At 44.3% G+C, this 144179-nt stretch overlaps 4 protein-coding genes across 4 annotated transcripts; 3 read left to right on the top strand and 1 right to left on the bottom strand.

Annotated features, from left to right (window-relative positions):
- Positions 1–64852: 64852 nt before the first annotated feature.
- LOC129869650 (sodium-dependent phosphate transport protein 2B-like) lies at positions 64853–75702 on the top strand. The gene is made up of 13 exons (XM_055944263.1): positions 64853–64883; positions 65781–65830; positions 65940–66074; positions 67807–67935; positions 68280–68423; positions 68786–68897; positions 69060–69255; positions 71383–71478; positions 72311–72431; positions 73121–73288; positions 74082–74198; positions 74370–74494; positions 74613–75702. The coding sequence occupies exons 2-13, from the start codon at positions 65785–65787 to the stop codon at positions 75162–75164; spliced, it is 1941 nt and encodes a 646-aa protein (XP_055800238.1). The 5' UTR covers positions 64853–64883; positions 65781–65784; the 3' UTR covers positions 75165–75702.
- An 837-nt stretch (positions 75703–76539) lies between these two features.
- Positions 76540–90975, bottom strand: LOC129869649 (protein sel-1 homolog 3). Its single transcript, XM_055944262.1, has 24 exons — positions 90742–90975; positions 89577–90147; positions 89231–89357; positions 88471–88592; positions 88134–88249; positions 87045–87109; positions 86721–86844; positions 86434–86566; positions 86121–86261; positions 85762–85985; positions 85472–85651; positions 85261–85383; positions 84985–85125; positions 84813–84875; positions 84549–84725; positions 84310–84437; positions 82214–82297; positions 81948–82029; positions 81672–81747; positions 81347–81450; positions 81055–81176; positions 80838–80952; positions 80367–80430; positions 76540–79815 (listed from the first exon to the last, which is right to left on the bottom strand). Exons 1-24 carry the CDS (start codon positions 90805–90807, stop codon positions 79526–79528), a joined length of 3438 nt encoding a protein of 1145 aa, XP_055800237.1. The 5' UTR covers positions 90808–90975; the 3' UTR covers positions 76540–79525.
- A 4792-nt stretch (positions 90976–95767) lies between these two features.
- LOC129869299 (proteasome subunit beta type-11-like) lies at positions 95768–96679 on the top strand (the record flags this gene model as incomplete). The annotated part of the gene is made up of 2 exons (XM_055943652.1): positions 95768–96104; positions 96144–96679. Coding segments are annotated over 2 exons (873 nt in total), but the record flags the coding sequence as incomplete, so codon positions are not given.
- A 5515-nt stretch (positions 96680–102194) lies between these two features.
- LOC129869648 (proteasome subunit beta type-5-like) lies at positions 102195–106482 on the top strand. Its single transcript, XM_055944261.1, has 3 exons — positions 102195–102481; positions 103226–103532; positions 105891–106482. Exons 1-3 carry the CDS (start codon positions 102263–102265, stop codon positions 106178–106180), a joined length of 816 nt encoding a protein of 271 aa, XP_055800236.1. The 5' UTR covers positions 102195–102262; the 3' UTR covers positions 106181–106482.
- The last annotated feature ends 37697 nt before the right edge of the window (positions 106483–144179 follow it).

Below are 144179 nucleotides of genomic sequence, written 5' to 3'. Positions count from 1 at the left end.
AAGATGCAGAGGCAGATTGGACAGCTCTCAGAAATAACACCAGAATTACACACTGCACTGAAAGACCGGCCAGTAAAACACATCTCTGAGAAACGCTGTTTTAGATTTCCCTTTGACTTTTTTTCTTCCAACAGAATTTGGGAGAAAAATAGTCCTTCTATTGTCCTTCACTTTCTTCTCCACATGCATCTTACTCAGAGTGCAGAGAAGTATAAACATAATTTATAGACATCTAAGGAACTGTTTTTATGTAATATTTCAATTCATGATGAAATAATATACTAAGGAAGTGAACAAATCCTAGTCCTTGGTAAGTAAGAATGGTGAGTGGTCTTTCTCACAGGCAGTAGGGCCTATAGCGTCCTACATTGTGTCTTTGTGGTTTTTCACTCCTCAGGCCTCTTGCTGTGCTTATAGGGGCCCCATCCACTGTGGTTAGGTCCCTTCACTGTCCCTCTAAGAGCTTCAGTTCCTGAAGTTTGGGCGAACTCTCTGACTTAAGGAGTATTACATCCTACATCTTTATGGCCCTTCACTAAGCATTTTTAGACCTTACACGCCAGGTAGGGTTTTGTAAGAAAATATTGTCTATTCAACATGAATCACATTGTGACCCACCACCAAATGAGAAAGAGAGCAAGGCAGAGACAGGAAGTGAGAGCAGACAGTAATATGAGGTATTTTAAAACACCACGTGGAATACCCTGATCGTGAAATATTGCACTGGCATTGGGGCCAGGAACTCTGCCTGAGCTCCTGGGCAATGTTTCTCTTAACAAGATCATAAATTAGTTTGGCAGTTTGGTTCTAAAACTGGGGGCCAAGCGAGGGTAAGAACTTAACCTGAGATTGAGGCTCCTAGTATTCACTCTCGGCACTAATTGGCCAAGTTGGCCACAATAACTAAATACTTACACAGTGGGGCCCAGTCTGCTGAGACTAGCTGCACCAAGAGGCACAGTGTGCTGAGACTAGCTTTACGGTGAGGCCCAAGGTTAAGATGTGTGAGCTGCACCGGGAGGCCCAAGCTGGTGATATACTGGCTACCAAGGGTTGGAACCGGTTCAGGGAACAGAACCAAAAACCGGGAAAAAAATAGGAAACCGGAAAAGGACATTTTTCAAGGAACAGAAACAGAACCGCAAACGAAGTGATCTAAACCGTTATTTTAAAAGGAATAAGAACTGGTTAATAACGTTATTTTTTGTTGTATTCCACTGGATGTCATAAGGTGAATGCACCAATTTGTAAGTCGCTCTGGATAAGAGCGTCTGCTAAATGACTTAAATGTAAATGTAAATGTTGTAGGCATTTAAAAAAACTTTTTTACAATCCCACAAACAAATGCAACACAGCACCTATGCAGAAACTTCTTCCAGTATCTGCCTGCCAGCTGAAAGTGTGTGTGTGTGTGTGTGTGTGTGTGTGTGTGTGTGTGTGTGTGTGTGTGTGTGTGTGTGTGTGTGTGTGTGTGTGTGTGTGTGTGTGTGTGTGTGTGTGTGTGTGCTACCTGCCCCATACGCTGTACTACACTGTACTTACAAGCGTGATTCAGAAGATGGGGAGAGATATTGTTTACAAGAGAAAAATGGATTTCACTTCTTCAATGTTAGTTAAGGATACTATTATCACGTTTCATGTTGAATTTATTAACTACAAAAGAAGACATGTTTTTCATTCTGGTGCCGCTCTGCACACACACGCATGTTAGCTAGTTCTGGTCCAGCTTTAAAGTTTAAAGGACATTCAAAGTTCCTTCATAGAAGCCGCTCCTCCGTAGGTATAGCAATGTTGGCTAAATTCAGATAATTCAAGATGCCAAGCCTCCTCCTCCACCATTTTGCGCGCTAGACTTGTCTGTCCATCATGCATGTCATGTTTTTTTAGGGAGTGCAGAGAGAGAGAGAGAGAGAGACACAGCTGCATGTGAGCTCTCACATTTTTCAACATGTATTTTACAAAAGGATAGATTTAGATAAACTTGGATTTTTCGTCAGGACAGCATGGCCTTCGCTCCAGATCAAAACTCCAAACCTACAACCTAAATTTGGACAAAATTAACCTTCAATTATCACTGAAGTGTGAAGTGAAAGGTGTCGAGGCCTTTGGGCTCAACAAGTGGCAGGAGTATTTGAAGCCCCTTTTGAAGCCCCCTCCTGCTGTTCAAAGACCATCCACTGGCATTTTCTACAAGAAATCTGCCTCAGAAATAAAAGCTTCTCCCAAGTGGGTGTGACACCTACTCCCGTTGCCTGCTGCACTGCTGCTTGGATTCCAGCTGGTGATCTGTTCACCGTCTGCCCCGGCCTGTCTCCCCCTGTCTAGTACAGGTACCACCACCACACTCCCCCCTCTCTTCTGAGCTTTCGCTCGCCACCAGCACACACACACTGTTGGGGCGAGTGACTCTGAAATTGGCTAGCCCCAAGTCATATTTTTTTCTTATTAATTTTGCTATTTTGCTATATTCGTCATGACTCTTGCATGCTTTGTTGACTACAAACTTTCTTTACCCAACCATGGGACAGACTATGTATGTTCCCACACTAGGGACTCTGACTCTCTATTGGTTACTCAGACTTTGGCCTCCCATCCTATTCTAACCACATCTCGCTTTGTAATCATGTTACCTGATGAAATTGCTGTACAATATAATCTTGTTGCCATCTGATGCACATTCAGATGTCATAAATCAGCACTGCAGAGCTCTCCCTGTCCTCTGCCGTGCCTTGATTGTATTACTGTTGATGATATCTGGAAATGTGCATGTACACCCTGGCCCATCTACTGTTGCTAGCCCCGATTCTGACTTGTGCTCTGATATCTGTTTCACTGATTTCTGCTCTCGTAAAGCCTGGGTTTTCTACACGTTAACACTAGACGCCTATTACCTAAAATGGATCAATTGAAAGTGTGGGTTCACAGATCCAATCCAGGTTAGTTGGTCATTTCTGAGACATGGTTAAGGAAGAGTGTTGTGAATACTGATGTTAACCTTTCTGGTTATAACCTTTTCGGCGAGACAGATCTTCCAAAGGTGGCGGAGGGGAAATCTTTACCAAGGATCAACTTCAGTGCTCGGTTGTCTCCCCCAAGTCTGTCCCCAAACAATTTGATTTGCTGGTTTTAAGCATTACAAATAGCTCTTTGTTGACTTGCTGGGTGCTATCGTCCTCTATCAGCACCGGCCTGTACCCTACCTGCCCTAAGCTCTCTCCTGGCCCCTTACACTAAATCTGAATTTGTACTGCTAGGTGACCTAACCATGGGACATGCTTAAACCACCTGACCAAGTCCTAATGCAATGGGACTCCCTGAATCTTTCTCACATTTTTATCAATCCCACAAGGTATGACTCAAACACCCAGAAAAGGCTACTCTCCTTGATGTTATCCTCACAAATAATCCTGATAGGTATCAGTCTGGTGTTTTCTTAGTGATCACTATTTTACAGCCTGTATTCGTAATGGCTGCTCAGTGAAACGACCTGTCCTGATTTGTTATAGAAGCTTGCTAAAAAACTTCAATGAGCAAGCCTTCCTTCATGAACTGGCCTCTGCAAAATGGTATAGAATCAGCTTGATCGCCTCTGTCGAAGACGCTTGGACCTTCTTTTTTGATATTTTCAGTGGTATTGTTAAAAAATAAAATAATATGAGAATACAAAACCAGTTCAGCCCCTGGTTCGACCGTGATCTTGCGGAGTTACTCCACCTCAAGAATTGCATTTGGCGAAAGGCTCGGCACACACATACTCAGGCTGACTGGCTATCGTTCAGGCTAATGAGTAATAAGTGCACTCAGGCTACCTGGAAGGCCAAAGTTAGTTACTTTAAGGAGCAGTTCTCTCTCTGTGGGTCTAACCCAAGAAGTCCTGAAAAACGATTCTAGATTCTGCCCGCACCCGCCCGCCCGACTAGCATCACTAATCTGGCCGGTTCTGACTTAGAATATGTGGACAACTACAAATACCTAGGTGTCTGGCTAGACTGTAAACTCTTCTTCCAGTCTTGTGTTAAAACATCTCCAAACCAAAATTAAATCTAGAATCGGCTTCCTATTTCGCAACAAACCCTCCTTCACTCACAAACATACCCTCGTAAAACGGACTATCCTACCGATCCTCGAATTTGGCGATGTCATTTACAAAATAGCTTCCAATACTCTACTCAGCAAACTGGATGCAGTCTATCACAGTGGCATCCGTTTTGTCACCAAAGCCCCTTAGACCACCCACCACTGCGACCTGTTTGTTCTAGTCTGCTGGCCCTCGCTACATATTCGTCGCCAGACCTACTGGCTCCAGGTCATCTATAAGTCTATTCTAGGTAAAGATCCGCCTTATCTCAGCTCACTGGTCATCCCCAAAGCCAACACCTCCTTTGGCCTCTTTTCCTTCCAGTTCTCTGCTGCCAATGACTGGAACTAATTGCAAAAATCGCTGAAACTGGAGACTTATATTTCCCTCACTAACTTTAAACATCAGCTATCTGAGCAGCTAACCGATCGCTGCAGCTGTACATAGCCCATCTGTAAGTAGCCCACCCAATCTTTACCAAGGATCAACTTCAGTGCTCGGTTGTCTCCCCCAAGTCTGTCCCCAAACAATTTGATTTGCTGGTTTTAAGCATTACAAATAGCTCTTTGTTGACTTGCTGGGTGCTATCGTCCTCTATCAGCACCGGCCTGTACCCTACCTGCCCTAAGCTCTCTCCTGGCCCCTTACACTAAATCTGAATTTGTACTGCTAGGTGACCTAACCATGGGACATGCTTAAACCACCTGACCAAGTCCTAATGCAATGGGACTCCCTGAATCTTTCTCACATTTTTATCAATCCCACAAGGTATGACTCAAACACCCAGAAAAGGCTACTCTCCTTGATGTTATCCTCACAAATAATCCTGATAGGTATCAGTCTGGTGTTTTCTTAGTGATCACTATTTTACAGCCTGTATTCGTAATGGCTGCTCAGTGAAACGACCTGTCCTGATTTGTTATAGAAGCTTGCTAAAAAACTTCAATGAGCAAGCCTTCCTTCATGAACTGGCCTCTGCAAAATGGTATAGAATCAGCTTGATCGCCTCTGTCGAAGACGCTTGGACCTTCTTTTTTGATATTTTCAGTGGTATTGTTAAAAAATAAAATAATATGAGAATACAAAACCAGTTCAGCCCCTGGTTCGACCGTGATCTTGCGGAGTTACTCCACCTCAAGAATTGCATTTGGCGAAAGGCTCGGCACACACATACTCAGGCTGACTGGCTATCGTTCAGGCTAATGAGTAATAAGTGCACTCAGGCTACCTGGAAGGCCAAAGTTAGTTACTTTAAGGAGCAGTTCTCTCTCTGTGGGTCTAACCCAAGAAGTCCTGAAAAACGATTCTAGATTCTGCCCGCACCCGCCCGCCCGACTAGCATCACTAATCTGGCCGGTTCTGACTTAGAATATGTGGACAACTACAAATACCTAGGTGTCTGGCTAGACTGTAAACTCTTCTTCCAGTCTTGTGTTAAAACATCTCCAAACCAAAATTAAATCTAGAATCGGCTTCCTATTTCGCAACAAACCCTCCTTCACTCACAAACATACCCTCGTAAAACGGACTATCCTACCGATCCTCGAATTTGGCGATGTCATTTACAAAATAGCTTCCAATACTCTACTCAGCAAACTGGATGCAGTCTATCACAGTGGCATCCGTTTTGTCACCAAAGCCCCTTAGACCACCCACCACTGCGACCTGTTTGTTCTAGTCTGCTGGCCCTCGCTACATATTCGTCGCCAGACCTACTGGCTCCAGGTCATCTATAAGTCTATTCTAGGTAAAGATCCGCCTTATCTCAGCTCACTGGTCATCCCCAAAGCCAACACCTCCTTTGGCCTCTTTTCCTTCCAGTTCTCTGCTGCCAATGACTGGAACTAATTGCAAAAATCGCTGAAACTGGAGACTTATATTTCCCTCACTAACTTTAAACATCAGCTATCTGAGCAGCTAACCGATCGCTGCAGCTGTACATAGCCCATCTGTAAGTAGCCCACCCAATCTTTACCAAGGATCAACTTCAGTGCTCGGTTGTCTCCCCCAAGTCTGTCCCCAAACAATTTGATTTGCTGGTTTTAAGCATTACAAATAGCTCTTTGTTGACTTGCTGGGTGCTATCGTCCTCTATCAGCACCGGCCTGTACCCTACCTGCCCTAAGCTCTCTCCTGGCCCCTTACACTAAATCTGAATTTGTACTGCTAGGTGACCTAACCATGGGACATGCTTAAACCACCTGACCAAGTCCTAATGCAATGGGACTCCCTGAATCTTTCTCACATTTTTATCAATCCCACAAGGTATGACTCAAACACCCAGAAAAGGCTACTCTCCTTGATGTTATCCTCACAAATAATCCTGATAGGTATCAGTCTGGTGTTTTCTTAGTGATCACTATTTTACAGCCTGTATTCGTAATGGCTGCTCAGTGAAACGACCTGTCCTGATTTGTTATAGAAGCTTGCTAAAAAACTTCAATGAGCAAGCCTTCCTTCATGAACTGGCCTCTGCAAAATGGTATAGAATCAGCTTGATCGCCTCTGTCGAAGACGCTTGGACCTTCTTTTTTGATATTTTCAGTGGTATTGTTAAAAAATAAAATAATATGAGAATACAAAACCAGTTCAGCCCCTGGTTCGACCGTGATCTTGCGGAGTTACTCCACCTCAAGAATTGCATTTGGCGAAAGGCTCGGCACACACATACTCAGGCTGACTGGCTATCGTTCAGGCTAATGAGTAATAAGTGCACTCAGGCTACCTGGAAGGCCAAAGTTAGTTACTTTAAGGAGCAGTTCTCTCTCTGTGGGTCTAACCCAAGAAGTCCTGAAAAACGATTCTAGATTCTGCCCGCACCCGCCCGCCCGACTAGCATCACTAATCTGGCCGGTTCTGACTTAGAATATGTGGACAACTACAAATACCTAGGTGTCTGGCTAGACTGTAAACTCTTCTTCCAGTCTTGTGTTAAAACATCTCCAAACCAAAATTAAATCTAGAATCGGCTTCCTATTTCGCAACAAACCCTCCTTCACTCACAAACATACCCTCGTAAAACGGACTATCCTACCGATCCTCGAATTTGGCGATGTCATTTACAAAATAGCTTCCAATACTCTACTCAGCAAACTGGATGCAGTCTATCACAGTGGCATCCGTTTTGTCACCAAAGCCCCTTAGACCACCCACCACTGCGACCTGTTTGTTCTAGTCTGCTGGCCCTCGCTACATATTCGTCGCCAGACCTACTGGCTCCAGGTCATCTATAAGTCTATTCTAGGTAAAGATCCGCCTTATCTCAGCTCACTGGTCATCCCCAAAGCCAACACCTCCTTTGGCCTCTTTTCCTTCCAGTTCTCTGCTGCCAATGACTGGAACTAATTGCAAAAATCGCTGAAACTGGAGACTTATATTTCCCTCACTAACTTTAAACATCAGCTATCTGAGCAGCTAACCGATCGCTGCAGCTGTACATAGCCCATCTGTAAGTAGCCCACCCAATCTACCTACCTCATCCCCATATTGTTTTTATTTACTTTTCTGCTTTTTTGCACACCAGTATTTCTACTTGCACATCACCATCTGCTCATCTATCACTCCAGTGTTAATTTGCTAAATTGTAATTACTTCGCCACTATGGCCTATTTATTGCCTTGCCTCCTCACGCCATTTGCACACACTGTATATAGACTTTCTTTTTTTCTATTGTGTTATTGACTGTACGCTTGTTTATTCCATGTGTAACTCTATGTTGTTGTTTGTGGCGCACTGCATTGCTTTATCTTGGCCAGGTCGCAGTTGTAAATGAGAACTTGTTCTCAACTAGCTTACCTGGTTAAATAAAGGTGAAATAAAATAAATAAATAAAATAAAACAGTTAAAGACCTGGAGAATAAACCCTCCTCCTCACAGCTGCCCATGTCCCTTAATGTTGATGATGTGGTTGTTACCTTCAAGAAGCACATGGCTGAGCTCTTTAATCACCACTTCATTAAGTCAAGGTTTCCTATTTGCCATGCCTCCTTGCCCATCCAACATTTACTCATCTCCCACCCTTTCCAGTGCGACTATCCCTGGCGCGTCTCCCTCTTTTTCCCCTGCCCCGCTACAAAGTTTCTCCCTGCAGGCAGTCACTGAGTCCGAGGTGCTAAAGGAGCTCCTGAAACTTGACCCCAAAAAAACATCTGGGTCAGATGGTTTAGACCCGTTCTTCTTTAAGGTTGCTGCCCCCATCATTGCCAAGCCTTTCTCTGACCTTTTTAACCTGTCTCTGCTTTCCGAGGAGGTACCCATTGCTTGGAAGGCAGCCACGGTTCGTCCTTTACTTAAAGGGGGAGATCAAGCTGATCCTACCTGTTATAGGCCTGTTTCTATTTTGCCCAATTTATCAAAAGTGTTGGAAAAACTTGTCAATAATAACTGGCTGGCTTTCTTGATGTCTATAGTATTCTCTCGGGTATGCAATCTGGTTTCCGCTCAGGTTATGGATGTGTCACTGCAACCTTAAAGGTTCTCAATGATGTCACCATTGCCCTTGATTCTAAGCAATGTTGTGCTGCTGTTTTTATTGACTTGGCCAAAGCTTTTGATACGGTAGACCATTCCAATCTTGTGTGCCAGCTAAGGAGTATTGGTGTCTCTGAGGGGTCTTTGACCTGGTTTGCTAACTACCTCTCTGAGTGCAGTCTATAAAGTCAGAAAATCTGCTGTCTCAGCCACTGCCTGTCGCTGAGGGAGTACCCCAAGGCTTCATCCTAGGCCCCACGCTCTTCTCAATTTACATCAACAACATAGCTCAAGCAGTAGAAGCTCTCTCATTCATTTATATGCAGATGATACAGTCTTATACTCAGCTGGCCCCTCCAGCTTTCTTAGTGTCCAACAAGCTTTCTCTACCCTTAACCTTGTTCTGAACACCTCCAAAACAAAGGTCAAATGGTTTGTAGTCACATCATACAAGTACTTGGGAGTATGGCTAGACGGTGCTTCTCTCAGCATATATCAAAGCTGCAGGCTAAAGTTAAATCTAGACTTGGTTTCCTCTATCGTAATCGCTCCTCTTTCACCCCAGCTGCCAAACTAACCCTGATTCAGATGACCATCCTACCCATGCACGATTACGGAGACGTGATTTATAGATCGGCAGGTAAGGGTGCCCTCGAGCGGCTAGATGTTTTTTACCATTCGGCCATCAGATTTTCCACCAATGCTCCTTATAGGACACATCACTGCACTCTATACTCCTCTGTAAACTGGTCATCTCTGTATACCTGTTGTAAGACCCACTGGATGATGCTTATTTATAAAACCCTGTTAGGCCTCACTCCCCCATATCTGAGATATCTACTGCAGCCCTCATCCTCCACATACAACACCCGTTCTGTCAGTCACATTCTTTTAAATGTCCTCAAAGCACACACATCCCTGGGTCGCTCCTCTTTTCAGTTTTTCTGCAGCTAGCGACTGGAACGAGCTGCAACAAACACTCAAACTGGACAGTTTTATCTCCATCTCTTCATTCAAAGACTCAATCATGGACACTCTTACTGACAGTTGTGACTGCTTTGCGTGATGTATTGTTGTCTCTACCTTCTTGACCTTTGTGCTGTTGTCTGTGCCCAATCATGTTTGTACCATGTTGTGTTCCTTACTTCCGGCGCCGACCAAGATGTCCGCCTCGCTTCGCGTTCCTAGGAAAATATGCAGTATTTTGTTTTTTTACGTGTTATTCCTTACATTGGTACCCCAGGTAATCTTAGGTTTCATTACATACAGTCAGGAGGAACTACTGAATATAAGAGCAACGTCAACTCACCATCGTTACAACCAGGAATATGACTTTCCCGAAGCGGATCCAGTGTTTTGCCTTCCACCCAATACAATGGATCTGATCCCAGCCGGCGACCCTAAGCGACGCCGAAAAAGGGGCAAACGAAGCGGTCTCCTGGTCAGGCTTCGGAGACGGGCACATCGCGCTCCACTCCCTAGCATACTACTCGCCAATGTCCAGTCTCTTGACAATAAGTTTGATGAAATCCGAGCACGGGTAACATTCCAGAGAGACATCAGGGATTGTAACGTTCTCTGCTTCACGGAAACATGGCTCACTCAAGAGACGCTAACGGAGTCGGTGCAGCCAGCTGGTTTCTTAACGCATCGTGCCGACAGAAACAAACATCTTTCTGGTAAGAAGAGGGGCGGGGCTGTATGCCTTATGATTAACGAGACGTGGTGTGATCATAACAACTTACAGGAACTCAAGTCATTCTGTTCACCTGATCTAGAATTCCTCACAATCAAATGTCGACCGCATTATCTACCAAGGGAATTCTCTTCGATTATAATCACAGCCGTATATATCCCCCCCAAGCAGACACATCGATGGCCCTGAACGAACTTTATCTGACTCTTTGTAAACTGGAAACCACACATCCTGAGGCTGCATTCATCGTAGCTGGGGATTTTAACAAGGCTAATCTGAAAACAAAACTCCCTAAATTCTATCAGCATATCGATTGTGCTACAAGGGCTGGTAAAACCTTGGATCATTGTTATACTAACTTCCGCAACGCATATAAGGCCCTCCCCCGCCCTCCTTTCGGAAAAGCTGACCACGACTCCATTTTGTTGCTTCCAGCCTACAAACAGAAACTAAAACAACAAGCTCCCTCGCTCAGGTCTGTTCAACGCTGGTCCGACCAATCTGATTCCACGCTTCAAGACTGCTTCGCTCACGTGGATTGGGATATGTTCCGCATTGCGTCCAACAACAATATTGACGAATACGCTGATTCGGTGAGCGAGTTCATTAGAAAGTGCATTGACGATGTCGTACCCACAGCAACGATTAAAACATTCCCAAACCAGAAACCGTGGATTGATGGCAGCATTCGCGTGAAACTGAAAGCGCGAACCACTGCTTTTAACTAGGGCAAGGTGACCGGAAACATGACCGAATACAAACAGTGTAGCTATTCTCTCCGCAAGGCAATCAAACAAGCTAAGTCCCAGTATAGAGACAAAGTAGAGTCGCAATTCAACAGCTCAGACACAAGAGGTATGTGGCAGGGTCTACAGTCAATCACGGATTACAAAAAGAAAACCAGCCCCGTTGCGGACCAGGATGTCTTGCTCCCAGACAGGCTAAATAACTTTTTTGCTCGCTTTGAGAACAATACAGTGCCACTGACACGGCCCGCTACCAAAACCTGCGGGCTCTCCTTCACTGCAGCTGAGGTGAGTAAAACATTTAAACGTGTTAACCCTCGCAAGGCTGCAGGCCCAGACGGCATTCCCAGCCGCGTCCTCAGAGCATGCGCAGACCAGCTGGCTGGTGTGTTTAAGGACATATTCAATCAATCCTTATCCCAGTCGGCTGTTCCCACATGCTTCAAGAGGGCCACCATTGTTCCTGTTCCCAAGAAAGCTAAGGTAACTGAGCTAAACGACTACCACCCGTAGCACTCACTTCCGTCATCATGAAGTGCTTTGAGAGACTAGTCAAGGACCATATCACCTCCACCCTACCTGACACCCTAGACCCACTCCAATTTGCTTACCGACCCAATAGGTACACAGACGATGCAATCGCAACCACAATGCACACTGCCCTAACCCATCTGGACAAGAGGAATACTTATGTGAGAATGCTGTTCATCGACTACAGCTCAGCATTTAACACCATAGTACCCTCCAAACTCGTCATCAAGCTCGAGACCCTCGGTCTCGACCCCGCCCTGTGCAACTGGGTCCTGGACTTCCTGACGGGCCGCCCCCAGGTGGTGAGGGTAGGAAACAACATCTCCACCCCGCTGATCCTCAACACCGGGGCCCCACAAGGGTGCGTTCTGAGCCCTCTCATGTACTCCCTGTTCACCCACGACTGCGTGGCCATGCACGCCTCCAACTCAATCATCAAGTTTGCGGACGACACTACAGTGGTAGGCTTGATTACCAACAACGACGAGACGGCCTACAGGGAGGAGGTGAGGGCCCTCGGAGTGTGGTGTCAGGAAAATAACCTCACACTCAACGTCAACAAAACAAGGAGATGATTGTGGACTTCAGGAAACAGCAGATGGAGCACCCCCCTATCCACATCGACGGGACAGTAGTGGAGAAGGTGGAAAGTTTTAAGTTCCTCGGTGTACACATCACGGACAAACTGAATTGGTCCACCCACACAGACAGCGTTGTGAAGAAGCCGCAGCAGCGCAAGCGCTGAAGAAATTCGGCTTGTCACCAAAAGCATTCACAAACTTCTACAGATGCACAATCGAGAGCATCCTGTCGGGCTGTATCACAGCCTGGTACGGCAACTGCTCCGCCCACAACCGTAAGGCTCTCCAGAGGGTAGTGAGGTCTGCACAGCGCATCACCGGGGGCAAACTACCCGCCCTCCAGGACACCTACACCACCCGATGTCACAGGAAGGCCATAAAGATCATCAAGGACATCAACCACCCAAGCCACTGCCTGTTCACCCCGCTATCATCCAGAAGGCGAGGTCAGTACAGGTGCATCAAAGCAGGGACCGAGAGACTGAAAAACAGCTTCTATCTCAAGGCCATCAGACTGTTAAACAGCCACCACTAACATTTAGTGGCTGCTGCCAACATACTGACTCAACTCCAGCCACTTTAATAATGGGAATTGATGGAAATTCTGTAAAAATGTACCACTAGCGACTTTAACCAATGCCACTTAATATAATGTTTACATACCCTACATTACTCATCTCATATGTATATGTATATACTGTACTCTATATCATCTACTGCATCTTGCCATCTTTATGTAATACATGTATCACTAGCCACTTTAAACTCTGCCACTTTATGTTTACATACCCTACATTGCTCATCTCATATGTATATACTGTACTCTATACCATCTACTGCATCTTGCCTATGCCATTCTGTACCATCACTCATTCATATATCTTTATGTACATATTCTTTATCCCTTTACACTTGTGTGTATAAGGTAGTAGTTGTGGAATTGTTAGGTTAGATTGCTTGTTGGTTATTACTGCATTGTCGGAAATAGAAGCACAAGCATTTCGCTACACTCACATTAACATCTGCTAACCATGTGTATGTGACAAATAAAATTTGATTTGATTTGAACCATGTTGTTGTTATGCTGTGTTGCCAAGTGTTTGCAGCCTTGCTATGTTGTTGTCTTAGGTCTCTATTTATTTAGTGTTGTGTTGTCTCTCTTGTCGTGATGTTTGTTTTGTCCTATATTTATCTATTTTTTATTTTTAATCCCAGCCCCCGTCCCCGCAGGATTGCTGACTTGTCTAGTTAAAGTTTGTGTTTTTACCAAATTATGCAAACAACTAGCCGTCACACTTTATTTGAATAGTCTGTAGAGCATCTACAGATGGACTATTTGTAACTTTCCCACTATGTACTAGCTCTAATCCTTAACCCTTATCCTAACCCTAAACTTAGCCCTTACCCTAGCACTAACCTTAACTCTTACCCTAACCCTTATTCTTACCCTAACTTAAATTTAGCAAGCTGTTGCCTATCAACAGATAGTTTGTTGATAGTATGACCATCTGTAGAGCATCTAGCATCTAAATCCAGACTATCCAAATAAAGTGTGGCCCAACTAACTTTCCTGCTCCGATATCAAGCTGCTCTATCCGCACTGATTGATGAAGTAATTCAATGAGTTAATGATAAAAACTGTTGATTTCAAAGGTTAAAAAAGGAGTAGAAAAGAACGACAAACTGTACTTTTTGGGGGTTTGAACCAGTTCAGAACTTTATTTTGCTCGTCGGAAGAGTGTAACGAAACAAAGAAAACGATTGTTCTGTTCAGAAGGAAACGATTGGAAAATAATTTCGGCTCCAACCTCTGCTGGCTACACTTGATGTGATTCTCTAGCTGCACGGTCAGACCCAGTCAGACTTGTTGATAAGCAATAATAAACCTGAGGGAGAAACTCTTCCTTAACCACGTCTCAGTAATGAGTTTTTACATCCAAATTAGAATGTATACACCTGGGGAAAGACAAGATCCAGGTTGAACCCAAGGGAGAGATGTGATTGGTTCATCTTGGCGAATGGGGGAGCTGTACTCAGCCAGAGGCCCATAAAACCAACATGATTTATATGAAGAGAAGATCAGTTCCAAGCTCACATCTGAGTTATGTGTTCAACAGGGACCAGTCTTCACACACAGAGGAAGAAGCATCTCTGCACAAACTACTACAGGGATCAGTGTTTAGTTTTGATCAAAATTAATGTTACCTTGTAGCTAGCTATGCAGTAGATTGTTAGATACAATGTACTTGACTTGATGGAGGGACGGAATGACAGCCAGATGGACAGTCCATGTGGTGGTTTGTGACTGGAGTTCATTGCAGTGGGGTGGAGAGGGTAACATTGAGATCTTCAGGTCTCTCCTTGGTGCCTACATTACAGACACTAGGGATGACTGTCAGGAGTGGAGAAGTGGGGACCAATCACAGAAGTGAACAGAGTTATCAAGGCTTGATCTCGACTCTGAGACCCTGGGATACCCTGGGTTACTGAGGATGTTGTGGCTATCATTGACAGCATGTTTTTTTTAAAGTAATATCAAATAAAGATGTGCAATCATGCCTGTAAAAGCCCTGCACTCTGAAATATGAGCCAAATTAAATCTCTGCTTGGCTTGTTTTTTGCTTCACCAACAGGTCATTTTTTAATCTATGTTTATAACTACAAGCATTAGAGAAATGACATGCTTCAGGCAAAGATACTGTTAAATGATATCTGATGAAGAATTACCCAGTGTTTACACTGGAATTAAGGATATGGGCTATTTCAGTGTTGGATTGCCACATCATAATCCAACAAGGCTTCAAGGCAATTGGTATTATTCTGTATGTAAATCTGTAATATGCCATTTAGTATGATATGTTACCTTACGTTAAGTTACATTATGAATGGAGTAGCGGTTGTACAGTATCATACGAGTTAGAATACGTGTAGTATCATACATCTTTCCCGGACATGCAATAACATATGAATTGGATGATATAATTTAAAATCTGTCTTGGACGACATATTGTATTTCACGTCTTTCTCTGAGACCAGGTTGCTTGTTGCTCTATGACAACAAAGGAGAATTATGGTGAGAAGTGAAGTTGGCAGTTACCGGAACTATAACGACAAAGGTTAGGACAACTAAAACAACAAAGGTTTGGGGAATTTACGTAGAAGGTTAGGTGAATTGGCTTAAGTTTAGAATAAGAGTTAACTTCTTATGGCTGCAGGGGCAGTATTGAGTAGCTTGGATGAAAGGTGCACAGAGGAAACGGCCTGCTCCTCAGTCATAGTTGCTAATATTAGCATATTATTATTAGTATTGGATAGAAAACACTATGAAGTTTCTAAAACTGTTTGAATTATGTCTGTGAGTATAACAGAACTCATATGGCAGGCAAAAACCTGAGAAGTTCCACTTCCTGTTCGGATTTTTTCTGAGGTTGCTAGATTTTCAACCAAGCTCTCGTTGAAATTACAGCGAGATATTGATGAGTTTTCACTTCCTACTGCTTCCACTAGATGTCAACAGTCAATAGAACTTTGTCTGATGACTCTAATGTGAAGGGGTGGACAGGAATTAGTCACCACTGCCACGAGCTGACCACACTTTGACCACGCGCGTTCACGTGATAGGCATCTCCGTTCCATCGCTCAACTGAAGTCAGTCTAATTCTCCGGTTGGAACGTTATTCAAGATGTATGTTAACAACATTCTAAAGATTGATTCAGTACATCGTTTGACATGTTTCTACTGACTGTTACGGAATTTTTTGACATTTCGTCACGTTATAGTGGACGCGCTTTGTGACTTTGGAATTGTTTGCCAAACGCGCTAACCAAAGTAGCTAATTGGACATAAATAACGGACATTATCGAACAAATTAAGCATTTATTGTGGACCTGGGAATCCTAGGACTGCATTCTGATGAAGTTCATCAAAGGTAAGGAAACATTTATCATGTATTTTCTGGTTTCTGTTGACCTCAACATGGCGGCTAATTTGGCTATTGTTCTGAGCTCCGTCTCAGATTATTGCATGATTTGCTTTTTCAGTAAAGTTTTTTTGAAATCTGATACAGCGGTTGCATCCTCTACTGACCCACCCTCCCGGATCCGGGATCCTCCTCATCAGAAACGCTGACTAGCATAGCCTAGCCTAGCGCCACAGGGAATATCATATAATATAATTTCATGAAATCACAAGTCCAATACAGCAAATGAAAGATAAACATCTTGTGAATCCAGCCAACATGTCAGATTTTTAAAATGTTTTACAGCGAAAACACAATATATATTTATGTTAGCTCACCACAATAGCCCAAAACACAACGCCATTTTTTCACCCCAAAGATAGCTTTCACAAAACCAACAAATAGAGATAAAAAGAATCACTAACCTTTGAACAACTTCATCAGATGACAGTCTTATAACATCATGTTATACAATACATTTATGTTTTGTTCGAAAATGTGCATATTTATAGCTGAAAAATACATGTTGGACATATAATTAAAGATACACTGGTTCTTAATGCAACCGGCTGTGTTAGATATAAAAAAATAACTTTAGTAAAAAGCACAACATGCAATAATCTGAGACAGCGCTCAGCCATTCTCCGCCATGTTGGAGTCAACATATTCAACAAAAATACGAAATAACATCATAAATATTCTCTTACCTTTGATGAACTTTCATCAGAATGCAGTGCCAGGAGTCCTAGTTCCACAATAAATCGTTGTTTTGTTTTAGAATGTCCATTTCTTCTGTCGAATTAGCAACTTTGGCTAGCATAATGGTGCTCACGTGTCCATGAAAGTTTGGCGCATGGAAGGAAAAATTCCAAAAGTCATAATAAAAGTCGAATAAACTGGTCAAACTCAGTTGAAAATCCATCGTTAGGATTTTTTTCTCATATGTATCCAAAAATGTCCCAGACGGAGCATTTCTTCGTGTCTACCTAACGCATTGCAGAAAATTATATGGTGCTCCCAGGTGCGCAGCAAAATACTGCCAATATGGCTGACCTGTCACTCCAAAAGCTCTCATTCGGTCCCACATCAGGCTAGACACCTCATTCAACATTCTACTGCCTGTTGACATCTAGTGGAAGGCGTATGAAGTGCATACATATCCATAAATACAAAGCAATTGAATAGGAGCAGCCCTTCATAGAGACCCATTTCAGAATTTTCACTTCCTGTTTGGAAGTTTGCCTGCCAAATGAGTTCTGTTTTACTCACAGATATAATTCAAACAGTTTTAGAAACTCCAGAGTGTTTTCTATCCAATAATAATAATAATATGCATATCATATCATATGATCTAGAACAGAGTACGAGGTCGTTTAATTTGGGCACTATTTTTTCCCAAAGTGGAAATGGCGCCCCCTATTAAGAAGTTTTAAGGAGAGGTATATCTATAATTCCATGTGTATAACTTGTATTATCATCTACATTTATGATGAGTATTTCTGTTGAAACGATGTGGCTATGCAAAATCCCTTGATGTTTTTGGAACTAGTGAATGTAACGCACCAATGTAAACTCCGATTTTTTTATATAAATATGAACTTTATCAAACAAAACATGCATGTCTTGTGTAACATGAAGTCCTATGAGTGTCATCTGATGAAGATAATCAAAGGTTAGTGATTCATTTTATCTCTTTCTGCTTTTTCTGACTGCTGTCTTTCGCTGGAAAAATGGCTGTGCTTATTGTGGTTTGGTGGTGACCTAACATAATCATTTGTAGTGCTTTCGCTGAAAAGCATATTTGAAATCGGACACTTTGGTGGGATTAACAACAAGATTACCTTTAAAATGATAGGGACACATGTATGTTTGAGGAATTTTAATTATGAGATTTCTGTTGTTTGAATTTGGCGCCCCGCACTTTCACTGGCTGTTGTCATATCGATCCCGGGAAGCGGGATTGCAGCCATAAGAAGTTTTAAGAAACATGCTACAATTGTCCCAGACGCGACTCGAACATTCAACCTTTGGATTGCTAGATTGTCATGGATTACGTCCGAACAACCTCCCTACTTTGGTTTCTGTCTCAAGTAACTAGACCATTAATTGGTATCATACAGGGTCTATCTACCTACCCATGAATTAAATACAGTTGAAGTCGGAAGTTTACATACAACTTAGCCAAATACATTTCAACTCAGTTTTCCAAAATTCCTGATATTTATTCCTCGTAAAAATTCCCTGTCTTAGGTCAGTTAAGATCACCACTTTATTTTAAGAATGTGAAATGTCAATAATAGTAGAGAGAATGATTTATTTCAGCTTTTATTTCTTTCATCACATTCCCAGTGGGTCAGAAGTTTACATACACTCAATTCGTATTTGGTAGCATTGCCTTTAAATAGTTTAAGTTGGATCAAACGTTTCGGGTAGACTTCCACAAGCTTCCCACAAAAGTTGGGTGAATTTTTGCACATTCCTCCTGACAGAGCTGGTCTAACTGAGTCAGGTTTGTAGGCCTCCTTGCTCGTACACACTTTTTCAGTTCTGCCCACAATTTTTCTATAGGATTGAGATCAGGGCTTTGTGATGGCCACTCCAATACCTTGACTTTGTTGTCCTTAAGCCATTTTGCCACAACTTTGGAAGTATGCTTGGGGTCACTGTCCGTTTGGAAGACCCATTTGTGACCAAGCATTAACTTCCTGACTGATGTCTTGAGATGTTGCTTCAATATATCCACATAATTTTCCTACCTCATGATGCCATCTATTTTGTGAAGTGCACCAGTCCCTCCTGCAGCAAAGCACCCCCACAACATGATGCTGCCACCCCCGTGCTTCATGGTTGGGTTGGTGTTCTTCGGCTTGCAAGCCTCCCCCTTTTTCCTCCAAACATAACGATGGTCATTATGGCCAAGCAGTTCTATTTTTGTTTCATCAGCCAGAGGGCATTTCTCCAAAAGGTACGATCTTTGTCCCCATGTGCAGTTGCAAACCGTAGTCTGGCTTTCTTATGGTGGTTTTGGAGCAGTGGCTTCTTCCTTGCTGAGCGGCCTTTCACGTTATGTTGATATAGGACTCGTTTTACTGTAGATATAGATACTTTTGTACCTGTTTCCTCCTGCATCTTCACAAGGTCCTTTGCTGTTGTTCTGGGATTGATTTGCACTTTTCGCACCAAAGTATGTTCATCTCTAGGAGACAGAATGCGTCTCCTTCCTGAGCGGTATGACTGCTGCGTGGTCCCATGGTGTTTATACTTGTGTACTATTGTTTGTACAGATGAACGTGGTACCTTCAGGCATTTGTAAATTGCTCCCAAGGATGAACCAGACTTGTGGAGGTCTACAATTTTATTTCTGAGGTCTTGGCTGATTTATTTTGATTTTCCCATGATGTCAAGCAAAGAGGCGCTGAGTTTGAAAGGTAGGCCTTGAAATACATCCACAGGTACACCTCCAATTCACTGAAATGATATCAATTAGCCTATCAGAAGCTTCTAAAGCCATGACATCATTTTCTGGAATTTCCAAGCTGTTTGAAAGGCACAATCAATTTAGTGTAGGTCAACTTCTGACCCACTGAAATTGGGATACAGTGAATGATAAGTGAAATAATCTGTCTGTAAACAATTGTTTGGAAAAATGACTTGTGTCATGCACACAGTAGATGTCCTAACTGACTTGCCAAAACTATAGTTTGTTAAGCTGTCTGGCTCTGACGTTCCGCTAGCGGAACTCCTCCCACATTCCACTGAAAAGGCAGAGCGCGAAATTCAAAATATATATTTTTGAAATATTTAACTTTCACGGATTAACAAGTCCAATACAGCAAATGAAAGATACACATCTTGTGAATCCAGTGAACATGTCCAATTTTTAAAATGTTTTACAGCGAAAACACCACATATATTTATGTTAGCTCACCACCAAATACAAAAAAGGACAGACATTTTTCACAGCACAGGTAGCATGCACAAAGCCAACCTAACTAACCAAGAAACAACTTCATCAGATGACAGTCTTATAACATGTTATACAATAAATCTATGTTTTGTTCGAAAAATGTGCATATTTGAGGTATAAATCAGTTTTACATTGCAGCTACCATCACAGCTACCGTCAGAAATAGAACCGAAGCAGCCAGAATAATTACAGACACCAACGTCAAATACCTAAATACTCGTCATAAAACATTTCTGAAAAATCGATGGTGTACAGCAAATTAAAGACAAACATCTTGTGAATCCAGCCAATATTTCCGATTTTTTAAAGTGTTTTACAGCGAAAACACAATATAGCATTATATTAGCTTACTACAATAGCCTACCACACTACTGCATTCATTCATCAAGGCACGTTAGCGATAGCAATAGGCACGTTAGCGATAGCGAATAAACCAGCAAGATATATAATTTTTGACTAACCTTGATAAGCTTCATCAGATGACAGTCCTATAACATCAGGTTATACATACACGTATGTTTTGTTCGAAAATGTGCTGAAGAGAGCTGAAATCAGTGGTTATACATTGTGCTAACGTAGCATCTTTTTCCCACAACGTCCGGATATTTTTCTGACACTTTTTCTGACACACATATTCTGACCAAATAACTATTCATAAACATAACTAAAAAATACATGTTGTATAGGAAATGATAGATACACTAGTTCTTAATGCAATCGCCATGTTAGAATTCTAAAAATAACTTCATTACGACATCCAGCTTAGGTATAGCGAGAGAGTACCCAAAATCTGGGCGCAAACGACTAGCACATCATGTTCGACAGATATATGAAATAGCATCATAAAATGGGTCCTACTTTTGCTGATCTTTCATCAGAATGTTGTACAAGGTGTCCTTTGTCGGGAACAATCGTTGTTTGGATTTAGAACGGCCTTTTTCCCTCTCGATTTAGCAAGCACACTTGCCAAGTGGCGCGAATCTCTCCATCGTCAACAAACTCAGAGAACGGAACACGGCAAAACTCCCGAAAAAATGTCAATAATCTGATTAAAGTATATTGAAAAAACATACTTTACGATGATATTGTCACATGTATCAAATAAAATCAAACCCGGAGATATTAGTCGTCCATAACGACAGCTTATCAGAAGGCAAATCCAGGTCCCTTCACGCGCTCTCCAGAAAACAGGAAACTGGTGACACGTCATGCCGAGAGCTATTATTCGACACCAGATCAAGTTACACACTCCATTTCTTCTCTCGCTGCCTGTCGACATCTAGTGGAAGACGTATGAAGTGCATCTAAACTAATAAATATCAAGGACTTTAATAGGCAGGCCCTAGAACAGTGCATCGATTTCAGATTTTCCACTTCCTGTCAGGAAGTTTGCTGCAAAAGGAGTTCTGTTTTACTCACAGATATAATTCAAACGATTTTAGAAACTAGAGAGTTTTTTCTATAAAGTAGTAATAATAATATGCATATTGTACGAGCAAGAATTGAGTACGAGGCCGTTTAAATTGGGCACGATTTTCCCCCAAAGTGAAAACAGCGCCCTCTGTCCTCAACAGGTTTTAACAAGAAATTTGTGGAGTTGTTGAAAAATGAGTTTCAATGACTCCAACTTAAGTGTATGTAAACTTCCGACTTCAACTGAAAATACTAAAAAGAAGCCTTGAATCTCTGTTTTGAATGCGGACCAGCTACAAAATGTTGGAATTCTATTACATTTTGGTCGACACACCTGTTCTGAGTGCAGTCGTCACACACACTTTCATCATACAGAGGTGCTCAACAATACAAGTATATTTCATATGGCTCTGATATGGCTCTGGCTGCTTAATCTGCTACACATAGTGCCTACCATCACCACAACACACACACACACACACACACACACACACACACACACACACACACACACACACACACACACACACACACACACACACACACACACACACACACACACACACACACACGCTGGAGCAGACCCAAGGGGTTTGTCCCTAGTCTGCTGATTCCCTGGGATCCTTTTAAGTTGTTGGTTGAGTAAAAGAATGAGTCATTCCCCTGACACACAATGGCCCACAGTGACAGCCTGCCCTCCACCGAGCCCAGATAGCAGAAGAATGCATCTCTAGAAGGGGTGGGCTGAGTGGTTTATATTGTCTCCACACTGAGGTCCTAACCCCCTGTGTTGGCCCCCTCACCTCTCACCTCCTGTCTTCTCTAACATGCCTTTATTGACTGTTACACACTGGCCATGGAGACGATGACCCAACGATTAAAAGACCCCAAAGGAAGGGCCATTAGAGTCACAAGACATCCCCCTCCATCTACCAGGGTGTGTGTGTGCGTGTGCATGCATGCGTGTGTGTGTCCATTGTATGTGCATTGTGTATGTTTTCTTGTGTGTGTGTGTAAAGCGTTTCATTGAAAGTGTGGTTATAAAACCCTAACAATACTGGACCACTGAGATGCTACTACCCTCCCAGTCCCCCCACCCCCATCAGGCCATGAATATTAACAAGGGGGTTTTATCTTTCTCCACAAACAGCAGCAGAGACAACGGAAACCTCTGTGTTCATCATGCTGATCATGCTGCCTTTCATTTAGGATGAATTATCAGCCGAGCCCATTGGATCTCAGGGATCAGACACGTAGAGGCCTACCTCTATTTTTAGCCAACAGCTGCATCTTAAGCCGTAACTGTTTACCTCTAGTATTATATTGTGATTTTCCCAAAGATTATTTCACGAATGTCCATCATCACTTGTATATGCCTCCATATCTTTCTAAGAGCGGTGGTTCAGGACTCCTAACTCAAGTAATCAAACATTCCAAGTCCTTAAGAGCTAGAGCAAACTTCTCAGAGATCATGTAGATTATGATCATTTTCAGTCAGGAGTATGTTCAGCTGTTAGGTAAAGCTCTCTCTCTCTGCTAGGGCGGGTCTTTAATGAAGTGGAGAGAAAGACCTCTTAGCAGCTAATGTTCTGTAAGAAACACACACACACTTGATGGACGCATTCACACACACACACACACACACACACACACACACACACACACACACACACACACACACACACACACACACACACACACACACACACACACACACACACACACACACACACACACACACACACACACACACACACACACACACACACACACACACACACACACACACACACACACACACACACACACACAGGCATGCACACCCAGTGCATTTCTATCAAGCGACAGTGGTGCTTCTATTGCATCTCTATAGAGCCTCCTGCTATATATGTCTGTACCTGTTTCTGCTCTAGCTACCGTGCTAACGGTGCTGTTATTTCTGTGGCATGGAAATGTGAAGTGAAGCCCTGTAGTAATGAGGCTGCTAATAGTCTGGTTGACCTCTGACATTGTGTCTCTGTCAGGGTTCTGCAGGGCGATGGCCATGCCGGATAATCACTTCCACGAAGGACTCCCGGGCCTTTCAAATGTGACTTTTAGCCCTGCTTAGGAGTAAAATGTTAATTTTGTGAACTTCAGCTAATGCTCACCTGTCACTTGTCATCAGTTTTGATTATGTTCGTGAGATGCTGTTTGTCCTGCTTTATTAGTTTGCGCTGCGATGAAACGATCTGTGTTTCATTACGGCCTCCTGGAAACAATCCTCTGTGTCATTTAGGTATGAATTACACACACATGGGTACACACACGCACAGGTCGCACGCACTGACACACACACACACACACACACACACACACACACACACACACACACACACACATAGGGGAGTATACTCTTTCTGTTCAACAAACTAGACTACAAGTGTATAATGTATCCTCTGTAGGGTTGCACATTTTGGGGAATATTCAGAGGTGGAAACTTTCCGTGGTAATTAACGGGAATATATGGGAATTAATGGAAATATATGCAAATTAATACCATTTAAATGTAGATGTTTTTTACATTGGCTATATTTACCATATCATATGGAGACAGAAACATAAACCTTTTACTTTATCATAAGTAGACATAATTGCAAATGATTAAATCCTTCCAATATAATTTTTTTTTCCTTTTTTTTTTCCGAATTGAACTTTAAATAAATGAGTTGACTCTTCACATGGGATGATTTCACTGAACAACAAAAGAAAAGGAATATTGGATGATCCCCAATGATCCATCACATCTCCCAAAAACTTTTTCATCATCTGTAAAATGAAGAAACTAAAGCTTTGGTTGTCTTCCTCTCAGGCTTCCATGTCTTCTCCCTGGACCTCCTCAATGTCCACCTCTTCAACATCAGTCTCTGAGGCCTCATCTTTACTGTCCCTTTCCAACCTTGTTGAGGATGTCTCGTTGTCAGGCTCAAAAAGCCTCAAATTTGCCCGGATGGCCACCATTTTTTCAACCCTTGTATTGGTCAGCCTGCTTTGGTGTGTGTGTGTTCCCAAACAAGGACCAGTTGCACTCTGAGGCGGGTGATATTGGTAGGATTTGGAGGATGATGGAGGCAACAGGGGAAAGAGCCTCAGATCCACAAAGTCCCTTCCTCCAGGTGGCTGATGAGATATTTTGGCATGACTGCCATATTTCACCTCCACCCCAAAGCCCTTGCTTGGAAGTGTTTCACGCAACTGGCCTCCAGTGCGCCTCCCCAGTTCGGTACGTCCCGTGTCTCCTCCACGCACTAGCCCTGAAGTGTGTGTCACCGTTCCGGTGCAAGTTGTGCCGGTTCTACGCACCAGGTCTCCAGTGCGCATACACAGCCCAGTACGTCCTGTGCCAGCTCCCCGCACTCGCCGTGCGAAAAGTGTGTCATTGTTCCGGTACAATTTGTGCCGGTTCTACGCACCAGGTCTCCAGTGCGCCTCCACAGCCCAGTACGTCCTGTGCCTCCTCCTCGCACTCTCCCTGAAGTGCGTGTCCCCAGTCTGGTACGTCCTGTGCCTGCTCCTCGCACTCTCCCTCAAGTGCGCCTTCCCAGTCAGGTACGTCCTGTGCCTGCTCCCCGCACTCGCCCTGAAGTGCATGTCACCAGTCCGGTGCCACCTGTGCCGGCACCACGCATCAGGCCTCCGGTGCGCCTCCCCAGTCCAGAGCATCAGGCGATGGTCCCCAGTCAAGAGCGTCAGGCGACGGTCTCCAGTCCAGAGCGCCAGGCGACGGTCTCCAGTCCAGAGCATCAGGCGACGGTCCCCAGTCCAGAGCGTCAGGCGACGGTCTCCAGTCCAGAGTGTCAGGCGACGGTCCCCAGTCCAGAGCGTCAGGCGACGGTCCTCAGTCCAGAGCTTCAGGCAACGGTCCCCAGTCCAGAGCTTCAGGCAACGGTCCCCAGTCCAGAGCTTCCAGCGACGGTTCACAGTCCAGAGCTTCCGGCCACGTTTCACAGTCCGGAACCTCCTGAGACGGTCCACAGTCCGGAACCTCCTGAGACGTTCCACGGTCCGGAACCTCCTGCGACGGTCCACGGTCCGGAACCTCCTGCGACGGTCCACAGTCCGGAACCTCCAGCTCCAGGGCAGGAGCCTTCCTCTGCGCCGATGCCCAGTCCGAGCACGGCGTCCAGTCCAGCTCCATGGCAGGAGCCCTTCTCTGCGCCGATGCCCAGTCCAGGCACGGTGTCCAGTCCCGCTCCAGGGTAGGAGCCTTCCTCTGCACCGATGCCCGGTCCAGGCACGGTGTCCAGTCCCGCTCCAAGGCCGGAGCCTTCCTCTGCGCCGGTGCCCAGTCCAGGCACCGCGGCCAACTCAGCTCCATGGCCTGAGCCTTCTTCGGTCCCGGTGCCCAGACCGGGTGCGGCGTTCAACCAAGCTCCATGGCTGGGGTCCTCCTCTGCGTCGAGGCCTAGTCCGGGCACGGCGTTCTACCCGGCTCCATGGCCGGACCCGTGGTCTGAGTGGGTACTTCGCCCAGCACCGGAGCCGCCACCGACGCTAGATGGAGTCCGCACCTTTGGAGGGAGGTACTGTCGCGCCCTGACCATAGAGAGCCTTTTATTCTCTATGTTGGTTAGGTCAGGGTGTGACTAGGGTGGGTTATCTAGGGTGGGTTATTTTGTTTAATGTCTATGTTGGCCTGGTATGGTTCCCAATCAGAGGCAGCTGTTTATCGTTGTCTCTGATTGGGGATCATATATAGGCAGCCATTTCATGGGATCTTGTTTGGAGTTAGTGCATGTTGCACCTCTTATGTTGTTTGTTTCTTTTTTTTTTTTGTAAGTTTCACGAAATAAAGATGTGAAACTCAGAGCACGATGCGACTTCGTCCATTTATTCATTAGAAAATCGTGACAGTCTGAACATCAGACAGGATGGCATTGTCTCCTTCAATCTGTGCAATGGCTACTGGTATAGGTTTCAGGAGTTTCAGGCTGCCTACCACTCTCTGTGATATGACCATTTCTTGGAGAGACTCCTTTCCCTCCAGGAGATTGTCAAACATGATGACAACACCACCCCAATGGTTGTTGCTGGGCAGCTTCAAGGTGGTGCTCCTATTCTTCTCACTTTGCTTGGTGAGGTATATTGCTGCTATAACTTGAAGACCCTTCACACACCTAACCATTTCCGTGGCTCTCTTGTAGAGGGTATCCATTGTTTTCAGTGCCATAATGTCCTTGAGGAGCAATGCAATGCATGAGCAGCACAGCCAATTGGTGGGATGTGAGGGTAGGACTCCTCCACTTTAGACCAATTAGCCTTCATGTTCGCAGCATTGTCTGTCACCAGTGCAATACATGCCAGCAGCATACCACCCTGCATACCACTGCTGGCTTGCTTCTGAAGCTAAGCAGGGTTGGTCCTGGTCAGTCCCTGGATGGGAGACCAGATGCTGCTGGAAGTGGTGTTGGAGGGCCAGTAGGAGGCACTCTTTCCTCTGGTCTAAACAAAGATCCCAATGCCCCAGGGCAGTGATTGGGGACACTGCTCTGTGTAAGGTGCCGTCTTTCGGATGGGACGTTAAACGGGTGTCCTGACTCTCTGAGGTCATTAAAGATCCCATGGCACTTATCGTAAGAGTAGGGGTGTTAACCCCGGTGTACTGGCTAAATTCCCAATCTGGCCCTCAACCATCACGGTCACCTAATAATCCCCAGTTTACAATTGTCTCATTCATCCCCCTCCTCTCCCCTGTAACTATTCCCCAGGTCGTTGCGGCAAATGAGAACGTGTTCTCAGTCAACTTACCTGGTAAAATAATGGATAAATAAATAAAATAAAATAAAAATACCTTCTGTGGTCCAATGTCATTGACTGCCTTCAGCTCATCTGCAATGTAGAGACCGGTGTGTCTGTCCCTTGTGTCTGTGCTCTTGTCGAATACTGGTTGAGGGGTGGAGATTATGTAGTTAATTATTCCTTGCCCACGAACATTCAACCACCCATCGGAGAGGATTGCAATACAGTCTGCCTTCGCTATGATTTTCTTGACCTTCACTTGAACTCTGTTGAACTCTGCATCCAGCAAATGAGTTGATAAAGCATGTCTGGTTGGAGTGTTGTATACTGGGCGAAGAACATTCTGAAATCTCTTCTAATACACATTGCCTGTGAGCATCAGAGGTGAACCAGTTGCATACACAGCTCGAGCAAGACATTCATCAGCATTTCTCTTACTACGTTCTTCCATTGAATCAAAATAACTTCTGATTCCAGGAGGACCATGAGCTGTTGCTATCAATAAGGTGTCTGCTTCATCATTTCTACCTCGAATAGAAGTAGAGGAACTTTTGTCAGAGGTTTCTTGTTGTGAGCGCTGAAGGAACTTTATGCACTTGGCCAGATGATTCTGCATCTTTGTTGTATTCTTCACATGATTTGGCACAGTATTTGCAAATGTACACAGGTTTTCCTTCTACACCAGCTGCAGTGAAATGTCTCCACTCATCAGATAGTGCCCATGGCATTTTCCTGTAAATATTAGAAAAAAAAATTGTGGAACAAAAGCTAATACAATTACATGTACAGATGAATAGTTAACCTCTCTGGTACAATAGTTAACCTCTCTTGACAACAGCCAGTGAAATTGCAGGGCGTCAAATTCAAAACAGAAATCCCATATTTAAATTTCCTCAAACATACAAGTATTATCCACCATTTTAAAGATAAACTTCCTGTGAATCCAACCACAGTGTCCGATTTCAAAAAGGCTTTACTGCGAAAGTACACCAAACGATTATGCTAGGTCAGTACCTAGTCACAGAAAACACAGCCATTTTTCCAGCCAAAGAGAGGAGTCACAAAAAGCAGAAATAGAGATAAAATGAATCACTAACCTTTGATGATCTTCATCAGATGGCACTCATAGGTGTCACGCCCTGACCTGAGTTATCTCTGTTTTCTTTATATTTTGTTTAGGTCAGGGTGTGACTAGGGTGGGTACGTTAGTTTTGTATTGTCTAGGGTTTTTGTATGTCAAGGGTTGTTGTAGGTCTAGGTGATTTATATGTCTATGGTGGCCTGATATGGTGCCTAATCAGAGGCAGCTGTTTATCGTTGTCTCTGATTGGGGATCATATTTAGGTAGCCATTTTCCCTTTTGTGTTTGTGGGTTCTTGTCTATGTGTAGTTGCCTGTCAGCACTCATTTGTATAGCTTCACGTTTTGTTATTTTGTTAGTTTTGTTCAGTGTTCATTCTTGTAATAAAGAAGAATGTACACATACCACGCTGCACCTTGGTCTCCTCCTTTTGATGGCCGTGACAATAGGACTTCATGTTTCACAATACATGTATGTTTTGTTCGATAAAGTTCATATTTATATCCAAAAATATCAGTTTACATTGGCACGTTATGGTCAGAAATACATTGTCTCAAACAAACATCCGGTGAAAGTGCAGAGAGCCACATCAAATAACAGAAATACTCATCATAAACATTGATAAACTTCTCCTTAACTTCTTAGCGCTAGGGGTCAGATTTTTTATTTTCTTAAAATAACATTCCCAAGGTAAACGGACATTTTCTCTGGCCCAGATCGTAGAATATGCATATAATTGACAGATTAGGATAGAAAACACCCCAAAGTTTCCAAAACTGTCAAAATATTGTGTGTGAGTATAACAAAACGTATTCGGCAGACGAAAACCTGAGAAAATCTAACCCGGAAGTGATATGTTTTTTAAGATCTGTGTTTCCTGGACCGTCTTTCTTCCATTTAAAGGGGTATCAACCAGATTCCTTTTCCAATGGCTTCCTCAGGCTGTGACCAGGCTTTAGACATAGTTTCAGGCTTTTATTTTGAAAAATTAACGCGATTTTTCAAAAGTAGTCAGGTGTCCTCCGAATAGTTCCTGCGCGCGCGAGAGGAGCTCTCCATTTTCCATTTGTCTCTTAATGAATAGGTTATGTTCCGGTTGAAATATTATCGATTATGTTTGTTAAAAACAACCTGAGGATTGATTATAAAAAACATTTGACATGTTTCTACGACCATAACGGATACTTTTTGGAATTTGTCGAACGGAACGAGGCTGTAGTTTTCTCAACATAACGCGCAACCCAAATGGCGTTTTTTTGTTATAAAAGTAATATTTATCGAACAAAAATAATATTTATTTTGTAACTGGGAGTCTCGTGAGTGCAAACATCCGAAGATTATCTAAGGTAAGCGATTAATTTTATTGCTTTTCTGACTTTCGTGACCATGCTAATTTGGGGCTAGCTGTTGTAGCATTGATTGCTACACTCACAAAAGCTTGGATTTCTTTCGCTGTAAAGTATATTTTCAAAATCTGACACGATAGGTGGATTAACAACAAGCTAAGCTGTGTTTTGATATATTTCACTTGTGATTGCATGATTATAAATATTTTTTGTCATATTTTTGCATTTGGCGCCCTTCAATTCTAGCGGTTGTTTAGGAAAGTGATCCCGCTAACGGGATTTGTAGCGCAGAGAAGTTCATGCAACCGCTGAGTCAGATTTCAATTATGTTAGGTCAGCTCCTAGCCACAGAAACCCATACAGCCATTTTCCAAACAAGAAGAGGTGTCACAAAAGTCAGGAATAGGATTAAAATTAATCACTTACCTTTGATTATCTTCCTCTGGTGGCACTCCCAGGTCTCCATGTTAGACAATAAATGTTTGTTTTGTTCGATAATGTCCCTCTTTATGACCAAAAAACTCATTTTTGTTCGCACCTTTTGTCCAGTAATCCGAATGCAGAAGGCGCGTGCACTAATTCCAGAAGAAAAGTTTTTAAAAAGTACAATAAAGGTTAATAGAAACATGCCAAACGATGTTTAAAATCAACCCTCCGGTTGTTTTTGTCATAAATAATAAATAATATTTCAATCGGACAAAAGCTTCGTCAATAGGAAAGGAGAAAAAAGAAAGGCGCGTTCACGATCAGACGCATGACTGATGAATGGAAATTTCCACTGGCCACTGATTGAAAGTGCTGTATCTCCCTCATTTTTCAGAGTAAAAGCCTGAAACAATGCCTAAAGACTGGTCACATGTTGAGGAAGCCACAGAGCTCGTGAACTGGGTCCTAAGTCTTGTATGGTGGATAGGCTTACAATGGAAAAACAGCCTTTCAAAATAGTAGTACTTCCTGGTTGGATTTTCCTCGGGTTTTCGCCTGCCATGTCGGTTCTGTTATACTCACAGACATTATTTTATTTTTCTATCCAGATCTACTAATTATATGCATATCCTATCTTCTGGGCATGAGTAGCAGGCAGTTTAATTTGGGCACGCTTTTCATCCAAAATTCCGAATGCTGCCCCCTACCCTAGTGAAGTTAAGCAGTTAGATTAGACAATTACTTTGTAAGATAAACGTTTTAAAATGAAACATGCATGGAAACAGGTGAATTAACACGCTAAAACCCACATGGTAGCAAAAACTAACTAGCAAAAATTGTTAACAAGTTAGATATGATTTAAACACTTTGCTGTAGGCTACTATTTCCTAGTTAAACAAAAAATCATGTATGTCATATAAAATATATTCACCCCACCCAGTATTGTAATCAAAACTTACCAGAAAGCATGTAGTCCTTGGCCCAGACAGTGTAATAATGTGGGCTCAATAGCATCTCATTAGTGTGCAAGATCTTGAGACTTGAGAGCTGTAAATGTGATGGACGAGTGCACTGCACATGTGATGGAAGTATGCACTGTGCATGCAGAGGGTTGCAATTCCTTTGAATTGGGGATAGTTTAACCAAAATATGCCACAAGACCTAGAATTGCCTTATGTGTATCCCACAAAAAAGGTTCACTGTTATAAGCTAACTTTTCTGATGAATTTAAGCAAAATATCCCAAATTTCCGGAAATTTAACGGAAAGTTTCCGACCCTTTGCAACCCTAATCCTCTGTACTCAATATTTATCATGTAATCAAAATTGGTAGTTTGATACTTTGAGTTGAGTATGTTTACTTGGATGGACATATCACACAAATGGATACATTTACTGATCTGTTTAGTGATGTCATAGCAAACGGGTGACAGCTTAAGAAAGAGGAGTACCCTGAACAAACGATTGTTGAAATCTGAAAGTAATTCAACTAGTACGACCATACTTTTGTATGTCTATATTGTAAAGACATTTTACAGGCTGGTTTCCCATCATAAGAGCTAGAGATGTGTTTGTTAAATCCCTACATCAACATCTGTTGGCATGCAGCAGCTACTATCAATAAACTTTATCTGAGTTAAACTTTTACCAGATCCCTGCACTGAGGCGCTTTCTTTACCATCGGAGATTACATCAGTCCATAACGCTCAGCCCTTTCATCTTATTTGTGGATTTCTGAGAGTTTGAACATGACTCCTTTAGCCTGACATGGTTTAAAAGCCCAGACGAGTGGTTTCCTTAATTTTACAGGAGTAATCACAAACAAGCTTATGAAAACCCTCCCCTGTGGACTTGCTTAATTTAAACAGACACAGGTGATGTGTTTATAGCCTAAACTACAGTGACCAGATTGGGTGAGAATGGATCTGTTAGACAATATTTTTTTCAATGCCTCTTATTCTCCTTTCTATCATCCTGCTTGTCCAGTATTTGGGTAAGGGTTGATCCCCTGTCACAGCCACAGACACATACTGTGTGGTTAACAGTTTCACTTGTCTAGTTTCCTGGAGTTATTGAGAGAGAAAGGCATCTCCACAATATAGCGTCCTTCAGATGGTTCTGGAATATTATGCCTCAGCTGTTCTGCAGTTACTAGTGTCTGAATATGATGATCTCTCCCATTTTACCATGCCTATGTCTATGGCATGTTACACTTACAGTGCCTTCACAAAGTATTCAGACCCCTTGACCTTTTCCACAGTTTGTTACCTTACAGCCTTATTCTAAAATAGATTCAATGAACAAACAATCCTCAGCAATCTACACACAATACCCCATAATGACAAAGCAAAAACAGGTGTTTAGAAATGTTTGCAAATTATTTCCATAAGTATTCAAAACCAAGCCATGAGGTCGAAGGAATTGTCCGTAGATCTCCGAGACAGGATTGCGTCGAGGCACAGATCTGGAGAAGGGTACCAAAAAATGTCTGCAGCATTGAAGGTCCCCAAGAACACAGTGGACTCCATCATTCTTAAATGGAAGACGTTTGGAACCACCAAGACTCTTCCTAGAGCTGGCACTGAGAAATCTGGGGAGAATGGCCCAATGGTCACTCTGACAGAGCTCCAGACTGAGCCGAAGGTTCACCTTCCAACAGGACAACGACCCTAAGCACACAGCCAAGACAATGCAGGATTGGCTTCGGGACAAGTCTCTGAATGATATTTATTTTTTCTTTTATATATATATATAAATTAGCAAACATTTCTAAAAACCTATTTTTACTTTGTCATTATGGGGTATTGTGTGTATATTAATGAGGGAAAATCTATTTAATCCGTTTTAGAATAAGGCCGTAACCTAACAAATTGTGGAGAAAGTCAAGGGGTCTGAATACTTTCGAAAGGCACTGTATATATACTCCTTTGGGAGCAGACCTCCATCCATGGTATGAGTCCCAAATGGCACCATATTCCCTATATAGTGCACTACTTTTGTCAGAGCCCTATGGGCCCTGGTCAAAAGTAATGCACTTTTTAATAGCACCTCTCACAGAAAAATACTGTGGAACAACACACCTTTGCTAATTTGACTCACATTCTCAGACACTTTTGAAACGCGTCGTAACCTTTCGGTAAGAACAGCACATCTGTAATTATCGCAAACCCTTAGAAAAATATGAAAAGTCCAATATCCTGCGCAGTCTAGTATTACAGCATGTTACCTCTGTGTCCTCCTGGTGAGTTACCTACTACTGCCATCTGCAGGTGGTTACAGGAACATTTTCATGGTCCTACAAACTGTTACTTCTGCTTTCTGACCATGTAATACTGTATAATTCTAAACAATGCTTTGGACCTTGATAACAATAGACAGTTCTACCAAGGAGCTGTTAAAATCAAACCCATTTACATTCAAAACATGTTCAAGGGTTATTTACATTCTTGTATAAGCTCAAAAGACTGGTGTCAGAGTACTGTTGGTCTTAAAACCCAACCCATAACAGTACAGAGTGAAAACATCAACCCAGAGGAACACAGCCACATGAGTCACTAGCTCTAATGAGTTCAGGGCAGACGGCTGCACGTTGGGCCTTCCCCGGTTGCAGGTGCCATAAAACAAAAAACTGAAACTCTGGTCTCATAAATAATATCTGAATGATGAATTATCGAAATGTCCTGGCCAACAAATCACCCCTAAGCTAGGTTTAAAACACAAATACCCTCTCAAAGTGACTTCTTTCTGAAGGAGATTTAATGAGACTGTTGCTCTGGAACTTCTCTTACTAAGAGATTGTTTTACAGCCACTCATCCATATACTGTGGACCAGTCAGAGGCCCATAAAGAGAAATACAGTATCACCAGCTTACTGTTTTTACCTCAGTCTAAACTGTCATTCAAAACCTTCAGGCCATTTCGTATGTTCTGTCTGCAAACCGTACAAGGTACACTGTACCCCCACTTCTGTTACTATGATTTGGATGGTGTATTGTAATGTTGGAACATGGAGTAAATAACAGGGTTTAAATTAATACCGTACTACATGTACAAATACATTATTTCTCAGGTGCTGAGTAAAAAGGACAACGAAGACCAGGCGATGGTTGAAACTTCCGTCAAGCAAACTTTAGGAACATAGATCAGAGTACAGTTGAAATATGGATAGAAAATCACCAGTTGCAAGGCATTCATGTCAATGCTGTAACTTTTGAATTACTTTTTGGGTCTAATTATTTTCACACCACAGCAGTTAGCGGAGCAGTGTTATAGGAACAATGGAACAACCCTAATGCCTTTTGAGACAGTGCCACCTTCTGGAACGGCATAGACAACATGGACCAGTTGTAGACTGTAGAGTAACCTAACACTGACTTCTATCATAGACTTGTAGTAGGCAGGGGTATACATTGCCTATGATGATGTACTGTATGGAGTACGTGGATGGTTACTATACCTTAGTATGCTAGGTTAGTGTGGTGTGAGGATGATGGAGGAATTTGGAGAGAAAGGACGGTGGTGTGTTTACCATGAGGATAATGGTGTATGGAGAGTAAAGGTGTTAGCATACTGAGGTTCGGTTAGCTCCTAGCAGAACTTGGCTTGTCGACGCGATCGTCATTCTCCCTAAAGACCTTAGTTTGAAAAAAAGTGCCAATATTACTGTTGTTTTTCCCTCTTGAGCCACCGTAGCAACAAGATAGCCAGAAACATTTCCACAAAATAGTCAGAATTAATCTAAGATAAATCAAAAAATCTGTCATTAAGTTTTTGCCAAGGAGGTCAGAGTCGTACAATTACATCTAGCTAAGATGTTTGGTGCAGTATTTCTCAAGTACAATTTTTTTGGCATGAAAATTAGTAGTACCATTTGGACTAATGATTACACCCCTGTTGACCAATCACAGACGAAGGGGCGTAGACTTCGGCTACCGAACTTCGACTTGCCTCAATATTTCTTTGGGGTATGCACGAACAGCTGAATAAAACCTTGCCGAAGACCAAAGTGAACCCCCCAAAATTTGCATAATATATATGCGCAAACTGTTTAGACTGGGAAGCTTTAGGATTGTGGTCTGTTGACCATGAGGGCAGTGGTGTGTAGGGTATGAGGATGAAGAGTTATAGTGGAGTGCGCTGTTCACACCTTTTCTCCTAGGCTCATTGAGCTGTGATTGATGCAGCTCATAACTCAACGCGAAATATCTGTGTCTCCCCAGGAGAACATTGATTCACTTCAGCCATATCATTCCCGTCACAATACACAACATCACCATAACAGTACAGAACTACACCATAACAGTCTCTAATTAAACACCTCTAGGAACATCCGCATGGATTTGAAGAGATTAACGGAACTGCCTCTCTCTCCTCCTTCAATCCTCTGCCATGACGAAACCCCAGTGGAATGTCTGTCTGCCCAGAGAGGTTGGTTCCATAGAGATTAGAAGAGTGATGGCCGTGGACAGAAGGTCCTGTGTGAAACCTTCATCCCTGTCTGGAAGAGAGGGGCCAGACACGTCCTGAACCAGGGGTCCTCACTGCTGGGAATCTGCACCTGCTCTGACCAGTCACAAGCCTGACAACCACATCTTATAGTGTGACTACCTCAATTGTAGCCTATAAAATAAACATGCAACAGTAAGAGGAAAATATGTGTGATTATAATCCATTGGAACAATGAACCATGGAGTCCATTACGTTTATGCAGGAAGAGATGCTCAGTTTTGAGTCTTAATATTGCGTCAACTATCAGAATGATGGGCTGTGTGTATAAATGCATATTGTATTTTCTGATAATAATAAAACATGTCAACTCCACCAGGCCATGGTTACTCCCCTGGTTGGGGGCTTACGGGGCTGTCCTCTGGATAACCTTCCCTGTCCGAGGAGAATGTGCCAGGCTGTTTAGTGTAAAGACTTTAACAGGGGACAGCAGCCAATCGGCGACCAGCATGTCTTCTTTTCATCAACACAGTTCTTGCATCACAACCAATCACGTCTCTGAGTCCCTGTCTGACACGAGCAGTGCCGGCACTGGGCAGTCCAAACATCTGATCCTGTCATCCCCGCACAGCACACAGAGGTGAGGGGAGAAATCACTCGCACATGGGCCCTAACACACTACTGTGTTTGGAGAAATGGTATGCTCCACACTCCTGACCCCTGACGCACAGAGCCGATTGCTCCACAAGAATATAAATACATTCACCGGGAAACATGAGATGGTATCAGGAGAGGTCCAGACTTTTTGTGGAGTAGTAGGAGAGGCAAGAACACAAGAAGCAAGATAAAGAGTGTTCCTATAGACGTACAGTACCTTCGGAAAGTATTCAGACCCTTTGACTTTTTCCACGTTTCATGCTACAGCCTTATTCTAAAATGGATTAAATAAAAAAATGTCCTGAGCAATCCACACACAATATCCCATAATGACAAAGCAAAAAAAGTTTTTCCGAAATGTTTGCAAATGTAAAAAAAAAAGACATTTAAATAAATATTCAGACCCTTTTCTATGAGACTTGAAATTGATCTCAGGTGCATCCTGTTTTCATTGATCATCCTTGAGATGTTTCTACAACTTGATTGGAGTCCACCTGTGGTAAATTCAATAGATTGGACATGATTTGGAAAGGCACACACCTGTCTATATAAGGTCCCACAGTTGATAGTGCATGTCAGAGCACCAAGCCATGAAGTCGAAGGAATTGTCCGTAGAGCTTCAAGACAGGATTGTGTCGAAGCACAGATCTGGGGAAGGGTAACAAAACATTTCTGCAGCATTAAGGATCCCCAAGAGCACAGTGGCCTCCATATTTTTTAAATGGAATAAGTTTGGAACCACCAAGATGCTGGTGGCAGCATCATGCTGTGTGGATGTTTTTCAGCGACAGGGCCTGTGAAGACTAGTCGGGATCGAGGCAAAGATGAACGGAGCAAAGTACAGAGAGATCCTTGATGAAAACCTGCTCCAGAGCGCTCAGGACCTGACAACGACAACGACAACAACAAGGTTCACCTTCCAACAGAACAACGACCCTAAGCACACAGCCTAGACAAAGCAGGAGTGGCTTCGGGAAGTGTCTCTGAATGTCCTTGAGTAGCCCAGCCAGAGCCCGGACTTGAACCCAATCGAATATCTCTGGAGAGACCTGAAAATAGCTGTGCAGCAACACACCCCATCCAACTTGACAGAGCTTGAGAGGATCTGCAGAGAAGAATGGTAGAAACTCCCCAAATACAGGTGTGCCAAGCTTGTAGTGTCATACCCAGAAGACTCGAGGCTGTAATCGTTGCCAAAGGTGCTTCAACAAAGTTCTTTGGTTTTTGCTTTGTTTTTATGGGGTATTGGGTGTAGATTGATGAGGGAAAAAACATTTTAATCAATTTTAGAATAAGGCTGTAGCGTAACAAAATGTGGGAAAAGTCAAGAGGTCTGAATACTTTCCAAAGGCACTGTATGTACAGTATGTATGTGTGCATACAAGTACAGTACATGTGAGTGAACTATGTATGTACGCTTTATACAGTAATGTTACATTTATATTGTGTGTGTGATTGATTGAGGAACCTAGAGTGTGTAGGCGCATGTGTGAGTGTATGTGTGTACATGGCCTTATTCTGCACAGTAGGCTCTTTGTGTATCCCTGTAAACTTCAAGAGGCACCACCACTCAGCGTGCTCCAACTTTATGTCAACGCATTTCTGACAACATTTATATAACGTTTACATAAACCTATAAATATACAGGTGTATTTACCTGCTGAGACAGGAGAACGGCCTTTTCCCATGTATGCTGTGAGAGCTGGCTCTGTGAAACACATCGGAGCAGTGATTTGTATGTTTTTTCTAAGGTTCAGGTTTCAGGTTGACACATTGGAGCCATTGGCCATGTGACTGTCTGCAAGGTCAGCTAGAGTTTCAGACTTTTACTTAGTGGATAATAAACTCTTTTCATTTCACCTTGAACACACTTTTCTCCCCTGTCATTCCACAGTGGATTGTAATGACTAATTATTTGCACTCCAACTTTCCCACCTAAAGGACAGGTTTTACCAGGATGCTCTGCTCTCACTGCAGTGAGGGTTGATGCTGAAGCGTCGTGGTGACACTGTGCTAAAACGTTTAAATGAATCACCCAGCACAGCGGTTTTCCTCAGTCTGACCTGGCTGGCTTCTCCTTTCCTGGTCTTAATGCTGTGGTATTAGCTCAGTTGAGACTGATTTACAGACACTTCACAGCACAGTATATTAAAGCGGCGCAGCCTGCCAATTTGCAGGGGTGTTGCAGGTGTCACTGGGAGAGTGTGAGGTGAGCTGGACCAGTTCAATGGCCCCATTATCAACCTAACACGTGCAGAGAAGCACAAATATACTGCTGAAAAAGATCTCTCTCGCTTTCTCTCTCTCTCTACAACTCAAACGCACCTGTTCTGGACAAGACACGTTATGTACTTGTATATACAGAGAATCTTTCCCACAAGCACACTGTTCGGCATATGCACACACAGGCACACACTCACACACAGATGGACCAACAAAGTTACAGCTGGAGTGTTAATATTGTTTAATCAGCTGTCATTTAGCAAAGAACGATAATCAACCATTTTGTTTGAGGAGAATCTCGGTAAACATGTCTCAGACTTCCATGTTGCTTTTACAGTATTCCCAAAATATTTACAGTTAGCTTTGGCCAGAAGCACTGAAGGGGACTGTGATGAGCTGTGCTGCGCAGTGAGGTTTCAAGACACTTGACATGCTAGATTTGGCTGAACAAAACCGAATACACAGAGGTTACATAAACATGTCTTCTCTTCCTCTTGACCAATACATGTCTATACAGTCAAAGACAGACAGAGAGAGAGTGCAGAAGAGTGAAAAGGAGAGAAACAGAGTGGAAGAGGCATGCTTTTGGACTGCTTTATTGTTATATCTACTATAGAGCAGATAACCTTGCTGCTCTGAGACTGTTCATCACCTATACAGTAAGCAGCTTCTACATGTTACAGTAGGTATAAACATCCAACTCTGCTGTACTGTAATCTGTGTGAGGAGGGTGAACTATTAACAGCGGGTCATCAGCCACTGGACCACAGAGTCTGTGAATCATATCAACCATGGTGGATCACACATCACCTCTCCATCCCTGGTGTTACAATGTAGGCCACACACTGACACACTGTGACCCAGAGACAGATCGATGCTTAACATCCCCAACATTAACTATCAAATATCCCATATTTCTCCCCTGAGTGTGACATTTTTGTACGTGTGGGGGGACAGTTAAATGCAGCAGAAATATTCATAGAGCACATGTGTCATGTTGTGTATCTCATATCTTTCTCTTCATTTCCTCAGCCTGGTTTCCCTTATAATTTCCTGCACTTGGCGTCTCATTCTCTCTCTCCCTTCCTCTCTGTTTCTTTCTCTCTCTACCCACCCCGGTCTCTCTCTTCTCTCTGCCTCTCTCTTCTCTCTCTCCCCCACCCCTGTTTCTCTCTTCTCTCTCTCTTCTCTCTCTCCCCACCCCTGTCTCTCTCTTCTCTCTCTCTTCTCTCTCCCCACCCCTGTCTCTCTTCTCTCTCTCTTTCTCTCTCCCCACCCCTGTCTCTCTCTTCTCTCTCTCTCCCCACCCCTTGTCTCTCTCTTCTGTCTCTCTCTTCTCCCCCCCACCCCTGTCTCTCACTTATCTCTCTCCCCACTCCTGTCTCTCTCTTCTATCTTTCTCTCCCCACCCCTGTCTCTCTCTTCTCTCTCTCCCCACCCCTGCCTCTCTCTTCTCTCTCTCCCCACCCCTGTCTCTCTTCTCTCTCTCTTCTCTCTCTCCCCACCCCTGTCTCTCTTCTCTCTCTCTCTTTCTCTCTCCCCACCCCTGTCTCTCTCTTCTCTCTCTCCCCACCCCTGTCTCTCCCTTCTGTTTCTCTCTTCTCCCCCCCACCCCTGTCTCTCACTTATCTCTCTCCCCAACCCTGTCTCTCTCTTCTATCTCTCTCTTCTCTCTCCCCACCCCTGTCTCTCTCTTCTCTCTCTCTCGCCACCCCTGTCTCTCTCTTCTCTCTGTCTTCTCTCTCTCCCCACCCCTGTCTCTCCCTTCTGTCTCTCTCTTCTCCACCCCACCCCTGTCTCTCACTTATCTCTCTCCCCACCCCTATCTCTCTCTTCTCTCTCTCTCTCCCCACCCCTGCCTCTCTCTTCTCTCTCTCTCTCCCCACCCCTGCCTCTCTCTTCTCTCTCTCCCCACCCCTGTCTCTCCCTTCTGGCTCTCTCTTCTCCCCCCACCCCTGTCTCTCACTTATCTCTCTCCCCACCCCTGTCTCTCTCTTCTATCTCTCTCTCTCTCCCCACCCCTGTCTCTCTCTTCTATCTCTCTCTCTCTCCCCACCCCTGTCTCTCTCTTCTCTCTCTCCACACCCCTGTCTCTCTCTTCTCTCTCTCCCCACCCCTGTCTCTCTCTTCTATCTCTCTCTCTCTCCCCACCCCTGTCTCTCACTTATCTCTCTCCCCAGCCCTGTCTCTCTCTTCTCTCTCCCCACCCCTGTCTCGCTCTTCTCTCTCTCTCCCCACCCCTGTCTCTCTCTTCTATCTCTCTCTTCTCTCTCTCCCCACCCCTGTCTCTCTCTCCTGTCTCTTTCTCTCTCTCCCCACCCCTGTCTCTCTCTTCTGTCTCTCTCTCTCCCCCCACCCGTTACTCTCTCCTGTCTCTCTCTCTCCCCCCACCCGTCTCTCTCTTCTGTCTCTCTCTCTCTCCCCACCCCTGTCTCTCTCTCCTGTTTCTATCTCTCTTTCTCCCCACCCCTGTCTCTCTCTCCTGTCTCTCTCTCTCTCTCTCCCCACCCCTGTCTCTCTCTTCTGTCTCTCTCTCTCTCTTCTGTTATTCTCTTTTCTGTCTGTATGTTATAGTATTCCCTTCAAAGAAATCTCAGCAGCATTCCCCTCTCCATTAATCTCAGCTAGGTCAGTCTTAAGCATTGAGCTCCTTAATGTGACCTGACAGTTGATTGGACGATCATTAGCCATCAGAAAGTTACTACCGTTTAGACCTCATTACATTGATTTCCCTTTGAAGGCTGAGACCCTGAATCACAAATCTGCTAGGACCAATTTAATGTCACGATAACCAGGTGGCTGGGCGCTTCCAGAATAGGTTAATGACAAAAACAGAGGGCATTTCATCATGACCATGTAAGGTTTTCTCCTATTGCTAATTCAAGCCATAATAAATCTCCATTTAAGTCAGTGCAGAGTTTTTATAGCTTCAACACAAAGTAATCTGTGATTAATAGGTTAATTCATACTGTCTAGTTGTAGCATACAGTCACATGTGTTTGTTACTGGGCATATATGTTATTAAATGTGGCAACACATTGAAAATAACCTACGGATTCAGTCTTGTATATTTAGATACAGATGTTGGATCTTAATTTGATCACCCTGTTGCAGGATAACTTTCCTGAAATGCAGGAAATGTACAACTTATCGTGTGTTTGAAGTTTAAAAAGGCTTCTGAAATGTGCCATTTCCACTTTGAAATTTCAGACTTGATTTTCCCTTACGAAAAATGTATTAACCCCTACATTTCCTGTTGCTGCAGGATTATTTTCCTGCTGTATCAAACTGGCTCAGATTAAGATCCTACATTTGTGTCACCTGCTGCATTAATGAAACATACAAACCCCGCTGTTAACTACACTTCTCACTCAACTTTTAGCAGAATCAAAAATCCCTTATTGTCAATATCCCCAATAAGCCAAGTTTGTCTCGAACTTACGCCTGCTTGTTTAGATTGTGTCTGATTGGTTTGTGTATGAGGGACATTACTCCTTCCCTCTCTCTTTCTCTCTCCCCCAGTAGGTAGAGCTGACATGTCAGGGCTCGGGGCTGAACCCGGGTTTGATTTGCGAGTTAAAAGAGCAGAGATAATCACAGGGCCTCTGTCTTAAATGACCAAAGCACTTTGTGTTTATGGGCTCATGATGCAAGCCAGAGACACAGACCAAACCCTTTTTAATTTGTCCAACAAGGTTTTAGTTAAGACTCCACAAAGCAGGGACCTGAGGAGCTGGGGGCTGGGGACCGGGGGAGGGAGGGAGGGAGGGAGGGGAAAGAGAGAGAGGGGAACAAAGGGTAGTGGGGGAGAGAGAAGGGGAGAGAGGGAGAGGGAAAGAGGGAGGAAAGGGGAATAGCAATGAATCAAGCTGAAAAAGTGTCGCCACTGAGCCTCAAGGTGCTCAAATGGAGCCAATTATAAGTGAAAACACCCATTGCAGACCAGCCCATTGGGGGACATTAACGGGCAGGGTGGAGGGGTGATGTTTGCAGACACGGGGAGATGGGAGGGAGGTGGGGGGGGGGGTGATGTTTGCAGACACGGGGAGATGGGAGGGAGATGGGGGGGGTGTGATGTTTGCAGACACAGGGAGATGGGAGGGAGGTGGGGGGGGGGGTGATGTTTGCAGACACGGGGAGTGGGAGGGAGGTGGGGGGGGGTGATGTTTGCAGACACAGGGAGATGGGAGGGAGGTGGGGGGGGTGATGTTTGCAGACACGGGGAGATGGGAGGGAGGTGGGGGGGTGATGTTTGCAGACACAGGGAGATGGGAGGGAGGTGGGGGGGGGGGTGATGTTTGCAGACACGGGGATTGGGAGGGAGGGAGGTGGGGGGGGCAGAGAGAAAATTGCTATCTTATAACGCAATTATCCTGTGTTTGTTTTAGCTCTGCCGATAGCTCTACAGGCGTTTCTGAAATGACCTTTTTAAGTAAAAAATGATGCATCCTTGGTCTAGTGTACTCAGCAGGATAAGAAAATATATCACATCATTTTAGTCACTGTGACAAACTAAGCAGATTTCCAAACAGACAGTATAACATTTCACCCAAAGCAGTTCCAACGCGTGGCATTTCTTGATCATTCCTTCCTTAACACACTTTAAATGGCTCCTTTGTAGGGTCAGTCGAGCACACTTTAGTTGGGATTTCCTGAAGTATTTCAGATCCACGCATTGATAAACTCAAGCCAACATCTGTGCTAGTAATTAGAAATAATATGTCTAATGTTTGGCAACTGTAGTGTAGTGGGCTTTAAGGAAAGAGAAGCAGGGACTGGGGTGGGCCCAGGTTGCACAGAACCCAACCTGAGGGATCAGACTTTAGCCAGGAACATTAGCCAGGAACAGGAGATGGGAAAGAGGGGGAGAGAAAGAGAGCAGGAAGAAAAATAACATATTAAAAAAAAAAGGGATTCTAAACTGTTGGCAAACCTGAGGGGTGTGATTCATAGAGCCTCAACTAGACATAACATACTCTGACTGAAGCCGTCAAGACGGTTCTGCCTTACCCTGCTTTTCCATCCACACAGATCCTCAGCCTGGTGGTGCTCATCAGAGCTACTGTAGACATGCACACAGACAGACAGACAGACAGACAGACAGACAGACAGACAGACAGACAGACAGACAGACAGACAGACGAACAAGCTACAAATTAATAATTTTTTTTCTATACCAAAGACAGGATGGAAACTATGCATGGGAAATGGGACTGATTATGTTTAAATCTGAAATATCTGCAGTAAGCTAGGACATTCCTGAAGATAGGCAGTGATGGATGGATGTAAGGAGAAGATGTTTGTGGAAAAGTGTAATTCTACCACTTAATTACCTGATTGTAACGTTCGTTCTCCTCCTCATCTGAGGAGGAGCATGGATCGGACCAAAACGCAGCTTGGGTAGAATACATGTTTGATTTATTAAAGAAAGACGAAGACGGAAAAACTCTTAACAAGCTACAAAACAATAAACGACGTAAACAGACCTGAACATGAGAACTTACAGACAACGAAGAACGCACGAACAAACTAACAAACGAAACAGTCCCGTGTGGCACAAACACTGACACAGGAACAATCACCCACAAACAAACGGTGTGAACAGCCTACCTTAATATGGTTCTCAATCAGAGGAAACGTAAAACACCTGCCCCTGATTGAGAACCATATCAGGCTAATTAACAATGAACCTAAACATAGAAACACATAACATAGAATGCCCACCCAGCTCACGTCCTGACCATACTAAACAAAGACAAAATAAAGGAAATAAGGTCAGGAACGTGACACTGATGGGGCAGCAGGTAGCCTAACGGTTAGAAAGGCGAGCCAGTAGCCAGAGAATTGCCAGTTCGAATCCAGGGTCCGATGGGAAAAATCTGTCATGAAGTGAGCTGGCAACCGGAGGGTTGCTGGTAACAAATCCTAGATGCCATTGCCTGCTATTGTGCCCTTGAGCAAGGCACTTAACTCCCCACAACAACATCTCCCTGGGCACCCAGTGTAGCAGCTCCCCGCACCGCACCAAAACCTGTGTATGTATGTATGTGTGTCTTTCAGTGGGATTGGGTTAAAAGCGGAAGCCACATTTCGTCTGGACTTTGTGCAATTGACCAATAAAGTGATCTTAATCTTAATTGAGTCATCCATCATTTTGAAATCAATTCCATGTACATTAGCCTACAGTATACCTAAAACAGGACATGCTAATATCAAGGATTCAGTCAAAAACATGAATTCATGCCTAATAAAGTCTATGATTCATGATAAGAAGATATGGGCCCAAATCCGGTAAAAACATGAATTCACCTTATACACATAACCATGGTAGTAATAGTGCTTGTTGCCAAATATAATTCACAATCCTTCTTAAATAAACATTTGATGTATCACCCCTTTCCTCTCTGCGGCGAATATCTGTTATTTTATGAACTAATGAATCAGTAGCTGGTTTATTCCCTATACCATTTCCAAGCCTCACATTAATGACTGATATCCTTCATGTAAATGACAGGAAACAGGACAACTGATATCCTTAATTTAAATGACAGGAAACAGAATAACTGATATCCTTAATTTACATGACAGGAAACAGGACTGCTGATATCCTTCATTAATATGTCAGGAAACAGGTCAACTGATATCCTTCATTTCAATGACAGGAAACAGGATAACTGATATCCTTAATTTACATGACAGGAAACAGAACAACTGATATCCTTCATTAACATGTCAGGAAACAGGTCAACTGATATCCTTAATTTCAATGACAGGAAACAGGATAACTGATATCCTCCATTTACATGACAGGAAACAGGACAACTGATATCCTTCATTAACATGTCAGGAAACAGGTCAACTGATCTCCTTCATTTCAATGACAGGAAACAGAACAACTGATATCCTTCATTTCAATGACAGGAAACAGAACAACTGATATCCTTAATTTACATGACAGGAAACAGGTCAACTGATATCCTTCATTAACATGTCAGGAAACAGGTCAACTGATATCCTCCATTTACATGACAGGAAAAAGGACAACTGATATCTTTCATTTAAATGACAGGAAACACGACAACTGATATCCTTAATTTACATGACAGGAAACAGAACAACTGATATCCTTCATTAACATGTCAGGAAACAGGTCAACTGATATCCTTCATTTCAATGACAGGAAACAGGATAACTGATATCCTCCATTTCAATGGCAGGAAACAGGACTGCTGATATCCTTAATTTACATGACAGGAAACAGGTCAACTGATATCCTTCATTAACATGTCAGGAAACAGGTCAACTGATATCCTCCATTTCCATGACAGGAAAAAGGACAACTGATATCCTCCATTTAAATGACAGGAAACAGGTTACTGATAACCTTCATTTAAATTACATGAAGCAAGACAATTGATATCCCTAATTTAAATGACAGGAAACAGGAATTCACCACTTTATCTGACCAGTTAGATATGATTTATGGATCAAAGCTGCCCATTTGAATCTATTTCCCCTGCAGTCGCTGGGCTCCTACTGCAGATTCATGTCATATCTGAAAACCTTAGCAGATATACCTAGCCAGTTGGCCTTACACTGTGAAGGTTGAAGGAACATCATTTATCTTTGTCTCAAACTACGAGTGGACAGAGAGCAGACAAGCTACTGTGGCTGCCTGGCTGACTGTTTTTCTCCTTGGAAGTCTTGATTTACGAAGTATTTCTGAAGGTCGCCCTAATAGAAAATAAAAAATTATTACTGAAGTTTATGGATAGGCTCAAGTTGTTTCAGCACCCATATTTACTGGACAGGCAGGAATTGCTAGTTTCCTGATGAAAGTCAGATGAAACCCTTGAGCATATAAAGATGGGCAGGCATGTCACACACTCCCAGAGTACAGTACACACACACACACACACACACACACACACACACACACACACACACACACACACACACACACACACACACACACACACACACACACACACACACACACAAAAGCAGAAGACAGACGACATAAATCTTAAGTCTGTTACATTTTAACCACATGCTATACCTGAAACATACATGTACATTATAGAATAAAAATGTCTTATATCATTGCCATGCTATGCAAACATTTTGCACGTCTGCTCCATAAATCAGTACACAAAATGTGCCGTGGAGAATTATAACACAGAGAGAAAACATACAGAGCCTTTTAGCTGTCCAGGCAAATATGGATTCGCTGTGCTTCTTTAAAGGGGAAATTTATGGATGTGTGCTGTTTCCTCTAGAGAACGCTGCTAATTCCCCTAAAGAGGAAAAGATACTGTCTTGGAGAGGCGTAAAGAATTGGCTGCAGATTCACTGGGAGCACAGCCCCGGCTTAGACGTACTCCACTTTATTTATTAAAGAAAGAAAAGTTGTTACAGGACTGTTTCTCTTGAACGCAGCCCAAGCGTATCCAGTTCTGCGGTCACAGGAAGAAAATGTATTTCTCAGTCCACTGCATACTAACACAGCTGACAACACTAAGTCCCCCTCTCAATCACTTTTTCTTTCTCCCTCCCCCTCTGTCTCTTTACGTCTCTCTCTCTACTTTTCTCTCCTGTTCTCTGTCCCTCACACACACTCTGTCTCTCTTTTACAAGGGCTTTCAACTGCTCCCTCTCTCTCTTTTTCCGTCAATGTTGGGAACAGTTTGTACTGTTCAGGCTACTGGTATGGATAGGGTCAAGTACTGTAGAGTACTCAAAAGCTACAGTATATGCCGGTTACAGTATGCAGGTTACCAACGTCTTTGGTAAATGGTGGAAACTGTCCCCCCACCCCCGTCCCACACACACACGTTCCTTTTCCTTGTCAACATTTCCAGAGGGACATAATAACTATTAACTATTAGAGCACAGTGTCTGGGGCTGGACATGACAAAGACAGACAGACAGACAGACAGACAGACAGACAGACAGACAGACAGACAGACAGACAGACAGACAGACAGAACAAACTATTAGAGCTGCCTCAGAGCACTACGGACAGCACAATGTTAATACAAACATATCATCATGACTTCTGGCATGGCAATTTAAGACTGGTTGTGTCACCGGAGGACAAAAGAGCTCACACAATCACAAAAATACTTGTGTGCAAATGTATTATGCTACTGAGCGTGCACAGTATGTTTTACAGCATATGGGTGTGGTACTCCCACCTTTGAACCCAACACCAACAGGATTGTGAATGGAGAGGATGCCCGCGCCCATAGCTGGCCATGGCAGGTGAAAACTGATTACTGATTACCTCCCACATTTGTGGCCTGCTGGAGGTCATTTTGCAGGGCTCTGGCAGTGCTCCTCCTTGCACAAAGGCGGAGGTAGCGGTCCTGCTGCTGGGTTGTTGCCCTCCTACAGCCTCCTCCACGTCTCCTGATGTACTGGCCTGTCTCCTGGTAGCGCCTCCATGCTCTGGACACTACGCTGACAGACACAGCAAACCTTCTTGCCACAGCTCGCATTGATGTGCCATCCTGGAGGAGCTGCACTACCTGAGCCACTTGTGTGGGTTGTAGACTCCGTCTCATGCTACCACTAGAGTGAAAGCACCGCCAGCATTCAAAAGTGACCAAAACATCAGCCAGGAAGCATAGGAACTGAGAAGTGGTCTGTGGTCACCACCTGCAGAACCACTCCTTTATTGGGGGTGTCTTGCTAATTGCCTATAATTTCCACCTTTTGTCTATTCCATTTGCACAAAGGCATGTGAAATTTATTGTCAATCAGTGTTGGTTCCTAAGTGGACAGTTTGATTTCACAGAAGTGTGATTGACTTCGGAGTTACATTGTGTTGTTTAAGTGTTCCCTTTCTTTTTTGAGTAGTGTATTTTTTATGTAATATCAACTGCAATCCAGGTCATTTGGTTGTACTATTAGATGAATCACAGTGATAACACATTAAGTTGTTGTGGAAATACAACATATCTGATATTGTATTCCCATTTGAACGTTGATGTGCTTTTAAATGGTTGAATACGCAGTGATAACACAATTAGATGACAAGTAAATCAAAAATCAGACATTGCTTTTCCATTGGAATTTGGCTGTGCTTTTTGAAGGCATAATGATACCACATTGGGAAATCAACAAACTTCTGGCTGTCTTTTTGAGTGGGGGAATAAAAGTTGAAATATCATTGATCAACGTCTCAACCAAATATTACCTAGTGTGACTACACTTGCAATGCAAGGATTGTGGGTTAGATTGCCGCTGGGGCCATCCATAAGAAAAATATATATGCACTACTGTAAATCACTTTGGATGAAAGCGTCTGCTCAATGGCATATATTATATGTGTGGCTATGAGAAGACTGTGGGCTTGAGAAGTTTCATTTCAGGCTCACTATTTGCCCCTGTTGATGTTAAGTCACGCAACAGTTTTAAAGGGACAGTGCGAGATTTTAGCAACTAAGCCCTTTTTTCTCTCTACCCAGAGTCAGATTCATTAAAGGATACAAATTGTATGTCTCTGCTTGCAGTTTGAAGCATGCGAGCTGTACCTGCAGACTCCCAGTCATTGCGCTGACGCTAGCTGGCAATGGCTCATAAAACTACCTTCAACTTCCTTCAAACTGCACGCAGAGACATACAAATTGTATCCATTAATTCATTTGACTGGTTAAGGGCTTGATTGCCGAAATCTCACACTATCCCTTTTAAACTGTAATCCTTATTTGCTACATTTATTTAACTTATAAATTAATGATATATAGCCATTTATTCTTGAAGAATATAACTAAAAAATGCCTCATGAGTTTAGTTGAACTGTCTTACCCCACGAGAACCCAAAATAGAAGCTTGTTGTTCTCCAATGTTTGTAGACAATATACATGTAAACAAACACTGTATATCCTCAAAACATAGTTAAAACTACATAGATCTGTCTAGGAATTTGAAAATGGTTACATTTCTCCAGGCCCATCCCTCAGCTTTATACCAAAACAGAGGTGTGGTGTCCACTTTGTTGTTCTTCAACTAAGGATTCTAGCCGTAAGATGTATGATATGTAGACATACTGTATAGTATCTAATCCTGTTACGTAGTGTTTATGTCCTAGTGTATAGTGTGTAACTGTACCCTCCGTGTTCTGTTCCAACCCAAGGCCCCATGCCTGATCAGCTGCAGCAGGCCCTGCTGCTCTTAGTGGGGAACAGTGTGTGTTGCCAGAGTGACTGGCGGGACATGTTGGTGAAGGACACCATGATCTGTGCTAGAGGGGGTGAATTGTCAGGATGAGTGAGTGAGACAACAAAATATATTGAGATCATATTCTTATGATAATACAGTATCACATTCACCATAACCTGTGTCATAACTAATGTTTGTAAAACAAGCTATCTCTCCCCCCTCACTCATTTGCTCCCTGTCTTTCAGGGGGACTCTGGAGGTCCTCTGAACTGTAAGGGTACTGATGGTAAGTGGTATGTCCAGGGTGTGACCAGCTTCGTGTCCTCTTGTATCTGTAACGAGGTGAAGAAATCAACTGTCTTCACCCTCATCTCAGGAGGAATAGCAAACTTTAGTGTCTACATCTGTGGTGAGGAGCATTGTGGAGGGGGAAAAGGTAATGTGAACCTGGTGGTCACATGATGGGGATATTGTTGCATTAGGCTTTCAGATATCAATTAGACCTAGTATAAATTGTTTAGTGTAGCGTATCAGGAAACCTTATGATATAAATCATTCATCAGTAGGTTTATTGGAGATCAGTGCATATTCACATTCCATGAACATTTACAGTCACACACTTTTAATGTCAATGTATAAAGAAACCATACCTGTCAGCATTACCTTTGTCTGAGTGAGTTCTGTCAGCTTTACCTTTGTCTGCGTGAGTTCTGTCAGCGTTACCTTTGTCTGAGTGAGTCCTGTCCACGTTACCTATGTCTGCGTGAGTTCTGTCAGTGTTACCTTTGTCTGAGTGAGTCCTGTCAGCGCTACCTTTGTCTGAATGAGTCCTGTCAGCATTTTTCTTGGTCCTGGAGAAAAAGAGCTCCGGGGTCACGGCTTCATTCCTCATCTCCTGTGTGATTTGAGATAAACGAGCGGCCGTCCATACGGAGCACCTTGGAGGGAGCGTTGCTGATCAATCACCGCTGAGGCTTGAGAAGTGTCAGCGTTGGCGAGCCTGCCGTGGAACGGGCGGGAAGAGAGCAGAGTCAGGAGTATGGGAGGGGGGCAGTGGATAAATTGGTGGTGATGGCTAACCTTGACTTTAAATTGCTACCACTCTCCACTGGTTGGATCAAACAAGGGAAGATATGGAAAATATAGACCCCCCCAGGCCCCTCCCCTCCTGTTCATTTTTTTCTCTGCCATTATATTAGATTTTTCTAAAACGTTGCTGTGCAGGTCTATATTAAAAGTGTGAAACGATTACCGTCAAAAGACCTTCTGGTTTCCAGTCAGCAGTTTTCTGCTCAGGCAGAACTCTGTGATCAGGACCGAGCGTTCACCGCAGTGTGGTGATGTCACTTTAAATAAACCTCTTTCCCTTGTGTAACCTGCAGTGCTCCCAGCACTATTATGCTACATAGCCTGATCCTATAGCGCCATGCAGGATTGTATTTGGGATGACAATGGCCCTACTAAAGTAATCTATAGGCCCAGTACCTATTCTTTTTTCTGTGGTAGCCTGATTACCCTCTAGTTTTCCTTCCCTGAAGATACACATTATAGGTATCAGTACTGTATGCACTAAAGTAGGCTATGCCCACATCCACTTGGAAAACATTGTCAAATTGGATAGAACATTGAGACATACCCTGAGGTATCATGTGACAGCTGGTTGGGATAAAGTTCTACACACAACGAGACTGATCTGATCTGGGGTGAATTTCTGCTGGAGTTTCCCATGGCCCTCGCCTCGGCCATGCTTACGTAATGTGTGTGTATGCAGATGTCTGGATGAGTTAGGTCTCCGGGGGGCAACATACTGTACCTTGTGGGGATGCGGCCTGCTGCTGCTGGGACAGAAGGAGCTAGGCTACACAATGCAGTGGCTGTGGGGGTGTGGAGGGTGTTCCATATGTGTTCCCCAGTTAATCCTCAACACAGCAGAAACTTCTGTTCTCAGAACACTGTGAATTAACTGGAAAAACAAGCAGAAATGTTAGTCCTAACATAATGTTCTTGTTTTGGTAGAAAGTAAAGTCAGGTCTTATCTATCAGATCTACCACAGCTAGGTAAGATGAGTATACAGTATGTTCAAGTGTTGCATTATAATTTGTGTTATTACCAGTCATTCATTACCCTCTGCTGGTGATCAGGGGAATCTCAGGAGCTGGACCACCTTGAGGATAGACTCCTATAGGGAGAGGCTACAGGGCCATGAGGGTGGCAGAGTAACACCACTCAGTGGAGAGCAAATGAGCTCCCTAAGTCAAGTTTACTGTCTAAGACTATTTTGATAGAAAAGTCCAAAGGACTGTCATCTATATGAGACCGGCAGGCACAGGGATAGATAGAGGTGTTAATAGTTAACCTAGTAAAGTGGGGTGGCAGGTAGCCTAGTGATTAGAGTTTTGAGCCAGTAACTGAAAAGTTGCTAGATCAAATCCCTGAGCTTACAAGGTAAACATCTGTCATTCTGCCCCTGAACAAGGCACTGTTCCTAGGCCATCATTGTAAATAATGTTTTTTTCTTAACTGACTTGCCTAGTTAAATAAAATAAAGGACACACCTCGTGGAGAGTTCCAACTCTTTATATTTTTTATTTATTCAACCTTTATTTAACTAGGCAAGCCAGTTAAGAACAAATTCTTATTTACAATGACGGCCTACCACGGCCATTATAGACCGCTCTGCCAGTCCAGAGTTTGAGATGGTCACAGCACATCTAATTTCGAACATACTAGAACATGAATGAAAGCTCAACTTGACATTCAGTATGTGAATAAGGTTTTATATTACAGTACTGAGGGCTTTCAGAAAACTTAATCCCAAACCTGAAAAGGTAAATGAGAAGCAAGGAACTCTGTCCAGTCCATAGTGACTGTGTGTGCTGATGCTGCTAAGTAGTTTTCCATCATCCCAATGCAGGGTGGTAGGCCCATGTGGTGACCTTGACTGCAGATACAGCCTCTCTCTCTAAAGCCTCCCAGGATGAACTAGATGAGACGAGTTCAAGAAGTTGAGAGTGTTTATGGCTTTATAGACTCCTAACAGAGTAGTATAGTGCTGGGTGGACCCTAGCAGTAAGGAGACAAGAGAATAAACTCTGACCCCGCGTGGACTACAGAGCCAGCGCGGCAGATAGCTACGCAGCATCAACTCAAAGGCGCTCTGGGCAATCATTAACCACTATGCCATAATTGCGCATAACGGAATAAACAAAATAAGACGATATCAGATGCAATGCCATTTTGAAAATATAATTCGATAAGACCTCTTGAAAAAAATAGTTCATTCCATGCCAAAGATTTTAAGCACGGTCATGTTTCAGCATGTTACATTGTATATGATCATGCTGTAAACTCAGTTTTCATCCATTGAAATGTATATTTGATTAGAGTGTGGGTGGAGGACCAATCCAAGCAGGGTAAAGGTTGTGCCACAGAATGTGGGATTCCTTAAGTCATATGGAAAAAACGAATTGTATCAGTATCCGTGGTTAATAAATGACTGGATGAATTGTAAAACAAAGTCACATATAAAAGTTTCTGAAGTATTTGAGGTTACATGTTAGTCATGAACCCTGTGTAAAGTGACGTGTATTATAGGGTAGCAGACACTCAACCTCCCCTCCCTTCACCTTTCACACACTTATCTCCATTGTGGGTGTATTTGAAATTAAAATAATGTGTGCACTCAGAATAGGTCAAGGACATCTATCCTGAGACAGTATACAGACATTTGTATACATTGTCTGGAGGAATGACAATTAAAGGGCACAAAAATATTCCAGACATTTGCATACATTAAAGTTTAAACACTAGCTTTTGAGACAACATAATCTGGCATTGGATAAATCTGACGGTACCAGTCCTGAAAATAAAATGTATGTTTAAAAAAGATACTGACAAAGTTAGTCTTACTGATTGAGACATTTGAAACTTCATTTTTATAAGGTTCAAAAATAACTGACACTTATTAGGCCTATCTGGTTCTTATTCCACACACTGGAGCAAACCTTATTATCCACTGGGTTTGCTGCAGGCAGAAAATCCTAAGAAATGCACTTTAATTCACACAAGCTGTCACCAATCAATCATTCAATATTTGGTTGTGCTTGAGTGTTTGGTGGGGGGATCGCCTAAGCCAGGGGAGGCGTAGCTCTATGAAATGTAATTGCACAAAGCCTATTATTTGGCAGGGAATACTATTTGTAGCTCAATGTTTCTACACCTCACTTTGCTCAAGCTGATCCTCTCCAACAGACACAATCCCTGATCATCGGAGGTTATAAAAACAGCCTCATTAGGACAGTTAAAGGGGAGAGACTATGAATCCAGACAGAATCAGATTATTGAAAAAAGAGTGTGTCAATACCCCGCTGGGGTGTTATTTGCAGATGACAACAATATATTCTGTCAAATGTATAATTTATCATTAGATGTTACATGGAAAAACAGACTACACAGCAAATGAGGCTGGTGAGTGGAGATATAGGAGGACGGGCTCATTGTAATGGCTGGAATGGAATCAATGGAACGGTATCAAACATATGGAAACCACATCTTTGACTCCATTCCATGAATTCCATTCCAGCCATTACAATTAGCTTGTCCTCCTATAGCTCCTCCCACCAGCCTCCTCTGATACAGAGCCATCTGAAATAAAAGAAACACATTATGGTGTCGAGGAAGAATGCTTCTACCTAAGACAGTTTAGATAGCTGACAGATCATGCCGTGGAGGATATAGCGAAATAGTCTCATCTTTACATAACAAGACAACATCAATGAACAATATATTTTACAACATATTCTTTGTCTGTCCTTAAAATATAGGTATGATTGGCATTTTTATATCAGAAAATGTAGAGGGGGAAATGTAGACTATTTTCAGACAGTGGTGATTTTAGCATGTACATCTTGGTGGGGCAAACAAAAACATGTAGGATGCATGCCAGCAAAGCCCCTACACAACACTAAACATGACATTAATTGCACTATAACGGTGACAAACGGTGCCCACAAACTGTTAGGCCTACATAAAGCTGTCCCAACAGCAGAGTCCCAACAGCAGTCCCAACACCTTACCGCTGCTACAGTTTATTCAGCCTCATTTACTGCCTTTAAAAGAAACACAGCTGGTATGGCTGACTTGCTTAAACAAATGTGGTTTCTACTGACAATCGAGATGTACAAACTATGGTATAAAGGGACAAGCGGATAAGAGGCAATCCGTAATTTCGATAAAGACATTAATGAGCGAGAGACAACGGACGTAGTCAATATAACTATTTGTTCAGCACTTTTGAAATGTACAGCGACAGAATTCATAACATTGGTCGTTCTTACATATAAACAGACAGTGAAAGCTCTTATAATATTCGATGATTACATTTCTCGAAAACAGATTATAGGCAAACAAGCACACACCGGCCACGAACGATGTGTTTACAATACAACAGCTAATTAATAAGTTAAATATTTATTTTGATAATGGCCTTAAGTTAGGCTGCTGATGAGAATCATTTAATTTGAAGTCAATCCACATTATTGCCAATTTATTTTGGACTAAATGGATAATTATGTTAGATGATGATGGTATGCACACGTGACAATTCATTCACACTTGCTGTGAGGAGGCGTTATATAGGGCTCTTGAGGTCGGATGACCTAAATGTTCTGTCAGAAAAAATTACCAAAACGCCTAGCCCTACCCATTGTTACATCTGCACCTGCCACACCCTCTACTGCTCATCCTGTGTCTCCCTAACCTGCCACCCCTCCCCCAGTGCTCTCTTTCTGTGTGTGTGTGTGTGTGTGTGTGTGTGTGTGTGTGTGTGTGTGTGTGTGTGTGTGTGTGTGTGTGTGTGTGTGTGTGTGTGTGTGTGTGTGTGTGTGTGTGTGTGTGTGTGTGTGTGTGTGGTGGGGGGGGGGGGGGGGGGGCAGAGACAGGTGTGCTGGAGGCAGAGCAGATCCCCACCAGCTGCAACCTGTTCCATAATCAAGATCTCTACAAATACTCAGCCCTGCCACTTCCACACTGCCGGATTGTAAAATCTGCTCAGTCTGCGTTTTAAGCTGTTTGTTCCTGCATAGATCCTGTTTTCGTGTTGTGCCTGTTGTCCCTTGCCTGATGCTGTTTTCCTCTCAGCTACAGTTCTGTCCACTCTATCTCTGGTCCCTGTCTCCAGTCCCACGTCTTGTCAGTCCTGCTACCCTGTCGCGGACCCCCCACTTTACTGCTTCCTTGGATTCCTCTCCGGACCTGCTTACCTAACCCCAACTCCCCTCACTCCAGCCTTAGCCTCAGCATATGGCTCCCTGCAACCCGCCCAAGCTTTTCCTGGCCTGCACACCATCTTCCCACTGTTTTTCAATAAATACCTTGGTTACCTTATCCCAGTCTCCTCATCTGAGTTCTCTTGGGTTCAGCTGCTCTGCTCCGCGTAACACCCATAACACTAATCCCCTTTAATAGAAGATGAACTATATAGCCTACCAGGGGCAATAATAAATCACACCCTTATCTGTTTTTATTATTGTATTGCAGTAGTAATAGTAATTTGTGAGTCAGTGATTACGCTCTTGTGATAAGCTTATTAATGCCGTTCTCATCAGTGGGCAATGGGCATCTCTCTATGCCATCATGATGTGAACGTTAGTTACTGTCATAGCCACTGTATGATGTCATGGGACTGCAGATGAGACAAATTTGATGCAATGTTTGTTGTACATGATCCCTGTCAAAAAATGTAAAGATTTTGAGGTAAATATTGCAATTGATATGGCCAAGCATTAAATATTGTAGTTACTTTTGAAGCCAGGGCACGCATGGAGGCCTACATCAAGTCAAAGTGAATTGTTAATGTACACAGATTGCAGATGTGATTGCAGGTGCAGCGAAATGCTTGTGTTTCTAGCTCCAACAGTCCCGTAATAATACCTAGCAATATAAAACAATACGCACATAATTCAAAAAGTAAAAAGAAAGAAATTAAGAAATATCAGAACGAGCAATGTCAGAATACGGATTATATATATATACAGTATATACTGTAGCTAAACAGTGCATTTGGAAAGTATTCAGACCCCTTCCCTTTTTCCACATTTTATTACATTACAGCCTTATTCTAAAATGTATTATTTGTTTTCCACCTTAATCTACACACAATACCCCATAATGACAAAGCGAAAACAGGTTTTTGGAATTGTTTGCAAATATATAAAAAAATGAAAAACAGAAATACCTTATTTATATAAGTTTTCAGACCCTTTGCAATGAGACTCGAAATTGAGCTAAGGTGCGTCCTGTTTCCATTGATCATCATTGAGATGTTTCTACAACTTGATTGGAGTCCACCTGTGGTAAATTCAATTGACTGTACATGATTTGGAAAGGCACACACCTGTCTATATAAGGTCCTACAGAGCATGTCAGAGCAAAAACCAAGCCATGAGGCGGAAGGAATTGTCCATAGAGCTCCGAGACAGGATTGTGTCGAGGCACAGATCTGGGGAAGGGTACCAAAACATTTCTGCAGCATTGAAGGTCCCCAAGAACACAGTGGCCTCCATCATTCTTAAATGTAAGAAGTTTAGAACCACCAAGACTCTTTCTAGAGCTGGCCGCCTGGCCAAACTGAGCAATCGGGGGAGAAGGGCCTTGGTCAGGGAGTTGACCAAGAACCCGATGGTCACTCTGACAGAGCTCCAGAGTTCCTCTATGGAGATGGGAGAAACTTCCAGAAGGACAACCATCTCTGCAGTACTCCACCAATCAGGCCTTTATGGTAGAGTGGCCAGACGGAAGCCACTCCTCAATAAAAGGCACATGACAGCCTGCTTGGAGTTTGCCAAAAGGCACCTAAAGGACTCTCAGACCATGAGAAACAAGATTCTCTGGTCTGATGAAACCAATATTGAACTCTTTGGCCTGAATGCCACGCATCAAGTCTGGAGGAAACCTGGCACCATCCCTACGGTGAAGCATGGTGGTGGCAGCATTATATTGTGGGGATGTTTTTAAGTGGAAGGGACTGTGAGACTAGTCAGGATCCAGGGAAAGATGAAAGGAGCAAAGTACAGAGAGATCCTTGATGAAAACCTGCTCCAGAGCGCTCAGGACCTCAGACTGGGGTGAAGGTTCACCTTCCAACAGGACAACGACCCTAAGCACACAGCCAAGACAACACAGGAATCTCTGAATGCCCTTGAGTGGCCCAGCCAGAGCCCAGACTTGAGCCCGATCGAACATCTCTGGAAAGACATGAAAAAAGCTTTGCGATTGTAACGATAGTCCTCCTCCTCTTCAACCGAAAAGGAGGAGTATTGAGGGAACCAAGGCGCAGCGGATTGTGAAGACATAATGATTTATTAAAGACAAGACGAAAACACGAACTTCACTATAAACTAACAAAATAACAAAACGAAAGTAGACAGTCCTGAACGACGAACTTACATACAACGTGAAGAACGAAATGAACAGACTACATGAAATGAACAAACCGTATACAGTCCCGTATGGTGCAAACATTGACACGGACACAGGAGACAACCACCCACAAACAAACACTGTGAACCGCCTACCTAAATATGACTCTCAATTAGAGGAACGCCAAACACCTGCCTCCAATTGAGAGCCATACCAGGCAACCCTAAACCAACATAGAAACAGACAACATAGAATGCCCACCCAAACTCACGTCCTGACCAACTAACACACAAAACTAAACAGAAAACAGGTCAGGAACGTGACAGTACCCCCCCCACAAGGTGCGAACTCCGGACGCACCAGCACAAAGTCTAGGGGAGGGTCTGGGTGGGCATCTAACCACGGTGGTGGCTCAGGCTCCGGGCGCGGTTCCCACCCCACCATAATCCATCCTAACTTCCTCCCACAAAGAATGTCCACCCTCTTTCTTCCCCCACACAATTCTCTTAATAATATATTAAATAAAGATAACACCAGGACAGAGAGATAAATCAAGATAGAGGGATAGATAAGACTATAGAGATAGATGAAGATAGAGAGGGAGATTAGGATAGAGGGGCAACTCCGGACTGAAAGGCAGCTCCGGACAGAGAGACAGCTCTGGACTGATGGGCAGTTCTGGGTATCCAGCCTTTTCAGGCTGAAGGGCAGCTCATGGCTGACTGACGACTCTCGATGCTCATGGCTGGCTGACGGCTCTCGACGCTCATGGCAGGCTGACGGCTCTCGACGCTCATGGCAGGCTGACGGCTCTCGACGCTCATGGCAGGCTGACGGCTCTCGACGCTCATGGCAGGCTGACGGCTCTCGACGCTCATGGCAGGCTGACGGCTCACGACGCTCATGGCGCTCTGACGGCTCTGGCTGCTCATGGCTCTCTGACGGCTCTGGCTGCTCATGGCTCACTGACGGCTCTGGCTGCACATGGCTCTTTGACGGCTCTGGCTGCTCATGGCGCTCTGACGGCTCTGGCTGCTCATGGCGCTCTGACGGCTCTGGCTGCTCATGGCTCTCTGGCGGCTCTGGCTGCTCATGGCTCACTGGCGGCTCTGGCTGCTCATGGCTCGCTGGCGGCTCTGGCAGATCCTGTCTGGTTGGCGGCTCTGGCAGATCCTGTCTGGTTGGCGGCTCTGGCAGATCCTGTCTGGTTGGCGGCTCTGGCAGATCCTGTCTGGTTGGCGGCTCTGGCAGATCCTGTCTGGCTGACGGCTCTAGCGGCTCCTGTCTGGCTGATGGCTCTAGCGGCTCCTGTCTGGCTGACGGCTCTGTAGGCTCATGGCAGACGGGCGGCTTTGCAGGCTCATGGCAGACGGGCGGCTTTGCAGGCTCCTGGCAGACGGATGGCTCAGATGGCGCTGGGGAGACGGATGGCTCAGATGGCGCTGGGGAGACGGATGGCTCAGATGGCGCTGGGGAGACGGATGGCTCAGATGGCGCTGGTGAGACGGATGGCTCTGGCCGGATATGGCGCACTGTAGACCTGGTGCGTGGTGCCGGAACTGGAGGCACCGTGCTAATGATAAGCACCTTCCTACTAGTGCGGGGAGCAGGGACAGGGCACACTGTATCCTCAAAGCCTACTCTACCCCTGATGCGTGGTACCGGCACTGGTGACGCCGGGCTGAGGACAAGCACATCAGGATTAGTAGGGGGAGAATATATAGTGTGTACAGGGCTCTGGAGACGCACTGGTAGCTTAGTGCGTGGGGCCGGAACTGGAGGCACCGGGCTAGATGCACGCACTACAGGGAGAGTGCGTGGAGGAGGAACAGGGCTCTGGAAATGCACTGGTAGCCTAGTGCGTAATGTAGGCACTGTAGGTACTAGGCTGGGGCGGGGAGGTGGCGCCGGAAATACCGGACCGTGCAGGCGTACTGGCTCTCTTGAGCATTGAGCCTGCCCAACCTTACCTGGTTGAATGCTCCCGGTCGCCCTGCCAGTGCAGCGAGGTGGAATAGCCCGCACTGGGCTATGCAGGCGAACCGGGGAAACCATGCGTAAGGCAGGTGCCATGTATGCCGGCCCGAGGAGACGCACTGGAGACCAGATGCGTTGAGCCGGCCTCATGACACCTGGCTCAATGCCCAATCTAGCCCTACCAGTGCGGGGAGGTGGAATAACCCGCACTGGGCTATGCACACGTACAGGAGACACCGTGCGCTCTACTGCGTAACACGGTGTCTGCCCGTACTCCCGCTCTCCACGGTTAGCCTGGGAAGTGGGCGCAGGTCTCCTACCTGCCCTTGGCCCACAACCCCTTAGCCCCCCCCCAAGAAATTTTTGGGAATTACTCACGGGCTTTTCGGGCTTCCGTGCAAGACGCGTCCCCTCATAACTCCGGTTCTTCACTCCAGTAGCCTCTGCTCTCCTCAGTGCCTCCACCTGTTCCCATGGGAGGCGATCCCTTCCAGCCAGGATCTCCTCCCATGTGTAGCAACCTTTACCGTCCAATACATCGTCCCAAGTCCATTCCTCCTTCTTGCGCTGTCCCTTACTCCGTTTAAACCGCTGCTTGGCTCTGGATTGGTGGGTGGTTCTGTAACGATAGTCCTCCTCCTCTTCAACCGAAAAGGAGGAGTATTGAGGGAACCAAGGCGCAGCGGATTGTGAAGACATAATGATTTATTAAAGACAAGACGAAAACACGAACTTCACTATAAACTAACAAAATAACAAAACGAAAGTAGACAGTCCTGAACGACGAACTTACATACAACGTGAAGAACGAAATGAACAGACTACATGAAATGAACAAACCGTATACAGTCCCGTATGGTGCAAACATTGACACGGACACAGGAGACAACCACCCACAAACAAACACTGTGAACCGCCTACCTAAATATGACTCTCAATTAGAGGAACGCCAAACACCTGCCTCCAATTGAGAGCCATACCAGGCAACCCTAAACCAACATAGAAACAGACAACATAGAATGCCCACCCAAACTCACGTCCTGACCAACTAACACACAAAACTAAACAGAAAACAGGTCAGGAACGTGACAGCGATGCTCCGCATCCAACCTGACAGTTTGAGAGGTTCTGCTGAGAAGAATGGGAGAAACTCCCCAAATTCAGATGTTCCAGGCTTGTAGCGTCATACCCAAGAAGATTTAAGGCTGTAATCGCTGCTAAAGGTGCTTCAACAAAGTACTGAGTAAAGGGTCTGAATACTTATGTAAATGTGATATTTCAGCTTTTTTATTTTGGTATAAATTTGCTAATATTTCTAAAAATCTGTTTTTGCTTTGCCATTATGGGGTAATGTGTGTAGATTGATGAGGGAATAAGGCTATAATGTAACAATGTGGAAAAAGTCTGAATACTTTCTGAATGCGCGGTATATAATGGTGTGTATAGCCTGTATGGGCAGTATATGAATAGAAAAGGTGTTAACAGCAGCATTTATATAGGATGAGCCTTGACTAGAATACAGTATATACATATAAAACAGTATGTAAAGTAAACATGATTAAAGTGAGCACTGTTCAATGACTTTATGTGCATAGGGCAAAGCAGTCTCTAAGGTGCAGGGTAGCATACAGGGTGGTAGCTGGCTAGTAACAGTTGCTAAGGTTCAGGGCAGGGTACTGGGCGGAGGCCGGCTAGTGGTTACTGTTTAACAGTCTGATGGCCTGGAGATAGAAGCTGTTCATCAGTCTCTCAGTCCCAGCTTTGATGCACCTGTACTGTCTCCTCCTTAGATGGTAGTGGGGTGAACAGGCCGTGGCTTGGGTGGCTGAGGTCTTTGATGATCTTCTTGGCCTTCCTGTGACACCAGATGCGGTAGGTTCTGGAGGGCAGGCAGTGTGCCCCCGGTGATGTGTTGGGCTGACCGCACCACCCTCTGGAGAGCCCTGCGGTTGCGAATGGTGCAATTGCCGTACTAGGCGGAGATACAGCCCGACAGGAAGAAGTTTAGAAGTTTGTGAAGGTCTTAGGGGCCAAGCTAAATTTCTTCAGCCTCCTGAGGTTGATGAGGCGCTTTTGCGCCTTCTTCACCACACTGTCTGTGTAAAGGGACGATTTCAGGTTTTGACCCTCTCCGCTGCTCAGCTCCTTCATTTTGTTGAGGGAGAGGTCATTTTCCTCAGCAAGAGCCTCAACAGATGAGTTGTGTTTTGCAAATACATTTTGTCTTTACTATTTATCACTATATCTTAAAAAAATGTATCTTTAGTAGAAAAACATGTAAGCACAAACCTGTAGGGGAATATCCTTGATGAAGCATTTTCCGTTGGTTGGTTGCATGGTTATGAACTTCAAATGTCATTCATGACAAATCAGTCACCAATAATGTGTGTGGCATATAGGCTTGAACTGAAGTACACTTGGATTTATGATGGCACAAACAAGGTCCTAAACCTGATTCTAAATAAATGATACCTCTCTGCAACATGCTGTAATACTCAACATTTGTTTTATTTAAAGGTAGATTTCAAGCAAAAATCAGCTACAAAAATTAGCTACTGATGCAAGTGACCATGTCACCCAATGGTTTCAGAGGTTGATTTATATGAATTCAACCAAAACTGAATGTTGATCTGATATACACTGAGTGTACATAACATTAGGAACACCTGGTCTTTCCATGACATAGACTGACCAGGTGAATCCAGGGGAAAGCTATGATCCTTTATTGATGTCACCAGTTAAACCCACTTCAATCAGTGTAGATGAAGGGGAGGAGACCGATTAAAGAAGGATTTTTAGGCCTTGACACAATTAAGACATGGATTGTGTGTGTGCCATTCAGAAGGTGAATGGCCAAGACAAAAGTTTTAACTGCCAGGGTGGCGCAGCGGTCTAAAGCACTGCATCGCAGTGCTTGAGGCGTCCCTACAGCCCGGGTTCAATCCCAGGCTGTGTCACAGCCGGCGGTGACTGGGAGACCCATGAGGCAGCGCACAATTGGCCCAGCATTGTCCGGGTGGTTTGGCTGGCCGGGATTTCCTTGTCCCATTGTGCTGTAGCAACTCATTGTGGTGGGCCAGGTGCCTGCAAGCTGCAACCTGCAAGATTGTGTTTCCTCCGGCACATTGGTGCAGCTGGCTTCCGGGTTAAGCGAGCGGTATGTCAAGAAGCAGTGCGGCTTGGCAGGGTCGTGTTTCAGAGGACGCATGGCTCTCGACCTTCGCCTCTCCCGAGTCCATAGGGGAGTTGTAGTGATGGGATATCATGGGCTGGGTTTTTTACGCTCAACAGTTTCCCGTGTGTATCAAGAATGGTCCCCCACCAGCCAACTTGACAGAAGCAGGAGTCAACATGGGCCAGCATCCCTGTGGAGTCAACATTTTGTAGAGTCCATGTTTGTTTGCTTGGTTTGTTTTTGCTGGACAACATGTGGGAAAACTTAAAGTACTTTCAAATGTATGATACAGCAGATTGATAAGAGGGTGTGTGTGTGTGTGTGTGTGTGTGTGTGTGTGTGTGTGTGTGTGTGTGTGTGTGTGTGTGTGTGTGTGTGTGTGTGTGTGTGTGTGTGTGTGTGTGTGTGTGTGTGTGTGTGTGTGTGTGTGTGTGTGTGTGTGAGCTTGGGTGCGTATGAGAGAGAGAGAGAGAGGGAGAGGGAGAGGGAGAGGGAGAGGGAGAGGGAGAGAGATACTAAATGTAATTACATTTGCCAACTTGGATTCATAGTCTATCTTTGCCATACTGTATTACATTTTAACGTGAAGTTACTTACTGTAGGGCTATCATGTTTTATACTTTTCTTTCCTCACAGTTGCTTAGACTGTTATAATAATGTGATAATCACAGTTGAGCTCTTCAACCCTGTATGATGCAGTATGAAACTGTTATTTTAAATTCCCACATAGCCATTATAAGAGTGTCAACATGATAAAGTTGTCTATCTTATAGTCCTGATCAAGCCAAGCCATATCAAACATTAATCAGATAATAGTCTTATCTCTGATATACTAAAGTATACTAAAGCCTATGGTCCTTTGGTTGTTTACATAATAAAGTAGGCCTATTTAGATCTTACCTTTTTTTTTACCCACAACATACTTTACTGTTGTTTTTGTTCTCTACAATATTTGCCAAAGAATTTGGCTTCACCTACAAAGGCCACCACAAGCCACCACCAGAGAGCATGTTTTCTACACTCAGAAGAGAAATGCATTACACACAAATGCAAACTGAGCCGGCCAGGACAACCTAAAAACATGGCACTATGATACAGCTCAAATCGAAAGGGACTTTTTCATAGCAGGTTCTAGGGGAATTTAGGCAGCAGGTTAAGATAATTAATGTAGCAGTTCAGGATAATTAGGTTAAGGTCAGGAAAAGGGCTAGGGTATAGCAATAATCTAGATGGTCTAAACCTGTTTAAAGTCTTAATTCAATTAGGCATATTAGTGAAAACTTCTATAAATCCGTTAGTTGAATACCCTATTCTCAATAAAAGTGTGATAAAAATTAACAGACTGGCCTTTTAGATATTTGAAAATGTGGCAATACAGTAAATCCATGTTGAAATCATCAAGGTTATTTGGTTAAGCCTAGTTGATTTGCTACTTTCCTGAGATTGACTGCTACTATCATCCCGCAAAAAAATTAAAAAGTTTATGATAGGCATTAGCCTACTTTTTACCTAGTGCCAACATAGTTGTAAAAACTCATGCCAGAGTAGGAATATTCCATCATACACTAATAATTTGACGTTGCCTGACCTACATTCACTGCAGATGCTCAGGTAAGCTCACTCACTGTCAGAGCGCCCCTTTTGCCACGGACTTTGAACAGTCAGGGTCCAGCGTGTTTTGCACTTTATAAGCAGCATGCGGTATCCAGGTAGCTCAGGTGAAGGACTTCTGGCAAAGCCTCCACTGCAGGTGCGTATTACCACTCTTCATACTGCAATACACCACACATTAGAAACAAGACTCATTCAGGTAATATCACAACAAAATAAAACTACAACAAACAAACAAGGATATGTTAGGAATTGTTACCTATAGCTGTATGCGCTTATAACCTCTAAATGATTATTATTATTATTATTGTTGGCACGCAGCTACACACAATGTGGAGCCAATGGCTGGTGGAGCTTGTTTTCAGGAGTGATACCTTCTGCTGTTTTACCTCGCTCTCTTTTTTTGTCAAATGTTGCAAAGATAACGATGAAATAACTATTATTGTTATTATTAGAATAATAGGTATTCATTGTATTAGTTATAGCCTAGTAATAGACATAGTATGCCTCTGTTGTACACTATTTTTGTTTGAGATAACTCATTTTGATCCTTGGAAAATTTGAGCTTAGAGAGCTGTACTGATTCAACTTTTTGTATGGTTTCTTGAGGATTGTAGGCCCCTAGCACACAGCCATATTTGTATTTCTCTGTGGACTTTGTCAAAGTGGATGTGAAAAAGCAACATCACCATGAGTTATTCCCATGGAATAAGTTTCCAGAATTTAAAGTAGAAATTGTCATATTTGGTAACATCTTGTGACAGGCACAAGGTTGCTTGGCTTTGCGTTGGAAGATACAAAAATATTATATTTTTTAGAAACTATCAAATAGAGGTGTCTCAATATAAAAGGACTGTGTATTTGTTTCCTCTGGGAGAGAAAAAGATTTAAAAAGTGAACAAGTTTAAACTTTAAAAAGTTTTCTTTCCAAATTGATTTATTCAAGTCAAAACTGTTTAGCCTTACTCCAATATACCTTGAGGTTTGCTACATGATCTTCATGGTTTACTGCAAATTAAGTCATTTTTTCCTATAGGGCAATGCCTCTTCATCCAGAATTCAGAGATACTCCGTCTCCCACTCTTGGTATGTACAGTAGGTTACGCTTTACTATCTATGAAGTCCATACCTCACCACCAGGCAACATCACCATACACAGAGGCAACCTCCACTCACAATTATCCTAATCTCACAGATGATGCTGGTAAGGCACCTAAAGACTCAGTCGTCCTGTCGGCATATTCTACCATGGACCTGGTGGACAAGGACCCGGATGAGGATGACCCCTGGAACCTCCCTGAACTGCAGGACACTGGACTCAAGTGGTCAGGTGAGATAGAGTGTGGTTGCATCGTGAATTGTGTCGGAAATTGTACCTCATTCCCAACAAAGTGCACAGCTTTTGACCACTGGGCGTTCGTCAAACGTTGTGCAATATAGTGCCTTCCAAAAGTATTCATCCCCATTGGCGTTTTTCCTATTTTGTTGCGTTACAACATGTCATTTAAATTTATTTTTATTTGGATTTCATGAAATGGACATACACAAAATCGTCGAAATTGGTGAAGAGAAATGAACTTGTTTAAAAAAATTCTAAAAAATACTAAACAGAAAAGTGGTCTATGCATATGTATTCACCCCTTTGTTAAGAAGCCCCTAAATAAGATCTGGTGCAACCAATTACCTTTAGAAGTCCCATAATTAGTTAAAGTCCACCTGTGTGCAATCTAAGTGTCACATGATCTGTCACATGATCTCAGTATATATACACCGGTTCTGAAAGGCCCCAGAGTCTGCCACACCACTAATCAAGCGGCACCACCAACCAAGGACACAATGAAGACCAAGGAGCTCTCCAAACAGATCAGGAACAAAGTTGTGGAGAAGTACAGATCAGGGTTGGGTTATAAAAAAATATCAGAAGCTTTGAACATCCCACGAAGCACCATTAAATCCATCATAACATTTTTTTAAGAATATGTCACCACAACAAACCTGCCAAGAGCGGGTCGCCCACCAAGGAGGGCATCAATCAGAGAGGCAACAAAGAGACCAAAGATAACCCTGAAGGAGCTGCAAAGTTCCACAGCTGAGATTGGAGAATCTGTCCATAGGACCTTTTTAAGCCGTACACTCCACAGAGCTGGGCTTTACGGAAGAGTAGCCAGAAAAAAAGCCATTGCTTAAAGAAAGGCCTGTGGGAGACTCCCCAAACATATGGAAGAAGGTACTCTGGTCAGATGGCCATCATGGAAAACGCTATGTCTGGCACAAACCCAACACCTCTCATCACCCCGAGAACAGCATCCCCACAGTGAAGCATGGTGGTGGCAGAATCATGCTGCGGGGATGTTTTTCATCGGCAGGGACTGGGAAACTGGTCAGAATTGAAGGAATGATGGATGGCGCTAAATACAGGGAAATTCTTGAGGGGAACCTGTTTCAGTCTTCCAGAGATTTGAGACTGGAAGGTGAACCTTCGTCCCAATGACACTAAGCATACTGCTAAAGCAACACTTGAGTGGTTTAAGGGGAAACATTTAAGTGTCTTGGAATCGCCTAGTCAAAGCCCAGACCTCAATCCAATTGAGAATATGTGGCATTTCTGTACACCAGCGGAACCCATCCAACCTGAAGGAGCTGGAGCAGTTTTGCCTTGAAGAATGGGCAAAGATCCCAGTGGCTAGATGTGCCAAGCTTATAGAGACATACCCCAAGAAACCTGCAGCTACAATTGCTGCAAAGGTTGGCTCTACAAAGTGTTGACTTGTTTCACAATAAAAAATATTTTGCATCTTCAAAGTGGTAGGCATGTTGTGTAAATCAAATGATACAAACCCCCCCCAAAAATGAATTTTAATTCCAGGTTGTAAGGCAACAAAATCGTAAAAATGCCAAGGGTGGTGAATACTTTGGCATGCCACTGTATGTAGGGAATAGGGTGCCATTTCAGACACAGCCTAGCTCACCTTCTTTATACCTATCACTGGGATGAAAATTAATGTTGAAATGAGAACCTGTGTGACTACACCAACAATAATTCAGTCTCTCTTTGGAAACAGAGTTGGATACCAAAGGGAAGGTTATGCGGGTTCTGACTTCCATCGTCAAGTTCATTCTGCTGGTTGGATTTCTCTACATGTTCGTCTGCTCTCTAGACGTCCTGAGCTCTGCTTTCCAGCTAGTTGGAGGTAACGTGAAACCCGCTCTCTCTCTCTGTCAGAGTAGAGAAAATGAATTCAACCCAACCCAATCATATAATACAGTCATAATCAAATTAAAGTAATTAAAAGTGAATCTTTGTTGTCAACCAGGTCCTGATAAGGGACCTATTGTCCATACTTATGTTTTAGCTCTGCTCATTTAATGATACTCTCATACTTTCATGTTGATGACATTACACAATATTATTCACAATTACAACTGTCCTCTTATTCTGTTTCTAAATATCATAAAATGGGCTGTTTATGGATATCAAAGCATTTATGGGATGTTTTCATTATGAATTTGGCTGTGGGTCACTGTGTGTCCATAGGTAAGGCAGCCGGGGACATCTTCAAGGACAATGCGGTGCTGTCCAACCCTGTGGCTGGCCTGGTGATTGGAGTGCTGGTCACAGTGTTAGTCCAGAGTTCTAGCACGTCCTCCTCTATTGTGGTCAGCATGGTGTCTTCTGGATGTGAGTATACGCACACATACAAGTACACATGGGACACATACACACATGCACACATAGACATTCACGCATGTACAGGATGCACATACACACACAAACAGATAGCATAGCGGTTAAGAGTGTTAGGCCAGTAACCAAAAGGTTGCTAGTTTGAATCCCCAAGCCAACTAGGTGAGAAAGATGTGTCCTTGAGCAAGGCTCTTAACACAAATTGCTCCTATAAGTTGCTCTGGATAAAAGCGTCTGCTAAAATATAAACAAACACATTTTCACTCACTCATACACATCTGTATACATAACTACATGATCAAAGCCAAGTGATTATTGTCTCATATAATCCTAAAGTGATTGTATCTTCATTGAAGTGCTGGAGGTCCAGTCTGCAGTGCCTGTCATTATGGGAGCCAACATTGGAACCTCAGTCACCAACACTATCGTGGCGATGATGCAGGCAGGAGACAGAAATGAGTTCCGCAGGTACATCTGACTGGATAACTTTCTAAGCAGCCTAAATTGATAGAAGTTTACTTCACCATTTTGGACTATGAAAAAACATTATAATTTGTTGCTTGGTAACAAGCAGAATTGTATCGTGCTAGATAAATAGTGAGATGTAGATCCTGGTGTTATTTCTTCCAGGGCATTTGCTGGTGCCACCGTGCATGACTTCTTTAACTGGCTGTCTGTGCTGATCCTGCTGCCACTGGAGGCAGCCACTGGTGTCCTGTATAAACTCACCAAGATTGTCATCGACTCCTTTAACATCCAGGGGGGTGACAATGCCCCTGACCTGCTAAACGTCATCACTGACCCCCTCACCAGTGCCATCATAGAGGTAGGAGCAGCATTTCACCATCATGAAGCATCTTGTTAATCACTATATAAAATGCTATTCTGGATGATGTCATCTGGTGTACATCATGGGATTTTAACTAACTATGAGCAAGCAAAGGATAGTACTTTTGCTCCTGCCCAGACATTGCAGACATCAACCAATGGTTGCATGCTTCGTCATCGACTGTGTCATCGACGGACAGATTGCTATAACATAGGTGGTCCTGTGTGGCTCATTCGGTAGAGCATGGCGCTTACAACAGCAAATACTGTCGGTTCGATTCCCGCTGGGGCCACCCATATGTAAAATGAATGCATGCATGATTGTAAGTTGCTATGGATAAAAGTGTCTGCTAAATGGCATTTATTATTATCACATGAGTGTCCCCAATGCACCTGATAAAGCATTAACTACAAAATGAGAAGTGAAACGTATTAGAATCTATTTACAGTGCATTCGAAAAGTATTCAGACGCCATGACATTTTCCACATTCTGTACGTTACCGCATTATACGAAAATAGATTAAATAAAAATAATTCCTCAACAATCTACACACAATACGCCATAATGACAAAATGAAAAAAGGTTTTTAGAAATTTTTGCAAATTTATAAACAATATAAAACAGAAATATATATATTTTTTATTTACATAAGTATTCAGACCCTTTGCTATGAGACTCGAAATTGAGCTCAGGTGCATCCTGTTTCCATTGATCATCCTTGAGATGTTTCTACAACTTGATTGGAGTCCACCTGTGGTAAATTCAATTGATTGTACATGCTTTGGAAAGGCACACACCTGTCTATATAAGGTCCCACAGTTGACAGTGCATGTCAGAGCAAAAACCAAGCCATGAGGTAGAAGGAATTGTCCGTAAAGCTCCGAGACAGGAATGTGTCGAGGCACAGATCTGGGGAAGGGTACCAAAACATTTCTGCAGCATTGAAGGTCCCCAAGAACACAGTGGCCTCCATCATTCTTAAATGTAAGAAGTTTGGAACCATCAAGACTCTTCCTAGAGCTGGCCAAACTGAGAAATCGGGGGAGAAGGCCCTTGCTCAGGGAGTTGACCAAGAACCCGATGGTCACTCTGACAGAGCTCCAGAGTTCCTCTGTGGAGATGGGAGAAACTTCCAGAAGGACAACCATCTCTGCAGCTTTCCACCAATCAGGCCTTTAGACGGAAGCCACTCCTCAGTAAAAGGCACATGACAGTCCACTTGGAGTTTGCCAAAAGGCACCTAAAGACTGTCAGACCATGAGAATCAAGATTTTCTGGTGTGATGAAACCATGATTGAACTCTTTGGCCTGAATGCCAACCGTCACTTCTAGAGGAAACCTGGCACCATCCCTACGGTGGTGGCAGGGACTGTGATACTAGTCAGGATTGAGGGAAATATGAAAGGAGCAAAGTACAGAGAGATCCTTGATGAAAACCTGCTCCAAAGCACTGAGGACCTCAGACTGGAGCGAAGGTTCACCATCCAACAGGACAACGACCCTAAGCACACAGCCAAGACATCGCAGGAGTGGCTTCGGGACAAGTCTCTGAATATCCTTGAGTGGCCCAGTCAGAGCCAGGACTTGAACCCAATCGAACATCTCTGGAGAGACCTGAAAATAGCTGTGCAGCAACGCTCCCCACCCAACCTGACAGAGCTTGAGAGGATCTGCAGAGAAGAATGGGAGAAACTCCCCAAATATAGTTGTGCCAAGCTTGTAGCGTCATACCCAAGAAGACTCAAGGCTGTAATCGCTACCAAAGGTGCTTCAACAAAGTATTGAGTAAAGGGTCTAAATATTTATGTAGGTAGATGTTATATTTCATTTTTTTTATTTATTTATTTATATAAATTAGCAATAATGTCAAAAAATCCTGTTTTTGCTTCATTATTAGGGGGTATTGTGTGTAGATTGATGAGGAAATATTTTTTTATAAATACATTTTAGAATAAGTAAAAAGTCAAGGGGTCTGAATACTTTCCAAAGGCTAGCAAGACACCTTTACAACCCTGAAACATATTTGAAACATCAGCTTAATATTACATTTGAGTTGATAGAGAACTTTAGTAGGCTATGATAAAATGATATACAACTGAACAGAAACCTTTTTTTCCCTCTAGCTGGATAAAACGGTCATCAGTGACATTGCCACGGGTGACCCAGCGGCCAGAAACAAGAGTCTGATCAAAATCTGGTGCAAAACAGAGAAAATCACGGTAAGAACCTGTCATAATAGCCGTGTCACACCAGGAATTATTCATCAGATAGTCAAACAATGAGTTATTTTTGACCAAGTTTGTGATGATTGATGATGAAGACTTTTCCGACAGTAAAAAAACAAGATAACACTGTAGTACAGCTGGGAGTGCTATCTCTTAAGCCCTCTGTCGCAGGGTTAATGTTTGACAGCTTTTAGCTTGGCCAGAGTGATTCTACTTATAAGGACCAGTGCTTTATTGCCACAATACCATAATGAAGGTGGGATTTTCGGCAGCGCAGTCAAAACGTGATTTCCTGTGTTTTTATATATATTTTCCACTATTAGTTTGGAATAATACTGTGAAATTGTGAAAATTATTATAATGCCCTTTTAGTGTAGGCGCTGTTTGAAAAGACCGCCTGAAATGTCAACCTGTTTTGGTGTCAGCCTGTTTTGGCATGCCTTGTGACATCACCAGGTGGTAAATCAGTTAATAGACCAATAAGAGAGTTCCAAACCTCTCTGCTAATAACAGCACATTTTCAGTTTCCCCCTCAACTCAGATCACTCCCAGACAGTCCTATCAAAATACCAGCTTGAAAAATTGCTCTTTGCTAAGAAGCTATTTTTGTTTCTTTTTGACCATTGTAATTGTAATCAATTACAGTAAAGTACTTAACTATTACCCAGAAAGGATTTGATAAAAATGGCTGTGTTGGACCTTTAATAAAATGCCCTTTCTTTACTAGTCAATGTGGATGTTATTGTTTCCATAGGTTTTGATTACAATGATTACGCACTGTGCATTTATCTGTATTGGCGAAAAAACTTTTATTATTGTTTTTTAGACTCTTTTAAATATAACAGTTCCCTCAGCTGCCAACTGCACGATCGGCGTCCCCTGTTGGGTGGAAGGCAACAAGACATGGACGCAGATAAATGTGACTGAGACGATCAATCTAGAGAGATGTAAGAACAGCACAATCACTGTGCCCATGATCACATAAAAGGCCTATACAGAGCAATTTGGATTACCTGATACGCTCAGTAAAACATCTGTGAAACCAGAGAACAACCCCCCCCCCCCCCCCCCCCCACCACCACCACCACCTGACACAAGGACAATGACTTCCATTTAGTCTATTTAGTGACTCACCGCATACCCTCCCCTCCCCTCACCTCTTCTACCTGCTCAAATACCCTCCCCTCACCCCCTCTACCCGCTTAAAAGTCCCATTCATTCTGGCTAGCAGAAGCACCTGAGTGGCCCAAGGCCGAACGACGGGCCAGCACTCCCAAGTCTAACACAGCCAAACAAAATGAATACCTGTATGCTTGGAAAATCAGCCAATCAAAACAAGGGAAAGGGTCATCACTCTCATTTTGGCTTGGATCAGATCCTGTTGTAATGTAAGCCATTACTTTGGGTCACCAGACATGTCAGGGCTAAGTGTAGAAGCTATGGGGAAAAAACATGTTGACTGTTGAAGTAACATTCTTCCTATCCTTTCCATCAAATCGGTGGAAGTCCTGTCAGGACAGAAAAATGACCTTATCACTAATCTCACCAAACTAATTACCTTCTCTCTAATCTTTCAATTTTATCCCACCCTTGTCCCAGGTATATCTTTAATAACATTTGGCATCTTCCCATGCAGGCAACCATATCTTTGCCTATGCTAACCTGTCTGACCTGGCTGTGGGCCTCATCCTGTTGGCCCTGTCCCTGCTCATCCTCTGTACCTGCCTCATCCTCATCGTCAAGCTGCTCAACTCCATGCTCAAGGGACAGGTGGCCGTGGTCATCAAGAAGATCCTCAACACAGGTGAGAAGACATTGGCTATCTTCCCAATCTACTCAGAACGCTGGTAGAACATACACCCTGTTTGATAACACAGGATTAGCCACTCTGCAGATTGAAGGTCACATCAGGTGCTCTGGTCCTGTTACATGACTATCCTGTGATTTTTATGGTCACCTAGATGTTCATGTTGAAAGTAATCCTAAAATTCACTTTGATGTTTATGTTGAAAGTAATCCTAAAATTCACTTTGATGTTTATGTTGAAAGTAATCCTAAAATTCACTTTGATGTTTATGTCGAAAGTAATCCTAAAATTCACTTTGATGTTTATGTTGAAAGTAATCCTAAAATTCACTTTGATGTTCATGTTGAAAGTGATCCTAAAATTCACTTTGATGTTCATGTTGAAAGTAATCCTAAAATTCACTTTGATGTTCATGTTGAAAGTAATCCTAAAATTCACTTTGATGTTCATGTTGAAAGTAATCCTAAAATTCACTTTGATGTTGAAGGGGTCATAATATAGTCAAAGTGATCTTAAGGTTAAAGTCTCCAAGCTTTTAAAATGTTATTTAACTAGGCAAGTCAGTTAAGAACAAATTCTTATTTACAATGACGGCCTACCCCGGCCAAACCCTAACCCGGATGACGCTGTGCCAATTGTGCGTTGCCCTATGGGACACCCAATCACGGCCGGTTGTGATACAGCCTGGAATCAAACCAGGGTCTGTAGTGAGATGCACTGAGATGCAGTGCCTTAGACCGCTGCGCCACTCGGGAGCCCATGCTTAACCTGCTCTGTCTTGTCTGTTCAGACTTCCCCTTCCCCTTCGGCTGGGTCACTGGTTACATTGCCATCCTGGTTGGAGCAGGAATGACCTTCATCGTTCAGAGCAGCTCTGTCTTCACCTCTGCAATCACGCCCCTTGTTGGTGAGTAGTTAGGCATATTTGTTTAGGGTCTATCTATCCATTTACCTTTAGCTGTCTCCTATTGCATCCAAACCTACTGGTACACTCAAGTATTCTTTCAGTATCATGTAACCCTGCATGTATTATTTTTCTCTGGCCCATGTCTTGTTCCTTCTCTCTACCGTCCAACAGGTATTGGTGTTATTAGCCTTGAGAGAGCCTATCCCCTGACATTGGGCTCTAATATCGGCACAACTACCACTGCTATTCTTGCTGCTATGGCTGCTCCCGGGGAAACCCTGGCCAACTCACTGCAGGTTTGTAGTAGTTATCATTTATTTTTATGGCGGTGTCATATTGCTCTCTGTCCACTCTGTCTCTCTATACATCAGTGTTATTGAAGTCTCACTCACCCTGTTTGCATCTCCTCTGCAGATTGCACTGTGCCATTTCTTCTTCAACATAGCGGGGATCCTGCTGTGGTATCCTATCCCCTTCACTCGGATCCCCATCCGCTTGGCCAGAGCCCTGGGGAACCGCACAGCCAACTACCGCTGGTTCGCAGCGATCTACCTCCTGCTCTGCTTCTTCCTCATGCCCCTGACCATCCTGGGGCTCTCCCTGGCCGGCTGGCAGGTCCTGGTGGGGGTGGCCGTGCCCATTGTTGTCCTGGCCATCTTCATCATCATCGTCAACCTGATGCAGACACGTTGTCCTCGGTACCTGCCCAGCAGGCTCCGGAACTGGGACTTCTTGCCCCGCCCCCTGCACTCCATGGCCCCCTGGGATCGAGTGGTGATGTCTGGCATGGCCTTCTGCGGCACCCGCTGCTGCTGCTGCTGTAAGTGCTGCCAGAAGACTGAGGATGAAAAGAAGGGTGGTAAGGAGAGGAAGAAGAGTCAAGAGATATATGATAACCCAGCCCTAACCAGAGACGATGAGCCACTAGAAGCTCCCAAGGAAAGTGTGAAAGCTACACAGCTCTGACACAGTTATGAATTCACTGTAACATATCTGTAAGACATATATAACCTATTTGTAACATATATGTAATCCTCCACATTTGCTCAGGCTTTATGGAGTTAACCAGTCTCTGTTTCGGTGATACTGTATCATGAAGGGGTGAAGGCCCGAACACGGCAACTGTACTTCTTGTAGGAGAACATCACCAAAAAGTGTTGAGTATCCACTGTATATATTTATTGGGGCGTAATACATATATTGCTAAAACCACTCCATGGAATCATACAACATATATATTTTTGATAATGTTTATTGAATGTATCATTTCAACTTTCATGATGAAATAGAATGGGATAAACATGCACTGTTTATTGAATTGATGTATCACTGACTATTTAAAAATGTTTTACCTTTTGATATTTGTAAATAATACAAATTATTAGTTGTAAACAGAATGTTGTGATATATTTCCAATTAGTGTAATGTTCCTCATCGATAATTTTCTGTATTGCATTGTGTATTGTATCATGACTGACTGTAATTTTACATTCTGTCGGACTGAATACATGTTGGTATTTGTTTTATATGGAGTTTCACAGTATTGTCTCTCATCAATAAATATTAGAAACCAATGCATCAGTTTGTGTCATGCTTATAGGTAAAAAACTGAAAGGTTATTTGCATGGTTGAGTTGGTATTATGATATATTTTGTGTTGTAGAATATATATTTTAGATTTCAAAATGCCTGGTCATGTGATTGATAATGCATAACTGTAAGCTAATGGGTACAGTAGACTGGTTACACCGAGTGAGTTGTGCTCCAATGCTGTAGCTGGTTTTTGGGAGGTTGTATCAGTGTGTACTACTGATAGTAGTAAGTGAAATGCATCAGATGTGCCTTTGGACAGTAGCCATCTGGGCAGAACGTTTCCCTGGTCAGGAGTGAAGGCCAACATCCTGCTGGCCCATAGAGACCAGCAGGTACACTGTACACACGCTGCATCACCTCCTGCCACGCACATGCCTGTCTAGCCCTATAGTTCACCTGGGAGACCACCCCTGCTCAAGCCAAGGTGCACTTCATGAGTAGAACTCTGAATACGGTGATAGTACTTTATAGTTAACTACAGTGTCTAAATCAATTGGCACAAATGGCAGCAGATCAGAAAACCAAACACAAGGTTATCAATGCTATGATTTCTCAAATATTGATTCATACACTACCAATTCGATCTATTCTTTCAGACTGAGTAATGTTTTAGTAATGAAAGAAAATATGCAGGTAGAGAAAGTTCTGGAGCCTGGTGATAACCTTGGATAAATAGTTGAATACTCAGCTCTTTCAAATACATGTTGGTCTTTATTTTCTGAAAGGACAGTTTATAAACTATGGTTTAATGCATGGCTTAGACCACACATCAACTCAATCTCTGTATGTCCTGGATGTTGACTAAGTCAAAAAGTCTACATGAAAAAAAAAACCCATAAATGATTATAATGGTTGCCCGTGGGAAACATTTCTATTAAATGAGTTTGACTAAACAGAATAGAATTACAAAGCACAACGTGATAGCAGTTAAACTGTCACATTTATTACATTTGGCAACAGTGTTTGTTGGCAATTCATCTTGTTCATCAGTGTTTGTTGTTGTCAAGATTCAAGGTAATATCAATCGTCATATGATTAAATAACTGCATATTAATGAGAGAGAAAGAGAAAGCCCTCCAACAGTTGCAGTTTTTGCTGTAAATAACAGCTGATCAAGCAAATACTAGAAAGGATGCTGCTGTTTAGCTCCTAGCAGTTCCCCAACCTATTATGAAATCCATAACTCAGAAACAGAGTAGCAGTTCTACCATCCCCATAATATGAAATCCTTATCTGAAGTACTGTATCTACATGATGGGGCTTAGTGTGTTTCACAGAATACAATCATATCTCACTCATTGACCCACATATGGAGAACAGACAGTTCATTGCATGAAAAAAAATCAGACTTAAACCCTGGGCAAGGGTCTAGGAATGCTGCACACACTGCACATACTCTTGCGGACCCACCATATTTACTCTGGGTAACCCATCATAGTTGCGGTTGAAGTTGGAAGTTTACATACACTTAGGTTGGAGTCATTAAAACTCGTTTTTCAACCACTCCACAAATTTCTTGTTAACAAACTATTGTTTTGGCAAGTCAGTTCAGTCGTGCATGACACAAGTCATTTTTCCAACAATTGTTAACAGAGATTATTTCACTTACAGTTCACTGTATCACAATTCCAGTGGGTCAGAAGTTACATACACTAAGTTGACTGTGCCTTTAAACAGCTTGGAAAATTCCAGAAAATTATGTCATGGCTTTAAAAGATTCTGATAGGCTAACTTGACATCATTTGAGTCAATTGGAGGTGTACCTGTGGATGTGTTTCAAGGCCTACCTTCAAACTCAGTGCCTCTTTGCTTGACATCATGGGAAAATCAAAAGAAATCAGCCAAGACCTCAGAAAGCATTTGTTGACCTCCACAAGTCTGGTTCATCCTTGGGAGCAATTTACAAATGCCTGAAGGTACCACGTTCATCTGTACAATAGTACGCAAGTATAAATACCATGGGACCACGCAGCCGTCATACCGCTCAGGAAGGAGACGCGTTCTGTCTCCTAAAGATGAACGTACTTTGGTGAGAAAAGTGCAAATCAATCCCAGAACAACAGAGGGAACAGGTACAAAAGTATCTATATCCACAGTAAAACGAGTCCTATATCGACATAACCTGAAATGCAGCTCAGCAAGGAAGAAGCCACTGCTCCAAAACCGCCATAAAAAAGCCAGACTACGGTTTGCAAATGCACATGGGGACAAAGATCGTACTTTTTGGAGAAATGTCCTCTGGTCTGATGAAACAAAAATAGAACTGTTTGGCCATAATGACCATCGTTATGTTTGGAGGAAAAATGGGGAGGCTTGCAAGCCGAAGAACACCATCCCAACTGTGAAGCCCGGGGGTGGCAACATCATGTTGTGGGGGTGCTTTGCTGCAGGAGGGACTGGTGCACTTCACAAAATAGATGGCATCATGAGTAAGGACAATTATGTGGATATATTGAAGCAACATCAAGACATCAGTCAGGAAGTTAAAGCTTGGTCGCAAATGGGTCTTCCAAATGGACAATGACCCCAAGCATACTTGCAAATTTGTGGCAAAATGGATTAAGGACAACAAAGTCAAGGTATTGGAGTGGCCATCACAAAACCCTGACCTCAATCCCATAGAAAAATTGTGGGCAGAACTGAAAAAGCGTGTGCGAGCAAGGAGGCCTACAAACCTGACTCAGTTACACCAGCTCTGTCAAGAGGAATGGGCCAAAATTCACCCAACTTTTTGTGGGAAGCTTGTGGAAGGCTACCCGAAATGTTTGACCCAAGTTAAACAATTTAAAGGTAATGCTACCAAATACTAATTGAGTGTATGCAAACTTCTGACCCACTGGGAATGTGATGAAATAAATAAAAGCTGAAATAAATCATTATCTCTACTATTATTCTGACATTTCACATTCTAAAAATAAAGTGGTGATCCTAACTGACCTAAAACAGGAAATTTTTACTATGATTAAATGACAGGAATTGTGAAAAACTGAGTTTAAATGTATTTGGCTAAAGTGTATGTAAACGTCAAACGTCAACTGTACGTATGATTCATAACCCTTACCAATAAATCAAGAAGATTCTGGACAACTGCTCAGACAAAAACTGTAATGAGTTAACGAGCAGAAACTAGTCCTTCTGATCGGCCTTGGACTAACCTAACGTAACGGCCCCAAACAGACAGACGTTTAGGAGCCCCAGAAAAAACGCGTGATTCAGCACCATGCGGCTGAAAAAAAACAACCAGATAGCAGACTCATACATCTACAGATGTAGGATCTTAATTTGCCCTATATTGTCACAGCAAAATAATCCTGCAGCAACAGGTTTTGAACATTTAGTCCACAATGTTGCTCGGCAGTTAGGCTATTAGCTGGCCAAAAGCAGGCTACATGAAATGTGCAATACTGTTAATGTAAGAGTTTTCAGTGTGCAATACTGTTGTTAGAGTTTTCAGTGAATTTATGCAAATCACATAGTTCATCTGCATTTCCTGCTGTACAGAAAAATTCTCAGCAACAAAAGAGTGATCATATTAAGATCCTACATCTGTATCAGTCATATGAGTCTGTTCACTCCCACCTGTCAGGTTAAAATTAGTCAGATATGTCAGAAAATTCAGTTTTATAATATTTACAGGCTAGCTTCCCAACATAAAGCATATACATTCCTTTATATGTTATCTCCTGTCTCAGGCATTTCCTGTGTTGTAATTTCCTGTGCCGTGTAAGACAACTATCAGAGCAGATGATGGAGGATCAATGTGCAGAGGGCACAGAGACACACCCCAGACACAGTAACAGCCAGGTCAACTGTCTGTCCATCCCTCAGTAGAATGGACCATAGACCCTGGGCCATTCTAACCGTTCTGGACATTCTGTCTTCTCTCCTGATGGGGTCATTCTGATCCTGCTGTCCATTCCCATTGACTTCTGCTTGATTGACAGGGTATGTCCCTGTCCTGTCATCTACTGCACAGTCAGTGGTATGCCTACGTTGACTAGCTGGGATGTGCACTTGGACACACTCTGGGGGCAAAGAAACTGTTTACCAGTCAAGCATTGATGTAATAAATCACAAGAGTTTGTCTTGAAAAAACAATGGGCCGGTTCTACAATTTAACATGGGCTTTCTATATTTACAATGGAGGGGACAAAAATAAATATGACACATGCAGAACGGCACAGTATTCCAATGGTGGCTGGTGACCCTTTAAATCGGATGATGTGCTCATTGTAATGGCTGGAATGAAATAAATGGCACATTATCAAACACATGGTTTCCAAGTTTTTGATACCATTCCATTGATTCCAATCCAGCCATTATTATGAGCAGTCCTCCCTTCACCAGCCTCCTCTGATATATTTAACATTAGGCTGTAGCTGTAACACACCAAGTTTGCGACAGATAACCAACTGAGGCAACAGTACCACCGTTTGGCATACATATGTAGATGCCTATACAGAGGTGGTGATAAGACATGGAAATGTGATTATGATAGGTGGACATCAAGACTATTCATTATTACACTGAAATGTAACAGTATTTTAGCAAGGAGGTATTCAGGAAACTGACTTACCCAGAGCACTTTGGATTAGCACAGTAATCAGAGCAATGATGAGAGTAACGCCAGATATATAAACCTGGAAGACAGGATTTACAGGATCACATTTGCATTCCATTAGACAATTTTGAAATTGTCTTGCATTTTATTTTGTTAATAACCAAGAGCTATCCCGTTTGGCAAAAAACAGGTTGAATCAACGTTGTTCCCACGTCATTTCAACCAAAATAATCAATGTGAAGAGGTTGAATCAATGTGGAAAACTGATTGGATTTGCAAAAAGTCATCAACGTGAGGCCATTTCGTCTTTTTTTCACCCATATTTTAACCTAAATCCACTGACATGACGTAATTAGAACTGACGTCTGTGGCCAGTGGGATGTGATTGATAAAGGCATTGTCATATGGTTCTGACTAGCCATGGTCAGATCACATGATGAGCAGGAGAAACGGCGATCCTTGTCATACTTAAAGATAAAGGCCTACCAGTGACAGCTGTATAGGGTCTTGAGTCATTTTTCTCCAGGATTTTCCCATGCGGACTCTGAGTAGAGCTAAAGTACATGGTGTCAGATCCTCATCTTCATCCAACTCTACACATCTATGGGGGGAAAACAGAACAAAACAAAAACAAAGCATTGGCATACAGTCTATTATTCATTAGTGAGTCTGATATGATTTTGCTAAGTAGAAGGGGAAGTACCTTTGTAAGAGTCTCTCCACCACAATGTCCAGCCCATCATGAATTGATATGTTTAATCTATCTTTGATGATCAATGGGACATCATGTCCCTCTTCTGCCAAAACCACCAATGTATATATTCCCTGAGGGTTCATAAGGGAAAAATCATTATGAGAACAGTAATCAAAAGCATGCAAACTGACATGTCTGAATGCATTGTAATTCTGATTACTGTTACTGTTACAGAAGGATCAAAGATTCTGGAGGCTTAATTGTAGCATGGAAATGACAGTGATAATACATGGTAAGACACCTGAGAACTGCCTGCCAGGGCTGCTCTGCTGTACAGTGATATAGCCTGATCAACAGCTCCTAGCCTGCTGCTTGAGTAGTAGTAGTCGCCCATCTTCAGCAAACCTGGAACCAGAGCGATAGCCTGAGTGTCAGTCTGTGCCATCATGCCAACTCATTGTCACTCTTCGTAATGCCAAATGTTTGGCTTGACAATGAAAGCAATGGAGTTGGCAAGAGCACAAACAGATCTGGGACCAGGCTAACAGAGAAACAGGTGCTTTATGTAAACTAGCTTTTCCACTACTGACTAGAGGCTGTGATGACACTGTAGGACAGGAACTCACCAGAATCATGTGGGGCATAGTTCATTGTGGAATGGTTATAATACCTCCATTGACAATCATAGCTCTGCTTCAACTCCTGGAATCAGAAAAGAGTGGTAACTCAAGTGTATGATATGGCTTATGGTAATGAATGTCTCTCTGTCAAGGCCCTGGGGTGTCTTTGTGTGTCTCTCAAATGAATGTGTCACTAAATCTGAACTAATTGGCTTTAGAAGAATATGAGAGATGCAGTATCTTTCCATGAGAAAATAAGAATTCAAATGCCAGACTCCTTACCTCACATAGGTATGCAACATTATTCTGGGCCACTCCCAAACCTGTTTCAGCGGCAAGGGCATACCTGACCAGAGCCTCGCCCCTTTAGGAACAATACAGAAAAAATGCTACAACAGTACAACAAACTAAGTTTAACCCATACCCATGTACACACACACACACTCACACACACACACAAACACTGTAACATCAGTAACTCGATTTGACAAATCAAATGAATGAGGGAAATTGGACTGATGAACTAGAGTCTATTTTGCTTCTCTCACCAGGAGCCCTGGAGGTAGGCTTGGAGAGCCTCTCTTACGATGTATCCCAGGTAACCATTCTGCTCACAGATCTGTTTCAGAATGCTAGAGGGCAGGACAACATAATACATAAAACAAGTATTGAATCAGAGAGGTTCATCACATAACGACAACAACAAAGTATTGTTATTATCATGACATCATTATTACCGTAAATCAACAGAAAGTACAGTCGTGGCCAAAGGTTTTGAGAATGACACAAATATTAATTTCCACAAAGTTTGCTGCTTCAGTGTCTTTAGATATTTTTGTCAGATGTTACTATGGAATACTGAAGTATTTTTACAAGCGTTTCATAAGTGTCAAAGGCTTTTATTGACAATTACATGAAGTTGATGGAAAGAGTCAATATTTGCAGGGTTAACCCTTCTTTTTTAAGACCTCTGCAATCCGCCCTGGCATGCTGTCAATTAACTTCTGGGTCACATCCTGACTGATGGCAGCCCATTCTTGCATAATCAATGCTTGGAGTTTGTCAGAATTTGTGGGTTTTTGTTTGTCCACCCGCCTCTTGAGGATTGACCACAAGTTCTCAACGGGATTAAGGTCTGGGGAGTTTCCTGGCCATGGACCCAAAATATCAATGTTTTGTTCCCTGAGCCACTTAGTTATCCCTTTTGCCTTATGGCAAGGTGCTCCATCATGCTGGAAAATGCATTGTTCGTCACCAAACTGTTCCTGGATGGATGGGAGAAGTTGCTCTCGGAGGATGTGTTGGTACCATTCTTTATTATTCATGGCTGTGTTCTTAGGCAAAATTGTGAGTGAGCCCACTCCCTTGGCTGAGAAGCAACCCCACACATGAATGGTCTCAGGATGCTTTACTGTTGGTAAGACACAGGACTGATGGAAGCGCTCACCTTGTCTTCTCCGGACAAGCTTTTTTCCAGATGCCCCAAACAATCAGAAAGGGGATTCATCAGAGAAAAGGACTTTACCCCAGTCCTCAGCAGTCCAATCCCTGTACATTTAGCAGAAAATCAGTCTGTCCCTGATGTTTTTCCTGGAGAGAAGTGGCTTCTTTGCTGCCCTTCTTGACACCAGGCCATCCTCCAAAAGTCTTCGCCTCACTGTGCGTGCAGATGCACTCACACTTGCCTGCTACCATTCCTGAGCAAGCTCTGTACTGGTGGTGCCCCGATCCCGCAGCTGAATCAACTTTAGGAGATGGTCCTGGCGCTTGCTGGACTTTCTTGAGCACCCTGAAGCCTTCTTCACAACAATTGAACCGCTCTCCTTGAAGTTCTTGATGATCCGATAAATGGTTGATTTAGGTGCAATCTTACTGGCAGCAATATCCTTGCCTGTGAAGCCCTTTTTGTGCAAAGCAATGATGACGGCACGTGTTTCCTTGCAGGTAACAATAGCTGACAGAGGGAAAACAATGATTCCAAGCACCACCCTCCTTTTGAAGCTTCCAGTCTGTTATTCGAACTCAATCAGCATGACAGAGTGATCTCCAGCCTTGTCCTCGTCAACACTCACACCTGTGTTAACGAGAGAATCACTGACATGATGTCAGCTGTGCCATTTGTGGCAGGGCTGAAATGCAGTGGAAATGTTTTTGGGGGATTCAGTTCATTTGCATGGCAAAGAGGGACTTTGCAATTAATTGCAATTAATCTGATCACTCTTCATAACATTCTGGAGTATATGCAAATTGCCATCATACAAACTGAGGCAGCAGACTTTGTGAAAAATAATATTTGTGTCATTCTCAAAACTTTTGGCCACGACTGTACACATTTGGTACAGAATACTAAGGACTACAATAAGCGACTAAAGGTTTACTCTTACTCTGACACATCAGCCCTGATCTAAGATATTTTTGTGACACTAACAGCTTCATAAGACATGAGTAACTCAGCACTACGCAGGGTCTCTCGCTCTAAGCCACGCTGTGACAGTGGCACTTATTTTTTATAAATGCAAATACACAGGTCCTTGAATTAGTCCAGCATTTAGTCAGATGACACTTTTCTGCAGGCTACCCTCTGGTGCAGTGGATCATACAGGAGTTTTCTTCACTCCCTGTGCTGAGCGGATAAGAGACTTACATCACAGCCCTCTCTGTGTCCCGGGAGACCCCCTCCATGTTTCCTGTGGACAGGTACCAGGCCGCCTCCACCGCCCCGTCCACGTGACCATAGAGGGAGGAGTTTAGGAAGAGATGAAACGCAGCAGTCTGGGGAGTACAGAAAACACAATGAGTATTAGACCCTTCATAAATCTGTAAAAGGCTTCCAACTTAAAACTCAAGTTGATTTTTAAAAAGGATGGGTGAGGTTGGTCCTACCTCATTCTTTTCTGGGTTGTGTGGGTTCTTCCCATTTAAGTGATACACACCCAGGTTAAACATGCCGTCATGACTGCCATTGTGGGCAGCCTGTTCAAAGTACTTGTAGGCAGTCTTGTAGTCTCTCAGTATGGTGCTGTAATACCATCCCAGCCCATTCAAGGCTTGGACTGAACCCTAGGGGTCAGAGATGCACATTAAAGGCAAGCACACATAGACACACATAAACACACACCACAAGGTAGAGTATTACAGCACACATACCTTGGCTGCAGCTTTCTCCAATATCTGAAGACCCAGAGTCATGTTCCTCTTCACCCCGTGTCCCTGGAGAGACCATTATCAATCAGTCCTCTAATCAGTCTACACATACACAACACATATCTGGCAATATTGAAGTCCTATATCCCCTACTTACACAAGACATGATGCTTACCTTAAATAATAAGATAGAGTACTCATACATGGCTGCAGGATCCTCCAGCTCCATGGCACTCTTAGCGTACCACTTAACTGCACTCCCAACATCCTTAGAGACACCATTTTGACCCCAGAATAGAAGCTTTGCTAGAAGTTTCTGCATAAATGAAGTTGTGTCATTTTCAGATTAATTCCCTTGAATCATTCCTAACTTGACGTAGAAGACACTTCTAAGTACTTTAGTATAGACTAAAAGCGCAATGATTTCTAAGTATTTTGATATATACTGTACCTGTGATTCAACGTCTCCTCTGTCAGCTTGAAGTTTGATATACTGAAAGGTGTCACCTGTCTCATGGGTTAGGCTGTTCAGGTGGTTCTCGTTGCTTATAAGAATGTGCTCAGTGATATATTGCTTGGGGTGAGAGGAAATGTATGGTTAACAGTTATACTAACGTAACAGTACAACTAAAGTTCCTCAAGTCCTTTTTTTATAAATTCACCTGATTCCCCAGTACCCGCCCTTGGTCAATACTGGTCTGTGCCCCAACATTGGAGTAGTAACTGTACGCCATGTCAAAGTCTTTGGGGAACCCGTCAATTCCTTGTGTGTGTTTGTAGCCCAAATGCATGAGGGCTAAACGGTTGTCTCCCAGTGCACCAATCAGACTGTAGACATGACCCTGTAATACACAGAGGTCATAACAAGGTCACTCATCATGGGTCCGGGGTCACATACAGCTCATGACAAAGGTGGCATTACTAGTGATGAGGTCAGATGACTGTTCGCTACCTGCTGTTGGTCCACAGGGGCCCCCAGGCCAGCCAGATGGATGGTGGAGAGCAGCAAGGAGGCGTGGTGGTAGCCATAGCAGGAGGACATCTGCAGCAGGGCTATCAGGGAGGAGGAGGTGGTGGTGGAGTCCATCTGGTTGCTTCCTCTATTGGACAGTCTATTCACTACATGCTCAAACAATCTGCTTCCAAGGTGAAGGGGTGTTCTCCTGTTCTTAGTTCCTACAGGTATCAATGGAGTAGATACTGTAAATGTAACCAAGAATATGTGAGGTGCAGTCAAACACTACCCGCAGGTGATGTAGGTTTAAGTACATAAGGCACCTGTATGAGATGGGTAGCCTATAGGTAATATACCTGTGGGGAAATCCTTTTGCTGGGTCTCTAAGAAGGTGAAAAGTGCACGGTGCTTCTTCTGTGCTTCCCAGGTCCATGTCTGCCTACATGTATTCTGTCCAAACCTTCTCCATAAACTGATGTAGTGAGAGTGACACAAACCTGAAAAATCTAACTCAGTCAGATCAGGTTTATCCATAATAATGTGGCAAAAAACTCCCCCAGACTCCATATTCACAGTGCTAGGGTTTGTCTTCAAGACACAGATCCATTTGGTGTTGGCACACCACTCACACAGATGACTACACATGAATCTACACAGTATAGAGCTCACCTGTCATAAAGACTTCCTGGTTGTGTGTCACAGCCTGAAGAAAGGCTGCAGTGACTTCTCTGATAACATCACACTCTCTGTGAGTCTTTTCCAGGCCCTCTAATGTCTTGGCAGGGGAAAGGAAGTTGATCACCTGTAATATATTTAACTGTCATGATACTGTAACAACATGAACCTATACCTCTTAATACAGTAGTACAGTAAGGCCTATATAATACATTTCTGTACATTTTCATTTCTCATATTGAACAATTGTTTTAAAAAAGTTTCAAGGCATTTGGACACACCTTTTCTGTGCCCAAACGATAGTATTTGATTGGTCCAAAATAGCCATGGAAACCTGGCATGAACCTGCCCCCTCCAATCACAAAGTATCCACCAGTGTCATTGTAATGGATGTCACTCTGAAAGCTGCAAAATATTCAACATTCAACATTTGAAAGAAATATTGACAAGTTATGCAAAGTCCTCCTCAAGGCTTTTGGTGCAGTTTGAAGTGTGCTAGTCTTAAAAACACCTAAGTTCACTCCAATCCCTTTTCTGTGTTTACATATCAAAATATTTATGGCTAAAAAAAGTTTGTATTTATCCAAAAAGCTTTGATGGCTTACTCAAATATGTGCGTGTGCCTCACCATTCCTCCCGATGTCATTTCAGGTTTAACTTGCAGTGTCACCTGAAAGACACACAAGACATAAATTCATAAATTCACAACTACAAACTCCAATATATAAAGTATGTATAAATATCATGATGTGAAAAGATGGTATGTAGATTCTGAAATGGGACTTTAATGATATACCCCATTCCTAACTGTAGCACCCTAAGCTACCAAGTGTGTCTCTGATGTACTGTATGCATATGTTGTTGCTGTATGTACACTGAACAAAAATGTAAACAAAACATGTAAAGTGTTGGTCCCATGTTTCATGATCTGAATTAAAAATCACAGACATTTTCTATACACACAAAAAGCTTATTTATCTCAAAGGTTGTGTGCAAATGTGTTTACATCCCTGTTAGTAAGCATGTATCCTTTACCAAGTTTATCCATCCACCTGACAAGTGTGGCATATCAAGAAGCAGATTAAACAGCATGACCATTACACAGGTGCACCTTGTGCTGGGGACAATAAAAGGCCACTTTAAAATGTGTAGTTTTGTCACACAACACAATGCCACAGATGTCACAAGTTTTGAGGGAGCATGCAATTGGCATGCTGTCTGCAGGAATGTCCACCAGAGCTGTTGCCAGATAATTTCTTGTTCATTTCTCTACTATAAGCTGCCTCCAATGTCGTTTTAGAGAATTTGACAGTACGTCTAACCGGCCGCAGACCACATGTAACCACGCCAGCCCAGGACCTCCACATCCGGCTTCTTCACCTGTGGGATCGTTTGAGGGGCGGTGGGTGATGAGGATTATTTATGTCTGTAATAAAGGCCGTTTGTGGGGAAAAACTCATTCTGAATGGCTGGGCCTGGCTCCCTAGTACCACTGCCAAGTCATGTGAAATCCATAGATTAAGGCCTAATGAATTCATTTAAATTGCCTGATTTCTTTATATGAAATGCAACATTGTAAAATATTTTCAATTGATGCATGTTGCATTTAGATTTCTTTTCAGTATATCTTGCTGGTGACAAATCCAATTTCCCATCATTGGAATAATAGTTTATTAAATTCAATTGTATGGTACCTTAGAGCCTTGTATGAAGCAGTCTAGTCTGATCCAGGTCCAGAGAGGCAGAGCTGTGTGGGCTCTGAATGCCTGATCTCCCCCAGACACCACACGAACCTGAATTATGATATCTCCTAAACATTAGACAGTACTTTATTAAATCATAAGACAGACATCTACCATAATGCATGCTGATATCTAATCATAACACTACCTACCGCTCAAAGACACAGCAGCTTGATCACATTCACAGCCCAACATTACATCATAAGTATCAAGTGAGACCGAAACAGAACAAATACACACTAACATCCTATCAGGTGAATCCACAACAAGCTTCCATGCTATGCCTCACCTGTGTCAGTGAGCTGTATCAGAGGAGTGTCGTATTTGCTGTTCTGATCAACATGATGGATGATTCCACACAGTTTCTTGTCACACCACTGCACCAGAAAGACCCATATAGACACTGTGATACTGGGGAAAGGGAGATTAATGAGATCTTTCACATTCATTTTCTGTGTCACTGTTCCATAGCTGCCACAGGGAGGAGATTTAATGAATTTGTGTAGTTGTAATCTGTGATTATATCTTAATTACATTTTTGATTATGCATCCATAAAGCATGCCCACTGGTATCATCTTCTACATAGGTTCGTTCGCTGATCGTTCAATGCATTGTTTAAAGCATGTAAACAATAAAGAACTGTAGCATATGGAAATGTATATGCTAAGTGAATTAAAAATGGAAGTGAAATGAGCTGTCAGCATTGAAAAGACAGAGATCTTTCTGTAACTGACCTAAGGAGGTGCATTGAGTCAGAAACATCAGATGACTGAAACTATCATTTTCAAAATGCTAAATCATGGACCCTTTTAGTTGAACTTTAAACTAACTAACTTTGTAAGAGAGGTCACAATATATTGTATAATTAATTTGGCATTATACTGGTTATAACTATTCATGTTTATGTGAGTCATTCCAGGTGACATTGTCAGTGCACTTGCAGAGTTGTTTTCCACAAGACTACCCAAAGGATCAGCTCTCATGATAACGTAGGGAAATGTGTCATGAATGCAAATAAATACTATTTAGAGGGAAGTTAAATCCAAACCTGGGCTGCTCCACAGTGAGGACACGATCTCTCTCAAGATCTCTGTTGATGAAAGGGTGGATCTTGCGAATCACTCCAAAACTCTTTCCAGTGCTAACCATTGGAAATGTCAACATATCCACAGTGTCTACAAATCAATTCAAGAAAATATTAGTATACACTACAACTATAATAAGGACTGAGAATACCTTCTTTAACAAAATAAATAATATGTCAGTATTTTTCTTTCTATGTCTCAATTCACTGGCACCACACTGTTTATCATAAAGTGTACTTGACACCAATGTGAGTCTAATTGTAACACACACATATAGTACAAAACATGATTGGTTGATAGAGACCAGACCTGACTCGTGTGGGCACTGGCGGATTCTGTCTCTGGTCAGCTGCCACATAAGATCAGCCATCCAGGAGGGGCACCCAGGATAATGTCTAGCTGGACGCTCAGAGGGAAGTACTGCCTGAAGCACTTTGAACGTTCTCACCAGGGACCCATTGTATGTGCTGGTCCTATTCACATGGCCTTTGTCTCCTATGCCTTGCTCAAGGTGGTCCAACCAGGCTCGAACCATCACATTATGGATGTCCAATGTGCGACTCATGAAGAGGTCCTTTCTGTAGGCCATGCCTGGAGGGAACCAAAGCTTCACTGGATGAGTCCTGGGGACATGGAGGCGTCTGTGGTTGGTCCATCTCCTCCTGAAGACAGCCACTCCTGTCTTGGTCTGTGTGGAGACCACCACCTCCACTCCCACCTCACAGGCCCTGGAGCACTGGTAACTAACTTGGACCACTGAGCCATGCATCACTATGTCTGGGACCAAGTCAAACTGTATGGAATCGCCATGCAGCACTGAGCTCTCTCCAGCTGGGGATGAGGAGGTAGGCATGATGTGGGATGAAGACTCACATAGTGCCTGGTCGAGATTAATTAAATATAGGTGGAAATTAGCTGGATTCAACAGTAACGTTATGTCCATTGCATAGCATGCTTGCTTGGTGTTCAGAAGACCTCTCCTTGAATGGTTTACTATAATAAATGGGTAATGTCTCTAGTGTATTATCCCTTTATAAAACCAAGAAAACTGAAATAATGAGTAAAGCCTGTGGGAATTTTCCTCACTCTAACTTGTTTGTAAGATTCATTCGGAGATGCCTCCAGGCAGCACTGGTGACTATCAGTGTGTTATAGCTGAAATATAATCACTTTTGTTGGAATTTAAGACTGGTAAAATGCATATTCATACAGATTTAAATTGCTGAAAATGGCCAAAAAGCATCGTGAGCCTGGTATGTACATATTAAACATCACATTTGAAACGAGGTCAGCTAATGACCAGGCACTAAATGTGACATTTGTGGATATTAGTTGTGAGTTGTGATGTGTGGTGATAGTCTGTAAACTACACACAAATATTTACACAAGTTTGCAATTTATTCAAATAGACTACCGTTTACATAGCCATATTCATTATCCTTGTATTAGATACTCAATTATGTATATTTCTTACCAGCGACAAAATAATTACAACGGTGACAGCATGTCCACAAAGGTTAAAACTTTCAAAAACTTTCATTTTCAAGTGTGCATTTCATACAATCCTTGAATTCTGTCTTCCCGATTTTTTAGGACTATATCGAATGTTATTTAATGTTCAAATCGTGGTTATAATTGTATTAATGTGATCAATTCAATGTTGTTAATCCAAATACAGTTTTCTGTTGCGTTGCCTCGTTATTCCTCACTTCCGTGATACAGGTGGAGCTATGTGGTAGCACCTGTTCTGCAGGTGGAGCCTATTACGCCGTGTAAAATTAGCCTGACGACACACTAAATCCTTCCGCTACTCTGTCGTTCGCCCCCGACAGAGCCAGTGATCCTTTGGCGAGGTTGTGCAGAGTGGCAAAACATATTATTTATTAAACATCTCATAAACATCATCATTGGATATATTTCTAGGCAGTATTTCAGCAACACGTTTCTCCTCATACATCATAATCTCACAGCACCAATGTTCTATAAACACGAGGAAATCAGTTTATCACACGATAAAGCCAAAGACAGTACAGTGTGAAAATAAGCAGAAAGTGCTTCTCCAACAGAAATCCCCGATCACACTTGTAGGCGATGTGTTGGCTGTGCAGAATCACATCAACTGCGCATGTGCAAGTCTTACAATCCTAGGCACTCGTTCGATATAAAGTTGTTTTTGACTCAAATGAAAATGTGTCAGTTTGTCACTTTCACGAGGTTGGAGTAATAACATGCTCAACTATGTAAAACATTTGCTGGAATCTAGGTTGTGCCTTTAGATTTTGAAAAAATGTACAACTAAGGAAGAATTGTTCACCTCTCTCATTGACTTCTCAAACACATGCCTGGTCTGTTTCGCAATCGTTCCCGGAAGTCTCGCGATGTTGCGCCTCTGGGTTTAGAAACTGTCCTTACCTTCAATAGCCTGCGTCAAAATTATCAGCAGATATGAACTATGAGTCTACCATTCGAATTTAAGACCCAATTTAGCACAAAACAGACACTAGCAGAACATACACTTACAGAAAGGTAGAAATACAGTCCCTAGTGAAAGTCTACACACCCCTTGCATAGTCTAAATATTTTGTTGCCTTAAAATTAAACCTCAAAGAGAATAAATTAGATGTTTTCCCCTAGTGGACTACACAATTTACTCCACATTTTCTAAGTCAAATAACAAATATAGAACTCTTTCCAAGGTCACACATTGTTTTACAGTATATTTTTCATCAGGAGAACTTGCATGCGTGAAACCAAAATTCAGACAATCGATACTTCAGAAAATGTAGGGGCAAAAACAAACAAATGGCCAGGCCTTAATTAATTGGGAGCTCCCTTGATGGCCAGTTTTGGGTACCTTTATAGAGCTGCAGAATTTCACTAACTGCTCTCTCAAGGCAGCAGGCCTCAGGAAGTATTTCAAAAGGAGTGATACAGAATAATTGTTAAACTCATCAGAATACTGGGTAGGGGACCCCACATTCTCTCCTGGAATATATACATATATTTTAATTTGTTTTCAGTATGCTAAATCTTAAATCAGTCCAAAAAAAGTCAATATTCACTATTACTAGGCCTATTACTGTACCTCCCTCTCTTTTCTAATCAATCTTACTGCATTTTGTCAGGAAACCTAGATAAAACCATGCATATACTCATACTGGAGACACATCAGACAACACATGGTCCCATTAAGCAAATAGGAACCTACTGAAGTAAAACAATCCCAGACCTCCTTCCACTTGTAATCTTATCGTCTAGACCTGTTGCATTGACGTATGGCTTGAGTTCTGTACTCTCTGTCCCTGGGAGATCAAATAGTCAAAATATGTTGTTTAACAATTCTGCTAAGGCCTGAAAAAGTTGGTGCCAGCTTATCAGCTCTTTTTGTTTCACAACCCTTGTACTAAAAACATTTATTTGGATCTATTTAATTACATTTTCAAATCAAATCTTATTGGTCATGTACACATATTTTGCAGATGTTATCGCAAGTGGGACGAAATGCTTATGTTTCTAGCTCCAAAGTGGCAGTAATACATCATTCAAAGCAATACATACAAAACCAAAAAAGAAAAAGAAACACATAGACATTTTGGATAGTGTTCCACGCAATGGAAAATAAATGTTTTATTTGAAATTACCGTCTCTCTTAATTCACTGGAGTTATTCAAACTCTATCGAATTGAGAAATAATCATTTGAAATCATGTCAGATTAACAAAAACTGTTACAGTGATGCTTGTACGAACTCGATCCCAGTCGCAGAGAAACACAGCAAGCAGAGGTAAGGGTAAATCCAGATCTTTACTTAAAGTCTTGACAGAAACAAGGCAATAGCACAAGAGTGCACTAAACAAAACATAAGACCTAAGCAAGGATCCAGGCCAACAGAGGAACCGAAATAGCCAGGCAACCAGAGAGGGCAATCACACACAGGTGAAACCAATAAGAAACAATTAGGGTAAACTGGAAACAAGGCCATCCAGCAGTAACCTAAGGAAACACACTCAAAATAAAACAGAAACTGTAAAAAAAACGCATCCTATTCAATTATTTATATACCCTACGTATGTTAAACATTTTCCACCGTCTCTTACAGCCTGTTTGAGTTCACAACGCCAGGAGCACATCTTATCTTTCACCCAAACCCTAGATGTGCTGGGGAGGGAGAGGAATGGCAAGCTCGATCCCTCTGTTCGATTAGGAGCGTAATAAAATCAAACAATGGAATGCTGTCAACACTTGATCTTACTAAGATATTGCATTATTAAAGTGTTTGCCGAAAGCTACTAATAACATATTACTATGAACCATACAGTCAACACTCATTTCACTTGACTTCAACTGATAGACCATGAGTACCATGATGCATGAGATGTTTAATAAAGTATAATTGATGTGATGTTGATTTTTGCCCCTCTGCACAACATCGCTTCAGGGTCAATGGCTTTTCTTCCTATCCTGTACAATTATTCAATAGAGTAGGTTAGTTCCATGAAGTCTATTTACCTTCCTTATATCATTCTTCATTTTCTGGAACGATTTTTGGGTTCATGGAAGCTGCTTTCATTCTCCCACTGTTTGAAATGTCCTGATAGAGAGGAGGAAAAGAGAGTCACTTTCCTCCAAAGAAAAAGTGTGTAACGTTAAGAATAAAAAAAAATAATGCTTATTCCCAATTGGAATTTAGCCTCTGCGTAACCTCTCTAGGGTCAGAGGTCACCATAAAGCAGAACCTGCTTGGTATCCGGGCCCTTAGCTGTAATCCAGTCAGGGTTATTCTCAAGCAATTAAGATGTTCAAATGTATAGCCTACTTTGAGCCTGTGTAGCCTACTTTGACCAGAATGGTCTCAGCTCTGATTTAATGTTTTGACCAGGGGCCCTGAACACTTGGAGGACGAACGTGTTTGTCTCCCCATACGGATATGTCTGTCTATTGTTTGTCTAATAAACCTTTATAGAATTTGTTCGCCTTATCCTTGTATACAGAGTTTCCACACCTTGGGCAAATTCACGATTCCTGACCAGTGTAGTCTACCATTTTTTAACACAGGTGTGCAAGTTTTTGGCCCACTGTAACGTTTGTCGTCTGAAGATGAGGAATCAGCGGACCAAAGCGCAGCGTGGTAAGTGTTCATGTTAATTTATTAAAACAGAACACTAAACAAAATAACAAAGAGAATGAAACCAAACAGTCCTGTCTGGTACAGACACAAAAACAGAAAACTACCCACAAAACACAGGTGGGAAAAGGCTACCTAAGTATGGTTCTCAATCAGAGACAACGATAGACAGCTGCCTCTGATTGAGAACCACACCAAACACACAGAAATAGAAAACATAGAACACAAAACATAGAATGCCCACCCCAACTCACACCCTGACCAAACCAAAATAGAGACATAAAAAAGGAACTACGGTCAGGGCGTGACAGTACCACCCCCAAAGGTTCGGACTCCGACCGCAAAACCTAAACATATAGGGGAGGGTCTGGGTGGGCATCTATCCGCGGTGGCGGCTCTGGTGCGGGACGCGGACCCCGCTCCACCTTAGGCGTGGCCCACTTAGGTGGCACCTCTGGAGCGGGGACCCTTGCCGCCGACACCGGACGGGGAACCCTCGCAGCGGGCCCCGGACAGGAGGGCGACTCTGGCAGCTCCTGACAGGAGGGCGACTCTGGCAGCTCCGGACAGGAGGGCGACTCCGGACAGGTCAGGACGACTCCGGACAGGTCAGGACGTGATACTCACCAATAGGGGATAGACTGAACTACAGACACATAATCTCATTTCATCAATCTAAATCAACGCCAGTACAATCAGCATATCAATATGATTTATGAGACAGGTATCGTGTTCAAAAGTACAGTTTTTGATGACTGGCGTGGCTTACTCCACACTTTTTATGCGTCCCAGTAATGAGGTAATGTAATGCTATTGATGTCATGCTACTTGTTTGGACAATACAAGTGAGGGATCATTTACTATATAAAAAGGATGCAATTTACTACATTTAGGTCAGTGCATCCCCAATCACAGAGACAAACAGACCCCGACCTGGGCTCTCAAAGAAAAAACATAAGAATCAATGATTAACAGTGGGTGGAATTAAATATGGATAAATAGGTTACTTTACATATTGAGGGACACATTTTTCAATGGCATTACAGGATCTGTGCGGTTTCAAGGACTATTTTCTCAACTCTAGATGGAATTTACCAGCTTCACATCGCATGGCCCAGGAAGACACCTGCATGCTTTTTGGGAAGAGAACCAGAGATATATCAAGCAGGGGATTGTCGTGGAGCAACAGTGAGAGCCCACTGCATCTTTATATACCAGCTGCGGAATACCTCAGTGAAAGCCCAATACAGTTTGGCCAAATCAACCCCAACACTGCAACAAACCATATCACCCCCCTTCACCAGGATTCAACCCTACCTTTCCTCTCTTTTCCTCCTGGCTTTCCTCCCTCCTCCTCTCCCTCTGTCCCTCTGCCTTTCCCCATGTCTCATGGTACCACAACCCTTGCCTTCATGTTCCAGGGGGGAGTGATAGCTGCAGCAGACACACGGTCCAGCTGCAATGGGCTTGTGGCCTGCCCAGCCTCCCAGAAGATCCTGCCTGTCCACTCCCACTTGGTTGGCACCACCTCGGGCACATCCGCCGACTGTGCCCTATGGAAGAGGATCCTGGCTCGGGAGCTCCGGCTTTACCAGCTCCGCCATGGCAGAAGGCTGTCCACAGCTGGCGCTGCCAAGCTACTAGCCCACATGCTGCACCCGTTTAAGGGCACTGAGCTCTGTGTGGCAGCCACCTTGTGTGGTTGGGACGGAGGTGAGGTGGAAACATGTCCTCTTGAGCATGGCAGCAAAGGGGCGGATCAGCAAGAGAACAGATCAAACATGGGGAATGAAACAGACGATCTGGCAAAGACATCAGAAAGTGACTCAATCTCTCAAGCAGAGGCACGGGGAAGGAATCGGTGCCTCTCACCAGCCATGAGTCGGCAGCACTGTTCTGCTGGAGGTAAACAGCTAGTGCTCTCTGGCCCCAGCTTGTACTACGTCTGCAGTGACGGGACTCGCCTGCAGGGAGCGCTGTTCTCTGTGGGCTCTGGCTCGCCCTATGCATACTCTGTGCTGGACGGGGGGGTACGGTGGGGGCTGACGGTGGAGGAGGCCATCTCACTGGCCAGAGAGGCTGTGTACAGGGCCACACACAGGGATGCATACTCTGGGAACTGTGTCGATGTGTACCATATCACCTCACATGGGTGGACTCGCAGGGACAGAGAGGAACTGAGAGAGGAGTATTACAGAGAGAAGGAGAGAGAAAGAGTGAAGGTGAAGGAAAGGAGGGAGAAACAGGAAGGAGTGGAAGATGGGCAGAGCAGTGGTAGAAAGAAGTGAAACTAAAGAAGGATAAAGAGAGTTGGAAATAAAGGCTTAGAAGAAGAAAGAAAACAAGAAACTTGTAAGCGACCAAAAACTGTACCCTACAGGGTTTTACTGAGATTGTTTGTAGACCAATGAATATTGATCCTTTTTGTAAACATCGGTCATGTGTTCATTTATGTTCAAAACCAGATTATGGACTAGATTATTCACATTATTCACATTTATTCTTAATAGAAATGTAGTGCTTGATTTAGAATTTAGTCTTGAACCACAATGACGTTGAATTAAAAACATATTTATTTCGGAGAATTCATCAGAAAAATAATTTCGGAGAATTGCCAAGACGTCTCTGGAGGCATTAATGCAAGATGTCCCTGGACTGCAGAAGGAAGGTGGTCCACAACCTGGTCCTCAACCTGCATCTACCTTGTTTCCTGTGAATGAGACAACCACGGGGAGTCTACGGTAAGGCTCATAGAGGTTGTGAAGGAGGCTCCTCTCCTCTGGTGTCGGCCCAGGCTGCAGGGCTGGATGAGGATGTGCGGGCCCTGTCCACATGATGGAGGCTCTGTGCCTCTCGGGAGATAAAAGGGGCACGATCTGCCAGTAGAAAGAAGTAAGGCCAAGAGGTCACTGTTGGGTGCTCCTGCATCTTATCAAAGGATATGCATGGTTCCTTGGGGTAGTATGGTTGAGACTTCCAAGACTTAACAGTCACCAGCAGACAGGTAATCTCTGAAACTATCCATAAGAAACATGTACTCACGCCTTCCTCTTCATTTTCAATTTTCAAAATTAAGCTCTTGGAAAGTTTCTTGTCTTTATAAAATAAAATAAGAATTTAGAAGCATAATTCAAATCTAAATCAAAATCAAATCAAATTGTTTCTGTCACATGCGCCGAATACAACATGTTCAGTGAAATGCTTACTTACAAGACCTTAACCAACAATGCAGTTTAAAGAAAAATACCTAAAAGAATTGCCATGGAAACAGAACACAATACAGCTTTTATGACATTATAAGTGCTGTGATGTCATTCATTGTTTAGGTATATTGACGGGAGGAGGGGAGAATGGGGAGGCGGGATAGGTTAATAAAAATAATAATGATATGAATTTATTACATTTCTATAGCGCTTTCATAGAATCTCAAAGCGCTTCAAGAGCAAAAAAACAAACAAGCAATATATCATGACAGGTCAACCAAGGTTGAAGATGAGGTGAGGCTGTAAAATCCATAAAATAATTTTTTAAGGTAAATCAATCATACTGTGTGTTCAGACATCTTCAGTACAGTAAAACTACATGTCATTTCTCTCAACAAATAAGAAATATGTATCATGAAGCCTAATACTGCATTTTCATCATTGTGAACCATCATATTTTCATAAAGATTTTTCTTTATCATGTGTAAACAAACTTCTGCCAAATAATAACCCATAATGAACTTCTATAATATCGAAATAGCCTTTTCCTCTCTGCCTATAGAACTATGGGGCAAAACAAAGGGGGTTGGCTTAGATTGTTGACAACATAAAAACTATATTTCGTCACCAATGTTTATTGAACATTTTTAAATAAATGTGCACAATGAGCAATTGTTGTCTCTCAAATACATTGTTACAGTTGTTGGTTAGCTAGCGAGCAATATTTTTGCCATATTAGCATAGACTTGACATCAGTCAAAGCATCTCAAAACAAGACATGGTATCAAGAACAAGCCACCTATGATTCCACACATGGCAGCTTCTTGACATTGTGGCTAGCTATCTGGCCATCCAGAATCACAACAACACACAGACTTCTGCCCCATTGAAGCATGTGCATCGTTTTCGTAACCCATCTGTAGCTGACAATGAACTATAGGGAATCACCCAAATATCTTAGTGGGGCCAACTACAATTACTGGGTCATCTCTTAAAGATGAAGGACTCTAATGTCCAAAATCCCATTTTAGCATGGGCAGCCCTATTGAGGACTTTCTCCATTTTGAAGTAGTCAGCTGGGTGCGATTTCCTATGCGTTAAGGAAGGGTCACATAATTCCACGCAGTTCATCAGGAGGGATCGGCCAATGCATTATACTTGTGAGCAAACATTCCATAACTGCAGGTGGCAGTAAATCGCCAACCTTGGCTTTATACCGGTTCAAACAACACACTCCAAGTGGCAGTACGTACCCTTTTAGTTTGTTTACCAACTTATAGAAGTAGATGGCCTCAATGGTGGTGCCCATGCTTTCACAGATGCCATAATGGGACAGATACAACGCAGATAGGATCATGCCAAGCCATACAGAGGGTACTTTAGCAAACAAACAGCAGAGACCTGAGGACACCATCCAACCTGGAACTGAGTGAGTAGTGTTTGGTCTGATGCTATTTTGAAAGCCAAGAAGAAAAAAATAAAAAAAATAAAGTACATGGCAATGATATATTTTACTTTATGGGGACTAAATGCTGAGTTAAGGCTCCCAGGCTTGCAAGGACAGACCAGATACAAATTAAATTAGCACTAAGGAGTGAAGTAAAAGGTGTCGAGGCCTTTGGGCCCAACAAGTGGCAGGAGTCTTTGAAGCATCCTCTGAGGCCCCTCCTCCTGTTCAAAGACCATTCACTGCCATTTTCTACAAGAAATCTGCCTCAGAATTAAAAGCTTCTCCCAAGTGGGTGTGACACCTACTCTCGTTACCTGTTGCACTGCTGCTTGGATTCCACCTGGCGATCTGTTCACAGTCTGCCATGGCCTGTCTCCCCTGTCTGGTACAGGTACCCCCACCACACACACCACTCTCTCCCGAGCTTTCGCTCGCCTCCAGCACTCAGAAACTGTTGGGGTGAGTGACTCTGAACTTACAATGGCTATCCCAAAGTCATTATATATTTTATTTTTTTCTTCTGCATTTTGCTATTTGCCTCATGACTCCTGCACACTTTGAAGACTACAAACTTTCTTTACACAACCATGGGACAGACTATGTTTGTTCCCACACTAGGGACTCTGACTCTCTATGGTTACTCAGACTTTGGCCTCCCATCCTATTCTAACCACCTCTCGCTTTGTAATCATGTTACCTGATGAAATTGCTGTACAATATGATCTTGTTGCCATCTGATGCACATTCAGATGTCATAAATCAGCACTGCAGAGCTCTTCCTGTCCTATGCCGTGCCTTGATTGTATTACTGTTGATGATATCTGGAAATGAGTGAAACACCCTGGCCCATCTACTGTTGCTAGCCCCAATTCTGACTTGTGCTCTGATATCTGCTTCACTGATTTCTGCTCTCGTAAAAGCCTGGGTTTTCTGCATGTTAACACAAGAAGCTTATTACCTAAAATGGATCAATTGAAAGTGTGGGTTCACAGCTCCAATCCAGATGTGTTGGTCATTACTGAGACGTGGTTAAGGAAGAGTGTTTTGAATACTGATGTTAACCTTTCTGGTTATAACCTTTTTTGGCAAGACAGATCTTACAAAGGTGGGGGAGTGGAAATCTTTACCAAGGATCAACTTCGGTGCTCAGTTGTCTCCACCAATTCTCTCCCAAAACAATTTGATTTGTTGGTTTTAAGCATTAAATTTTCAAATAGCTATTTGTTGACTGTTGCTGGGTGCTATTGTCCTCCATCAGCACCGGCCTGTACCCTACCTGCCCTAAGCTCTCTCCTGGCCCCTTACACTAAATCTGAATTTGTACTGCTAGGTGACCTAACCATGGGACATGCTTAAACCACCTGACCAAGTCCTAAAGCAATGGGACTCCCTAAATCTTTCTCAGATGACCTTAGTGATCACTGTTTTACAGCCTGCGTTCATAACGGACGCTCAGTGAAACGACCTGTCCTGATTTGTTATAGAAGCTTGCTAAAAATCTTTAATGAGCAAGCATTCCTTCATGAACTGGCCTCTGTAAAATGGTATAGAATCAGCTTGATCGCCTCTGTCGAAGACACTTGGACCTTCTTTTTTTAATATTTCAGGGGTATTGTAAACAAACACGCCCCCTTAAAGAAAATGAGAATTAAAAACAGGTTCAGCCCCTGGTTCGACCGTGATCTTGCAGAGTTACTCCACCTCAAGAATTGCATTTGGCGAAAGGCTCGGCACACACATACTCAGGCTGACTGGCTATCGTTCAGGCAAATGAGAAAAAAGTGCACTCAGGCTATCTGGAAGGCCAAAGTTAGTTACTTTAAGAAGCAGTTCTCTCTCTGTGGGTCTAACCCCAAGACGTTCTGGAAAACAACTAAAGACCTGGAGAATAAACCCTCCTCCTCACAGCTGCCCATGTCCCTTAATGTTGATGATGTGGTTGTTACTGACAAGAAGCACATGGCTGAGCTCTTTAATCACCACTTCATTAAGTCAGGATTCCTATTTGACTCAGCCATGCCCCCTTGCCCGTCTAACATTTCCTCATCTCCCACCCTTTCCAATGCGACTATCCCTGATGCTTCTCACTCTTTTCCCCCTGCCGACCTACAAAGTTTCTCCATGCCGGCAGTCACTGAGTCCGAGGTGCTAAAGGAGCTCCTTAAACTTGACCCCAAAAAAACATCTGGGTCAAATGGTTTAGACCCTTTCTTCTTTAAGGTTGCTGCCCCCATCATCGCCAAGCCTGTCTCCAAACTTGTTAACTTGTCTCTGCTTTCTGGGGAGGTTCCCATTGCTTGGAAGGCAGCCACAGTTTGTCCTTTATTTAAAGGGGGAGATTAAGCTGATCCAAACTGTTATAGGCCTATTTCTATGTTGTCCTGTTTATCAAAAGTGTTGGAAAAACTTGTCAATAATCAACTGACTGGCTTTCTTGATGTCTATAGTATTCTCTCGGGTATGCAATCTGGTTTCCGCTCAGGTTATGGATGTGTCATTGCAACCTTAAAGGTCCTCAATGATGTCACCATTGCCCTTGATTCTAAGCAATATTGTGCTGCTATTTTTATTGACTTGGCCAAAGCTTTTGATTGCTATGTTGTTGTCTTAGGTCTCTATATGGTGTTGTGTTGTCTCTCTTGTTGTGATGTGTGTTTTGTCCTATATTTATATTGTATTTATTTTTTATTTTGTATCCTGCAGGCCTTTTGCCTTTTGGTAGGCCGTCATTGTATATAAGAAATTGTTCTTAAATGACTTGTCTAGCTAAATAATGGTTAAATAAAATAAAAAATAAAAAAAAATGCCGCATTTAAAACAACTGGGAACTCGGAAAAATACGAGGTCAAATCATGACATCGGTGATCCGTTCCGGTCGAAAAGTCGGAGCTCCAGAAAGAGGTCTAAGTTCCCGAGTTGAAATTCAGAGTTGGATGACCGTTCAAGTCGTTTTTTCCCAAATCGATTTTTTCCAGTCGGAGCTCGATTTTTCAGAATTCCCAGTTGATTTGAACGTACGGAAGTCGGATATTTCCGAGTTCCCAGTGATTTTGAACAAGGCATTATTTATAAATAATCATTGGATACAATGCTGCGTCCTTTGGCTATCTTGATAAAACCCCCGAACGATGTTCAAAACAGTGACGTATTTCCTTTTACCGGCAAAATTGGTTCGATAACAACAGAAGCCCTACCCTATCGTCATCCGTAGTTCAAAGATGGCTCTTGCTAGTGTGTTGCAGAGTGAGTCAGTAGATTTTTCCAACTATGGTCGCCAGCGTCGTGGCTTCGCCAGTGGTTTGTATGAAACAGAGTTGGGTTTGGAGTCTGTTGGAGGAGATAGCCTCTCTTTCGCTCTGAGAACCTCGTGCTCTAACGGAGATGGACCAGATAGAAAGATTGAATTCCTTCATGGCACAACCACTTTAGCCTTCAAAGTAAGTATGCTAGCTAATTTTCATGGTAGCTAGCGAACGGTGGCTATCGACATAGCTAACTTTAGTTAGTTAAGAATAGTTCGCCAACAGTTTGCACGATAGCTAGCTAGCTTGTATCATCAAGGAATTAACTGTAACGCTAACGTTATGAAACGCCATTGTCACAGTTTAAGAGAAGTTAATCACGCGTCCACGTACATTTTGCTTTCTATACCTAGCTAACGTTAGTTAGATCTTTAGTTGGGCCATGTATTACTGAATATGAAATAACTAACTACAGCGTTCCAATGCAAAAACATTAACTTACTGAACCAACGTGAGGTGCAGCCCATAAGCAATTCTCACCTGTGACAGCTAACACTTCCAGGTCACCTGTGTACCTACCTACGGTTCCGTGTGGCTCAGTTGGTAGAGCATGGCGCTTGCAACGCCAGGGTTGTGGGTTCGATTCCCACGGGGGGCCAGTACAAAAAAGTATGAATGTATGTACTTGTAAGTCGCTCTGGATAAGAGCGTCTGCTAAATGACTTAAATGTACAAGTGACCTATAACCTCATGTGAAAGGGCTCCTAGTAACATCCTTAGACAGACAACACAAACAACATATTGAATGAGAACATAGTCAGACTAAAATGGCTCCTCCATGGTCATTTTAGCTATCTCGATAGGCTACTTGTTTAAACAATTACATCTGAAATAATCAAGGCTAACCATTGTCTTCTGCCTCATATCCATTCTCCCTAGTTTCAGCATGGTGTCATTGTGGCTGTGGACTCCAGAGCCACAGCCGGCTCCTACATTGCCTCCCAGACAGTGAAGAAGGTAATAGAGATCAACCCCTACCTGCTGGGCACCATGGCTGGAGGTGCAGCTGACTGCAGTTTCTGGGAGCGCTTGCTGGCCCGCCAGTGCCGTGTCTATGAGCTCCGCAACAAGGAACGCATCTCAGTGGCAGCTGCCTCAAAACTGCTGGCCAACATGGTGTACCAGTACAAAGGCATGGGCCTTAGCATGGGAACCATGGTGTGTGGCTGGGACAAGACTGGACCAGGTATGGATATGATATGAACTGTGTGCGTCACTGTTCTAGCTTAATAGCAGTATAGCATCCCTCACTGTCGATGTCCTCTTACTGGGCTCAAACAAGTGATCCTCTGCTTCGCAAACACACAGGACCGCCCACTTGACAACTTGCTAGCCAGTTGCTCCACCAAAAAGTAAGCCATTCGGCAACATGAGTGGAGACATTTGAAGCTGTGGAGTGAGCTTACAGTACGATCTTGTCTCTGTTACACGTGCACCAACTGACTTCATAGTCTAAGCTGGATAGGGACAATATATATTAGCTAACCCATTCTCACACATAAGATCAGCCCTGATAAGTCTAAAACTAGGTTCAATCAGGATGGAAGATCCATGTTATAGCGCGATTGAAATGTAAAGGGATTTTTCCTATTGAGCCGACGTGCATTTTTTACGGCAAACATCTTTAAATTTCAATCACTATAATGCGGATATTCCGTGGTCTGGATGAAATCTAGACCCTAATCTCTATCAGATCTTGCGGTCTTAGACTGCAAGATTGGACAACTGGGGATCTGAATTTTGAATTACACACGTGAGCCACAAACTCAACAAAAAAAGAAACGTCCTCTCACTGTCAACTGTCTTTATTTTAAGCAAACTTAACATGTGTAAATATTTGTATGGACATAAGATTCAACAACTGAGACACAAACTGAACAAGTTCCACAGACATGTGACTAACAGAAATTGAATAATGTGTCCCTGAACAAAGGGGGGATCAAAATCAAAAGTAACAGTCAGTATGTGGTGTGGCCACCAGCTGCATAAAGTACTGCAGTGCATCTCCTCCTCATGGACTGCACCAGATTTGCCAATTCTTGCTGTGAGATGTTACCCCACTCATCCACCAAGGCACCTGAAAGTTCCCAGACCTTTCTGGGGGGGGAATGGCCCTAGCCCTCACCCTCCGATCCAACAGGTCCCAGACGTCCTCAATGGGATTGAGATCCGGGCTCTTCGCTGGCCATGGCAGAACACTGACATTCCTGTCTTGCAGGCAATCACGCACAGAATGAGCAGTATGGCTGGTGGCATTGTCATGCTGGAGGGTCATGTCAGGATGAGCCTGCAGGAAGGGTACCACATGAGGGAGGAGGATGTCTTCCCTGTAATGCACAGCATTGAGATTGCCTGCAATGACAACAAGCTCAGTCCAATGATGCTGTGACACACCGCCCAAGACCATGATGGACCCTCCACCTCCAAATCAATCCCGCTCCAGAGTACAGGCCTCGGTGTAACGCTCATTCCTTCGACAATAAACGCAAATCCAACCATCACCTCTGGTGAGACAAAACCACGACTCGTCAGTGAAGAGCACTTTTTGCCAGTCCTGTCTGGTCCAGCGACGGTGGGTTTGTGCCCATAGGTGACGTTGTTGCCGGTGGTGTCTGGTGAAGACCTGCCTTACAACAGGCCTACAAGCCCTCAGTCCAGCCTCTCTCAGCCTATTGCGGACAGTCTGAGCACTTATGGAGGGATTGTGCGTTCCTGGTGTAACTCGGGCAATTGTTGTTGCCATCCTGTACCTGTCCCGCAGGTGTGATGTTCGGATGTACTGATCCTGTGCAGATGTTGTTACACGTGGTCTGCCACTGCGAGGACGATCAGCTGTCCATCTATCTCCCTGTAGCGCTGTCTTAGGTGTCTCACAGTACGGACATTGCAATTTATTGCCCTGGCCACATCTGCAGTCCACATGCCTCCTTGCAGCATGCCTAAGGTACGTTCACGCAGATGAGTAAGGACCCTGGGCATCTTTCTTTTGGTGTTTTTCAGAGTCAGTAGAAAGGCCTCTTTAGTGTCCTAAGTTTTCATAACTGTGACCTTAATTGCCTACCGTCTGTAAGCTGTTAGTGTCTTAACAACCGTTCCACAGGTGCATGTTCATTAATTGTTTATGGTTTATTGAACAAGCATGGGAACCAGTGTTTAGACCCTTTACAATGAAGATCTGTGAAGCTTTTTTATTTTTACAAATTATCTTTGAAAGACAGAATCCTGAAAAGGGGACGTTTTCTTTTTTTGCTGAGTTTACATGTTGAAGTGGCGTAAATGTCATATCTCCCATGATTTTATAAATGTATGGCACATCCTTCCCCTTAGGGAGGGAAAGCTCCTATTAAGGTGCACTAAAGACAAAAATCGAAAAGAGGAACACACCGTCCTATCACCTCAGACCATAGTACAGCAGCCGTCATTTATTTTTATTTCCCAACGATTCTACATGTTCAATCTCCTCCATTCGTCGACACCAACAGGTGATTTACTGCACATGGCTAACGTTCACTAATATTAACATTTCACTTTCTCCCCCTTCCAGGTCTCTACTACGTGGACTCTGAGGGGAACCGTGTGTGTGGGGACCTGTTTGCGGTGGGCTCTGGCTCCATGTACGCGTATGGCATCGTGGACAGCGGTCTGAAGCAGAAGGACCTGACAGTGGAGGAGGCCTGTGATCTGGGTCGCAGGGCCATCTATCAGGCCACATACCGTGACGCCTACAGTGGAGGGCAGGTCAACCTCTACCATGTCCACAGTGAGGGCTGGACCAGAGTGTCCCAGTCAGATGTCCTAATGTTGCACCAACAGTACCAGTCAGAGAAGGCATAGAGAGGAGATGGTTCATGTATGGCGAGAGAAGGGCAGGGGTTAATAGAATGTAGGGGAGGGTAGATGTTATGTGACAGCCTTGGGGAGACCATTCAATCAAAAAAGAATGGTGTTTACACACATCCAAGCTTGGCACAGGATCTGGATGACTAATATTAAAGATATTTGTAACCTGGTTGTCACTACATTTTCCATGCTCTGCCAGGGATAAAGGGGTGTTGCTACGTAGTGGCGTTGCTGACTTTTATTTGTTTTATTTTGACTGCTCTAACATTTTCAATAAATGTTCTCATTCATTCTCATCTAATGTGTGCATTTTATTTTATTGGTAGCAGTGAATTGAACAGACCAGTAATAAGATTCCATTATTGTCATGAAGGATTAGGGCAAAGGAAATATGAGTTTTCAGTGAAAACAGCAATAGCGCTACTCTCCCTTTCAAGGCTAAAGGAATTAACCAGTTTCAGTATGCAGCCCAGACATCAAATTTTATTTGTCACGTGTCTAGACCTTACAGTGAAATGCTTACTTACAAGCCCTTAACCAACAATGCAGTTAAGAAAATACCTAAAGGGGAAAACACATAACATTAAATAGCTATATACAGGGAGTATAGGGGTAATATGTACATGTAGAGTTAGGGACTATGCATAGATATGCGTAGTGGTGGAGGGGGGCAATGCAAATAGTCTCGTTAGTGATTTGATTAGATGTTCAGGGGTCTTATGGCTTGGGGGTAGATACTGTTTAGAAGCCTCTTGGACCTAGACTTGGCGCTCTGGTACCGCTTGCCGTGCGATAGAGAGAACAGTCTATGACTAGGGTGGCTGGAGTCTTTGACAATTTTTAGGGCCTTCCTCTGGCACGGGCTGGTATAGAGGTCCTGGATGGCAGGAAGCTTGGCCCCGGTGATGTACTGGGCCGTACGCACTACCCTCTGTAGTGCCTTGCAGTCTGAGGCCGAGCAGTTGCCGTACCATATAACATCCACCGTGGGGTTCGATGCACTTGGGAAGTTGTGCAGACTTGGTAAAATATTGTTTATTTCCTGTGTCATGTTTCCACATGTAAAAATGGAAATGATTCATGTTCTTATCACACTAGTATAGGCATACTATATGTATTCACCACAGGAGGCTGCTGAGGGGAGGATGGCTCGATAATGGAAAACACAGAAACCTGAGCTGTGTTTGAATACCCATACTAACATACAACATACTTAAATCGTATATATGATGTAGTTGACTTGGTGGACTGTATATTCTTAAGGGTTAGGTTTTACTTCTCTCCTAGGTGCTTGTAAGGGCACAGATGACAGACCGGTAGGATTCCAGTTGTGGTTGTTTAATGACACTGATTCACATAGAGCAGTAACGGCACAGCACAGTGTATGGCCTGACAATTGTGTTAACCAAGAGTGTGTGGTTCTGAAAAGGGGGAAATTAAATACAATAGTAAATGGCAGGTATAGGCTTAATACAACCTCCAATTACATAACCAATTGTAGCCATATTATGTATAGCTTATCTTCTGCACAGGGCAATACAACCTAACACCATGGCTGTGACTTCACTAATGAGTGCAACTACACAGCACTACTGAGCAGCACCATCATCTTCACAAAACTGCATGCACTTGAATGTATAATGCATCCACAAGGCACATTGCTAACAAAATACCCACATAATCTATACAGTATACATCCATATATCCACAGGGCATATAAGACTAGACACTGAAATGCTAAATGTCTGAAATGAGATGACAGAAACAATAGGGTTAGCAAGCGTACAGTTGCTAGGACGTGGTAAAAACGCTCATTAACATAACAAAGGAGTGCGTTCACAACACACGAATTGTAAGAAATATGAACACACATTTCTGAAGGACGCACACTGGCCTTGGCTAAAACAAAGAATGCTAACTAGAGGTAATCACAGGAGATGGCTGGAACTTATCGCGGCTTGTGTACTTTCTGAAGTTACTTCCTTCTCCTCAGAGATCGCCCAGCATACTCTGCTCCACATCACCGGTGGGTGGAGCTACAGCTCTCCTATGATTAACAAATTTTTACTCTCAATAGTCTTTCATACTCCAAATTGCAACGTCAATTTGCTCCTGAGAAAGGCTTAGGGCTATTGGGAGTGGTTACGGCAGGCGTACTGTCTTCGTATTCTCTGTCCGGGAGAGCTGGAAGGACTCCCAGCTGGGCAACAGGACGGGTGTATGTTCTGTCCTTGATCCTACCTTGGCAGACATCACATGAAGATCTGCGCTTGGGTGAACTTTAATGACACGTTCGATGGTCCAGAGGGCTCTCGGAAGCTGGGGGTCCACCAACATGACCACCATATCCATTTTGAGGTCGGCAGGGATGGCATGCCACTTCTGGCGGGCTTGAAGGCTGGGGAGGTAGTACCTGATGTAGCTGCACCAGAAGTGATCCGTCAGGAACAGGCAGTGTCTCCATCGATGTCTGCTGAGGAGCTCAGTCACCGGGTACACCACTTGCGGTAGGGATCCGTCTGGCCGCCCCATCAACAGGAGGTTAAGGGTCACGGGGTCCAGGTCTGCGATACTGGAGGACACATAGCCCAAGGGCTTTGAATTCAGGATACCCTCCACTTCAATGAGGACAGTTCTGAGCACTTCTTCGGTCATTGACTGGGCACCCACTGTAGTGTAGAGGGCAGTCTTGAGAGCAAATCTCTTTCTCCCAAACTCCTCCGAAGTGCGTTGCTGCAGGGGGGTTGAAGAGGAAGGGAATCTTCTGTTTTGCAAACTGCTCTTGCAGGTTGGGAGCCAAAACAGCAAAGGCCTTCTCTCCTCTCCGGGAGTTCGTTCCCTGGTCAGAGAACGGCTTAGCCAGCATCCCATGGCAGGCTATTAATCTTCTAAAGGCCATCAAAAAAGAGTCGGCATCAATGTTGGTCAGGAGTTCCAAGTATACACCCCTCGTGGTGAGACACTTGAAGATTATCCTCCATCTCGTCTCAATGCGCTACCCCAGTTTGACCTGGAAGGGCCCAAAGTAGTACATGCCCATAGAGTGGAAGGCTGGCTTGAAGAGGTGCAGGCGTGCAGCTGGCAGGTCAGACATCTTGGGGACAGCAGGTCTGGATTTCCATCTACAGAATTCTGTACAGGTGTGCTGGAAGCGCCGGATGACTTCCCGCTCGCAGAGGATCCAAAGGGTGCGGCGGATCTCCGCAAACACCCTCTCAGGGCCAGGATGGCACAGATGGTTGTCGTAATCTTGGATCAGGAGTCTGGTGGATGGATGACCAGGATCAAGGAGGATGGGATGAACTGTAGCATGTTCTAGATCTTCGGCACTACGTAGTCTACCACCAACTCCGATGAGCTCTTCGGACTTGTCAAGCTCAGGTGACAAAGTAAGTAGGCGACTGCTGGACAGGACAGGCTTACCAGCTTTCAGGAGACGGAGCTCACCTGGGAAACTCTCGCTGGGCTCTCTTGTAACTGACGGTCTCCGCTTTCTGGTAGTCTTCGGCAGTAGGGTCACTACCCTGACCTGTCGCCCTGTGTAGCACTTGCATAGTGACTTCTCGAAGCTCCTTCCATGTGGTACACTGGCTGACATCTGGGTCTTGGGGACCAGCAACTGCAGTGACACCGCAGAAGGTGGGCTTCTGGAGTTCAGACATGTCCTCTTTAGGATGAGCGTTTGGCTTAGCTGGCCACTCGTCTGGACTTTGAAGGAGAAACGGTGGTCCTTGGCTCCATCTGTTGGGCTCTGCAAGGTCTTTCAGAGTCTTGCCTCTTGTGATGTCATCTGTGGGAATCCTCGCCGAATCCACATAGCACCATGCACAGGGGTCTGTAAGTTCTTGAATCTCGGCAACCTGGGTGCCTAAAATAACTTTGAAGTGGTAGGATTCCGACTGCAGCCACATCAGCATGGAAGTGTAATCTGTCCACAGGGCGATCTGGTTGATCTTCAAGGTAAGCTCTTTCTCTAGCAGCTTGGCAAGCTGGGCTCCAGTGACGGCTGCACAGAGCTCCAGTCTTGGCATGGAATGGCGGAGCAACTCTGGACCTGGCCATCAGGAATGACAGGTACGACTTGTTGTGACTATCTTAGTCCTTAGGTACGCAACAGACCCGTAGGCCATCTCTGACGCATCGCAGAACACATGGACCTCTCGGGTGACACTCAACTGGTAGACACGTAGCAGGGTGATGCATGGCAGGATCTGCAGCTCTCCTTCTCAATTGTTCCAAGCCTGGAGAAGATCTTGAGGGAGAAGAGAGTCCTCCCAGTCCCAATCCCAGAGGTGCTGGACCAACACTTTGGCTCGGGTGGTGTAAGGCAGAATGAACCCATGGGGGTTGCACTGGCTGGCGAGAACCTTGTACACATTCCGCATGGTCGGCACTCCATAGTCCACGGCTCGATGCTTGTACCCCAAGGTGTCCGACTGGCAGTGCCAGCTGAGGCCTAGGGTAGACTCAGGTGAATCTTCTTTCTCTTGTTCAAACCAAAGCTCAAGGTTGTCTGATATGGCCTCTTTTGGAAAGTGATTGATGATGCTTGGCATGTTGCTGGCCCACTGGCGTAGCTCGAACTCGCCAGATGTCAGGAGTTCTCGTAGCTTTTCCACTAGCTGTCTGGCTTCTGCTGGTGTTGGCACAATCTGGAGGCAGTTGTCAACATAGAAGCACCTCTCTACGGAGAATCGAATATCTTCGCCAGGCTTTCTGTTTTCTGTGACATGCCTTTGGAGGGCAAAGATTGCACAGCATGGGCTGCATGTGGTGCCAAAGGGAAGCACCTGCCACTCAAAGACATCAGGGGGCTTTCTCTCTTCATGTCGCGCCACACAAACCGTTGGAGGGACCTATCTTCAGGCAGGAGGCGGACCTGATGAAACATCCCCTTGATCCCCATCCCCACTGATCCTGACGGTGTGCTCGCAGAACTGCAACAGTACTCCCAGGAGTGACACACCCAATGTAGGTCCTGGCAGCAGGTACTCATTCAGGTAGAGACCCTGGAACTGGTAGGAGCAGTAGAATACAATGTGATTCTTGCCATTGCAATGATTCTCCTTCTTGAGTAAGCAGGTCGGGGCTTAACTTCTTAACTGAGCCTGCCTGCACCAGCTTCTGTATCTCAGCACTGTAGGCCGCAGCTCTCTCTGGATCCTTAGCAAGCCATCTCTCTGTGCTTCTAAGGCTTTGCATCACCGCTTCCTTAGGGTCTTCGAAGCAGGGCGTGTCTCTCTTGCGCAGTAGCGGGTGGCGTAGCGAAACACTCCGTCTAACTCTCTCCGTGCAGTGTTGGTCTCGAGCAGGTCGAGGGCTTCCTGGTCCTGCCTCGACCGGGTCACCTCTTTCTCATTACGGAATGGTAAGGTGTCAACCTGCCAGAGCTTCTCGATGTTCCTGAACAACTCGGAAGTTGGGTGAATGATGGACGTCACTAAACACTGCTATGGCCGGAGGTGTTGCTTCACCATCCTTGCCGGACCCTGAAGCGTCCATCCAAGTCTGGTCCGGATGGCTGCTGGCCCGCACGGAGGACCTAACCTCACTGGTTCAATGGGGGGGATCAAATGAGGATGATCTGCACCAATGAGGACTAGAGGCTTGGCATTGATGAAAGGCTGTAGGGGGAGACCAACCAAGTGCATGTACCTCTTCTGGGGTCCTCTGTAACCCAGGCTTCTGTGCAGCATCTGGAAGGAGCATGGTACGCTCGGGCCCGTTATCCAGAATAGCGTAAGTGTCGAGGGTACGGTCTCCGTGGTGTAGGAGCACCCTGATCACCTTCAGTAGGATGCGATTACAGTCAGCTGGTCTGTCTAGGTAGAGCACCTATGTGGTTGTGCTTACCAGGCAGCTCTCCTCTTTGGGTGCCTCTTTGGGGGTTGACCTTATGAAGGACTTGTAGATGCGTTAAGACTGCCGGGCTTTTTTTTTGTTTTGAATACTTTATTTTTGCATTTTCCAATTAACAACATTCAAGACAAACGTGAAAAGATATTAGACAACAATAGGACAAAGTGACAGTGACAGATGAGCGTAACAAAGAAAGAAAAATTAAAACAAATTATAATTATATATACAAACATTCAATAAAAAAAAATTATAATAAGACATTGGATCATATGGTCACCTGCTGTAGGCTACATATTATACATTACGTGTGAAACGTTATATAAGGATAATATAGAGATTCATTCAATGTGATGTGGGGGGAGATTCTCCAAATAGTCAATAAAAGGTTGCCGAATTCTGTCAAATGTATTTAACTTATTCCTCAAGCGGTAAGTAATTTTCTCCAGTGGGATACAACTATTAACTTCTGATAGCCACATTGCAACTGGCAGGGGGGAATCCAATTTCCATTTCAAGGCGATACATTTCTTGGCAATCGCTAGCAATATTTCTGTTAGCTTTATAGTATGGCTTTGCCTAAGATTGGTGTTAGTAAAGTTGCCCAGTAGACAGACCTCCGGGTCTAAAGGGAATGCAACCCCATGAATTGAGGATATGGTATCGCATACCCCCTGCCAGAAACTGTGTAGTTTTGAACACTGCCAAGTGGAATGGAGGAATGTTCCTTCATCTGAGCCACATCTAAAACATAGGGAGGAGATATCAGGGTTGAACTTGTGCAGTCTTGATGGGGTGATATAGAGCTGATGGAGGATATTAAACTGGATCAGTCTGTATCTGGAGTTCAATGTGGATGTAACACCATCCATGCATAGGTCACTCCATAGACCCTCATCAAGATCAATACCCAGATCTTTTTCCCATCTAAGTCGGGGTTTATCATCTAGCCCAGGCAGTGTTAGTCCTGACATAAGAGCATCGTAAACACGGGAAATGGTCTTGAACAGTGGTTGGTCTGCGTGGCAGAGTTGTTCAATAGGTGACATCTTAGGTAGGTTCCATTGTCCCTTGAGAGACACCCTAATAAAGTTTCGTAGTTGTAGGTAGCTAAAGAAGTCCCTGTTAGGCAAGTGGTATTTCTGTTTCAGCTGATCAAAAGACATAAGAACTCCCTCCTCGTAACAATGTTCCAGAAGAGTGATCCCCTTATCAGACCATGGTCTAAAGTTACTATTCTGGAAAAACATAGGGATCAATCTATTGTTCCATAAAGGGGTTTTAGGGGAAAGGAATCCCCCTCGTCCGAACAGCTCATGCAGTTTGCACCATGCCAGGACAGAATGTATGATTAAAGGGTTGTCTGTGATGGTTTTTATAGATTTTCTGTCCCATTTGTAAAACAATTCTGCACCAGTGTCATCATTTACCTCAAGCTTTTCAATGTTCAACCATGAGGGAGAAGGGCCCTTGTCAAACCTCTGAGCCAGAAACCTAGACTGTGCTGCCCAGTAGTACATTCTAAAATTGGGGAGGTTTAAGCCCCCTTGACTGTAATCCAGGGTCAGTTTATCCAGGCCAACCCTAGGGGTTTTGCCGTGCCAGATAAACCGTCTGGTCAGCTTGTCGAGAGAGGAAAAGAATGCTGCGGGAACAGGGATAGGGAGAGATTGAAACAGATATAGAAATCTGGGCAGGACATTCATTTTATTACATTGATTCTACCCAGTAGAGTGAGAGGTAAGTCCATCCATTTACAAAGGTCACCCTCCACCTTTTGCAACAAACTGGCCAGATTGAGTTTATAGAGGTTGTTCAGGTTACCATCCACCATTATGCCCAAATATGTGAAGCCCATAGGCGACCATCTAAAAGGAAACTTGTGCTTGATGGTATGATGGTCAAAGACAGACAACAGTAAGATTTCGCTTTTATCTAAATTGACCTTATATCCAGAGAAAGAACTATAACACTGTAGTAGGATCTGCAAGTGAGAGAGGGAGTGTTCTGGGTTTGTTAGAAATAAGATAAGGTTGTCCGCAAAGAGTGATAATTTATGGGTATGGGGGCCCACCTCAAAGCCATGTATGTCAGGGCACGTTCTAATAGCCTCAGCCAACGGTTTGATGGCAAAGAGGTGGGGGCTAATTGGGCAACCTTGTCTGTTCCCCCTATAGAGAGGGAAAGAGGAGGAAGTAATCCCGTTGGTAGCAATCCTAGCTTTAGGAGATTTGTAGAGTGATTTTATCAAATTTACAAACACGGTACCTAAACCAAACTTTTCCAAGAAGCGAAAGAGGTATGGCCATTCAACCCTATCAAAGGCCTTTTCAGCGTTGAGGGAGACTGCGACACTAGGTATTTTGTTTTTGTTAGTAAGGTGAATTATATCAAAGAACCTTCTGAGATTATTGGAGGATAATCTATTAATTATGAAGCCAGTCTGATCTGGGTTGACCAACAGGGGAAGACATGACTCCAGTCTCTTAGATAGCATCTTGGTGACCAGTTTACAATCTGTGTTAAGGAGAGAGATTGGTCTATATGAGGCGCACTTTAGTGGATTTTTCCCTTTCTTGTGGATTACAGTAATCACTGCTTGAGAGAAAGACTCTGGCTTCTTCCCTGGCTTTTTTAAGTACCTCCATAAGGTAGGGGACCAACAAGTCCCTACATTTTTATAGAACTCTGGAGGGAAGCCATCCTCCCCAGGAGATTTATTAGAAGGTAAGGATTTAATGGCCTCCAACAATTCAGGAACTGAGAAGTGTTCACTCAGGCGCTCGCTGTCTTCCCCTGACAGGCATGGGAGGTTGAGAGAGGAGAGAAAGGAGTCGATCTCTGATAGATCATCGCTTGATTGGGAAGTGTAGAGGTCTTCATAGTATTTCTTAAAAGTATTATTAATTTCAGTAGGGTCGAAAGATATCTCATTAGTAAGAGTTTCTATAGCATTAATTGTCCTCTTACTTTCCTCTGCTTTCAGTTGCCATGCCAATACTTTGTGAGCTTTCTCTCCAAGCTCGTAATAACGCTGTTTTGATTTAGTGATGGCCCTTTCAGCTTGATATGTGTTCAGAATATTATATTTCAGTTTTTTATTTACCAAAAGCCTGTATAGATCTTTAGTCGGGCCTCTTTGGTAGGTTTTCTCTAGCTCTGAGATTTCAGATTCAAGGGCACTCAGTTCCGCACCGTGTTTTCTCTTCAGCCCTTTAGTATAGGAAATGATCTGTCCCCTCAGATAGGCCTTCAATGTGTCCCAAAGAATGAAACTGTCAGGAGCGGAGGGTTTGTTTGTCAAAGTGAAAATATTGATCTGCTCTTTGATGAATGCACAAAATTCAGGTTGCTTTAGGTGTGTAGAATTTAGTCTCCATCTATATGCTCCATTTACCTTGGTAGGAATGGAGATTGATAATACCAGGGGAGAATGGTCACTAAGTAATCTGGGGAGATACTCGACATCTAACACTCTATGAAACAGTTGTGTCGACAGTAAAAAGTTATCTATGCGTGTGTGTGTCTTGTGTGGGTGTGAATAAAAAGAGTAGTCCCTATCCTGTGGGTGCAACTGTCTCCAGATGTCTAGTAAATTGAGATCTTTCATGAATGACATGGTGAGCTTGCTGGCTTTGGTAAGAAGTGAGGGTTTATCAGAGGACCTATCAAGAACTGTATCTAAACAAAAATTTTAATCTCCTCCAACCAGTAACCATCCTGGTGGTGCTTGAGTAACCTGAAGGAAGACATTCTGAATAAACATATGGTCATCGAAATTAGGAGCATAGATATTCAATAGGGTCCAAGACTCTGAAAACATATGCCCCTGCACCAAAACAAACCTGCCAGAGGGATCAGAGATGGTGTTGTTGACACAGAAGGGGATGTGTCTACTTATCAAAATTGCAGTTCCTCTTGCTTTGGAGTTAAAAGAGGACGCAAAAACTTGTCCTACCCATTCCCTCTTCAATTTCTTGTGTTCACTGGCTGTAAGATGTGTTTCTTGTAAAAACACAATGTCAGCCTTTAATTTCTTAAGGTATGTATAGACTCTCTTCCTTTTAATCGGGCTGTTAAGACCTTTTACGTTGAATGTGACATATTTTAGTGGATTAACCATAGTTGGGTTTCAAATATGTAACTGAATGGAAATCTATCATATGTAGATAGTTAGGAAATGTTTCAACTTTGGTTTGAACACAGAAGTGACCTATGTGTCTCTTTAGGAAGGAAACAATAAACATAGAAAAAAAGGGAAAAAATAAAGAATCCCACCCACCCCGATTGTTAGACTAAAACCACAATCCCAACAATCAAACATGAATACACTTGTAGAGATACGTTGCTGCTCGCTTTCCATCTTGCTCTTACTAGCTAAACCTTGGCGTAAACTAAAACCTGCGAGCTCTCTAAATTGAAAACAAACGTTGTGAATAGACATTTATGGCTGAATATTTACTGCCCACGGTAAGGGCTGCTTGAGTCTCTTTTCGAAAGATTAACATAAATGAGGGGGAAAGCAGTGGGCCTAAACCCACTTATTTGCTTCGCCCAGTGATATGGACTAAACCAAAATATACTCTACTGTAATGTAATAGAACTCACCCCGGAAAGATACGGTTAGTTGAAAATGTACAAATCAATTATAGCGACCGGAGGATATCAGCGGTTCAGTCCGGATAAGAGAAAACAAACAAACTGCATCTTATAACCCCAAAGAGACCGTCCTGGCTCAGACGTTGCTCAGTTCTTTGAGAAAAGTGTACACTTCTCTCGGCGTGTTGAAGAGATGGCTTCGGCCTTTGTACTGAACTTTCATCCGCGCAGGGTGGATGAGGTAGCCGGTGATGTTCTTCTCCTTCAGTGCTTTGGCGGCAGGTCTGAACTGCTTGCGACGTCTTGCGAGATCCGCGCTCATATCCGGGAAAAGGCTGACCTTCTTGCCATCAATGGTGATGTCCCCTTTGGCTCTTGCGAGTTGCAGTACCTTCTCTCTGTCTTGGAAACGGAGGAGCCTGATCAGGACGGCCCGTGGGGGCTCATCTGGCCGGGGTTTCGGCGCTGATGTTCTGTGGGCGCGTTCTATTTCCAGTGGCTTGGTGAAGTTGATTATGCCTAGGACATCTGGGATCCATTGAGTGAAGAAACGGACCGGGTCACGGCCCTCGCTGTCCTATTTCAATCCCACCACACAGATATTACTACGTCTGCTCTGGTTCTCCATCTGATCTACCTTGTTTTTGAGGTAGGCATTGTCCTTTTGCAGGTGTATCAAGACCTGGTCATGTCGAGCGATGGTGTCTTCAACTGTGCTTATGCGCAACTCTGCCTCAGTCGTTCTCAAAAGGAGATCATTCATGGAGAATTTCAGGTCGTCAATGGAAGAATGGAGTTCAGCCGTTTACTTATCGATTTTCATAGAAAGACCTTTGTTACCATCCTGAATTTCCGGAGGAGAGTAGCCAGCATGTCGGCAGGCTCGCAAGAGGCCGAGAGCAACAGTCTGGAACTGTCGTTTGAGTTATGAGGGCTAATGCTAATCTTGCTAGCTGTAGCGTTATCGTTATCTTGGGAATCAACAACGTTTTGGTCGTCCTTCTTGCCTCTCGGTCGGAGGTCCATGGCTCTTTGGGAAGGTAAGTACTTGATCATTTATCAGCCGATGTTAGAATATTGTTTCAACGTTGTTATTTAGGTAATAATAGAATAACTTTGAAGAGCTTGGTTTGTCAACGTCTGCTCAGCTCCGCAGCATCACGTGCTCCCCCGACTGCCGGGCTTCTTGAAGGTGCATTGGGATGCCTGATGGTCCCTTCCACAACGCCAGCACTTCTTGTTGGTCTTGATCCACTCTGTTACTTGCTCCTTGGTGAGTGTCTGGATGGCTGAGTACTGTTGAGATAGTGCTCGGGGCTGTTGCTATAAGGACAGTATGGCTTCACCTTGCCTTTCTTCTTGCAGCTGAACTGTTGAATGCTGAGGCAGCGACTCCACTCTCAGGGTTGTCTTTAGCTCAGTGAAGGATGGACGTTGCACGTTTCCCATGGTGCCCTTCTGATTTCTGCCCAAGTCTGTCCTTATGCCCTTTGCTTGATGACTGGCCATCATAGTGTTGACACCAGGACTCATACTGTAACCACTCTGAAAACTCGAGTAAGGTGTATGTGGTACCTGACTGATGAAACATGCAACGGCAGAAGTTTGACCTCATCTCGGGTGGTAGCTTGCTGAGTAGGCATGCCACATGAGACCCACACATCAGCTCTATGTTGCCATCTGGACCCAGTGTCTGGAGCATGCCCACTAAGGACTGGACCTGTAGTGTGAACTACTCGAAGGCAGCTGTATCTCTACGGCGTACATCGGGAGAGTCCATGACACTGGCTATCTTCTTCAGGGCGACATGGTGTGGCTGTCCAAACTTCTCATTCAGGGCTGCCATGGTGTCTGAGTAAGGCATGGGGGAGTTGAGGTATGAATGTGCCACTAGCCAGGTTTCTTCTAGCTTTAAGTGATCCACTAGGATCAGAAGAAGAGCTCGTTCCCATCAGCTGGCATGAGGTTCCCTAGTACGATCTTCAGGAGAGCAAACTCACTTGGGTCTCGGCTGTTGAAGTTATGGATGGTTGGCCTAGGCCCTCTGTGGGTCTGCACTGCTGCTGCGGCAGTGAAGCCTCTAGTGGGCTGCGGATGGGGTTGAGTGTCTGGCCTATTTATCCATGGAACCTGACCTGGTCAGTGACCTGGTGGGTGCTCTGGTTGCCTTTGGCTGGTGGCTCTTTGTGGTAGCTCAGCACAGTGTATGGCCTGACAATTGTGTAAAGAGAGAGTGTGTGTGGTTCTGAAAAGGGGGAAATGAAATACAATCGCAAATGGCAGGTATAGGCTTAATACAACCTCCAATTACATAAGCTATAAATAATATGGCTACAATATGTTATCCTCTGCACAGTGCAATACAACCTAACAACATGGCTGTGACTAAATGTCTGAAATGAGATGACAAAAACAACAGGGTTAGCAAGCATACAGTTGCTAGGACGCAGTAAAAACTATAATTAGCATAACAAAGGACTGTGTCCACAACACATGAATTGTGAGAAATATTAACTCACATTTCTGAAGGACACACACTGGCCTTGGCTAAAACAAAGAATACTAACTAGTGGTAATCACAGGAGATGGCTGGAACTTATCACGGCTTGTGTACTTTCTCTAGTTACTCCCTACTCAGTTAGAGATTGCGCAGCAAGCTCTGCGTCACATCACCGGTGGGCGGAGCTACAGCTCTCCTATGATGAACTAATATTTACTCTCAATAGTCTTTTGTACAATATACTATATAGTATTAGTTAATTTAAGTATATTTTAAAGGGATGGTATCGTTTCAGTTCTGTCTACTGGGAAATGATGCTGTTGCTATGCAACCTCTTGTTAGCATAACAAATGACTAGTTAAACATTTTACAATTTTGAAGTGTTCGTTAATTCAATCTGGAGTGCCAGAGTGCACTCTGGGTGTTCGTAAATCCATAATGTTGTCAGATTGTCCATTCGTAAATTCAGAGTGTGCAGAGCGCACACTGGACCGCTCTGGCAGAGGAGTAGGATTGATCCAAGCATTCAACGGCAGTCAAGCACCCACGCTAACTGGCTAACGTTGGCTAGCTACTTCCAGACACAGAGAACACCTCACTGTGACCATTTTACTTGCCCTAGTGTAAGAAATTGTAATAGAGACTGGAAACTAGCAATAACTGCACTTCAACATAAGCCATATTTTATACAAAAATACACATACTCCTCATTTCTCTTGGACATATGCTGGGCTTATTCGGGACACCAACTACAGACACACATGGTTCCCCTCCCCCATAGTAACCACAGAACGCACCCAACCCATGGTTGGAGCTCAGGACAAAGAACTATCTCAGGAACCAATGGAACGTGGACACCAGGCCTGTTCAGGACTACCCAAGACCCAGATCGACCAATCGGAAGGCCAGACTCGCAGATCTACCTACTTGGCTTGTTGTCTATATAGTACTGTACAAGTCTTGAAACTACCTCTTTCCCGGACGATTCAATAGGAGTCAGACAGAAAGAGCCTTGCTGCAAGATTTTACTAAGATATCTTTACATGTGATTAAACGGCCTTATTATAAAATTATCCACCTCGTCCTATTGTCTCCTCTTGTTCTCCTGTCAACAGTAAACGTTTTACTAACAGACTTGGTAGCAGAGGATAGTTAAAACATATTTGAATTCGGCCCAATAGAAAATTCATCGGAAAGGAGACGAGAGGGAGAAAGATTCCAGAGGAGAGGTGACCTTTTCGAGGGAGAATCGCGATTCAACCCACACAGGAAACTGATCAGAGAGCTCGAAACTAAAGAGGTGAGCAGATGCCCGTTTAACCAAAATCTGTATATTGTATTATAGCCAATATCTAAATTCAATGATCAGGAGTACTGTGGTGAGTGTGAATTGTTGCTAAATTTATGTGGAATTGTTTAGAATCTAAGGCATAGTGTAAGGATATCTGCGTTAAAAATGTATTCCAAGTAGTCTGATAACAGTGAGGAATTAAATTAATTTGTCTGAGATGTATTCCAAGTAGTCTGATATACCAGTGAGGAATTGATGAAATTGTGATATTGTATGTATTCCAAGTAGTCAAATAACAGTGAGGAATTAAATGAATTTTGTCTGAAATGTATTCCAAGTAGTCTGATATACCAGTGAGGAATTGAATAGCGAACCTGAGTCTACTGGAGTTGGCATTCCAGTAGACAGAAGGCTATGCGTGTTATTCTGAATGTATTCCAAGTAGTCTGATAACAGTGAGGAATTAAATGAATTTTGTCTAAAATGTATTCCAAGTAGTCTGATATACCAGTGAGGAATTGATGAAATTAAATGATGAAATATGAAATAAGTTGCATGAGCAGAACCGAGACTAGTCGATAACGCCAAATCAATCTGGGTGATTGAACGTTCCACGAGGCCGATTGCTACTAACTAGCCATATGCTAAGTTGAGGCTGTGCTAAAGTGACCGCCGTGTCGATGTGTATATATTGCTGTGAAGCAACTATTTTCTGCTGATGAGTTGACCGGATTTTTCCCTCTCCTACTGTTGATAAATCCTTAAGGGTTAGAATTAATTTGAAAATTATTATAGAAGCGCGTGAATTACTAGTATATTGTCCCCAAAGGAAATTTCTGAAATGTTTTGGCAAAGTATTTAATTAATCGGAAAAGTTCAAATTAATCGGAAAAGTTCAAAGAAATAATATCTTTCGAATTAAAGATCTTATAATTGCCATTCCAATTATATCAGGAGCGCCTGAATTCATTAGTATATTGTCCCCAAAGGAAACTTCTGAAATATTTTGCCAAAGTATTTAATTAATTAAATTAGCGAAAAGCAATAATATTTTTTATTATAAGTACCTAAAACTGTCATTCCAATTATAACAGGAGCGCGTGAATTTATTCGTATATTGTTTCAAAAAGATATAGCTGAAATATTGTTGGAAAACGAAAATAATTCATTGAATACACGGCAATAAAATTCTTTGTCCACGCGAGTCGGACACAAGACTGGGGGAGGTTAGAGGAAGAAAAATACATCGCTGGTTTCGATCAGTGACGGGCTAAAGTATACAAAGATAATAATAGACCCAGACATAGCTTAACGACAAAATGACCACGACTATCGTCCCCAAACACAAATTCAATGAATACTTGGATCAGAGAATGCAGGACAGAAGAGGGGGAGGGGTCCGTCCCATGATGTGTCAACCACGTGCGGCCCTTCAACCCGCATACAATCACCCCAATCCAGACCCGAATCAGCAATCACCTCCCCCTTTCCAGGGCATGTCTGACGAATATGCCCCATGGCCCTGAAGCTGCTCACCACTAACCTACACTCATCATTGACTTGGACTACTGAAGCATCAAAGGCTTTTGCACTCTTGAAAACAGATCTCTAAGTGGCAGTAGCCTTAACAGCACCTGACTAAAAAAAAAACAAGTTCAATCTGGATGTTTCTGAAAAGGAAGGATTTACATCATCCATCCTTTTCCAGAACCTAGAGGGGGAGAGTAGAGTGTTGAGGTATCACTCCTCCAAACTGGGCCACATTGAAGAAGGACAAACCACATGCTCCAGGTATGTGGCTGCAGTGGCAAAAGCTATTGGAAAAACAGCCCACATGATAATGTACCATCCATTGGAAATCCACACCCACATGGGGTTGCAGCATATCTGATGAGCAATGGTTATACACAGATGGATGCCGCTATAGAGAAGAAGAAGGGAACATAGCAGCATACACAGTGGTGCAGCAGCTCCCGGATAGATCACATGTGACTTTGGAATCTGGCATCATCACACAACCTGCATCAGCCCAGCTAGCTGAAATCATAGGGTTGACACAAGCTCTGGAAAGAGCTGAATGGAAGACTGTGAACATCTACACCGACTCAGCTTATGCTCATGGAGCAGTCCATACGAATGGATCACGATGGCTGAGACGCAACTTCACCACCACAGGAAACCTTCCAATCAAACACAAGACACAGATGGAAAAACTGATTAAATCGGTCTCATTACCTGAGAAGGTGGCCATCATGAAATGTAAAGGACACCAACAACTGAAAAACAGAGTCAGCGAGGGAAATGATGCAGCTGATAAAGCAGCCAAGAAAGCTGGCAGATACACCCCGAGACAAATGGTACTATGGACCCAACCAGCTCGGACTGAGCTCACAAAGCAACACATAAAAGAACTCCAGTTCACAGCAGGACCCTATGAACACTCAGTATGGGCATAGAAAGAGGCCACCAAGGGACCTGATGAACTGTGGAGATGCCATGATGGCAGACTAGAGGCCCCAGCAAACCTATGTCCAGAACTAATACGAGAAGCTCATGGGCACACACACGAAGGCAAACTAAAGACTTTACAGAAGGTGTCCCACATCTGGTGGCACCCACACATGAAAGACATGACAGATTTGTGTTGTGACGAGTGTAGCATTTGTGGTAGCCACAATCCAAAGAAACCATACCAAACGCCCATGGGCTCATACCCAGTCCCAAATGCTTGTTTTCAGGAAATCAGCATAGATTACACAGATATGGGGAAAGACAATGTGACAAATGGAAAAAGGTACCTGTTAGTTATGGTAGACAGGTTCTCTAAATGGGTTGAGGCAATACCAACAGCAGGGGAGGATGCAAAATAGGTCATTAAGTGGCTGCAAACCGAACTCATGTGTGTTGTTTAATGACAAACGCTCCATGTACCAATAGGGTCGGATGTGTAAATGTCAACTGATTAATGGATGTTGTTTAATGATGGGGTTAGTGTACAGGCCACAATCTCATAAGTCTCGTGGAACGCGCCAATCAAATGTATGTGCAAGTTTGAAGTTGATTTGGGTTAAAGTCCTGCCCCTGGCGTTGCTGGCCATGATAGCCTCTCCAGGTGCAGGCACCCATCTCTCTCCTCATGAGACAATGGCTGGAGGAGTCATGCTGGGTTCACCAGGGGAGGGAGGTCATATGCCCGCCCTTGATGTACAACAAATTGTAATGTTTGATAATTGACGGAACTTTCTGCAGCTCTCTCCACACAGATTCACAAGGTCCAACGGGGAAGCAGAAGGGAGATCTGGCACACGGAAGGTAAAAATTGGTGACTGGGTGGGGTTAATGTCCACAAGAGAAAGTGGCTAGAACCCAGGTGGACTGGACTGTACGAAGTGAGGGAGGTTACTTCACACTCAGTCCAGGTCAAAGGTAAATCAGGCGCACCTTGGCACCACCTCACACATTGCACTCCAGCCCCAATCCCTTCTAGAACACTGACAGAAGTCAGAGCTGATTTAAACAGCTTAAATTCGATTCCAAATGAAGACATTTCTGACTCAGGTGATGCGGAATCAAACTCCGCCTCCCCTGATAAAGGAACCTCGCCCAGTTAGAGGGATATTTCTCCCTCCCTGGGCAAGGCTAGGGATATCTGGCCCCTTATTTGTGATATTCCTACTGATATTTGGGGTGTCCCTGGGCACTTTCACATGGTTAATAGAATAACTATAACCGGATCCCCATGGATGTATGTCACGGACACTCTAGTCTAACTAGGTAATAATAGATTAAAAAATAAAAAAAATAAAAAATTTAGAAAACAATAGTTAAAATAAGAAACTAATATGGCTCAAATTGAGAAGGTTGAATAAGAGTGGGTGGAGAGCTGTGCAGAGAAGGGACAGAAGATGGCAGTATTGCAGCACCCAATGGTCTCCCAGCCGACTGGTTGAATGCTGGTGACATAATTTTGTTTTTTGGAGTAAACATTAAGGTTAAGGGTTTCCGTGTACCCAGAGATAAGATATCTTAAAAGAATACACTCATATGGGAATAGGAGTTTTACTTTCTGAGTTTTATTTAGGCAAGGGACTTTGAGAAGATAAAGGGTTATTTTGGTATGTCTAGATATGGAACACGAATGTAGGTGTAACATTTTGACCTGTTTTCTGTTTTCATTGCATTTTCCGGCGACTTGATCACTCGCGGGGAAATGTAGTGAGAATAATGAGATTGTGTCATTTGGGATACTAGTTTTGAGGTAAATTGATTATAATAGAGTTTATAACTCTTGACCATAAGGTAAGCATTTGTATTGGCCATTAGAAGATAGAGATAGGTTAATTAAGGTTATGTTAGGACTTTAGAGATTGACACTATAAGACCTGTTGTTATTTTTAAATCCATGCAGATAAAGTCAAAACAGTGAGACAGTTAATATTGTAAAGGAACACATAGTTGTTATTGACTATTATTAGAAAAAGGCAGACAGATGGGTCTACCCCGCACTGTTGAGACCTTGAAGGTTTGAGAGCAGAGTGGGGAGGGTGGACCAGGAAATGAGCAAGGTGGGCTGTGAAATAAGATAGGAGAGAAATGGGTTAACATATATAAGCAGCACAGATACATTTCAAAGTAGATAGGTCACTTGACAGAGAATTGGAAAAGAATAGATATGGATGTGCGCCCAGGGGAGAATTGGATATGCGGGGAATAGAAGGGGCGTTCCTATAATATGATGTACTAGGTTATTATTTAGAGTAGGTAAGGTTGATACCTGGCCAGAGCCAGGTATCAAACGAAGGAGGGTACATTGTGGTCTAGGAAAGGATGGGGCCTATTGGATAATAAACGTATTTAAAATAAAAAAATTCTAGTTAACCAAACCTGTATGTCCAAGAGTTTATGCATTGCAGGTGAATTAAGGGAGAAGGTGAATCACTCGACCTGGGGGCATATCACACTTGGAGGGTGAGACACACTGACACTGCCGAATGATCACAGAGTTAAGGAGAAGAACCGTTGCTAATAGAGCTCGGGGATCAACTCCTTAATGAAGAATCCCTGACCCTGACCTCTCAACCCTGTGTACGTTCATAGAAGTGAAAGTGTTGCTTGATCTCTGGCTGATGATGTGTTCTCTGGGAGAGGGTGGGGTTTTACAGGACTGCTTGTAGTCCTGAGCTGTCTGATCAGGATACGATGGGGATGTTACCATCGCAGTGCTGCCAGAACCACCACCAGTTCCAACGGACCAGGGTTCAGCCGGCCTCCTCCACCACTTCAAGACCAAGTCCCATGCCATCACCTAAGCTCTCCAATCTGGTACAGATAATAAATATAAAAGACATCTCAGATAGTGAACATTTGGGGACTGAAACTATTTATGAGGAAAGGGAGAATATGTGGTTGGCCTACAAAACACTTAATAGAAAGGACTGTGTCGTATGTGGACATGCCAGACCTATTCTGGCTGCTCACCCATTTGTCCTAAGTAATGGGGAAGGTTGGATGTGCATATTGGAAAGTTCAAGCAAAATTTAACCCTGTGTAAAACTCTGAGTCTTGTGTTCCCAGAATTCCCTCCCCAGAAGGTACCGTGGGGAGTTAAGGCATATGGGGGACATAACAGCTGTAACACTGGTACAGGTAGAGGTATAGACTATGGAAGGCTCCCTGCTACTACCTGCATCACTAATACCACTATTAACTAGAGGTGTTGCTGATGTATGGTGGATGTGTGGACCTGCCAGGCGGTTGACCCCATTTTTGAAAGGAAATTGTCGTTGCTCATGTGCTTTGGCCAGTCTGATACCACCATTGCCTATTATTATAGCTAATCAACTTCTGGGAGCTACACATGACACAGAGGCTTGGGACCAACCCAGGAGACTGCAGAAACGTGACGCTCCTTGGTCCGAGGGTACAGATAACATGCACACCAACCTGTTGGGGTCCCAATAGGGGTCCCCCACGAATTCCAGACATTAAACAGGAATGATGGCCTGTGGCATCTGATGCCCATCGTTGGCCCAGCTATTGTTGATGCTAAAACAAAAGGTCTGGATCAATTATATCTACTATAATTAATGATGATTTGTGAAACACACCCACACAGGACTTACAGGGATGGCTGAACAATTGGATGCTACCTCACAAACCAATAGACACAATAGACTAACACTGGACATAAGTCTGGCCAACCAGGGAGGTGTATGTAAAAAGATTGTAGAACAGTGTTGCACGTTTGTTCCTAACAATACTAGTCCGGATGGGAGCATTTCAAAAGCTCTGAGTGGGTTGGCAAGGTTATCAGTGGAGATGAAGGGTTTTGCAGGTGTGGAGGAAAGTGGACTGTTCCCCTGGCTGGGTGGTTGTTTTGGTAAGTACACTGCAATGATGATTACTGGATTTCTGACACTAGTTGTGGTTTTTCGTTTCTGTGTTGCCTGTATCATACCTTGTTTGAAGAAGTTTGTTACAGATGTGTAAGGGGCCTCTGGTATGATGCCGTTGCTTGATGCTCCAGTTGGAGAGGCTGATACGAAAACGAGCTTCTGCAGGAGAGTGGGCTGACAGAGGAGGACCCTTGGTTTGCTGTAGAGGATGTTGTTGAATGAATAAAAAGTGATGTTTGTCCTCCCTGTTGTGAAGGTTTGAAGTTCCCGGGTGGCGACGAGCCCACCTGGTACAGGTTGTATAGAGGGATGGACCGGAGGGTTTAACATATTCTCGTTTTTTGGTTTACTAATGTGTGGTTGGCCACTCCAGGTGTAGTTATTGCTTAGCTTTGTCTTTTTATACTTTTATGTCACGTCTCTTGTGAGACGTGAAGAGAGGGAATTAAAAATTTGTCTTCTGACAAATTTTATCCCTTAGCTTTGTGTTCTTTTTATACTTTTATGTCACGTCTCTTGTGAGACGTGAAGAGAGGGAATTAAAAATTTGTCTTCTGACAAATTTTATCCCTTAGCTTTGTGTTCTTTTTATACTTTTATGTCACGTCTCTTGTGAGACGTGAAGAGAGGGAATTAAAAATTTGTCTTCTGACAAATTTTATCCCTTAGCTTTGTGTTCTTTTTATACTTTTATGTCACGTCTCTTGTGAGACGTGAAGAGAGGGAATTAAAAATTTGTCTTCTGACAAATTTTATCCCTTAGCTTTGTGTTCTTTTTATACTTTTATGTCACGTCTCTTGTGAGACGTGAAGAGAGGGAATTAAAAATTTGTCTTCTGACAAATTTTATCCCTTAGCTTTGTGTTTTTTATATACTTTTATGTCACGTCTCTTGTGAGACGTGAAGAGAGGGATTTGTAAGAAATTGTAATAGAGACTGGAAACTAGCAATAACTGCACTTCAACATAAGCCATATTTTATACAAAAATACACATACTCCTCATTTCTCTTGGACATATGCTGGGCTTATTAGGGACACCAACTACAGACACACATGGTTCCCCTTGTAACGGTCCTGACCTGTTTTATGTTGTTTTTGTATGTGTTTAGGTCAGGGCATGTGTTTTGGGTGGGCAGTCTATGTTATCTGTTTCTATGTTGGTTTTGGTTGCCTGGTATGGCTCTTAATTAGAGGCAGGTGTTTTGCGTTCTCCTCTAATTAAGAGTCATATTTAGGTAGGGTGTTCCCACTTTGTTTTTGGGTGATTGTCTCCTGTTTCTGTGTCAATGTTACACCATACGGGATTGTTTCGGTTTGTTCGTGCGTTTATGTAGTCTGTTCCTGTGTCGGCGTGCTTCGTGTATTTGTAAGTTTGTTTGTTCAGGTCTGTCTACATCGTTTTGTTATTTTGTTAGTTATATCAAGTATAGTTCGTTTTCGTATTAGTTTGGTCTGTTTTGTTTATTTAATAAATAATCATGTATTCACAACCCGCTGCGCCTTGGCTCGATCACTACACCTCCTCTTCTTATGAAGAGAGAGAGGAACGCCGTTACAGAATCACCCACCATTCCAGAGCCAAGCAGCGGAGTAATTGGAGTAAGGGACAGGAAAACAAGGACTCCTGGACTTGGGAGCAGATATTGAATGGAGAAGGTCCCTGGGCTAAGGCAGGAGAGAATCGCCGCTCTCAGGAAGAGAGGGAGGCAGCTAAAGCCCAGGAGCGGTGGTTTGAGGAGGCAGCAAGGAGACGTGGCTGGAAGCCCGAAAAGCCATGGGAACAGCTGGAGGCACTGAGGAGAGCAGAGGCTACCGGAGAGAGGAACCGGAGCTATGAGGGAACGCGTCTGGCACGGAAGCCCAAAGAGCCCGTAAGTAATTCCCAAAAATTTCTTGGGGGGGGGCTAGGAGGTAGTGGGCCAAGGGCAGGTAGGAGACCTGCGCCCACTTCCCAGGCTTACCGTGGAGAGCGGGAGTACGGGCAGGCGCCGTGTTACGCAGTAGAGCGCACGGTGTCTCCTGTACGAGTGCATAGCCCAGTGCGGGTTATTCCACCTCCCCGCATTGGTAGGGCTAGATTGGGTATTGAGCCAGGTGTCATGAGGCCGGCTCAACGCGTCTGGTCTCCAGTGCGTCTCCTCGGGCCGGCATACATGGCACCGGCCTTACGCATGGTTTCCCCGGTTCGCCTACATAGGCCGGTGCGGGTTATTCCACCTCCCCGCACTGGTCGGGCGACCGGGAGCATTCAACCAGGTAAGGTTGGGCAGGCTCAATGCTCAAGAGTGCCAGTACGCCTCCACGGTCCGGTATTTCCGGCACCACCTCCCCGCCCCAGCCTAGTACCTACAGTGCCTACACTACGCACTAGGCTATCAGTGCGTCTCCTGAGCCCAGTTCCTCCTCCACGCACTCTCTCTGTAGTGCGTGTATCCAGTTCGGTGCCTCCAGTTCCGGCACCACGCACTAAGCCTCCTGTGCGTCTCCAGAGCCCTGAACACACTGTATCTTCTCCCCCTACTAATCCTGATGTGCTTGTCCTCAGCCCGGTGTCACCAGTGCCGGTACCTCGCATCAGGGATAGAGTAGGCTTTGAGAGTACAGTGTGCCCTGTCCCTGCTCCCCGCACTAGTAGGAAGGTGCTTATCCTTAGCACGGTGCCTCCAGTTCCGGCACCACGCACCAGGTCTACAGTGCGCCGTATCCGGCCAGAGCCATCCGTCTCCCCAGCGCCATCTGAGCCATCCGTCTCCCCAGCGCCATCTGAGTCATCCGTCTCCCCAGCGCCATCTGAGCCATCCGTCTCCCCAGCGCCGTCTGAGCCATCCGTCTGCCATGAGCCTGCAAAGCCGCCCGTCTGCCATGAGCCTGCAAAGCCGCCCGTCTGCCATGAGCCTACAGAGCCGTCCGCCAGACAGGAGCCACTAGAGCCGTCCGCCAGACAGGAGCCGCTAGAGCCGTCCGCCAGACAGGATCTGCCAGAGCCGCCAACCAGACAGGATCTGCCAGAGCCGCCAACCAGACAGGATCTGCCAGAGCCGCCAACCAGACAGGATCTGCCAGAGCCGCCAACCAGACAGGATCTGCCAGAGCCGCCAACCAGACAGGATCTGCCAGAGCCGCCAAACAGACAGGATCTGCCAGAGCCGCCAACCAGACAGGATCTGCCAGAGCCGCCAACCAGACAGGATCTGCCAGAGCCGTCAGAGAGCCATGAGCGTCGAGAGCCGTCAGCCCGCCATGAGCGTCGAGAGCCGTCAGCCCGCCATGAGCGTCGAGAGCCGTCAGCCCGCCATGAGCGTCGAGAGCCGTCAGCCCGCCATGAGCGTCGAGAGCCGTCAGCCCGCCATGAGCGTCGAGAGCCGTCAGCCCGCCATGAGCGTCGAGAGCCGTCAGCCTGCCATGAGCGTCGAGAGCCGTCAGCCTGCCATGAGCGTCGAGAGCCGTCAGCCTGCATAGACCTGCCAGAGTCCCTCAGCCAGGATCTGCCAGAGTATATCAGCCGGGACCTGCCCCTTATCCTGGTGCTGCCCCTTGTCCCGGTGCTGCCCCTTGTCCCGGTGCTGCCCCTTGTCCCGGTGCTGCCCCTTGTCCCGGTGCTGCCCCTTGTCCCGGTGCTGCCCCTTGTCCCGGTGCTGCCCCTTGTCCCGGTGCTGCCCCTTGTCCCGGTGCTGCCCCTTGTCCCGGTGCTGCCCCTTCTCCTGGTGCTGGCCGTTTATTTAGGGGATGTGAGTTTTAGGGTGGTCATTGGGAGGGGTAGACAGAAGCGTTGGGTGACTATGGTGGTGTGGGGACAGCGTCCAGAGCCGGAGCCACCACCGTGGTCAACTGCCCACCCAGACCCTCCCCTGGACTTTGTGCTGGTGCGCCCGGCGTTCGCACCTTGAGGGGGGGGTTCTGTAACGGTCCTGACCTGTTTTATGTTGTTTTTGTATGTGTTTAGGTCAGGGCATGTGTTTTGGGTGGGCAGTCTATGTTATCTGTTTCTATGTTGGTTTTGGTTGCCTCGTATGGCTCTTAATTAGAGGCAGGTGTTTTGCGTTCTCCTCTAATTAGGAGTCATATTTAGGTAGGGTGTTCTCACTGTTTGTTTTTGGGTGATTGTCTCCTGTTTCTGTGTCAATGTTACACCATACGGGATTGTTTCGGTTTGTTCGTGCGTTTATGTAGTCTGTTCCTGTGTCGGCGTGCTTCGTGTATTTGTAAGTTCGTTTGTTCAGGTCTGTCTACATCGTTTTGTTATTTTGTTAGTTATATCAAGTATAGTTCGTTTTCGTATTAGTTTGGTCTGTTTTGTTTATTTAATAAATAATCATGTATTCACAACCCGCTGCGCCTTGGCTCGATCACTACACCTCCTCTTCTTACGCCGTTACACCCCTCCCCCATAGTAACCACAGAACGCACCCAACCCATGGTTGGAGCTCAGGACAAAGAACTATCTCAGGAACCAATGGAACGTGGACACCAGGCCTGTTCAGGACTACCCAAGACCCAGATCGACCAATCGGAAGGCCAGACTCGCAGATCTACCAACTTGGCTTGTTGTCTATATAGTACTGTACAAGTCTTGAAACTACCTCTTTCCCGGACGATTCAATAGGAGTCAGACAGAAAGAGCCTTGCTGCAAGATTTTACTAAGATATCTTTACATGTGATTAAACGGCCTTATTATAAAATTATCCACCTCGTCCTATTGTCTCCTCTTGTTCTCCTGTCAACAGTAAACGTTTTACTAACACTAGCAAAGCTGGTTTGGCTGTTTTCATGTTATCCAGAAAGTTGGTAACTAACTGTTGTAACAATTCCAGTGGTGGAAATAAGAGTCAGGTGCAGAGAGCAGGAATCTCTTCAACGAGTGGAATTTATTTCCTTACAGTAATCACCTACAAACCGGTGACGCCACACTAAACACTGGGCGCGTAAAGAGAAATGTCCAAAGTCAATTGAATAACAAAAAATCCACAAATACACACCACAAACACGAAACAGAAAAACAAGCCCGCACAAAAGGGAGCGGGCAAACTGGGTTTAAATAACCCCTAATCTAAACACACAACAGGTGAAACAAATTAGACCAACTAAACGGAAAACAGAAAAGGGGATCGGTGGCAGCTAGTAGACCGGAGACGACGACCGCCGAGCGCCGCCCGAACGGGAAGAGGCACCATCCTCGGCGGGACTCGTAACAGTACCCCCCTCCCGACGCGCGGCTCCCGCAGCGCGCCGACTCCGGCCTCGAGGACGACCCGGAGGGCGAGGAGCAGGGCGCTCCGGATGGAGGCGGTGAAAGTCCCTCAAAAGGGACGGATCCAAGATGTCCCCCACCGGTACCCAGCATCTCTCCTCCGGACCGTACCCATCCCAGTCCACGAGGTACTGCAGGCCCCTCACCCGGCGTCTTGAGTCCAGAATGGCTCTTATCCTATACGCCGGGGACCCCTCGATGTCGAGAGGGGGAGGAGGGACCTCCGGTACCTCACCTTCCTGCAGGGGACCAGCTACCACCGGCCTGAGGAGAGACACATGAAACGAGGGGTTAATACGATAGTAAGAGGGAAGTTGTAACCTATAACACACCTCGTTTATCCTCCTCAGGACTTTAAATGGCCCCACACACTGCGGCCCCAGCTTCCGGCAGGGCAGGCGGAGGGGCAGGTTTCGGGCCGAGAGCCAGACCCTGTCCCCTGGTGCAAACACAGGGGCCTCACTGCGGTGGCGGTCAGCGCTCCTCTTCTGCCGTTCACTGGCCTGCTTGAGAGAGTCCTGGACCGCTCGCCAGGTCTCTCTAGAGCGCTGTACCCATTCCTCCACCGCAGGAGCTTCAGTCTGGCTCTGGTGCCACGGAGCCAGGACCGGCTGGTACCCCAGTACACACTCGAAGGGCGACATGTTCGTAGATGAGTGGCGGAGTGAGTTCTGGGCCAACTCCGCCCACGGGACGTACCTCGCCCATTCTCCTGGCCGGTCCTGGCAATACGACCTCAGAAACCTACCCACCTCCTGGTTCACTCTCTCCACCTGCCCATTACTTTCGGGGTGATACCCAGAGGTGAGGCTGACCGAGACCCCCAGACGCTCCATAAACGCCCTCCATACCCGGGACGTGAACTGGGGACCTCGATCAGATACGATATCCTCCGGCACCCCATAATGCCGGAAGACGTGGGTAAATAGAGCCTCTGCAGTCTGTAGGGCCGTAGGGAGACCAGGCAATGGGAGGAGACGACAGGACTTAGAGAACCGATCCACAACGACCAAAATGGTAGTGTTCCCCTGAGATGGAGGAAGATCCGTCAAAAAATCTACCGATAGATGAGACCATGGCCGTTGTGGAACCGGAAGGGGTTGTAACTTCCCCCTCGGTAGGTGCCTAGGAGCCTTACTCTGAGCGCATACCGAGCAGGAGGAGACATAGAGTCTCACGTCCTTAGCCAAGGTGGGCCACCAGTATTTCCCTCTAAGACCACGCACTGTCCTCTCCACCCCCGGATGACCCGAAGCAGGTATAGAGTGAGCCCACCGAATCAATCGATCACGAACACCAAGCGGTACGTACCTACGGCCAGTCGGACACTGGGACGGCGCAGGTTCTACCCTCAACGCCCGCTCGATGTCCGCGTCCACCTCCCATACCACCGGAGCCACCAGACAAGAGGCGGGAAGGATGGGAGTCGGATCGATGGGCCGGTCATCCGTGTCATAGAGACGAGACAGCGCGTCGGCCTTTGTGTTGAGGGAACCTGGTCGGTAAGAGATCGTAAATCTAAAACGAGTAAAGAACATGGCCCACCTCGCCTGACGCGGATTCAATCTCCTCGCCTCTCGGATATACTCCAGATTGCGATGGTCAGTCCAGATGAGAAAAGGGTACTTAGCCCCCTCAAGCCAGTGTCTCCACACCTTCAGGGCTTTTACCATAGCTAGTAACTCCCTGTCCCCCACATCATAGTTCCGCTCCGCCGGACCCAACTTCTTAGAAAAGAAAGCACATGGACGGAGCTTCGGTGGCGTGCCCGAGCGCTGTGATAGCACGGCTCCAACACCAGCCTCGGACGCATCCACCTCCACTATGAACGCTAATGAAGGGTCCGGATGCGCCAACACGGGAGCCTCAGTGCAACGTGCCTTCAACTGGTTAAAAGCTCCCTCAGCCTCGGCCGACCACTGTAGACGCACCGGCCCTCCCTTTAGCAGTGAGGTAATGGGTGCCGCCACTTGGCCAAAACCCCGGATAAACCTCCGGTAGTAATTGGCAAACCCTAAAAACCGCTGCACCTCCTTTACCGTGGTTGGAGTCGGCCAATTACGCACGGCGTTAACGCGATCACTCTCCATCACCACCCCTGAGGTGGAAATGCGATAACCCAGGAAGGAAACGGCTTGTTTGGAGAACACACATTTCTCAGCCTTGACGTATAGGTCATGCTCCAGCAGCCTCCCAAGGACCCTGCGCACCAGGGAAACATGCGCGGCGCGTGTAGCAGAATAGATCAGGATGTCATCAATATACACTACCACACCCTGCCCGTGCATGTCCCTGAGAATCTCATCTACAAAGGATTGGAAAACGGCTGGAGCATTCTTTAATCCATACGGCATGACGAGGTACTCATAGTGGCCTGATGTGGTACTAAACGCTGTTTTCCACTCGTCTCCCTCCCGAATACGCACCAGATTATACGCGCTCCTAAGATCCAATTTTGTGAAAAAACGTGCTCCGTGGAATGATTCCACCGCCGTAGCGATGAGAGGTAGCGGATAACTAAATCCCACTGTGATTGAATTTAGACCTCGATAATCAATGCACGGACGCAGACCTCCCTCCTTCTTTCTCACAAAAAAGAAACTCGAGGAGACGGGTGACATGGAGGGCCGAATGAACCCCTGTCTCAGAGCTTCCGTGACATATGTCTCCATAGCCAACGTCTCCTCCTGTGACAAGGGGTACACATGACTCCTGGGAAGTGCAGCGTTCACCTGGAGGTTTATCACGCAATCCCACCGTCGATGAGGTGGTAATTTAGTCGCTTTCTTTTTACTAAAAGCGATAGCCAAATCGGCATATTCTGGGGAAATGCGCACAGTGGAAACCTGGTCTGGACTCTCCACCGAGGTGGCACCGATGGAAACTCCCACACACCTACCTGAACAATCCTCTGACCACCCCTGAAGAGCTCCCTGTCTCCAGGAAATGAGGGGATTGTGAATGGCTAGCCAAGGAACCCCCAACACCACCGGAAACCCAGGTGAATCAATAAGGTAGAAACTAATCTGCTCCCTATGATCCCCCTGTGTTACCATGTCCAGCGGAATCGTGGCCTCCCTGATCAGCCCTGACCCTAGCGGTCGGCTATCTAAGGAGTGCACAGGGAAAGGAGGGTCTATCTGCACCAACGAAATACCCAACTTACGGGCTAGACCGCGATCCATAAAACTCCCAGCTGCGCCTGAGTCTACGAGCGCCTTATGCTGGAGAGAAGGGAAAAACACAGGGAAAAAAATAACCAAAAACATGTGACCGACAGGAAGCTCTGGGTGAGTCTTGTGCCTACTCACCTGGGGTGATCGAGGAGTATTCCGCCTGCCATCTCCACTCCCAGAGGCGCTCCTCCAACACCGGTCTGAAGTGTGTCCTCTCCTGCCACAATAGGTGCAAGAAAAGCCACCTCCTCTGGCCCCCCTAGATGCAGCCCCTCCCAACTCCATCGGGGTTGAAGCGGGAGGACTGGGAGGTGGAACTGACAGGACCCCCTCTGAACGCCCGCGGGCAGCTAGCAGGTTGTCCAGTCGTATAGACATGTCAATTAACTCATCGAGAGAGAGTGTAGTGTCTCGACAAGCTAGCTCCCGACGGACGTCCTCCCGAAGGCTACATCGATAATGGTCCATCAGGGCCCTGTCATTCCACCCCGCGCCAGCAGCCAAGGTCCGGAACTCCAAAGCGAAGTCTTGCGCACTCCTCGTCTCCTGTCTGAGGTGGAACAGTCGCTCACCCACCGCTCGGCCCTCCTGAGGGTGGTCAAATACGGCCCGAAAGCGGCGAGTGAACTCTGGGTAGTTGTCTCGAACCGAGTCTGGGCCGTTCCAGACCGCATTAGCCCATTCCAGGGCTCTACCCGTCAGACAGGAGATGAGGAGGCTAACACTCTCCTCTCCTGAGGGAGTCGGACGAACAGTGGCCAAGTAGAGCTCCAACTGGAGCAAAAACCCCTGGCACCCAGCCACCGCTCCATCATACTCCCTTGGGAGCGCAAGACGCAATGCGCCCGAACCTGATGCTGACGTTGATGGAGAAGGTTGCGCCGTCTGGGAAGGAGCTGGGGTTGTAGTCGGGATACCACTCCTCTCCCATCGTTCCATCCTCTCCATCATCATGTCCATTGCCGTCCCTATCCGATGGAGAACGGCGGTGTGATGATGGACACGCTCCTCAATCGATGGGAGAGGGGTGGTTGCTGCTTCTGCTGACTCCATTATGTTGGTGCGGGCTTCTGTAACAATTCCAGTGGTGGAAATAAGAGTCAGGTGCAGAGAGCAGGAATCTCTTCAATGAGTGGAATTTATTTCCTTACAGTAATCACCTACAAACCGGTGACGCCACACTAAACACTGGGCGCGTAAAAAGAAATGTCCAAAGTCAATTGAATAACAAAAAAATCCACAAATACACACCACAAACACGAAACAGAAAAACAAGCCCGCACAAAAGGGAGCGGGCAAACTGGGTTTAAATAACCCCTAATCTAAACACACAACAGGTGAAACAAATTAGACCAACTAAACGGAAAACAGAAAAGGGGATCGGTGGCAGCTAGTAGACCGGAGACGACGACCGCCGAGCGCCGCCCGAACGGGAAGAGGCACCATCCTCGGCGGGACTCGTAACAACTGTGCTGCTGGCAACAATTTAATTCCACTTTTTTTGCCAACGTTTACTGACACCGGCCATATTCAACAGGTGTTGAGCGTTAGTAAATTAATCAGTTATTCTGTGCTCTGGCACACTCAGACGAGTGCTCTGAAATCGTAGTAGATAGCCAGAATTAACAATGTCCATTGAGAACGCACAACGACTATACCACTTAGCTAAGAATGATGTGAATAATCAAGTCAATAAACGTTGGGTAGTTAGTTAGATAGCAGATAGTTAATATACTGCCTGACATTTGTTCGGTGTATTAGTAGGTAACTAACTTAGCTAACAATAGTAACATACCTGTACATACTGCTGTAATGCTATGCGGTTCGTAAGGATAGCGTAGCAAACAAATTGACAGCCAACATAACGTGTAACATAACTTATTTGAAAAGTCATTACTTTATTACATTGCTCAACATTTTCTTAACATTTGTCATAATTATTTAAAGCAATTCATTTCTATCCGCTCTCGTCGGACTTCGGCTGCATATTTTCCACCAATTTCTTCAAATCTGAAAACTTTGTGAAGCCACGCCATTTTCTGAAGAATTGCATTATGGGCCCCAAAAGCACGGAAATGTTGTCCACTGCGTGTATATTTCGTATTTTGGAGAATTTAGTACGATATCCGGGATCTTTTGGCATATTAACTATATCCATACTATGACCAATAAACATACTATATACTCAATTTACATCACAAATAGTACGGTTAGTATGAGTATTCGTACACAGTGCATTTCTTTGATGTATTTGATACCATTCCACTCCAGCCGTTACCACGAGCACGTCCTCCCCAATTAAAGTGCCACCAACCTCTTGTGGTATTCACCAACCTCAGTTTTACTCTACTCAGCATATTTCTACCTCAACAGCCACCACCTCGAAGAGGCCATTGAAGAGTGACTAATGGGGAGATGACTAATGCAGAGCATTCTTATTTGTGAGTGCAAGGCTGCAAGGTGACGGACTATTTTCAGACTCAAACTATTGCACTTTCCCATAACAAAAACACCATATTGTTTACAACTGGCTGATTGATGGATGCACCCTCTGACTTCAGTGATAATGTGTACTGGGTCACAGGTGCTAGGATGAGTGTACAAGAATAGGCTATATCAGCGGTTCCCAAACTAAGGGTTGCGTCCCTGAAATGAAAATGGGGTCATGGGAGAATCTCCAGAACTCTGAAGAAAAAATATATACGGTGCATTCAGAAAGTATTCAGACCCCTTGACTTTTTCGACATTTTGTTACGTTACAGCCTTATTCAAAAATTATGAAATCGTTTTTTCCCCTCAATCTACACGCAATACCCTATAATGACAAAGCAAAAACAGGTTATACATTTTAGCAAATTTATTACAAATACAAAACTGAAATATCACATTTACATAAGTATTCAGACCCAGAACCCTGAAGAAAAAATATATACAGTGCATTCAGAAAGTATTCAGACCCCTTGACTTTTTCCACATTTTGTTACGTTACAGCCTTATACTAACATTTATTGACATTGTTTTTCTCCCTCAATCTACACGCAATACCCCATAATGACAAAGCAAAAACTGTTTTTAGCAAATTTATTACAAATACAAAACTGAAATATCACATTTACATAAGCATTCAGACCCATTACTCAGTACTTTGTTGAAGCACCTTTGGCAGCGATTACAGCCTTGAGTGTTGGCACACCTGTATTTGGGGAGTTTATCCCATTCTTTCTGGCAGATCCTCTCAAGCTCTGTCAGGTTAGAAAGGGAGCGTTGCTGCACAGCTATTTTCAGGTCTCTCCAGAGACATTAGATTGGGTTCAAGTCCGTGCACTGGCTGGGCCCCTCAAGGACATTCAGAGACTTGTCCTGAAGCCACTCCTGTGTTGTCTTCGCTGTGTGCTTAGGGTCGTTGTTCTGTTGGAAGGTGAACATTCGCCCCAGTTTGAGGTCATAAGCACTCTGGAGCAAGTTTTCTTCAAGGATTTCTCTGTACTTTGCTCCGTTCATCTTTCCCTCGATCCTAACTAGTCTCCAAGTCCCTGCTTCTGAAAACATCCCCACTGCATGATGCTGCCACCACCTTGCGTCACTGTAGGGATGGTGCCAGGTTTCCTCCAGACGTGACGGTTGGCATTCAGGCCAAAAAGTTCAATCTTGGTTTCATCAGACCAGATAATCTTGTTTCTCATGGTCTGAGAGCAGGCTGTCATGTGCCTTTTACTGAGGAGTGGCTTCCGCCTGGCCACTCTACCATAAAGGTCTGATTGGTGGAGTGCTGCATAGATGGTTCTCCTTCTGGAAGGCTCTCCCATCTCCACAGAGGAACTCTGGAGCTCTTCTCCCCCGATTGCTCAGTTTTGCCGGGCTGCCAGCTCTAGGAAGAGTCTTGGTGATTCCAAACGTCTTCCATTTAAGAATGATGGAGGCCACTGTGTTCTTGGGGACCTTTAATGCTGCAGAAATGTTTTGGTACCCTACCCTGGACATCGAGCCAGGTGCCAGAAATGTTTTTTCATGGCACCTGGCTCGATGCCCACCCTAGCCCGGCCGATACGAGGTGCTGGAATGTACCGCACCGGGCTATGCACACGCACCGGGGACACCGTGCGCATCTCTGCATAACACGGTGCCTGCCCGGACGCTCTCTCTCCACGGTAAGCACGGGGAGTTGGCTCAGGTCTCCTACCTGGCTTAACACCACTCCCCGTGTGCCCCCCAATAATTTTTTGGGGCTGCCTCTCTGGCTTTCAGCCGCGCTTACGTGCAGCCTCCTCATACCACCGCCTCTCTGCTGTCCCCACATGCTTCAAGATAGCCACCATTGTTCCTGTACCCAAGAATGCAAAGGTAACTGAACTAAATGACTATCGCCCCATAGCACTCACTTCTGTCATCATGAAGTGCTTTGAGAAACTAGTCAAGGATCATATCACCTCCACCTTACCTGTCACCCTAGACCCACTTCAATTTTCTTACCGCCCCAAAAAGTCCACAGACAAGGCAATCGCATCACACTGCACACTGGAATACCTATGTAAGAATGCTGTTCATTGATTATAGCTCAGCATTCATCACCATAGTACCCTCCAAGCTCATCATTAAGCTTGAGGCCATGGGTCTCGACCCCGCTCTGCGAATTTGGGTCCTGGACTTCCTGACGGGCCGACCCCAGGTGGTGAAGGTAGGAAACAACATCTCCACTTCGCTGATCCTCAACACTGGGGCCCCACAAGGGTGTGTGCTCAGCCCTCTCCTGTACTCCCTGTTCACCCATGACTGCGTGGCCATGCACGCCTCCAACTCAATTATCAAGTTTGCAGGTGGCACAACAGTAATAGGCTTGATTACCAACAACGATGAGACAGCCTACAGGGAGGAGGTGAGGGCTCTCGGAGTGTGATGAGAGGAAAACCTCTCACTCAACATCAACAAAACAAAGGAGATGATCGTGGACTTCAGGAAACAGCAGAGCGAGCATCCCCCTATCCACATCGATAGACAGCAGTGGAGAAGATGAAAAGTTTTCAAGTTCCTCGCCGTAGACATCATGTACAACCTGAAATAGTCCATCCACACAGAGGGTCTGATGAAGAAGGCGCAACAGCGCCTCTTCGACCTCAGGAGGGTGAAGAAATGTGGCTTGTCACCTAAAAACCTCACAACCTTTTACAGATGCACACTTGAGACATGAGACTATTGGGCTGTATCACCGCCCGGTAGGGAAACTGCACCGCCCACAACCGCAGGGCTCTCCAGAGGGTGGTGCGGTCTGCACAACGCATCACCGTGGGCAAACTACCTGCCCTCCAGGACACCTACACCACCCGATATCACAGGAAAAAAAGATCAGCAAGGGCAACAACCACCCGAGCCACTGTCTGTTCACCCCGCTACCATCCAGAAGACGAGGTCAGTACAGATGCATCAAAGCTGGGACCGAGAGACTGAAAAACAGTTTCTATCTGAAGGCCATTAGACTGCTAAACAGCCATCACTAACACAGAGGCGCTGCTGCCTACATACAGACATGAAATTATTGGCCACTTTAATAAATGGATCACTAGTCACTTTAATAATGCCACTTTAATCATGTTTACATATCTTGCATTACTCATCTCACATGTATATACAGTCGTGGCCAAAAGTTTTGAGAATGACACAAATATTAATTTCCACAAAGTTTGCAGCTTCAGTGTCTTTAGATATTTTTGTCAGATGTTACTATGGAATACTGAAGTATAATTACAAAGGCTTTTGACAATTGACAATTACATGAAGTTGATGGAAAGAGTCAATATTTGTAGTGTGTTGACCCTTCTTTTTCAAGACCTCTGCAATCCGCCCTGGCATGCTGTCAATTAACCTCTGGGCCACATCCTGACTGATGGCAGCCCATTCTTGCATAATCAATGCTTGGAGTTTGTCAGAATTTGTAGGTTTTTGTTTGTCCACCCGCCTCTTGAGGATTGACCACAAATTCTCAATGGGATTAAGGTCTGGGGAGTTTCCTGAAGAAAAAGAAACACACACCTATTTAGGCGAGGTGCTGGCTAGCGGAGTAGAAAACTTAAAAATAAAGGAGAGCCGCACACTCTAGGAGCTCAGATGCAAAAATATTTAATTTACCAACGTTTCGACAGGCAAGCTGTCTTCATCAGGGTACAATCACAGACACTGCGGGATGACTCGTTTATATATAGTGTCAAGACACACAGGTGTCTGTAATCATTGCCAAGAGTGGCCTAATATCATTGGTTAATTTCTCAAATATTAAAATGGCATAGAAAGAGCAGCATACAATAAATACAAATGGATGGCATACGATCATAGACTCACTTAAGACCACCCAAGCCTACAAACAACCACAATGGCAAAGTCACAACAATCACAACAATCACAAGAATGGCTTCAGATCAAAGTCCACGTTGAGACCGAAGGGAGCAAGGGTCTTTAAGTTAAAGATCCAGCAGCCTCTCGTTTTAGGCCAGGAGTTTCCTGGCCATGGACCCAAAATATAGATGTTTCACCGAGCCACCTAGTTATCACTTTTGCCTTATGGCAAGGTGCTCCATCATGCTGGAAAATGCGTTGTTCCTGGATGGTTGGGAGAAGTTGCTCTCGGAGGATGTGTTGGTACCATTCTTTATTCGTGGCTGTGTTCTTAGGCAAAATTGTGAGTGAGCCCACTCCCTTGGTTGAGAAGCAACCCCACACATGATTGGTCTCAGGATGCTTTACTGTTGGCATGACACAGGACTGATGGAAGCGCTCACCTTGTCTTCTCCGGACAAGTTTTTTTCCAGATGCCCCAAACAATCAGAAAGGGGATTCATCAGAGAAAAGGACTTTACCCCAGTACTCAGCAGTCCAATCCCTGTACCTGTTGCAGAATATCAGTCTGTCCCTGATGTTTTTCCTGGAGAGAAGTGACTTCTTTGCTGCCCTTCTTGACACCAGGCCATCCTCCAAAAGTCTTCACCTCACTGTGCGTGCAGATGCACTCACACTTGCCTGCTGCCATTCCTGAGCAAGCTCTGTACTGGTGGTGCCCCGATCCCGCAGCTGAATCGTATTTAGGAGACGGTCCTGGCGCTTCCTGGACTTTCTTGGGCGCCCTGAAGCCTTCTTCACAACAATTGAACCGCTCTCCTTGAAGTTCTTGATGATCCGGTAAATGGTTGATTTAGGTGCAATCTTACTGGCAGCAATATCCTTGCCTGTGAAGCCCTTTTTGTGCAAAGCAATGATGACGGCACGTGTTTCCTTGCAGGTAACAATAGCTGACAGAGGAAGAACAATGATTCCAAGCACCACCCTCCTTTTGAAGCTTCCAGTCTGTTATTCGAACTCAGTCAGCATGACAGAGTGATCTCCAGCCTTGTCCTCGTCAACACTCAAACCTGTGTTAACGAGAGAATCAATGACATGATGTCAGCTGGTCCTTTTGTGGCAGGGCTGAAATGCAGTGGAAATGTTTTTGGGGATTAGTTCATTAGCAGGGACTTTGATATTAATTGCAATTCATCTGATCACTCTTCATAACATTCTGGAGTATATGCAAATTGCCATCATACAAACTAAGGCAGCAGACTTTGTGAAAATTAATATTTGTGTCATTCTCAAAACTTTTGGCCACGACTGTACTGTATTTTATACCATCTATTGCATCTTGCCGCTCTGTATTTGCTCATCCATATATTCCATTCCTTTACTTAGATTTGTGTGTATTAGGTAGTTGTTGTGGAATTGTTAGTTTACTTGTTAGATATTGCTGCACTGTCGGAACTAGAAGCACAAGCATTTCGCTACACTCACAATAACATTTGCTGACCATGTTACGTCTGCTCCCGCTTCCCCTCTCTGCCATTCGAAGCCACCAGGCTGCCCATCATTACGCACAATTGTCACCATCATTTCACGCATCAGCGCTCATTGGACTTACCTGGACTCCTTCACCTTGTTGATTGCCCCATCTATATCTGTCTGTTCCTCCGTTGGTTCGCCGTGTCAGCATTATTGTCGTTTTGTTCCTCCATCCAGATGCTGTTCTTGTTTTGTTTGATGTCCTTTTTCTAAGAAATGTTCACTCCCTGTATTTGCTTCTCGTCTCCAGCGTCAGTCCTTACAGAATACTGACACCACTATTTGAAGCATCAGGGAGTTCTTGTTTTTTGTTTTTGGTGGTGACGTCGGGTCCGGGTGCCGCCGCCGATGGAATCAGGGGTGTCTCAGGTGGCTCGTCGGGCTTCCATTCCTTAGCTGGCTCGAGAGGTTTCCTTGCTTCGATTGGCTCGGTAGGCTCCCATCCCACGACATGCCTCAGCTGGCTCGTCGGGCTCCTACACTTCAGCCAGCTCATCAGACTCCCATCCCATGTCATGTCTCAGCCGGCCCATCAGGCTCCCATGCCTCAGCCAGCTCGTTAGGCTCCCACGCCTCAGCGGGATTGTCAGGCTTTCACGCCTCAGCCGGCTCGCCAGGCTCCTACGCCTCAGCTATATATCGTCAGGCTCCCATTGCCCCATCTATATATGTCTGTTCCTCCGTTGGTTCCCCGTGTCAGCATTATTGTCGTCATGATGTTTTGTTCCCCCCGTCCAGACGCTGTTCTTGTTTTGTTTCATGTCCATTTTCCATTAAATGTTCACTCCCTGTATTTGCTTCTCGTCTCCAGCGTCGGGCTTTACAAACCATGTGTATGTGACCAATTGTGTACAGATTATGGCAACATGGGGCAGTGCATTGTCATGCTGAAACATGAGGGGATGGCGGTGGATTAATGGCACGACAATGGGCCTCAGGATCTCGTCATGGTATCTCTGTGCATTCAAATATCATCGATAAAATGCAATTGTGTTCGTTGTCCGTAGCTTATGCCTGCCCATACCATAATCCCACTGCCATCATGGGGCACTCTGGTTGACATCAGCA

The sequence above is a fragment of the Salvelinus fontinalis genome, chromosome 14 (assembly GCF_029448725.1).
Source record: "Salvelinus fontinalis isolate EN_2023a chromosome 14, ASM2944872v1, whole genome shotgun sequence".
NCBI lineage: Eukaryota > Metazoa > Chordata > Actinopteri > Salmoniformes > Salmonidae > Salvelinus > Salvelinus fontinalis.
The sequence above is the reverse complement of the archived record's forward strand: the minus strand, read 5'-3'. Positions and strand labels throughout refer to the sequence as shown.

Bases quoted from the DNA above. Each gene is read 5' to 3' on its own strand.
- LOC129869650 (XM_055944263.1), top strand. From the start codon at position 65,785: ATGCCTCTTCATCCAGAATTCAGAGATACTCCGTCTCCCACTCTTG. The intron at 73,289-74,081 runs GTGAGAAGACAT...TTGTCTGTTCAG, and splicing joins CAAGAAGATCCTCAACACAG to ACTTCCCCTTCCCCTTCGGC. The intron at 74,495-74,612 runs GTTTGTAGTAGT...TCTCCTCTGCAG, and splicing joins CCCTGGCCAACTCACTGCAG to ATTGCACTGTGCCATTTCTT.
- LOC129869649 (XM_055944262.1), bottom strand. From the start codon at position 90,807: ATGAAAGTTTTTGAAAGTTTTAACCTTTGTGGACATGCTGTCACCGTT. The intron at 86,845-87,044 runs GTAAGCCATCAA...AATATTTTGCAG, and splicing joins AGGCACACGCACATATTTGA to CTTTCAGAGTGACATCCATT. The intron at 84,726-84,812 runs GTATGTGTGCTG...TCTGACCCCTAG, and splicing joins TGGAGAAAGCTGCAGCCAAG to GGTTCAGTCCAAGCCTTGAA.
- LOC129869648 (XM_055944261.1), top strand. From the start codon at position 102,263: ATGGCTCTTGCTAGTGTGTTGCAGAGTGAGTCAGTAGATTTTTCCAAC. The intron at 102,482-103,225 runs GTAAGTATGCTA...CATTCTCCCTAG, and splicing joins CAACCACTTTAGCCTTCAAA to TTTCAGCATGGTGTCATTGT. The intron at 103,533-105,890 runs GTATGGATATGA...TCCCCCTTCCAG, and splicing joins CTGGGACAAGACTGGACCAG to GTCTCTACTACGTGGACTCT.